The 120413-nt window shown below is 40.1% G+C and overlaps 12 protein-coding genes and 1 pseudogene across 13 annotated transcripts; 4 read left to right on the top strand and 9 right to left on the bottom strand.

The window, feature by feature from the left end:
• Positions 1-1068: 1068 nt before the first annotated feature.
• Positions 1069-5564, bottom strand: LOC142388789 (dehydrogenase/reductase SDR family member 11-like). The gene is made up of 7 exons (XM_075474346.1): positions 5338-5564; positions 3483-3692; positions 2658-2752; positions 1781-1910; positions 1503-1595; positions 1356-1421; positions 1069-1248 (listed from the first exon to the last, which is right to left on the bottom strand). The coding sequence occupies exons 1-7, from the start codon at positions 5467-5469 to the stop codon at positions 1210-1212; spliced, it is 765 nt and encodes a 254-aa protein (XP_075330461.1). The 5' UTR covers positions 5470-5564; the 3' UTR covers positions 1069-1209.
• Positions 5565-15860: 10296 nt separating this feature from the next.
• Positions 15861-19884, top strand: ca4b (carbonic anhydrase IV b). The gene is made up of 6 exons (XM_075474592.1): positions 15861-16021; positions 16409-16554; positions 16645-16737; positions 16870-16936; positions 17166-17329; positions 19708-19884. The coding sequence occupies exons 1-6, from the start codon at positions 15934-15936 to the stop codon at positions 19882-19884; spliced, it is 735 nt and encodes a 244-aa protein (XP_075330707.1). The 5' UTR covers positions 15861-15933.
• Positions 19885-25265: 5381 nt separating this feature from the next.
• LOC142388788 (RIMS-binding protein 2) lies at positions 25266-27618 on the bottom strand. The gene is made up of 5 exons (XM_075474345.1): positions 27266-27618; positions 26784-26940; positions 26260-26381; positions 26087-26158; positions 25266-26004 (listed from the first exon to the last, which is right to left on the bottom strand). Exons 1-5 carry the CDS (start codon positions 27485-27487, stop codon positions 25939-25941), a joined length of 639 nt encoding a protein of 212 aa, XP_075330460.1. The 5' UTR covers positions 27488-27618; the 3' UTR covers positions 25266-25938.
• A 4965-nt stretch (positions 27619-32583) lies between these two features.
• Positions 32584-38952, top strand: ywhag2 (3-monooxygenase/tryptophan 5-monooxygenase activation protein, gamma polypeptide 2). Its single transcript, XM_075473142.1, has 2 exons — positions 32584-32826; positions 35746-38952. The coding sequence occupies exons 1-2, from the start codon at positions 32740-32742 to the stop codon at positions 36400-36402; spliced, it is 744 nt and encodes a 247-aa protein (XP_075329257.1). The 5' UTR covers positions 32584-32739; the 3' UTR covers positions 36403-38952.
• An 8188-nt stretch (positions 38953-47140) lies between these two features.
• Positions 47141-59049, bottom strand: camkk1b (calcium/calmodulin-dependent protein kinase kinase 1, alpha b). 2 transcript variants are annotated; one of them, XM_075473139.1, is made up of 18 exons: positions 58891-59049; positions 58079-58267; positions 53652-53988; positions 53514-53561; positions 53383-53436; positions 53245-53296; positions 52620-52753; positions 52271-52307; positions 52162-52183; positions 51978-52066; positions 50940-51139; positions 50783-50836; positions 50615-50688; positions 50160-50247; positions 49960-50088; positions 49307-49410; positions 47958-48008; positions 47141-47605 (listed from the first exon to the last, which is right to left on the bottom strand). In XM_075473139.1, exons 3-18 carry the CDS (start codon positions 53904-53906, stop codon positions 47524-47526), a joined length of 1473 nt encoding a protein of 490 aa, XP_075329254.1. In that variant the 5' UTR covers positions 53907-53988; positions 58079-58267; positions 58891-59049; the 3' UTR covers positions 47141-47523. The 2 variants fall into 2 exon arrangements, with proteins under 2 accessions (XP_075329254.1, XP_075329255.1); XM_075473140.1 differs by having other exon boundaries at positions 53652-53983.
• On the top strand, positions 58939-61429 carry LOC142388171 (vacuolar protein sorting-associated protein 37D-like). Its single transcript, XM_075473141.1, has 4 exons — positions 58939-59081; positions 59943-60114; positions 60195-60268; positions 60597-61429. Exons 1-4 carry the CDS (start codon positions 58974-58976, stop codon positions 61023-61025), a joined length of 783 nt encoding a protein of 260 aa, XP_075329256.1. The 5' UTR covers positions 58939-58973; the 3' UTR covers positions 61026-61429.
• Positions 61430-64731: 3302 nt separating this feature from the next.
• Positions 64732-69310, bottom strand: LOC142388168 (dicarboxylate carrier UCP2-like). Its single transcript, XM_075473138.1, has 6 exons — positions 68917-69310; positions 67669-67876; positions 66408-66611; positions 65349-65450; positions 65089-65269; positions 64732-65017 (listed from the first exon to the last, which is right to left on the bottom strand). The coding sequence occupies exons 1-6, from the start codon at positions 69040-69042 to the stop codon at positions 64894-64896; spliced, it is 945 nt and encodes a 314-aa protein (XP_075329253.1). The 5' UTR covers positions 69043-69310; the 3' UTR covers positions 64732-64893.
• Positions 69311-69864: 554 nt separating this feature from the next.
• c2cd3 (C2 domain containing 3 centriole elongation regulator) lies at positions 69865-85381 on the bottom strand. Its single transcript, XM_075473137.1, has 33 exons — positions 85171-85381; positions 84132-84401; positions 83897-84054; positions 83311-83489; positions 83068-83225; positions 82834-82966; positions 82596-82745; positions 82374-82521; positions 82188-82288; positions 81731-81937; positions 81517-81632; positions 81283-81401; positions 80800-80931; positions 80256-80708; positions 79801-79952; positions 79173-79416; positions 78497-78680; positions 78224-78407; positions 77136-77308; positions 76921-77056; positions 76414-76682; positions 75572-75646; positions 74870-75484; positions 74423-74770; positions 74186-74324; positions 74040-74104; positions 73753-73958; positions 73540-73670; positions 73304-73450; positions 73035-73225; positions 71524-72277; positions 71171-71279; positions 69865-70108 (listed from the first exon to the last, which is right to left on the bottom strand). Exons 1-33 carry the CDS (start codon positions 85220-85222, stop codon positions 69965-69967), a joined length of 6642 nt encoding a protein of 2213 aa, XP_075329252.1. The 5' UTR covers positions 85223-85381; the 3' UTR covers positions 69865-69964.
• A 1807-nt stretch (positions 85382-87188) lies between these two features.
• p4ha3 (prolyl 4-hydroxylase, alpha polypeptide III) lies at positions 87189-100233 on the bottom strand. The gene is made up of 13 exons (XM_075474344.1): positions 99967-100233; positions 99215-99369; positions 98872-99095; positions 94577-94726; positions 94445-94496; positions 94174-94331; positions 93633-93809; positions 91626-91690; positions 91335-91494; positions 91178-91240; positions 90689-90757; positions 89679-89775; positions 87189-89208 (listed from the first exon to the last, which is right to left on the bottom strand). The coding sequence occupies exons 1-13, from the start codon at positions 100152-100154 to the stop codon at positions 89138-89140; spliced, it is 1629 nt and encodes a 542-aa protein (XP_075330459.1). The 5' UTR covers positions 100155-100233; the 3' UTR covers positions 87189-89137.
• A 2665-nt stretch (positions 100234-102898) lies between these two features.
• Positions 102899-103840, bottom strand: or95a1 (odorant receptor, family 95, subfamily A, member 1). The gene has a single exon (XM_075474591.1). It carries the CDS (start codon positions 103838-103840, stop codon positions 102899-102901), a length of 942 nt encoding a protein of 313 aa, XP_075330706.1.
• Positions 103841-109939: 6099 nt separating this feature from the next.
• Positions 109940-111541, top strand: LOC142388786 (diablo IAP-binding mitochondrial protein-like). The gene is given in 6 exon segments (XM_075474343.1): positions 109940-110058; positions 110252-110381; positions 110457-110582; positions 110860-110970; positions 111098-111194; positions 111336-111541. Coding segments are annotated over 6 exon segments (789 nt in total).
• Positions 111542-112780: 1239 nt separating this feature from the next.
• Positions 112781-113704, bottom strand: LOC142389038 (odorant receptor 131-2-like; annotated as a pseudogene).
• A 3187-nt stretch (positions 113705-116891) lies between these two features.
• LOC142389037 (odorant receptor 131-2-like) lies at positions 116892-117821 on the bottom strand. The gene has a single exon (XM_075474589.1). The coding sequence runs from the start codon at positions 117819-117821 to the stop codon at positions 116892-116894; it is 930 nt and encodes a 309-aa protein (XP_075330704.1).
• Positions 117822-120413: the final 2592 nt, after the last annotated feature.

Genomic DNA, 120413 nt, shown 5'->3' with positions numbered 1-120413 from the left:
CACAATGTGAGTCAGAGCAGTGAGGGAAGTCTCTGCCATGTCCAGAGGAAGACGTGGTGTAGTTTGGTATTCAAGAACAAGCCAGAAAGAAGGGCCCTCTGGCACATTCAGGTTGAGAGAAAGCTGACAAGTTCTGTGTGAAGTATAAAATGACTCACAGTCAAATCACTGAATATTTCTAATTTAAAAATGAATACAAGGAAACGCAAACTAATGATTCACAAAATATCCCAAACGTTGCTAAATGACCAAAAAGTGATACAAAATGATCGTTAAGAAACGTAAATTGACCACAAACACTAACTGATTGCAGGGGGATGTTCAATGTCCTCAAAGACAAATCAAATGACCAAAAAACAGAGATGTTACAAGAACATTTATAGGAACAACCACACATTTTTCTAAGCATTAAATCAATCTTCTTTATGAAACAGTTGTTTTTTTGTCTAAAAACATTTCTTTGCGTGTATGTGCCTCCTACAAACACGAGCATTCATCATGAGTTATATCCTGGAGGCATGTAATGATCTGCTTGTGACCTCTAGTGGGCAAAACCTGTGGTGATGCTGGTTACTCTGTGAAAATCTGCACGATAAGTGCCTTTGATAATAAATTTTGGTCCACATCAGAAATCATAATTACGGTCTTTGTTTAGTGTGTACATATCCTACAGTTTGCTCACTGGCATTAAACACAGCATGTTTGAGGGAAATTTGTGCTTTGCATATATTTCATCAAACAAGACATCCAGTGGCGGTGGAAATCTTACGTTAAAGTTTTTACAGTTCAACTGACTGAAGTGACATGGCAGGTTAGAAAAGAGAATGTTAGGCCATGTGCTGACAGAAATCTGCCTCCAGTAACTACTTGTTTCACTGTCTATTCCAACACTTTGTTTTTATAATAATCAATTTTTGTATCAATTATGTTTTCCTTAAGATTCAGTAAATCTTAGACGTGTATTCAACTGGTTTTATGCACGTCAAGTTTCCAAGGCTCAGTTGTGTCATCTGTGGCTACAAACGTAATTTCTTCGTCTTTTAATAAAGAAGCTGATGTGCACCAAACTTCGTCGTTAAATCAATGCTTTTATTCAGACATCTTATGTTATAGGTTAGTGTTTACAATCGTTACTTTTATAAATGTAGTGAAATGATCACATGAAGAATTGTTAGTAAACCAATTCAGCCATCACAGGTTGAAGAGCTACTACGGTTGCTCCACAGCTTGAATCAGAACGTCTCCAATCTGTGAAAAAAGGTTTGTGAATGTTATTGAGATTTCAACAGGAAAAATGTTGAAAAATGTGTTACATGAAACAATAAAAAACACGTAAATACATGAAAATCAAGTACCTGCACATGAGGAGGAGCACTTAAGACGTATGTAACAGCATTAGCAACGTCCACTGCTTTCAGAGACTGCCAAAGTGGAGAAGCGCTTTAATATGTTCTTTATCCTTGCACTAACAGTACAACAGGAAAGTAGTGAAAATAATTTACCTTATACTGAGCGTATACACCAGCAGCTTTCTCAGCATTTTGGCTGTAGAGCCGTGAAGCAAACTCAGTCTCCACCAAACCAGGAGAAATGCACTGCAGCAAAGTGACAGTGAGTAAACATCAGGATGCACAGAGTGTGTATTATATACTTATAAATGATGGTGTTCACAGAGCTCGTGATGTGGTGCGGTAATTTGATCGGCCTCGTTTGAATTTAATGACGCACATTGTGGGCTTAATGAGTAGAAAGACATTTTTAAAAGGCGAAGAAGCCTTACTGAGGCTCGGATGTGAGTTTTTGCCTCAAGCAGCTCCTGCCTCAGGGCCTCGGTCAGGGCGGTCACAGCATACTTGGTGGCCGTGTAGAAATGTATATCAGTAGTGGGAAATACATGATGTCCACAAACACTACAACAGAAGAAAACGCATAGCACAAAGAAAATCACTGATGGTGAAAATGGGCTTTTCAAATGAAAAAGTCAATAACTTCCACAATCTGCATTATAAAAATTGGCAACTTTTCTTCTATATTTGATAGTCAACTGAATACAATTAGATTCTGGAGAGCTGGTTGGCTGAAACAAGCAATTCGATGTCACATTAAGCTTTAGGATATTGTGATAGACCATTTGTAACTAGTTTAGATTAGAGCATTATAGGAACTCAAAGATTACTACAGGGAATGCATATGATGTCAGACATGTGACTATACTCTGGTTATCCACATTTTTTGCCACTGAAAGGCAAAAAGACAACAGCTGCAAACTGTTTTACCAGAAAACACTGATATGGGGCTGGAGTAAAATGAACAATTATTATTATTAGTTATTTAGCATCTCTCATTTTTTAGTCTGTGAAACTGCATCAAAACTGCATCAAAGTTTTTGCATTTGATGGAAAAAAATAAATAACTTTTAGTCTGCATTTTGACATAAATGTTAATCAGTCGAGAGGACCTCAGGGGAACAATTACAGGTCTACTCTGTGAGTGAAGTTTGTATAGAAAGTGACGTCATAGTTAAAAGTTTGCCCCGAATATGTTCAAATTGAGTTTTTCATTTTTTGATCAATCTCACTTGTAACTTGAGATTCAAGCTTTTTAGAAACTAAAATAAAAGTAATCACACTGATTGTCATCAGTAAACGAAACCGCACCTGTTTATGTTGATGATGTGTCCGTCATCAACGTTTCTCTCTTTCATCGACTGGTAGGCTTCACGCGTGCAGATGCTCAATCCAACAACGTTCACCTGGAAAAGCACAAACGTAAAGAGAATATCTGGAGGTGTTACAGCTGAAAACAGCAGCCAAACTTCACACCCAATTGTTGCTTCTCGTGCACAACAAAGCTGCTTTTTAGCCACTTTAAAAACTATGAATGAGTCAGCAAAAAGATATTGAAAACATTTCTCTATTTATTTAAGATTTCACTGTTGGATTTCCTGTGTGGACTTTCTGTGAGGTCAGTGAATCAGATAAGCTGAAGCTTTATTAATGGGAAAATGACTTTTTACTTTATCGAGTCTTTCTGAGGGCCAACGTTTTGAAACACTAGCGACAATAAATGTGTCGATGACAGAACAAGCACAGGTTCAGGATCCTGAAACTGAATTAAACCATATATCAATTTAAAAAAAAGAAAAACTATTAAAAATGTATAAACGTGTGAGAAAAATGCAAAGTCTTCTAAAGTGCTGCAGCTTCCCTCAACACCTTAAGTAAATACATGACTTGACTTATATTGTTTCACTCTCAGTATTGACTCAAGTCACTATTTTAGAAAATCATTTATGGACTAACTTAATCTGTAAACCATTGAGAATACACAACAAAGACATGAAAAGGCAGCATGTTTGTAAAAGCTAAGCCAACACATAGAAAAAAATGACAGCCTTTGAAGTTGCTATCTGATGGGAAAAGTAAAGGATTTTCCTAAAAAAAGACCATAACTTGTTTTCCAAAGTAGCCCTACGCTCTTACATCCAGCATGTTCTTCCAGCCGCTGGTTTTGCCGTTCAGCAGAGACTCTGGGTGAGCCAGGCCGGCGTTGTTGATGCACACGTCCACGCCTTTGTGCTGCTCTTTGATGGCCGCGAACATGGACATAATGTCTTCCTCGTTGGTCATGTCACACTTGAAAGGTACCAACACACCGCTGTGGCCTTCACTCTGACACTCTGCAGCCAGTTTCTGAAGTAAGACCAAAGTTTGTGTTTTTAGTTTTCAGTTGTGCAACCGGCAATCTGAAAAAAAATGACTGAAAATCTGTAGATTCTGTGGAAAAACATGCATAACACGCTGAGCTCCTTCATTTATGAGATCAGCTCATAACGGTTTCTTTTATCTTGCTAGAAATTGATTAACTTTATTTTAAGACGTCAAATTTATGATTCCAGGGAAACTTGACTTAAGCTTTCACTGTGATTTATGGAGATTGCCCAACTTCTGACAGAAGTGGAGTCTCTCAGGGTACATACATTTTATCTCCTGTGATGGAACCGCGTCGCTGCCTCTTTTCTTTGAACGGTTAATGTTTTGTTTCATTAAATTTTTATGACATTGGCAGCAATGCTGTTTGATTCAGGTCCAGTGGACCGTCAAGATTCACTAAACCTCTAGAATGAAGTCAAGTTCAATTAAAAAAAAAATCATGGTTTACTATAGTTGTTTGCTCTTAGAAATACATGTTTATATGTTATTTAGTAACTCAATACAAGTATACTTTTTTGCTCATTTGAAATGAAATAACAGAGCAAAGGACAGCTCTGTGGGAATAGTTGGATATTTTAAACGGTATCGAGCTGGACACTTTTCAGACTACTGAAGAGTTTAAAGATAATTTTATCACAGAGGAGTTTTGGAGGTTTCTAAAAAATTAGGCTGTTCAGAGGGATCTTTTTTTTTTTTTTTTACAATCATCTGTGTAGCTCTGCAAATTCAGGCTTTTAAAAGTAGGTCTCAGTCAGAATCCCTTGTTAGGAAACCAGCAGTTTGCACCACCAGCTACATCCAAACAAACTTGATTACGCTGGAAGGCTTTATTGCTGCTTTGTTAGTTCAAGGATTGAGAATTTATCATTTTATATCACCGTGTCTAATAATTCAGGATATTATACACACGGATGGATCTTTTTCTCCCGGACACTTGCATCAATTTATTGCATCCATTGTTTGTTTTAACCTTCATCCTCACAGCTCATCTTTTTGACATCGAACTTTGACATATTTGTATCTTAACATCAAGCTGACACAAGTTTATTTCTTTTGGAGCAGCTTCTTATTTTTCTAGTAAAAACCAGTGAAACCTGCTTTGAACTCCCCTTCCAACAAAAATACAATATAAACAGGTTCACAGAGTTCAGATTAACTGATTAAATATTTGAAGTCACGTTACAGTCATCTGATACAGCTTGTGTCAGAACCTTCTCCTGAGAACAGAAAAGAGTTGATTGGTCGTGGGATCCTATTTATTTAAGAAAATCTATTTTACACGCCCAGTCTGTTGGTTATGTAAGCCCGACACAACTTAAAGTTAACCCTAACTTTATAAACCAGTATGACACCCATTTTACTCAATGCTTTTATTTATTTTAATAGCCAGCGTTAAGTAATATAGTCAGTCACATTAATATACATGTCAAATTACATTTATAAACAAATACTTACAAAAACTTTGCCTTGCCTTTGCCTGACTTTCTCCTACAAACTCTCAGTTTGTTGATTTAACTTAGGGAGCAACAACAAGCTGCTCTGATAACGAGTCTGTACCTCTTGCCTCAGGTGGACTACAGCCCACCTTCCAACTGCAAACTGTTGCAATTAATTCACAACAAACCTGTATTTTTTCTACGTTCCTGGCGCAGCCGATCACTTTCATACCGAACCGGACCAGCTCTTTGGCTATGATCGCCCCGATCCCGGCCGAGGCTCCGGTCACTAGAGCCACCCTGCCTCTCCAGCGGTCCATTGCGGTGCTGAAACTTGCAAAGGAAAAGAAAAAACGTAAAAAAAGACACACGCACGGTTAGGCCGTAAGGTGAACCTCGAAAACTCCTTCAGAACACCAGGCTTGTTCCGCGCTCTCCGTACCAAACACGCTTAAGCTCATAAAAAGATTTGAGTTATGTTGAGGTTTAAAAAAAAGTTTCGCCGCTCAGAACACAGTACTTTTTTAGTTCGCAACGTTTAAAGGAATAACTAGTGCCTGGCAAGGCGTATGTACATATTCGGCAGGCGTAATAACAGTTTGGCTCACGAGAGGTGCCACGGTTGAGACGTCATCAGAATGGACAAATCAGATTGCTGGTATGTCAGCTGAGCTGGTAAACAAACAGCAAGGCAGTAGCAGCGCGATCATCCAGCAGTACCAAAGAAGATGAAATTTCGACCGAAAGATTTGTTACATGCACATATCTTCTGTTAAGCATGAGGAAACACAGAACTTCACCTGCACAAGGTGGAATGGAAGGAATCAGAAGGAACAAATAAAGAAGCACTTGCTGAGTTCTTATACGATGCGTGGCCACATGCAGATCTTACAGCAGTGGGAAGAAACCTCAGCTTGTACATAGCACATCAACACCAATGTCACTGTGTGACCTGCGGCGTGACCACGAAGAATGTGACACAAGGGTGTTTTTGCTTGCACAACATGCTGCACAGGAACATAAGACTGTCATTATTAAGAGCCCTGACACTGATGTAGCAGTCATTGCTGTGAGTCTGCAGAAAGATTTGCCATGCAGCTTGTACTTTTTCACTGTGACGGGCAACAGAACACACATAATCGACATTACCAAGGTGTCAACAGCTCTCGGAGCCAGTGTGTGTTCAGCCTTGATTGGGATCCATACATTCACTGGGTGTGACACCACAAGGCAAAAAGAAGACATTTGCCGTGGCATGCGAGAAAGATGTCTACCTGAAGGCTTTCAGAAATCTGGGGACTGAATTTAACTTGGACCACTCTACATTTGCATTACTTTGCAAATATGTGTGCCATTTGTACGATCAGCCAACCGCAGAAAACATCAATGAGGCTAGGTACAAAGCTTTCTGTATGGCATCATCAGCCTTGCCAGAATTATCTATCCTCCCAACAAGTGATGCCCTCCACCAGCACTGCAAAAGGGCAAATTATCAGGCTAAAATAACGAAGTCATGTGTAAAGCAAAAGATTGGCGCTCCATCTCCCACTGGACATGGTTGGCATCTGGAAGATGGAAATCTTCAAGTGACATGGATGACAAGAAATCCAGCACTGACAGTGAGGAATAGTGTGTGTGTGTGTGCGTGCTTTTTTTGTACCTCTATTCTATTCCATTTGTATCATTCCTTTTATTATGGTTATGTATATATGTATATAAGTTTATGCCGGTTGATTTAAATGCCAGTTGATGTGTATGCTCTACTTGTTTTGACTTTTTTATGTGTTGCATAGTTATTAGTGAATAAATCAATAAATTAATACTTGAATGGTCCTTATCATTGATAATTAGAATTATTTCCATTCATTAATAAAAAATGACAACATGAAAAGGTAACCTTATCATCCACTTGCACAATAGTTGTTTGTACTATAAATAAAGCACTGTTTGGAATTAATTTAGCCCACGTTACAAACACGTGGATGGTAATCAATAATTATTCAAATTCCATTAATTGATCAAAATGACAAGATAAAATGGTCACTTGCATAATTGTGCTTCGTGCTATAAATAAAGAACTATATAGAATTTATTTGGCTCAATTCAGAAATACACGAATGAGCATTATCGTTGATAATTATTATTTTATGTTCACTTTAAAATTATATTTTGCGAGATTCCTTTCTGTAGGTTAGATTTGACAGCACCAGGCAGGTTGTCATTTTCCAGTTTGTTGTCGTAAATCGGCAACGTGATTGGTCTAGCGCGGTCACGTGGTGTCTTGTGACGTCAAAATCGTCATTCAGCCGAGGAAAATATTTCTTCAGAAAACGTCTCGGTTTAAAAAAAGTACAGGATTCTGTGACGCGTAACTTTTTTTATAAGTGCAAGATAACTTGGTCATTTTTATCAGCTAACGGGCATGTAGTTCGGAGAGCACGGAGCGAGCCTAAATGAAAACGGGGTTCACCTTACGGCCTAGGTGGCGAAGAGACTGTGACAGCGCAGCGGCGAGACTACCGAGGTCACAGACATGACCGAGGTAATATAGCCCTCTGAACGCAGCACGCAGGAGGTGACGTTGCATATTAATGTGTCACAGTGCGCGCACACGGGAGGAAAAGCAACTGTTGGCGTGATAGTCAATGATTTTTTTGTCGTTTTTAAAGTCTTGTTGACTAATTAACGAATTGACTCAACTACGAAATGCTGTTTTAGGTCAGATTTTTAGATTCAAACCAGTAGCAAATGTACGGAAGAGTATTAGTGCCAGGCATAAGAAAAAATGATAATATTTTGCCTGTCGAGATTAAAGTCGACATGTCGAGAATAAAGTCCACATGTCGAGATTAAAGTCGAAATGTTGAGAATTTAACATCAAACTTTATTCTCAACATGTCGACTTTATTCTCGACATTTCGACTTTATTCTGGACATTTCGACTTTATTCTCGACATGTCGACTTTATTCTGGACATGTCGACTTTATTCTCGACATGTGGACTTTATTCTGGACATGTGGACTTTATTCTGGACATGTGGACTTTATTCTGGACATGTGGACTTTATTCTGGACATGTGGACTTTATTCTGGACATGTCGACTTTATTCTGGACATGTCGACTTTATTCTCGACATGTGGACTTTATTCTCGACATTTCGACTTTATTCTCGACATTTCGACTTTATTCTGGACATTTCGACTTTATTCTCGACATGTCGACTTTATTCTGGACATGTGGACTTTATTCTGGACATGTGGACTTTATTCTGGACATGTGGACTTTATTCTGGACATGTCGACTTTATTCTGGACATGTGGACTTTATTCTCGACATGTGGACTTTATTCTGGACATGTGGACTTTATTCTGGACATGTGGACTTTATTCTGGACATGTCGACTTTATTCTGGACATGTGGACTTTATTCTCGACATGTGGACTTTATTCTGGACATGTGGACTTTATTCTCGACATGTCGACTTTAATCTCGACATTTCGACTTTATTCTCGACATTTCGACTTTATTCTCGACATGTCGACTTTATTCTCGACATTTCAACTTTATTCTCGACATGTGGACTTTATTCTCGACATTTCGACTTTATTCTGGACATGTGGACTTTATTCTGGACATGTGGACTTTATTCTCGACATGTGGACTTTATTCTCGACATGTCGACTTTATTCTGGACATGTGGACTTTATTCTGGACATGTGGACTTTATTCTCGACATGTGGACTTTATTCTCGACATGTCGACTTTATTCTGGACATGTGGACTTTATTCTCGACATGTGGACTTTATTCTCGACATTTCGACTTTATTCTCGACATGTCGACTTTATTCTCGACATGTGGACTTTATTCTCGACATTTCGACTTTATTCTGGACATTTCGACTTTATTCTCGACATGTCGACTTTATGGACTTTATTCTGGACATGTGGACTTTATTCTGGACATTTCGACTTTATTCTGGACATGTGGACTTTATTCTGGACATGTGGACTTTATTCTGGACATGTCGACTTTATTCTGGACATTTCGACTTTATTCTGGACATGTGGACTTTATTCTGGACATGTGGACTTTATTCTGGACATGTGGACTTTATTCTGGACATTTCGACTTTATTCTGGACATGTGGACTTTATTCTGGACATGTGGACTTTATTCTGGACATGTGGACTTTATTCTGGACATGTCGACTTTATTCTCGACATGTGGACTTTATTCTCGACATTTCGACTTTATTCTCGACATTTCGACTTTATTCTGGACATTTCGACTTTATTCTGGACATTTCGACTTTATTCTCGACATTTCGACTTTATTCTGGACATTTCGACTTTATTCTGGACATGTGGACTTTATTCTGGACATGTGGACTTTATTCTGGACATGTGGACTTTATTCTGGACATGTCGACTTTATTCTGGACATGTGGACTTTATTCTCGACATGTGGACTTTATTCTGGACATGTGGACTTTATTCTCGACATGTCGACTTTAATCTCGACATTTCGACTTTATTCTCGACATTTCGACTTTATTCTCGACATGTCGACTTTATTCTCGACATTTCAACTTTATTCTGGACATGTGGACTTTATTCTGGACATGTGGACTTTATTCTGGACATGTGGACTTTATTCTCGACATTTCGACTTTATTCTGGACATGTGGACTTTATTCTGGACATGTGGACTTTATTCTGGACATGTGGACTTTATTCTGGACATGTGGACTTTATTCTGGACATGTCGACTTTATTCTCGACATGTGGACTTTATTCTCGACATTTCGACTTTATTCTCGACATTTCGACTTTATTCTGGACATTTCGACTTTATTCTGGACATTTCGACTTTATTCTCGACATTTCGACTTTATTCTGGACATTTCGACTTTATTCTGGACATGTGGACTTTATTCTGGACATGTGGACTTTATTCTGGACATGTGGACTTTATTCTGGACATGTGGACTTTATTCTGGACATGTCGACTTTATTCTGGACATGTGGACTTTATTCTCGACATGTGGACTTTATTCTGGACATGTGGACTTTATTCTCGACATGTCGACTTTAATCTCGACATTTCGACTTTATTCTCGACATTTCGACTTTATTCTCGACATGTCGACTTTATTCTCGACATTTCAACTTTATTCTCGACATGTGGACTTTATTCTCGACATTTCGACTTTATTCTGGACATGTGGACTTTATTCTGGACATGTGGACTTTATTCTCGACATGTGGACTTTATTCTCGACATGTGGACTTTATTCTCGACATGTGGACTTTATTCTGGACATGTGGACTTTATTCTCGACATTTCGACTTTATTCTCGACATGTCGACTTTATTCTCGACATGTGGACTTTATTCTCGACATTTCGACTTTATTCTGGACATTTCGACTTTATTCTCGACATGTCGACTTTATGGACTTTATTCTGGACATGTCGACTTTAATCTCGACATTTCGACTTTAATCTCGACATGTGGACTTTATTCTGGACATTTCGACTTTATTCTGGACATGTCGACTTTATTCTGGACATTTCGACTTTATTCTCGACATGTGGACTTTATTCTGGACATGTGGACTTTATTCTGGACATGTGGACTTTATTCTCGACATGTGGACTTTATTCTGGACATTTCGACTTTATTCTGGACATGTGGACTTTATTCTGGACATTTCGACTTTATTCTGGACATGTGGACTTTATTCTCGACATTTCGACTTTATTCTCGACATTTCGACTTTATTCTCGACATGTCGACTTTAATCTCGACATTTCGACTTTAATCTCGACATGTGGACTTTATTCTCGACATTTCGACTTTATTCTCGACATGTGGACTTTATTCTGGACATGTCGACTTTAATCTCGACATTTCGACTTTATTCTCGACATGTCGACTTTATTCTGGACATGTCGACTTTAATCTCGACATTTCGACTTTATTCTCGACATGTCGACTTTATTCTGGACATGTCGACTTTAATCTCGACATTTCGACTTTATTCTGGACATTTCGACTTTATTCTCGACATGTCGACTTTATTCTCAACATGTCGACTTTAATCTCGACAGGCACAATATAAGTGTTTTTTCTTATGCCTGGCCCTAATACTCTTCCGTACAAATGTAAGCTGACTTTATTCCGGAATGAAATAAATTTGACGTCGTTTGCAACCGGCAATCTGAAAAAAAAATGACTGAAAATCTGTAGATTCTGTGGAAAAACATGCATAACACGCTGAGCTCCTTCATTTATGAGATCAGCTCATAACGGTTTCTTTTATCTTGCTAGAAATTGATTAACTTTATTTTAAGACGTCAAATTTATGATTTCAGGGAAACTTGACTTAAGCTTTCACTGGAATTTATGGAAATTGCCCAACTTCTGACAGAAGTGGAGTCTCTCAGGGTACATACATTTTATCTCCTGTGATGGAACCGCGTCACTGCCTCTTTTCTTAGAACGGTTAATGTTTTGTTTCATTAAATTTTTATGAGATTGGCAGCAATGCTGTTTGATTCAGGTCCAGTGCACCGTCAAGATTCACTAAACCTCTAGACTGAAGTCAAGTTCAATAAAAAAAAAAATCATGGTTTACTATAGTTGTTTGCTTTTAGAAATACATGTTTATATGTTATTTAGTAACTCAATACAAGTATACTTTTTTGCTCATTTGAAATTAAATAACAGAGCAAAGGACAGCTCTGTGGGAATAGTTGGATATTTTAAACGGTATCGAGCTGGACACTTTTCAGACTACTGAAGAGTTTAAAGATAATTTTATCACAGAGGAGTTTTGGAGGTTTCTAAAAAATTAGGCTGTTCAGAGGGATCTTTTTTTTTTTTTTTACAATCATCTGTGCTGCAGCTCTGCAAATTCAGGCTTTTAAAAGTAGGTCTCCGTCAGAATCCCTTGTTAGGAAACCAGCAGTTTGCACCACCAGCTACATCCAAACAAAACTTGATTACGCTGGAAGGCTTTATTGCTGCTTTGTTAGTTCAAGGATTGAGAATTTATCATTTTATATCACCGTGTCTAATAATTCAGGATATTATACTCACTTAACTTTTTTCAACACATTTATTTCCATTCCCACATTTTATTTTAAGTTTATTTCTTTAATTTACACTCTATATTTTTCATTTTCACATTTTTTATCAATTTCGACATGTATTAATTAATTTATTTTCACTTTTCTGCACTTGTCCTAATCTACACATATCTATTTTCCCACTTTTCCAAATTATTACTTTTCTTCACCCTTTTGATGTTCCAAATTTTGGAGGAAGTGGCTTGTCATTTGAACCAGTCTTTATATCATTGTGGGATAGTTACAGTTTTATCTGCATCTATGTTAAATGGCGACCTTCAGCTCAAAGCATCTGTGGTTGCTGGTAGCTACGGTAGCTGTTGGAAAACCGTAGGAGGCCACTTAGCTGTCCTGGTCAATGCTGTATTGAGTGTGTCACATCAAATTCCCAACATTTGCACACTTGATGCAGATTAGTTAGGAAATTTAACAAAAGTAGTCAAAATAGGGGATGGTGCTGAGAGCTTCTTCCTCTCATCCTGTTCTCGTCTGTTCCTGTTGAACTGCAACAACACAAATGCGACTGATTGGTTACCAGATAGACTACATTCTCCTGCTCAGAAAGGTAAAATCACAAGGACACAGAGGGATGTGACTCATAAAAAGCCTCAAGACTCAAGCCATTAAAAAGTATTTGCTTTAATGCATCTCTCATGATGATTTCCAAAACCTATAGTTTTTAATGTCAAACAAACAGAGACTGAAAACAAAAATGAAGTTTCAAACTTAAAGGGATAGTTTGCCTCTTTTGACATGAAGCTGTATGACATCCCATATTAGCAACATCATTTATTAAATTTGACTTACCCCCCGCTGCGTCCTGTGAGCCGAGTTCCGGCCTCGTTTTGGTGTTGATGAAGGTAGTCTGGGGTTGGCTGGGGCCAAAAAAATAAAGCGTTTTGCTTCTCAAAACAATATGCGTTCAAAAGAGTAATACATCTGCATCACAAAATCGTTCAACAGAAAAAGTCAGACCTCACAATCGCTTGGCGCTATTTTCTCTCTCCCTTCGTATCACTGCGTGCTGTGTAAACCGTGCAGACCGAAGTGCAGACCGAAGTGCAGACCGAAGTGCAGACCGAAGTGCAGACCGAAGTGCAGACCGAAGTGCAGACCGAAGTGCAGACCGAAGTGCAGACCGAAGTGCAGACCGAAGTGCAGACCGAAGTGCAGACCGAGCAGTCCCCTGCTTCCGAGCGGCAAACACCGTAACAGGTGCGACTATCGGCAGGTGGCAGCCCGCATTGATATGAAGGGAAAGAAAATAGGCGAACTATCCCTTTAAATAAGTTGAGACGGTTGTTGATCAGAAACGAGACAGATTTAAATATCTTTCTTGGAAATCACGAGGGAAACTCCACCACCATCCTCTAAATGTGAACTTTTTCGCCAATTGAAGCCTTTCATGGCAGTTTAACAAAATGCCCTGAGACTATATTCTTCCATGCAGTTCATTTTGTGTCCACATGCAAAAAAAGATAAAGAAAGAAACTAGTGTCCCAGTTGGTTGCAAGAAATTAGGCAGAATTTGATTCCCAAAAGGAAAAGGCATATAATGATACAGTTATGATAAATTTACAAAAGATTTAACATTCAAAAATGAACTGATGAAATATTTGAAGTAACTTTATAGTCATGTGATGCAGCTTGAGTCAGAATTTCATGGTTATGTAAGCCTGACACGGCTTAAAGTTAACACTGACTTCATAAACCATTTTTCTTAATGATTTTCTTTGGGAAAAAAGATTATGATGCCAGCGTTGTGTTTCTTTTATTAAAGATAGCCCACGGTATTGATGTAGAAGCCATTACATCTGTCCAATGTCCAAATTTTACCTTGACCAGCCACTACCATTTTTCATTGCTGCTCATTACTTCTCCCATGCGCTTCTTCTTCTAACAGTGGTAGAAAGGATGGGTGCCACAATCAAAGTGTATGGTTGCCAAGATACAGAGGATAGGTCAACTTACCCTCTGGCTGATCTTACCCCACTCTTCCCATACAGTTTGCAAATATTTTCAGTTTTCATTTTCACAATGATAAAGTACATATAGGACATTTATGCCAAGAATATTTAGTGCAAAAATACTTTCTTATTCTATCATACAGCATTACAGGGTCAGGGTACCCTAACCCTGATAGGAACTTATTGTCATAGTGCAATGTTGAATCTGTTTTTTCCCTTTTCTCTCTCAAAGCTCGTTTGGCTCATGAAACACATCCAGACCTGTTGAAGCTGGTTGCAAAAAGTGAGGAGAAGGCTTACAATAATCCAGTCGTAATATCTTTACAAATCTCTTAACATTAAACAAATCTCTTAACCAATCATCTATTTTCTCCACTCAGCTGTACTTGATAAGCATACTTTATAAGCAAAGTGTGATAATGTGAAATTCTTGTAATTCTGAACAAACTGTACCTCTGCTTTTAGAGTTTTAAACTAACCAGATTTGATGTTGTGTGTAATCGCACTGCTGTAAAATCAGCCACATAAGATTTAACTTTGAGTGCGACAATGTGTTTTTTCTGAACAGATTTAATCGTTTGTGTTAAATTTGTGTTGTGAGGTGTTTAGAAACACCTGATTTCACTGAGAAATATGAACTGTTACTTTGAGCTGTGATTAACAATGCAACAGGGAAAGTACAGATGGTGTTTCTGCAGCAGTATGAAAGAAAAATAGTTTTGATAATATGAAAAATGTACAAACACTGTAAAGTAAAAGGTAGATTAAGTGAAAATTGCTACGAAGTAACAAGCACTGGTTGCTGTAAAAGAAAAAGTCAGTTACCCGAATTAAACAACACCAAGAAAAGTTGTCAACTAATCAGATCATATTTTGTGAAAAGAAAGTCCAAACTGCTTCAGTTTAGTCATGTGTTCTCAAGCGAAGTCCAATGCAATCATTATCTAATGGTTATCACTACAGAGATGGGAGTGTTTGCTGCATATGAGAAATCAGGAGTCACATCCCAAGGCAGGCAGTGGGGGAGGGGTTGATAGGTGGGCCTACCTGTCCTTAACTTAAATCATCCTATAAAACGATTCAGTACGGGAAGACACACAGACATAAAGTAGCTTCACAATGTTGCTTGTGCCTGTTTTATTTTTGTTTGCGTCATTCATGAAGATCATCTTAGCTACAGGTATGTTCTCGAAGAGTAACTTCAAATTAGCTCTTTCAAATCTGTAAAATAAGACAAAATATGACTTTTCAGGCTTTATCAAAATGTTGCAAAATATTAAAAGTTATTGAGGAAATGGTAAAAGAAAAATCCTTAGACTTTTTTATGACAAAATCAGGCCAAAATGACTGTACAGTTTCTTTTGTTCTTCCCACTGTTCTCTGTTCTTTACTTCTTACTGTTTTTTTTAAATTTTCCATTAAATATTTTATTTCCCAATTGTTGTTCTAGATTGGTGCTACCAGTCACAAGTTACTTGCAATGACACCTGCGTAGGTAAACTATAAGACAGCCATTCTGACATGAACAGTTTGAATGAATGAAGAAGAATCTGTGTGATTGTTTTTTTAAAAATGTATTTTATCCTCACAATAATATCTTCACAGGTCCAGTCGAATGGGGAGGGATCTCAGAAAACTGTGACGGCAGATTTCAGTCTCCAGTTAACATAATTACAAGGAAAATGTTACCAGATGGACGACTCACTCCCTTTCAATTAGTTGGCTATCAGGAAACGTTTCATGGTCGCCTCATAAATAACGGCCACACGGGTGCGTCTCAATGATAACTGTGTCTGTGTTTGATGAAGAGGATTTGGTTAATGAGTCAATGAGTCTCTGTGTGAAGCGGCTGTAAAATATGAGATTACTAGTAAACCGCTTAGATATACAGCTTATACTGTAAAACAGGTTGCGAAATTAATTATATTCACAGCTTTTGAGTCTTCTGGTATATTGGAAAATGGCTCCTGAAGTAAAAAGTGTTTCAAACCAAAGAAACTTGAGCCTGTTCTAGCTCCAACACACTGATAATCCTCTCTGTTTGCCACTGTACCTGCAACCAAATAAGAAGCTTAATAACAGTCATCAGTGGTCAATCATGGACCATTCAATATATATATATTTTTTCCTGAATTGTCAAATAATCATGTGTTGTAGTTAAACTGGATTTGCCTCCTGGCATGGTGATAAGTGGAGGAAATCTTGTTGCAAATTACAAGGCAATTGAACTCCACCTGCACTGGGGCAAAGATGGAGGACCAGGTTCTGAGCACACGATTGATGGAGAGACTTTTGTCATGGAGGTACTGTGTGTGATAACGGGAACATAACTACATGATAATGGTTATCAAATACATGAAAACTGCACCTCAGAAAAATTTGGTCATCCATAGATGCACATTGTCCACATCAAAGAAGAACATGGCTCTGTATCCCAGGCTCTGAAGGACCGCACAGGTGTGGCTGTTCTTGGATTTTTCTTTGAGGTGATTTTGAAATTAAGACTGTCTAAGATTTAAGCTTCTGCATCTGAACCAAATCATCTGCTTTATGCCGTCACAGCTTTTATAAATACATGATTGAGGTTTGCTAATTCGTACTTTATTCTTTCATTTCAGGAGTCTGAGTCAACGAATAAGAAATATGCTCCCTTAATTGATGCTCTGAAGGACATCACTCAGTCCCGTGAGTCATAGCAGGTGTCATGGAAAAAGAAAATGATTGTATCTCAGATACTTCAAGTCTCTTTGTTTTAAAGTGCTGTTAAAGTGCAGAGTGCAGACTAAAGTGCAGTTGTCATAAGATAACACAATGTCATAAAATGCCTCTGCTCAAATCTCAACAATAAATAGACCAAACCAGTAAATAGATCTGTTGCCAGCTTTACTGTCTTGTTATTATTTCATGAAACCAGCAAGCAACACCACTCTGCGAGACGTATCCCTGGACATGTTCATTCCTCCTCAGAAGGATTTGACCAAGTACCTACGCTATGACGGTTCCCTCACTACACCGGACTGTGCTGAAGCTGTTGTTTGGAGTCTGTTTGAAAGTACTATTCCTCTGAGCAGGAAACAGGTGATTTTCACATTATTCATCTATCTTGTTTTATTGACTGGTGTGTAGCACAGAGGTGTTTTGAACAACTTCATAAATGGTACAAGGCAAGGCGAGGCAAGGAGAGGCAAGGCAAGGCAAGTTTAATTGTAGAGCACAATTTTTACACAAGGCAATTCAAAGTGCTTTACAGCTACATAAAATCACAAGAAGGCAATAAAACATTAAAAAAAAAATTGTCATTTATTAATTAATTTAAAAGTGAAGAGTGCAGATAAGATACTTTCGGGTGTCATATGCGCAGCTAAATAGAACTGTTTTTGGTCTGGATTTAAACATTGTAAGAGTTGAGGCCTGTCTCACATCTTCTGGAAGACTGTTCCAGATGTTAGAAGCATAAAACTGAAACGCAGCCTCACCTTGTTTAGTCCTGACTCTGGGCACCAGCAGGAGACCCCTCCCTGAGGTTCTCAGAGCCCGAGTTGGTTCATATGGCTTTAACATGTCAGAGATGTACTTTTACCTTACATTTCATTACATTACAGTCATTTTGCAGACGCTTTTATCCAAAGCGACTTACAATAAGTGTGTTCCACATTGGTAGGCAAAAGAACTTCAAGTCACAAGAAATCATAAGTGCATTTCCTTCCAAAACCAAACAGCTAAGAGCATAACTAGTGCTAGAGTAAGTGCAGTAAGTTAGGTACCTAGACAAATGGGAAGACAATTTAGAAAACAAGGACAATTTAGGAAAGAAATAAGTGCGTAAGGAGCTAGGACGAAACAGGTGATGTCCTAAGAGGGTGGATCAGGGTAGTGTTTCCTGAAGAGGTGGGTTTTCAGCCTGCGGCGAAAGATGGGCAGCGACTCAGCTGTCCTGATATCAGTCGGGAGATCGTTCCACCATCGGGGTGCCAGAACAGAGAAAAGCCGTGACCGTGTCGATCGTGTGCAGGGACCTCTGAGTGACGGGGCAGCCAGGCGCCTGGAGGCCGCAGAGCGAAGTGGTCGGGCGAGGGTGTAGGGCTCAACCATAGCCTGGAGGTATGAAGGAGCTGTTCCTTCCACTGCCCTGTAGGCTAGCACCAGAGTCTTAAACTGGATGTGAGCAGCTACAGGGAGCCAGTGTAGAGAACGGAGAAGGGGAGTGGTGTGGGAGAACTTGGGGAGGTTGAACACCAGACGAGCAGCAGCTTTCTGAACAAGCTCCAGAGGTCTGATGGCAGAAGCCGGGGCGCCAGCAAGGAGGGAGTTGCACTAGTCCAGGCGAGAGATGACAAGAGCCTGGATGAGCACCTGTGCTGCCTTGTCGGTGAGGAAGGGGCGAATCCTCCGTATGTTGTAGAGGAGGAATCGGCAGGAACGGGTTACTGATGCGATGTTTGCCGAGAATGACAGTTGGTGGTCCAGGGTCACACCCAGATTCCTCGCTGTCCGAGTTGGCGTCACCACGGAGTCATCCATGGTGATGGCCAGATCTTGGAACGGGCAGCCCTTCCCCGGGAGAAACACCAGCTCAGTCCTGTCCAGGTTGAGCTTAAGGTGGTGTATCGGCATCCACCCCGAGATGTCTGCCAGGCATGCAGCAATGCGTGCTTCAGCTTGGGTGTCAGAAGGGGGAAAAGACAGAATCAGCTGGGTGTCATCTGCATAGCACTGGTAGGAAAATTTATCGGAGTGGATGACAGAACCAAGAGATTATGTATAGAGGGAGAAAAGGAGAGGACCCAAGACCGAACCTTGCGGAACCCCACTGGTGAGCCTACGTGGCTTCAACACAGACCCTCTCAGTGTTACCTGGTAGGTGCGACCTGTCAGGTAGGATGAGAACATGGAGAGTGCAGAGCCAGAGACACCCATTCCCTCCAGGGTAGAGAGAAGGATGTGGTGATTCACTGTGTCAAATGCTGCAGACAGGTCCAGGAGAATCAAGACAAAGGAGAGAGAGTTAGCTCGAGCAGTTTGGAGTGACTCATTACTCACTCAGAATATATTCTCCTGGTTTTCCTTTGTTCCTTTGCTAGATCATTTATTATATAACTTTCTTTTTTTTACCCTGACAGTAACCCAGTCAGTCACTCCACCCATTGTTTCCCTTCAGTTCTTTGGAGTTTGTTGATCCTGCCTCTGCAGCGCCTTTTGTTTTCTCAAAGCTACTGTGACTTTCACTGCCTGTCTCACCTGCTCCTCCAGTAGTTCTCCATTTGGGTCCAACCACAAGGAGAAACTTATCCTAACGACATTGAGTCATCCCTCCATCACAGGGCTTTATTCAATCGATTGTTCACATATAACTTTTGTCCGGGGAAGCTGTCAGTACACAATTTGCATAATTACCATTTTTATTGCCATGCCCAGCTAATTTTTACCTACCTGTTGTGATTCTCCCTTTGTTACAGCTGACTGCATTCTACCAGCTTCTGTTTTCTAATGGGAGAAAAATGGTGAACACCTACAGACCAGTACAACCCTTGAATGGAAGACAAGTGTATTACTCTGAAGGCCACCGAGCTCTTGGTAGCTCTGTATTACTCATTATGGCGGTGCTGCTTTCCAGTGTACAAAGCTTTGTTTGATACGCTCATCTTAACTCAAATAAATAAAAACAGCTCTTTACATATTGTCGACTCATACAAGAAATACAGCAAAATGTATCTAAAAGTAAATCGTGTACATGTGGATCTAACTAATCTTGTACTTGAAAGCACTGTAATTAGGGACCGAGCAGTGAAACTGCAAGGACCCTATTGTATCTGTAAGGTTTATTATTAGGGACCGAGCAGTGAAACTGCAAGGACCCTATTGTATCTGTAAGGTTTATTATTAGGGACCGAGCAGTGAAACTGCAAGGACCCTATTGTATCTGTAAGGTTTATTATTAGGGACCGAGCAGTGAAGCTGCAAGGACCCTATTGTATCTGTAAGGTTTATTATTAGGGACCGAGCAGTGAAACTGCAAGGACCCTATTGTATCTGTAAGGATTATTATTTTTCTCCTCCGTTATTCTTTCTTATTCTTTGCAAAAGGTATGCGAAAACTCAGGAAATTTTTTGAGCGCCACCTGCCAGTCGACGACATGAAAGAATCTAAAGCCCCTTTCACACTGCCGAATAACCCGCGTTTATTTCGCGAATTTAGCGTGTCCGCTGTTGTGTTCACACTGCCGACCCGGGCTGCCACGTCAACTCGACTCGCCTTTCGACCCGCGTCGGACCCTAGTCTTTTTGCCGAGCCGAGTTTGATGTGAACACAATCGACGCGGGTCGGACGTGGGCGTGACGTGAGGAGTTTAAAAGACAGAATGGACAGCTGATTCAGAACAACAGCGACAGGTGAGGACAAGTTTTACTCTGTTTTAGCCTACATCAAGTTGGAGACATTTTTTAATATGGCCAACTGGGGAGACAAAGAGGTCCGCGAGCTCCTCAGCACCCGAACAGAGGACGTTTTTTTCCGCCACATTTCGGGGACGGTGAAAGATGGACCTCTGCTGGAAGGGCTGGCGAGAAAGATGGGAGAGCGCGGTTTCCCACACAGCAAGACGCACCGTAAAGTAACATCTCCATGAACTGCATTGCAAAAATGAGTTCTCAAGGTGTCCCGCCATCGTTTGTTTGAAAAATTTGATGCAGACAGGTGTATTTCACCCTACCTCCGACGCATGGCTTGTGCCTACGTCATTGTACACGCCCACCACTTTATGTGTTTCGTGTGACGCTCTGCCACTAGGCAACTCCCCCTGAACTCGGCTTCAGGCGACACGGGTCACCCTGACACGCCAAGCGTTAACATTGCTCGACGCGGGTCGAAGGTGCAATTTGGACCCGCTAAGATAGCGGGTCGCAGTGTGAAAGGGGCTTAAACTTTATATTTTTGGGAGTCGCTCATTGGCTCTGTAGCGCCCCCTACAATGCTTAAAAATGGTCCCCTTATTAGGATTAGTTTCGCGTAGGACAACGAAATTCGGTACACTCATTCATCATGCCCTGACGCACAAAACAGTCTCAGGCCGCCAATGTGCCACGTCCACAGGAAGACGGCCATTTTGGATGGAAGGTGCGTTTTCGTGCAATTTTTGACCGATTCCACGCCTTGCATAAGATCAAACTCGTCCTAAAGATTTAATGCTACAGACTTCAAACTTGGCCAGGTTACTCTTAAGACATGAGGGATAAAGTTCATGGGGAAACTTTTTCAAAACTTAAAGGGTGTGGCCGTGGCGACGCTTCAAAGTTTGATGACTCGCCATCACTCGCCTCAAAAAATTAAGTCGTTTATAACTCCCACATACATTATCCAATCTGTCCCAAACTTCACACGGTGAATGCTGGACCCAGCCTGAACGCGCACATATTATCATAGTGACATCCACCTATAGCGCCACCTGCTGGGGGTTGGAAACATCTCTTTTTTTCCACATCTTGCATTTGATCGAACTCGTCCTACAGATTTAATGCTACACACTTCAAACTTGGCCAGGTTACTCTTAAGCTAGGGGGCAAGAAAACTCTTGAGAAACTTTTACAAGCTCTTAACGGTGGGGGCGTGGCCAGGTGGTGAAAATCTGGTGATAGCGTTTGTGATTTGAAAGCCTTATCATCATCGCAACTTAATGAAACTTGGCACACACGTCCACCCTGATGACCTCGTATGTATGTAAAGGGTATCGTGTGTGGGCGGAGCAAAATGGCTCAGTGGCGCCCCCTAGAAATTTTCAAAAACCCCTCCGCATTGGGGTTTTTATGTGCTTGTACGTACGCAGAGGGTATCGTGCGTGTGGGCAGAGCTGCGCGACTACGGTGTCCAGCGCATGCCCAACGTACGCACACCTCGGTCCCGCTCACAGCTGCTTGCAGCTTTCTAGTATAAATATGTATTTATGTTGCACATTTAACATGTTACCTCAGAAATAGTTTTACTCATTTCTACATTAGGTTTGCTGATTATTAATAAATCATCTTTTTAAACTTATATTTGCCAAGTTACCATGTTGATTGATCTACATGTCTGGATTGGCATCTACTGTGATGCTCTGTTGATATATTTATGTTCCCCTCACTTCCCATAGGCATTTTAACTCAAAACTATCTTTGTTTGTGGCATTCAATCCTCTAAATAAAGCCACATTTTCATGTTGACGTTTGTCAGAAATTATCTGACTGTGTGCCATCTCAGCTGCTTGTAAATGAACACAGTTTTAGTATGACTGCTGTTTAAGAAAGAATGCTATTTATGACATTTTTATAATATAACTAGATGTTATAAAATAAGTTTACATGATATTATTTTCCTGGGTGACTTTAATGTGTTTAACTTAAAGAACATATATCACAAAGTAAGACATTGTTTTATGAAAAACTTTGCCTTAAATTAGCTTTAGTCTCCAGAGAAAAAAGCAAAATTTCTGGATCTTCCATGCATATGGATTCTTCTCTGCATGATAGAGCTTTAATCTGTATTTGTGGATGTCAGGGTGAACTGTGTTCACAACAATGACTTCTGAAAGTTTTCCTGAACAGTAGCAGTGTTATTTCATGCTAAATTGAGGAAGAAATTCCTCTTATCTGTTCACTGTATTTTAAGACAGTATCTTCTTTTGCATCCACTAGATGGCAGCACCAAACAAGTCTGTTCAAGCTTCAAACTGTATATACAGTATTTTAAATTGAATGTCTACAGAAACTTTATTTCCATATTTTGGATTCCTGTTGAGGTTTAATATCTAATTTCTGACCTGATAACAAACACAAAGCCATGAGGTGAAGAAAAAGCTGGAAGGTTTAGAGGGCAAAAGCAGGCATGATGTCTTTTTGTGGGGCAAGTACACTTATACTTATAGATTCAGTTTCCTGTTGCTCCCCTGTGCATCAGTTTAGCACTCTTTGTTCATTGCATACCAACTTACATCAAAAAAATGTTTTCAAACTGTCTACTTTGTAAGAATAATTCTGAGATCAATCATCAAAGGTAAAATATAATTCAATCAATGCTCTGGAAGGATAATACCTTGGATGTAATTAGATGTCGTGATTGTTTCTGGCAACTGGACACTATCTATATCACCCTAAGTCAGAGAGTGGATCACTGCGGATATAATCCCATGTTGTTCAAGAATAGACGTCTGATGCAAGCACGGCCCCTGGTGCAACAGTGCTGACATAATCTGCAGGATGCACAGTCATGCTTGCCGGCTAGAGGTTCATTCCTAATTCTTAAACACAATCAGACACATCATCACAAAAATACATGCAGTTTTGTGTGTGCACATGCTCTTGGCTTTCAGTCAAATTAAACTCTTCGTCAGTTCTTGCATTTTCACAATCTTTAGCATTACAGTCCACTTCTTTTCTCGGTTTGAGCGTGCCGCCCATCCCCCACTTCCTCTTATTTCACTTGGTGTGACTCTGAGGTTTGGGTTGTCGTGACAACAGAGGACACAGGCCGTCTGTACTCTGTTTGCAAAGTTTCTGTTGTTGCAAGCATATTGCACATTGGCTGCTGGGATAGGGAAGCCTTGCACCACCATCCCCCACCCACACCTTGTCACATACATGCAAGCGCGAACGAGTTCTCAGAAACATCACTGATATATGAGGCTCTTCCTGTTATCTAAACACAAAGTTTTCGATCTGCACAGATAGATTGTTTGATCTTGAGGAGCACCACACTCCCTTTGCCTATATGTATGAGCTCAAAGATCTAACTCTTGAGCTCTTTCATACAATAAAAAATTATTTCAGTGATGCTTCATCATTAACTTGCAGTCATCAGTGCTGCATCAGTGAAGAGATTTGAGGTAAGTTGTGAGCATCCACAAGAATTATTATTGAAACCAGAAATCTGCTTCAGGGCCCAGCGTTGAAAAAGCAGGTGCCACCTCCTAACAGTATGTCCTTAAAAGGGATAAGATCACACTTAGCAGCCGTGATGCAGTGCGTCAGAGCTTCACGGGTCTAGGCTTTGAATTTGCATGTGTGTGTGTGCAAGTGAAGATTTAACTAAGATCACTTCTTAAAATTTAAGTTTGATAATTCAGATGTGCTTCTATATCGTGAACCAGTTAACTGACTCTTTAGAGAGTAAAAATTAAACATAAAACTTATACAGTACTCTGAAATATAATGTAGGTAGAAAGGAGCAGTTGATCTGCAGCAGAAACAGGTCCATATGTACAATAAATAATCAATTCATCAATTCAATAATTCATAGAATATATCAAAATCAATAGAACATTTTTTAGTTGATTCTTTTGAATAAAAGGACGTGTTCACACACTTCAATACTCTTCCCACTGGTGTGTGTGTGTGTGTGTGTGCGTGCATGTGGGTGCACGTCTGAACACACTCGTCTGCATATCTGTTCTGTGTGTGTGCAACTGTATGAGCTTTTCCTGTGTTAACCACGTGGCTCAGACAGGGTTAATAAAAAGATCACGCTCACTTCTGGGTTTTCTCTCTTCTCTGGAGTCCAAAGGCTGGTAAGATCCTGACGACAATCTGATGACCACTGCTTTTATTTGTCGTCTGTTTCCACTCAAAATGCTCTGGTTCCAACTGTATGTCTGCATCATTTAACATTATAGTCATCTGTTTTGGGTTGTTTTTATTTCTCAGCTATCAAATGAACTGCCATAAACTGACCCGTTACTTTGCAGTGTTTTCAAGGGAGGAACGAGAAGCTACTGATGTACAGTGTTGTCACCCATAAAGTAGAAAGCACTACTAAACTTCATTACATAGTGTAGTGTTTCCTACTTTATGGATGAGTATACTGTTGGCTGCAGAGGAAACTAAAAGGAAAAACCAACTGGACCGCGTGAAAGTTTAACACCATATTGTTTTTGTTATTTAATGTTGCATTATATAAATTATACATCTATCATAAGTTGATAGAATCAAGTTTCATGAAAAAGTGGTGTGTTCTGTGAAAGAAAGTAGGTAAGAACTGAGCAGGTTCCAAAGTTTATTTTCAGTTTATGCTTTAAAGCTTTGATGACAATTAGGACTAAGTAATCATTTTTATACAAAGTTTTAGTTACATTTTTTTTTTAACAATGAAAACTGCTGCAAAACTCCAAAAAATGTGTTTTCAAATGTCTCGTCACTGCATAGGAAATAAGCCTGATATATGAATATTGTATAAGGCAAAAATGTACAAACTGAATTTATACGCTCTCGTCTGCGAGACTAAAAGTGTAATTCTTAAGGCTAAAATAATCTGTTATCAAGTGATTTAATCTGTGAACGTCGTTAAATGCAGAAATTTAGCCACAAAAATGAATGTATCATTTGTAGCAAAGTTTTTTCCTTTCTTAAAAAGATTGTTAATTCTTAATTTTCTGTATTTTTTATGCACCACAACATTTGTCATTTTCTCTGAATATTTTCAATAAAAGTATTGATCTGATGAATGGACTGTTTGATGAGAGCTTTTTTCACTTTGCAACATCATTACTGACAAACGCTTGGTTATTTACAAACTAAAGCAAATTTTGTATCTCACTATCATATAAAACTTTAAAAAATAATATTTTTGACACATGTCAACTATTTAAAAGTAAAAACTGTTGATTTCTCGCTTTGTCTGAGACTTGGCATTTGTAGCAAATGTGATAGAGCGGCAGGTTCTTCTAATTCCAGGGTAAGGGCTGCAGGAAGTTCGATGGAACCAAACCTCGTCGACCGTGAAGATCTCCCTATGAATAAAATTAAAGTTAAGCTCGCGTGCAAATATCAGTCAATAATCAGTCATTTTGTAGTAACTGCAGAGGTGCTCACATAGTAAAATCCATCTTGATCCATTTCCCCCAACACATAGATTATGTCTCCTGATCGAAAGCCGAGTTCAACCTGCAGGACAAAAGAAGTCACCTTCTTCTTGTAAAACTGTAGATTAGTCTCAATTTAGAAAAAGATATGGGGTTCATTTGAACTCCGTTTCTTGTGCTTACTTCACTGTCCATGTTGGGTGAACTTTCCCATGGATCGTAGTCAAATAAGGCCACCATTCTTCGAACAACCACATCATCCAACATGCTGGACGCTTCGCTCAGATCGGGCGTAAAAGATATAGCTGTATGGCAAAACAGATCACACAAAATTTTGTTCTAAGATAGAGAGTCAGCAACAAAAAGGTAACTAAAGGTCAGTAACAACATCAATCCTCAAACTCCTTCCGCACAGAGAAAGGCCCTCGTCATTGGCTCTATATTTTTAGCAATACATTAAATAATTCTACTTGCATTGTTCCTATTTGTTGTGTAAACGTTTTTAAACCTCCTGCCCACACCGCTCAATAAAAACAGCCTTGCAGATTATCTCTGAGCAAATGGAGACTGATTAGTTCAGCCTCATTAAACAGTTATGCCATCGTAATTGTTGTAAGTAGACAGTTTTGTTTCTCATTGTTTATCTTCTGTGTTTTATGCCAACCTTATAGTTCCACAAGTATTGTGTAGAAACAGAGCACTGATACCTGTCTGGTCTACAGGAAGAAACCCCTGCTGCATGAGTAGATGCTTCAGGTACTCGTCGTCCACAGGAATTTCAGCCACCATGTTACTTGGCACATACCCGGAGAGACCGCCAGACTCACCGTTATAGAAACCATCATCGTCTTTGTCTCCAAACACCTAACAAATGAACAGACTTTATTGGAGCTTTTGGACAAAAAGATGTGCGTGTGTGTTTGCATGTTGCTGCAGCAGCAGACGGATTCAGTGAAAAAGGCGGCAAATCACATCAATGAGCTGGAAACGGTAACAGGAAATAAAGAGACAAGCTCATGTCTTTGTACATGTTCAGCAGGCCTGAACCCTGCACAAACAGGAAACAACCACCGCGCTCTTTCAAAAAAGTTTTTTAGCTGATGAAATGAGGAAACATGCCTCGTGTCTCAGAGAAGCACTTAAATGTGAACCTTCAATAGTGCTTGAAATAAAAAAAAAGAGAATTTACCTTGATAATCTGGCCAGGCACAAAGGGCAGCTCCTCAGCAGCCGTCTCATAGTTGGGAGACATGGCAGCAGGGTTGTACGGGTAAAGTGCCACAAAAAGTCGTACGGTGGGAATGGACACCTGGCTCGCAGTCTCAAGATCCCATTCCCTGAGATCCTGTGGAGTAGCGATTCTCACTTCATCTGGGAATATCAAAACATCCAACTCGAGCCCTGTCTCCATTTACAGCAGAAAGAGCGCTCGACTGTCCACCTGGCAGACAGATGGCTGCTGTATGCAGCAGACCTCTCCTTACCTTCATCCTAATTTGAGGTAACTAAGCTAAGCAGAGGGAGCAGTAATCCTCTTTGTAGCAAGTAGATATATTCATGAGTTCAGCAAAGACTGAGCACTGTAATACTGCAACATGCAAAGAAATGAGAGGGACGTTTTAACAACACAGCATCAATTCATCATTTCATTTCGAAAGAGAAACACAAACAGACCTGTGGTGTCTGCTGTGTGAGCGTACATTAAGAATATTAGCATTACGATTTTATTTAAATAATTCTTTACCTTTGATTTGATCCAAACTGGGCCTACTTTTCAATCTGCTGTGCAAGATAAAAAAGAAATTATAATGCAACCACACAATGTAATAAAAAGTTCATTAAAGCATAGATCAATTTGATTCTGCAATACAAGAAATGTTGGCTTTGTACAGTATACAGGCAGTAAAACAAGCCATATTAGGGCACAGTCTTCTTAATTTTAGCCTCCTCGTCTTCCTCTTTCTCCTTACTTGGCATGACCTAGTTTACATGTCAGTGAAAATAAGCATTTCCCATGTTGACCTCTGGCCTGGTCACCAGGTCATAATCTGCCTGTGAGAGACTCACAGAGAAAAAAAAGGAAAAAGTTGGCAACCTGTGGAGGGAACACATCAACTATTGTCAGTCTAATGTAGGCTGTCGCCATGTTTACTCCTCAAACCACCTGTTGATGAAGCTTTTATTTCAGGAGGTTAACGTTCAGCTTCAGGTGTTGATGACATGTGCCTTTACCATTTCTTTTTAACTTTGCTCTACAAATTTTTCGTAAGGACATTGTTGAGGAAAATCAGAATTTTTTCTAACATGAAGGTTGGATGTTTTATTCAAAAGCACACATCGCTAAACACACAAATCACACAATGGTTAACTTTCATTTAATTGATTCAATTAGATAAAGAACTTTTATGCTAAAGATGTTTCAGTGAATTTTTATGTCCCCTAATCTAAATATCAGTTTAGATTGAATTCACTGATATCTTTTGTATTGCGTCATTATGGTTCATGTCTTTTTGATATAAATTTGTTGTATATCACATAATTATCTATAGATGTATCACTTCCTCAGGTTGTTTTTCAGTATGTATCTTTTGACTCAGAGTTTTTCTTTTTTGAAATCCTGTCTTTCAGCCTGTTGATGTATGCGGTGAGAAGCTCTGTACAACTGTCTTTGCAGGATTAAATAAAGTTAAATTTAATGTTGCACCCCTTGTGCTTCGAGGGCTTGCTCTGGGTCAGTGTCTTACAGTTTTACTCTAACACTCATGTCCTAGGATTCCTGCAAAGTACTAAGGCAAATAGTTTTTTCCACTCTGAGTCTCAATTTTGGCCAGAAGAGGGAGCTGTGAACAGCTCATATTGCAAGACTTCAATCTACAGTGGAAGATGCACCAGACAAAAGCAATTTACATTCAGTGTGACAACTAGCTTGATGTTGGTTTGTGGTGCTGAATTTATAGATGATATGATAGAATAAAAGCTGCTGTCTTAGTAGAAATACAAGTGCCAAGTTTCTGAAAGAATACTTTATAGAGTAAAAGTCTTGTGATCAAAATGTTACGAGAGTAGAGTGAATGTGTAAGAATTGTGACATCAGCACGGCGCTATAAGGCAGGATTCTCATGGACGCGTTTGTTTTAACACTGAAAGGTGAGCATCCTGACGCTTGGAATCAGTCATGAGCTCAGACCCACGAATTGTGAGCTGATTTGATTTGTTGGTGTTGAACTGTTCTCAACTTTCCACTTAAAGCTAAGATGTCACTCCATTCAAATTGAATGAGAAGCAAGACCGTCTTAAGTTCCACACAAAAAAGCCCCATCCAGGATTTGACCCAGGAACCCTCGCAGAGTCAAGCGACAGTACCAACCACCTCACTCCCGTGGAGCACTATTATGATAATATATAGAATAGATAGTAAAAACTAGGGTTGTATAAAAGTTATATATAGATGGTTGTGGCGTGAATCAGCTGAAACCAATAAAAACGGTAAAAAACCCCTGAAAATACAGAATAGTATCTGCAGAAGGTAGAAACAGATGGTAGATTAACTGACGAAGAAAGCCAAGAGCAGCCTTGCCTGTTATTAATTATTTTAATGCTGTTGTATCGAGATCATTATTCTGTTATCTTGAGATAACAAAGTTCACTTACCTGATAACAAGTTAATTCATCTCATTTTCATAAGAAATCTACCTTTTATTTTTCTCGTATTTACAAAATGTTATTATGAGAAAACTAGTTTTGGTCTCATAACATTACAAGATGATTTTGGTGAGCTTGAAAACAAGTGCTTCTTTTGTTAAGACCTAATTCCACCAGTGATCATCACTGTTATAACAGTTAGGAAGGATCTATAACACAACCTAGTAACCCGTTATCTGGAGAAAACAAGCCCTGGTATCTTGAGATAACGGCATAAATGTATCCATAATCATGAAAAAACAATCATTATTATCTTAAGATGACATTCAAAATGAATTTAACTAGACATATTGAGATGATTCATTTGTGATGACAAGATCAAGACCAGTGAGGGAGATTGTTAACTACCATTGTACAAAACCTTTAGGTACTTCATTTGATAACAGAAAAAAACTTGTCTTGAGCCCAATCACAAGCTTTATCAGTATTTTTTCTGCATTTTGGGCCAATTAACTTGTCACAGTGATTACACATGATGGTATTATGATTTTTATAACTTCATAAAATGTAAACAATCCCGACAGATACATAATACCCATGTCAGCAACAGGAAACACGTAGCAGTATAATTGCTGCAATTTGATAGAGAATATGGCAGTATTCATGAAGAAATAACAGAACTTTCCAGATTAATGTGCTGGCATGGTAACACTTACATGGTGTGATCCCTGGAAGTCAAATGTGCAGCTGTTTATGGCAGATGTCCTCTCAATTTGCTGATCTGCTTCACGATCACCTCAAGCGTCCTCCTGATGTTAGCTACCATAGCACTGTTTCTTGTGTAATGTTTTAGAGTTGCAGAGGTTTTTCATTGTTTGGTAATATTTCACAGCATCAAACATTGTGTGCACAAACCAAACTTTATTTCAATTACCCGTGTATTTTTTGCAAAGCCGTTTGCTGCTGTCCACCAGCATGTTTGATGCTCCTGGCAACAGTACTTTCTGCCTGTTCAAACATGCTTATTTTACAAGGATGTTAGACTCTCAGAGTACATTAAATGCTGTAGTCAGCGGCACTTGAGCCTGAGCTTTAATCGTGTGAATGTCAGTTTATCTTGGATATTTGTTTGGGTCCACTCAGATTGTACAGTTGGTCCAGGCCACTGCTTTGGCCAAGCCCTTGGGGCCTTCACCTCACAAGAACTGGAAGTTGGTGGCCAGAGTGTGACGAATGCGTCAGTTCTAAACCCGAAGTTTACACAATGTTTTAGGAATATTACTTGTCGTTGCGGGAATGTCCCTGTTTTGGTTCACCAGGAAAGTTATGACGTCAATATAACATTGATTTTTATTTGCATACTTTGATTCCTCCAACATTGTGTGAACATCTATATTATGAGAACCTTTGTGCAACCTTTTACAGAATTGTGCAACTCCAACAATTTAGCCAGTCAACATTGTAGGAATGTTGTCGTATCATTTTATTCAGAAATGACAAAATATAACAAATTACGAAAATTGTGTAAAGAATGTAATATCCATCAAACAAAAAAATATCTGTGGGACATCTGCCAAACGTCACTGCATAGGGTTTCCTTTTAGTTACGGGGACCTTATTTGTGGGACATTCAAAATCGGAACGGTAAAGGACAGTCTCTAGTCTACCCTCTCAGGATTATTACACAACAGGGATTTGTTTCTTCTCCAATACAGTCCACTAACTCACTGAGCTATACTGTGACCTAGACTGAACCTTGACAGGTGCATTTTTATCTTTTTGCTGTTTGTATTTGGAAACAGATCTACTAAAAAAAACATTAATACAGTTACTTATTTTACTGATTTTATGTATGCACATGTGAACAGTCACACACAAGATGCATGTGTAATAAACTCAGAAAAGTCTTAACTTTTCCCTACACGAGTGGTGAAAGAAAAAACTAGTGTCTGAGAAACCTAAAGGAGGCATTCCCTGAAGGTCCGATTTATGTCTCATTCAGAGTGCCTCACCAAGACCAAATGACGTCAGTAAAGTGCTGCTAATGGTTTGCCAAGAATGTTGAAGTGGGAGACAGAAGTGGACATCGAGGGGACATCCATTGTTTGCAGAGTACACTCTAAAGGCCTTTGCACACATGACTCTCAAACCGGGACCGATGTGCCTTTTTTGGGTTAAGTGTGTATAGGCTGGTATTGCAGAACTCACCACTAACAACATGTTCATACTCTGCTAATTCTGCAACCCGGGCTTGATGTTTGCGAGGCAGGATTTGCTATTTCAACTTTTCTTTACTTCCCACTGTTGCAAAGTGAAGCGATGGACCCGAAATTTAATTTGGCAAGACTCCATTGAAAGTAAATGAAAAGTGAGACTGCTTGCACATGAAATGTGTACGTGTAAATCCTGCCTGCGCACACATTGATGTGGGGTTGACCTTCCTCTGTATATCTTTTTTTTTAGGGAGCAACCAATTTGTGTAAAGGTCTCATCAAAGCTTTTAGTTTCCCAAATGTTGAGGGAACATTCTGCTATTGCATAACTCAATGCAAATGCTCTCCGAACGTAATTTTATGGTTCTTGTCAATAAAATCTCGGCAGAGCCACATCCTAACGTTAGTAAGTTCTATGGTTGCTGAGATACAGGGACCCTAAGGACTCGATTTCCCAAAAGGCCTTTAGCCAGTTGCTGCCGCCGTCAATCCCCACAGGCCTGGCCCTCTGGTTCCCATGTCAGGAGTGTTACATCATTGGCATAGACACCCACCTTCTCGAGTGATGACGCAGCCCATGGAGTGAGGAGGAGGAGGGGGGGGGGGGGGGGGGGGAGGCAGGGAGGGGGGGGAGGAGGAGGAGAGGAGAGGGTGTCCCGTCTGCGCGGAGCTCAGACAGACAGCAGGGAACAGCTGCAGCACTAGGTTCGCACAGGATTGCACTGCATTGCGATTTAAAATATCAGTCATTTCATCCGCAAAACCCACGTAGAGCAGCTCGACCAAGTAACCAAATATCAATAAGAAAATGGTTGATCGCGAGCAGCTGGTGCAGAAAGCCAGGCTGGCTGAACAGGCTGAGAGATATGATGATATGGCAGCTGCTATGAAATCGGTAAGTCCACTCAAAGAAGGTAATAATCATGACTTATAGATGTGTGTGAATAATGTTGTAGAGCTGCTTCACTGCGTAAAGGCTCGTCCTGCAATCTCTGTGTTGGCTGTAAATCTGCGCTCTACTGGCTCGATATTAACCGCACTACAACCAGGCGCCAATGTAAAATGATTTTTAATGTCTTTATTGTGTTGTCCACAGTTCATTACACACAGAGTTCACAGACCCTTTTTTTAAGAGCCGAGTCCAAATCGTCCGCTCTTTGGGCGGTGCCTTTCTCTTGGCTGTACCGTTCAGTGAGAGGATACAATGAAATGCACGCAGGCCCAACTTCATCTCTCAGCAAATAAGAGCATCGCATCTTACAATGGTCCTGCTCTGTTGCATTAACTGCCTTTTCCCCATTGTACCACCCCACCTCCCCTTCCACCATTATGCTGAATTTATAAGAACCTCTGCTGCTGGGAGCCATGTGAGGCTGCTCGGAAAAAGCCCACCAACTGCTGCTGCCTCCACCTCCTCCTCCTCCTCTTCTTCTTCTCTTTGCCACATAAATTACAAGGACAATAAATAATCCACAACTGCTCATCTTAATACTAGTAAACGAGGCTGAGAGGCATTATCTGAGCATGACTGCCTCAGAAAAATGCTCCAATAAAGAAATGCCCTTTCCTTTAAACCAAGTAGGAGCCAGTAGAATCTCTAGAATATTCTTTGTCATACTGCAGTGAGTCAATTTGAGGATATTTAATTCCAGGCGGTTCTTTGCTGCCATCTTCTTCACCTGATCCGTCATGTGTCATTTTGTCACTACGTGTGCATGTGCTGTTTGTGTGTCAGGGCTGATATCCAGCAGCAATTTAAAGTCATTTTGGGTTAATGACCCTGATTAAATGGTGCAGTATTCGATGACACTGCTGGCCTGCCTCACATTAGCTTTCTCAGCTCTTACTGACCGCTGGTGAGGACAGAGTCTTTGCTTTTCCTTCCTCCTTTTTTCCCCCTCTGTCTCTGGCCCCTTAATAAATTGTGGGACTAGATATACCAGTGGGTTAAAAAAACTGCTGTGTCACATCAGCTCATACTGGAACCATCAGCATCCTGGCAATCTTTTGCCCAGCCTGCGTGAGCTCATGCCCAGATAGAAAATCACGGTTTTACGGGAGGAACATTTTGTCTTAGGATCATCGGGGGAGACGGAGTGAGCTCCCGTGGATCGTTTGTCTTCGAGGGTTTCTGGTTGCAGGAGGTGTGATGGTGCGCCAGCTGGGAGGGATTCCTTTCCCTTTAAAAAATCTGCCGTGTCAGTGCAGTCCAAACTGGGCCCTTTTGCAGGGGTGTGTACACTCACTCTATAATCTAAGGGAATCCCTTGTGATTGCAGCCAGAAATGGCAAAGGAGAGGCCGTCACCTTCATGTTCCGAATGAAAAATGTATGTGGAGATGCCAGTGCTGGACTTAATGATGATTAATTTAAGAAACGGCCATCACAAGTTCCCAGAAACCATGGTAACAAGTTGACCAACTATTCAAAACCAAAAAAACTTTACTTTACTATCACCAGAGATTGTGTGAGAGGCCGACATCAGTGAATATTTGATGAAACATAATAATTAAAATGACTGATCTCTTGTTCCTCTTGGCAGTTTATGTAATGGTTTGAGCAATTTCAGCGAATCCCAACAATTGAGCAATTTGCAGTTGATGCCTGTTTTCAATTAAGGATCGTTGGGTGTGGGAGTTTTTGGGCTCGCACTGCGAAGCCCACTATATATATTGGGCGACCCTCTCTATCCACTCCCATGATGTCATCTGCACAATCTTTGTGCTCCTCTGATGGACGAGATGAGAAATGTTGGCACTTTCAGAAGGAGCTTTTCAGAAATTAACCATTCAATAAATCTGTTTAAAGCCTCGGTGAAAGGTTCTACTGAACCTTTTCTTTGGGGTATTGATCTGAGCTAAACCATTTTCCCACACAGGGTGCTTTTCCAGTCAACTAACCCTGAGTAATATAGTCTTTTTATAGACACAGAGTCTCCTTAATGACCACATAGCTATCATCATGATCTGTTCACATCTAAATTTAACAGTCCAACTCAGAGTGATGTCACGGTGTGGTCCTTTTAACAGGTAAAAAGGTCAGATTGAGCTAGAGAGAAGGTCACTGGGACACGTGAACCGCCGCTGCAGTGATGGTTTTCACTTACATTGCAGCTGCTCCCTGAGTGCTGGTGGGAATATTTTAGCCCTCTCCATCCCTCCTTTCTCAAACCTCCCACCCCACCCGCTGCTGCCAACTATCTTGAATATCATTTCTCACTAACTAGCATTAGTTGCACACGTGGCAGCTGGAACTACTGGTGCAATAAATGAATGGATTGCCATGGAAACTGAGAATTGCACATGACAAGTGAAATATTGCTCATCCTCTTTCCGATGGTTGACGCTGTTTGAGGAGATTATTTAATGAAAAAGGATAGTGTAGTGCCAAAAAATTAGTACTGCAGCTAACGTTTATTTTCATCAGCTAATGATCTCTTCATTCTCTTTGATTATTTGACTCATTTAGTTTGTAAAGCTCTAGAGAAATTACTCTTAAGTCTTTTCTCATGGGATGAAATGCCTTTATTAAAATCCAGAGGAGAGAAAAGATGGGGAAAAAGAAAGCATTAGATGAAATTAGGAAATCTGCAGTTTGCTTTTTCCCCCTGAAGGAATTGTTCTAAAGTTAAAGGTTTCTGATTTCTAAAGATAAAAAAAAAAAAAGGAAATTGTCAGGAGATGTAAGCAGATTTTATTGCAGATTTTCTGTCAATCGTGTATTGTATTCATTTGTATAATCCGTCCAAGCAGTGCGGTGCTTAACAGTCCCACTTAACAGTGGGATTTAACAGTCTGTGCTCTCCTTCTTCCAGGTAACAGAGTTAAACGAGGCCCTGTCCAATGAGGAGAGGAACCTCTTGTCTGTTGCCTACAAGAATGTGGTGGGCGCCCGCCGCTCCTCCTGGCGGGTGATCTCCAGCATTGAGCAGAAGACCTCTGCCGACGGCAATGAGAAGAAGATTGAGATGGTGAGGGCCTATCGGGAGAAGATTGAGAAGGAGCTGGAAGCCGTGTGCCAGGACGTGCTCAACCTGCTGGACAACTTCCTGATCAAGAACTGCAGTGAAACGCAGCATGAGAGCAAGGTGTTCTACCTGAAGATGAAGGGCGACTACTACCGGTACCTGGCCGAGGTGGCCACTGGGGAGAAGAGGGCCACGGTGGTGGAGTCGTCGGAGAAGGCCTACAACGAGGCTCATGAGATCAGCAAAGAGCACATGCAGCCCACCCACCCCATCCGCCTGGGCTTAGCTCTCAACTACTCTGTGTTTTACTACGAGATCCAGAACGCCCCGGAGCAGGCCTGTCATCTGGCCAAGACCGCCTTCGATGACGCCATCGCTGAGCTCGACACCCTCAACGAGGACTCCTACAAAGACTCCACTCTCATCATGCAGCTGCTGCGAGACAACTTGACACTGTGGACAAGTGACCAGCAGGATGACGAGGGAGGGGAGGGCAACAATTAAAGAGAAGCCACACTTCGAAAATATAAAAAAAATTATGAAGGGCAGGTGGACTTTGGCAGCCGCTTTTGCCGATGATACTACCGCAGCAGCAGTTCTTTATTTTTCCATGTGTTAAAAGAAAAGAATCAAAAGAGAGGTGAGAGTGGAGGTTAAATCTTAGTTTTAATATATATAGAAATATATATACAGTTGAAAGGGGCCTCCGTCTTCTTGATTTTCTCTTTGACATTTGCCAAAACCACTGATATGTCAGTCAATCAGCCTGGAGTGGTTGTTGTTGGATTGAAATGGCAGCCTCACACAGGCATAGGAACTGATCTTGTTCTGTCAGGATAAGCTGCTTACTTAGGTTTTTGCGTGATAGAGATGCATTTGAGTAACTTGAGAGAGAAAATGCTTGAATGGGAATGCCTCACAAAACTAGTTTGCATTGGTTCCAATAGTAGTCTATATATGAGAGAGGGCCCTGAAAGCCATTATTGTTATACTCACACTAGCAAAAGAGAAAGTTTTAATCCAGTAACCCCCCCCATCTATCCCAAGTTTAGAGGTAAAATTACACAGGAGTGAAAAAACAAGGACTGGATGGACTAATTTAATTCCCCTCCCTCTGTCTAATGTGTATTTGGCATCTCGCAGATCACATGTCATTGGAACCATCGAATCTTTTGGAAGTGAAGAATACTAAAGGTAAAAAATGACAAAAAAAAAAGAAATGAAATAAAAGCAGCTTCAGAGTTTGTGGTTTACTTATGTGTTTGTTTTATTAAATGCACTTGCCTACTATACTGTTTCTTCAGTGTAAGATGATGACAACAATAATATCGATTATTCAATATTGTGCATGCTGGTGATGTATTTATATACAGTAGCTTGACTTTATTAACTTATACTGTGGGTGTTAAGTATTCATATGAATGAGAAAAACCGGCTTTGTCTGATGTTGATTTATAATTTCTAATTTATTTAATTTTGTTATGGTTTTTGAGTTGCTATACCAAAATGGTGATCGTAAAAATTGACCTGTAATGGGCGTTGCTATAGTAACATGCAATATGTGTATTTTAATTTGTTAATGAAAGAAAAAAAAGGAAGATTTAAAAAAAAAAAAAAAACACCAGTGCTCACTTAATCTTACCAGCTGGTGTTTGTCACATTGAAGTATGATTATGATACATTTTGTTCTTTGAACAGTATATAAGTACTTTTTTCTGTCATGCTATCCAGTTTTAATAATGGTGAAGTTTCCAGGGTCAGTGTTTTCTGTTTTGAATTCACAAACATGGACCATATTTTATTTCTCACAGTATACATTTTTTTTGTTTGTTTTTATACCTTTTAGCTGTTCCTGAGTGACAAAATATCTTGAATGTGAGTCATTATGTAGCAGTTGCACAAGAACCGAAATAATAGCTATGATAATAAAAAAGAATATGACTAAATTATACATGCACCATTTCCATGGTGGTCTAGTGTATTGTTGTACTGTCACCCATGAGTATATTTGGTTTTGAGGAAAACCACTTCATAGTTTTTAAGGCTTTGTTTGAGTACAATGCGTGCTTTCTTTTTGTGCCTGTATTATTTTATATCCCTCTTTTGAGAGTTAATCTTTAACAGATAAAAAAAAAAATTGATCTGCCAGTATTTTAGTTTCCTGCAAGCATGTGAGCAAGATGTAATAATTTCCGTTCAATGGTTCCTCACTTTTCCGTGTGTGCTGTCTGTACAGCACAATGATATGAATATTCAACACCAATGCACACCACCACAGTTACAGGGGGAGCATAGGTAGTTAGATTAAGTTTATGACTGGTGAGTAACAAACCTTCAACACTAGGAAGCTGCTTTAGAGCACAGAAAGCTGCTGTGTGGATTTATCGTCGTTATGCTGCTACTTCTATAAATTATTGATATATTCATATTATTTTTACTAATAAATAGCAGTTTGGGAGCTTTCATTTTTGATTTCAGATGTGATGGCTTAAGAGAGAAACCAAAAGCCTTAAGGTCAGTAATTATGTCACCATCATGAGTCAGCCTCCATGAGCTCACAGAATGTCACAGCTGCTTTTGATTTATTTTTAACATTGTGAAGAGCTGATGGCCTCAAAGGCTCGCCGGACAAACTAATGCTCACACAGCTTATGGATATTATTTCACTTTAACTTTCAAGTCTTGAGTTAAGAATGAATTGAGGTTTTATCGTTTTCTTATTGTTGGGATGTTTTTGAGAAGTCCCACCAGGGGACTTTCACTCATTGCCAAGAATACACACACTGTGTTCCTTTCTGATTAATTTGTATTATTTTTCTCTGTGGTTTGTGTTTTTTACTTTTAAGTTTTCATTGTTGTGGATGTCGAGCCTTGTTTCTGTGACACAACAACATGCAAATACAAGCTTTGAGGTTAAAAAAAAGGAAAAAAAGGATCTGAATCTTGAATTTGATCAGAGAGGATTTGACCTAATGGAAATTTGCAAGCGAACTGTATGCTCTGGGGAATTTTTGGTTGCTATCTGTTGCCCATTAAAGTTATTTGTTCATCGTATTTTTCTAAATTTTCATTTTTGTCTGTTATCTTGCCATGCAGTATCATTTTAGAATCAACACAACTCATTTCTTTTCATTCTGCAAGTTTAAATATTTCTGACAAGCTAATATAGGAAGTCAGTAAGACCTTATGTAACCCTTCATGGATCACGTAAACTGTGTGCGTGTGTGGTGTGAGTGTTTGCATCCATATCTAGGTGTGTACTGTATGTATCGTATGTCTCTGCACTGCTGCATGTGTTGAGCGTCTGTGGGTGAACATGTAAGATGGTGTCTGTGTGAGCTGCAGTGCAGAGACACTGCCAGCTCACACAGCTATCACAGGATATCTAACACAAGGCTCTTTCTAAGGCCACCTTGATAATCATTATCTAAAATAGGGCGTTGATAATAGAATATTTGAGAATATATTAACAGAATATAATATATTTTATGATCACAGCACTTAAACAACTTCCACCATGTCATAAGCTCTGGAGAGTCAGCATATCCTCAGCTTTTAAATCCACCTGCCAATTGTGATTTTACATGCAAAGATCAAGCTTATCTGAACTAATATTCAAATCGTATTTCAAACTGGGAGTTGCACCCCTGCACTGATTGATGAGCTGAAGTGGCAAGCTGTTGGATCCCCCACCCTCAGACTGCAGCCTCTTGCTGCATCTTGCTGCACTGAACCTTTCATGAGATGAAATTCTGTGCTTTGAAAGGTTCTCCTCGCCAGCCAATCGCTGACAGGCTCACTTTCCACAGCCACCAATCCCTATCCTGTTGCTAGGCCTATAATAAGTATCCCATCATCAGCCCAGCTCCTTGCTGCACTGCTCAGACACCTATTGCATCCTGTGAAAAAAATGAAAGCTCAAAGCGCACAGGAGATATCAGGATTCAGCTCCATCCTATCTTCACGTTGGTGTTTTAATGCACTGCAACACTTTCAGGCACACTGGCATCATGGTTACTGGGAAATTCTGGCGACATTATACATCTCAAAACACTCAGGGGCCTACTGATGGATGTGTAATTGAATCTCCAGCTGCTACAAATCAAATTTAGAGGCAAATTGTTTCAAATTAGAGTAAAACTAAATAGACATTTGTAATGTAATAGTATAGTTTACAATGTTCCCTGTACATCAAACATCCACGCTGAATACATTTTATACAATTAAAATGTTTGTTTTTTCAAGGTGATCTACATACATCACAAGAGAAGATGATTTTTAAAAGGGTTTCATCTAAAGGAAACAGAAAACTGTTTAGCTCTGTTTCACTTCCATCTGCACAGTAACTGCTGTTTCTTATCACATGAAGGGAGTCTAGGATGACAAAGCACAAGTTATCCTTGAGGCGTGTCACCAGCAGTCAAGTGCACTCTAAATCACTGGGTTCAGTTCCTTGCTAGCATCAGTGGATGGCCACTGCATCTTTGTTGCAAAGCTCCTGGGGATATACAAAAATGAATATCTTTGATGATGTAAACAAAACACAGTTTCCACAGTGTGTTTTTTTTTGTAATCTGCATCCTCCGTGCTCTGGCCAGGTGCCTCCCTGTAGTACTTCATGCTCCCAGAACCATTGACTGTATGGGATGATGGACAAAGTCATCCCTTGGCAGACGTGAAGTTGATGCGGAAGTGATTTAAAATATGATACCACTAACAGCTGCAAGGCGTTGGTTCAAAAATATTTGGCTCCACAAGTCTCACATTCGAAAACCATCAACTTTTCTCATGAAATGCTAAGTCAGTAAAATTATTCCAAAAGTCATTATGGTGTCATAAGCTTAATTAATTGCCTGTCCTTTCCAACATTATCATGTTGGTTTTGCTTCCATAGTTTAATGCATATAAATCTAGAGCCCATGCGGTGAAAAGAAAAATGTTATTGGGTGACCACAAGTTTCTAATTTGTTTCTACTGGTCACTGAGATGTGGCAGTGAGTTAGTAAAGTGTGGCAATTACATGATTAAGTTTTGGTTATGCATTAGTATAGATGCCACACAGTTTGGAACGCAAGCATAATACTTACATTTAGCAAGATGTTCTTTCAGGTGTATGTAACGTTTGGCCGCAACTTAATTATCACATTTCCCCACTTTATGTTGTTGATTTTATTGGCAATAACATCTCATTTCCTCATCTTTGTATGTAATGGTCATTCGATCAGTTATTTTCTATTGATGACAGATGGAGAAGGAGAAGAAACACATTTTAGTACAATCAGCTTATTTCTTGTCCAAATATGGCCACTTTCAAGTTCCTCTTCACAGAAGAGTCGGAGCTTCTTTCTTACACAAGTATGTGGAAGGCTTGATATTTATATACGTCTCGTGTTTCTAATTTTTCCCACTCAAGCTACATGTCAGAGAAGCGGATTTCAGCAAAATACAAAGCTGTAACATTTGTGTATAACCTCATGTCAACAACAAAACACCTTTTACCGCAGTTTCGGTGTGTTAGAAACATTGAAAATATGTTATTATTTGTGGGGATTTTCTGTCAGTTATGATAATTGAACATGACTGGTCACAAGTTAAAGCTGGAAAACCTTTACCTCTTCACATTTTGATTAAAATCAATTGCAGATGACGCATCTCTCTGTGCGTATGACCATTACCAAAGGCATGGCTGTGTAAAAAGACTGTGCAGGCAGTAACAACGCTAAAGCAGCCAAACACTAGCTTTGCTTGTGTGAATACACCCAGTCTTGCAAGACAACATGTAATAGATATTTTTTCCCACCTTTCCAAAACAGAGCAGTGTCACAATAAGGCTCATCAATTGTGAGATGAAAAATATTTTTCTCCGTCTGTTTTCCTTGTTTATTTTTGCACATTTAGTAGGTGTGCATTATGTGAATAGAGGCAGATTCGAGTAAAGCAAAATGTAAGCATGATACAATTTGAAAGGCATTTTGTTGCCAAGAAAGTGTGGTGATTTGGCAATATTTCCTGTGGAACTGCTCTGTTTTGTGTTTTGGATCAGTGTAACTTTTACTTCTTCTGGTGTGACACTATGTTAACGCTCATAAAATGCAGCATTTCTTGCTGTCCACAAATGACTTCATTAAAACACCCATAAAGTCCTGTGGCTCATGCTTCTCATAGTAGCTGTTGACCCATTCATCATCAACCATGACAGCCTTATGGTTTTACAGTGCTGGGGCAAAAGTGGCAGCTTAGGGCACTGGCAGCAGCAAGCAAATAGTTTAGAGACTGACTCGCATGTAATTAACACTTTGCTCAAAGAGTACATGGATAAAGACTGATGGTGCTGTGAATTTCTGAGGGTGTAGGTGAAACGTTGCAGCTTATGACTGATCAGATTTTAGAAATAAAACCTTGGCTGGATTGATTCACTGTTCTGTGGTACTGGTACGTCATCACACTGCTGTACATTTCTGAAGAGACCCCAGTGCAGACACATTGGGTTTTAGAACTTTTATCATCCATGTCAACGTGATCTACTCCTCAAAGATGCAAAAAAGATGATAGCTGTACAGCTCCAGAAATATCAACCCATTAGAGGCAGAGAAGGAGGGAGAAAGAAGAGATGGAGAAAAAGAGGGGACTGAGAACAGAGACAGATCTATAAATAGGCTTCCCTGCAGCCTGCGAGTAGACAGTGAGTAGACCAGAGACATCAATGTGACAGCCTCTCTACTATAGACACTATATGCCTCAGTGTGGATAGGGAGAGTTCATGTCTCTAGTTAAAAAAGCCTGATTCATCACTTTTACTTGCAGCCCATTAAACACATGAAATTATACAAGCAATTGGCTGATACCTGCTGTTTTCTTAAAGTTCATTCATTTGTGTTATGATAGGACTCCGATAGGACAGAGGGCTGCTGACTTTTTCTGGCACAAAGACAGCTGTTATGCATGACCGCTTCAAAATTAATTATTCAGGATAACATTTAGTCTTTGTATTATTTATCAAAAACTGCCACAACGTTCAGCTGAAGGCTTTGAAATGCTATTTTAGGGAGCTCTCGTCCCAAAACATTCCAGGATATGTCGCACCTCTTCATCTGGCTGCTGCACACAACACAGCCTTTTCAAAATTTGCTTTCCTTTGCTACCATTACAATTACATTTACAATATGTAATTATTCATCACTACAGAGACTTGTGTGATGAGCAGAAGTTTGTAAAGGTGAGTCTAAAATTAAGCCCCCCTCCCTCCTTTTCTGGGTTACATCACTGCAAACGTTCTTTCAACGCCTCGCTTTTCAGGAGAATTGCAGCCATCAGAAGTAAAACGAGTGTGCTGAGATTTCATTGTTTAAACTATACATGTTATCATTGGGAACTTTTAAATTCCTAAGAATAAACTGGCCTAAACTAACGTCCTCTGGTGCCCGTCTCTCTTTAGCAGGTGTGTGAGCCATGAACAGTGATACAGAGAGATGATCCTCTGGTCAGAGGTGGTGACCTATCTGAACTTTCTGTGTCATCTCCTCTGACAGAGCGCTGGTCATGAGGGAGTCTGCAGCGAGGAAGCCACGCATACTGAAACAGTTTACACTTCATGCTAATTCTGGCTGAAATATGAGAAGGGATTTTTTTTCTTCACTGAACCTTTTTCTTTTTAATTAACTTTTTTACATCCACCACAGAGAGTCTTCCTGTGATTAACTACCTCCGATTAAAATGTAATTTTATGATATGAATTAATCCAGCGAATGCTGGACTCAGCAAAAGTTGCCCTTAGCATGTACTTATTATGTTGTTTTGACTGTTTCTTTCTATTTCCTTTGATTTCACTCTAGAGAGAGTAAGGCGAGGCATGATAAATTTATTGATCTAGCACAATTCAACAATCATGTGATTCAAAATGCTTTTTATACAAAAAAATAAATTCACAGTATAAGAAAAGAGGAAAAGCAAAAAAAAAAAGTGAGAAGTGCTTAGCTTAGTGTTTGTAAGGGATAATAATCTCTGGGCATGTAGATTTGTATAACTGTGGAATCATCATTTGCTGCTTTGAATATGAAGGGATGTAAATGCTGAATAAAAGATGTCCCAGAAATTAACCCTGAGGAACTCCAAATGCAATTTTTGTCTGATCAGATGTGTCATACCTATCGACACAAAGTAGCCTCTGTCTTTTAAGTATGATTTCAACCAGTTTAGTCTTACTAGAAATCTCACTTCCAGTCTTTGTAGCAATATGTTGTGGTCAACAGTATCAAATGCAGCACTGAGATCCAGTAAATCCAAGACATGAACATTGCCAGCGTTTGATTGGTTGATTTATATTACCTTTTCATGAGCAATTTAGTGCTGTGATGTGGATGAGACCCCGACTGGAGGATGTCAAAAAAGTTTTTGTATGTCAAGAATTTGTTCAGCTGTTGAAAAAAATTTTTATGCCTTTATAAAGAGTCCAAATTGCTCTCTTTTTTTGTGGCTTGCTAACTTATGGTAAAAGAAATGTGTTTTACCACAGGTTTGAAGTTAAGCAACTGGAAAAACCTTTGAAAAGTGTTCCCGCTCATGATCCTCTGTATGTTCTTTTACTCAAACAATGTCTTGCCTGTCATGCTTTGGTTTACAGTTAGCTCCCCAGGTACCAACAGGTTGACAAATTATACCTTCACTTGTTTGTGGGCCTGCCACCTGATATTTGAGCCAGTGACTCATTGTGTATGTTGGCACAGGGGATTCCCCACAGCGCAATGGAAAAGTAAGAAAATAACAAAAAAGAAAAACCTTCATTCACTTCTTCATGCTGACTGGAGGGGATGTAAAGTTCAATTGACAACAGGCCAGTCGGTTCAAATGTGGTGAGTAAGAGGCAAAGAAGGGCCAGTGACAAGGAGCTGACGAAGGCTGAGGAGGTGAAATGTAGTGTGGTGACAGCAATTTAGGGTTATCTGGGAGAGCCAACAGTTAGCGTTTAGCTGAGTGCTGAGGTTGAACAAGCTGGCTTTGAAAGTGGAAACTGAAGGGAGTCTGGGTGTGGGAGCAGACTCTGAAGCAAAGTTTCCCCTGACCAATGATGAAACAATGACACCACAGTTACAGTCCCAAAATAAAGACCCCATTATGCATTTAGAATACAGTAGAATAGAGCAGGATGTTGCTTGGCTGTGGGAGTTAAAGAAAAAGAGCAGTCATACAGTGAAGTTACTACTCTGTATGAACACTGTATTGTGCTGTTGCATGGCAACTGTTTCCACAGAAATCTTTGCTCAGAAGCACTCCTCTTTGGTTGTCACATAACTGCAGCGAGCAGAAAAATGGGTGGACTGCAGGAATACAAATGAACCATTTCAGCTTGCAACAGCTATGGAGTTACATTTTCCTTTAAACAGATTTACATAAAAATGGATTTTTCACGTTATTCCAGAATCTAAAGCTTTTTTATTTTGTGATTGTCCTGCATTGCATGAGCCACATCAGGATACAGGATCATTTCACATCTTCTGTACTGAGAACAGTTACAACGCAAACATATTAAGATTTCAAGACAAATGACTTTTATCAACCTGTATATCTAAACCATCCATTTTTTCCTTTTATACTAATCTGGCATATAATCTACTGTAAAATACCTTAACATCAGTTTATAGATTTGACCATTCACTACAAATAGATTAGAACTATGTTCCTATAGCTCTAGCTGGACCGGTGTAACTATTATTTATTCTGGTGTGAGACTGGATTAAGTCTGAAAACTATCAATTAATGTTCCTTTTTTCATTTTATCTTTATTTTTCTATATATGTCGTTATTGTTTTTTTTTTTTTTTTAAAAACTCAGATAAAACTGTTGGCCATCAAAATATAATTTCAAACTGCATAGATAATCTTTAGTAATAAGATGACACTTATAGCTAGCAGTGATAATTCTGCTAGTTACTTAAGATTTAGCAGCACTACTTTATTTGGTCATTTTTCTCTGATATGAAATGTAGAGAAAATGTAGCTAGTAAAAATGACAGCTGAAACTTTTAGTGAACAAAAAGACAACACTTACAACTCCAAGTTTGTATTTAGCAGGACTACTTTATGGGTCTCCTTATTCTCCATTATGTTAAGATTGAACTGTTAAGTTTAAATGTGGCATAAAAATTCAATTGCTATTGTATTCTGTCTTCTACTCTGTATTTAAGCCAGCTGGCCCATATCTTGAATTTCATTCTTTTTCTTTCCTAAATGTTGTCATCTTTGCGAATTTATTGTTCATCACAGTAAAAGTTAAAAAGGTAGTCTGGCGCATATTCCACCTGTCCTAGGACAAGAGGCTCATTTTCATTTATTCAGTCTCCATATCTTTTCCATATGTAGAAGACTGTTCTGTCTCACACCATCAGAGGTATTGTTCCACCTACTAAACATACCGCTAGAGAAAACCTCAACCCACTCAACCTAAGAAAGTTCTTGCCTTACTAGAAAAATCTCAGGACAATATGTTGACAGTAAATGCTGTCGTTTTTTACAGGCAGTAGCTCTTTGCTCAGGCATTTTTATGTTTTGCAGCATCATACCACCTCCTTCCTCAGTACTGAAACATCGATTTCCGAAGCACAATCAAAGGAACAAAGAAATGAGGGTTGTAACAGAGTTCACACTGGGTAAGGTATCTTGCTAGTATTAGTATTAAGTATTAAGTTTAACATTGCACTTGTTTTGGACTTGTTTTATTTCAAATTAACTTAAAATGTATGCAGATTCTGGGACATCTCATTCTAGGAATAAATCTAAAAATATACCAAAAATAACATCCATTTATCACATCCAAAAAAGAGCAAATTTTATATGATTCAGCTTTTTCAAGTGAAATGAGATTTACACCTGGATATTAGAACCATGCCCCTGCAAATGAGGGGTGCTTAATGCTGTTGCTTGAAGGCACCGCAACACGGTGGATGATTGCTGTTGAGCTCTTCACCTGTAACACAGTGCTGCTGCCCTCTTGTGGTCTGAATGCTTAGATGCATTAAACATTCAGACTCGGGCTTAAAAATATGTGGTGAAGAAGTATGCATGAATGCTTTCATTAAAACAGCATTTTAAATACTATTTAAATGCTAGTTAAATGCTTCCAAGAAAACATACAGACTCATTGAAGATGGGCTATAATGAGACCAAAGAAGGTAAATGTATTTCAACAAGACATATTAAACCATACTGCTGTGGTGCTGCATCAAATAAAAAATATAGTCAACAGTCTGTTTGGGTATTATGAGTTTTATTATTTTCAGCTGGTGTAGGAAAATGTAAAAATATCTTCTTTATGGAGCTTATATACAATTTGAGTCCATAAATAAACTGCACATTCACAGACAGTAATTTTACCAATCATGCCAGCTGCAACAGAAAAATGAACGGCAAACGAGTACAGTGGACACAATGACATCTAATCTTACTGTTTAAAATTTTGTTGATCTAAAGCACAATAAATCTCTGATATATTAATCATTGAATCGCAAGCTCTTCTAGACACAAGCACAGCAAGTATGGTGCAAAAGATGAATAAAATGAGAAAAGGACACGATGAAAGATAAAAAATGTACTTTTCTGCACACACACACTCTGCTGCCATACGTGTGTCACTTTAATCTGCACACTCTGAAAATGCCTCATCTTCATACAAGTCCTCCAACTCTCCTTCTCTGCTCCCCTCTCTGCTGACCTTCCTGTGGGCGACAAATGCTTGTTCATGCTGTTGAAGGTACTAAGTGAGATTGCAGATGAAGACGAGGAGGAGGAAAAAGAGAGGGGAGGGTTGACACTAAACTAAAAATGTCGTAGAGTGCGTGTCCTTCCCAGCACAGCTCATCACTTTTATCCACATCACCCTCAAGAGGACACAAGAGACAGGAAAGCCTACACAAAGCACTCATCAACCGCCTTTTATTTTAGGTACAGCTGAGAGCTTTGTTTTGTTTTGTCCATCCTAAATCCTCTTAAGGGTTGAACAAACAACTGATGAGCTGCGCTGAGTAAAAAGCACGTGAGCTCAGCCTAAATGCATTTTTAACAATTTACCTCAAGGAAGGATGAAGCAGAGGCGAAGACCCCAGTAAGGCCAAAGCACCACTGCAAGAAGATGTGATATAAGAAGCCTGGGTTTACACTCTGTTAGCCAGCAACACACTTTGTCATAAACACGTTTTTTTCCATCAGCACAACTGATGGACATTTAGGAAAGTAAGGTTACATGCCTCTTTGCTTGTGAGCTACATGAGAAAACTGACTAATGTTTCTAAATATGAATTACAGCCAGCAACCAGCGAGATTATCTGAGGTTAGCATGCAGGCTGGAAGAGGGAAACTTCAGGTTCCCCTGTCAGTTTTTTTGACACTTCAGGAAGTCTTGTTTTTTTTTTTAATCTTATTTATGTTAAGATGCTCCAGTATGGAAAAACAGTGAACATTTATGTGAAGTTGTGTTTTGTTCAATATTTGAATGTTTTTCATCCATCGTTTGACATGAAAATAATGCGAAATGATTGCCTCGTTTGATTAAAAAACAACATTTACTGTGTAAAAAATATATGTAACTGGATGAAAAAACATCGTATCATTATGACTTAAATGATATATTAGATGTTGAACCCTTTGGATCTGTATCAGAATGAATTGTAAAGTCTGATTTCTTAAACAGAAGGCAATGAAATGTAAATTGGAACACGATGCCACAATACCTCATCCCTCCCAGAAGATCAAAATAAGACATCTTGATCTTCTGTAAGCCAGCTGAAGCATCAATCGAGCCCATTCAGATTGTGAAATACTTACATTTCAATACATTTTTCAAAGCTTTCCTAACTGCAACAACCCAACTATCAGCCCAAGTTTCCAAATTCCCACCAGCTGTTTCTAACCTTGACTTTACTGCTATGACATCACCTGTGCCAGTAGGATTGTTTTACTGAGTGGGAAAGTGCATCCCCTGGGCATAAGTACAGCTGGTGGCTGGGTAAGTGTGGTGGAGGAGGAGGATGTAGCTGCAGCTCCGTATCTCTTCACCTAGAGGTGTAATTAGCTGTGCCCCTCACAGACAGGACCGGCTTGTTAATGGAAAACAAAACGAGTGCAGCCCTCAGTGACTCTGCAGAGGCTTCCATTTAGCTGATCAAGACAGGACCAATGCTTTTATCTGCCTGAGTGTGCTGTTCATTTAAGGACCGAAATACAACAAATAAAGCATAAGAGATCGTCAGTATTCAAAGATTAAGGATCTAGATGTGTAACATGTGAAGACATTCTACATGTGAAGTATGGAAGTGATCTAATTGTAATCTAAGCATCCGCTCGGTGCTTTGTTTTGTTAGAGGCCTAATCGCAGAGCAGGCAGAGCGGAACAGACAGGATTGGCAGAGTAGGCTACTTACGTAAGAAGACCTCCAGGGGCAGACATGGACCTCTCTGCACGTCTGCCTTGATACTCAAAGGGATTACTGAAAGACCGCTTCCTTAGCATGGACTTAACAAGAATCTGCAGTGGACATCAGAGAGTCTCAGTAAAAACACAAAATATTTTCATGCGGCCAGTAAAGGTAACAGAGAATTTGAAGGTCTAATTTGTATTTTTTTAACCACAATATTTCGTTAAAAGTCCTACTTTTTCTCTCTGGTTGATGAGTTGGAGATAGTATTTTTTTAATGATCGTATACTCTCTGACTGTTAAATAATTTCCCATCCTCCTCTACTGTCACACAAATATTACATCATCATAAATTCAAATGAAGCATCTTCGGATTAATTAATTTTTTGTGTAAATTTTTCATTGAGACTCAAGTGCCAGACAGAAAATAGACTTAAGGTGCTGACATTTGAGTCCAACCGATGATATAAAAGCCGAGACTAAATGAGTTACACTAGCAGATCATTGAAGTGGAGAACCCTTGAAGTAATCAGCTGAAAGAAGTCAAAGTAAATATTACATCAGAAATATCTCAGCTGAAGCACTCTAAACGGCAGCCTTGGGGCGCTGTGGTCTTCACATTGTCAGAGCACAGAGGGTGGCGGCAGTGTGCGACTCACCACAGCAGACAGGCTAGGGATGAGTTTGATGCTGTTCTGCACATCCTCCTCAGTGACCTCCACCGCCGTGCAGTGCTCCTCCTCCAGAGGGAGAGGATTTGAGCCGTTCTCGGTCACCCACGGATGGAGCTGCGACAAAGTAACACTCACGTGTAAACACGTTCATTGTGAAAATGCCATGTTATGGTTCTCACTCTCACCTTCACTTCAGGAATTGTGGTTCTTTCTGTGGGGTTTTTATCCAGCATCCTTTCAATTAGATCTTTCAACTCGTTACTTATTGACGGCCTGTTAAGAGAAAAGAAAAAAGAAAACAGGGCGATGACACGTTGAAAAAAAATTGCTCTTGAAATATTTAATGCCCTAATGTCACTCATTTATAGCAAGTGACCAAAAGTTATATGTTTTTGCCTTAGATCTCATTAATGAAGAAAATCTGCTCTACTTATTCGTCTAAAGGATACGATTATGCTCATATTCGACAGATTAAAAGTCTGTTTGCAGTTGTTTGTCTATGCCCAAATTCACATGGACTCTTAAAGCCTATAAACAAGCCATAGTTTGAATCCATACAAGTGGCATTGTTGTATCTTCATGCATCTGACACATAACAGACCTCACAGTTGGTTGTGATCATTAGAAACTGTTTGCTTACGTCTCTGGAAAGTCCACTGTTTTGTTCTTGATCTTGTTGTGCAGAGAAACGATGTTCTCATCGTAAAAAGGGCACTGAAGCAGGACAAAACAAAATAAAACAGTTCAAATATTTCAACTCAGTGCTGGGCTGGCCTCTTACTGTTCATGCATCCTGCTGAGAGCTTACCTTCCCAAAGACAAAACAGTACAGTGTGACTCCGATCGCCCACACATCTACTGCCTGTGAAATCAAACAAGGTGTGTTATCTCTGATAGGCTCTCTGTCGGTGGCCTCACAACACGTCACACCCAGAAACAGGTGGAATTCACAGAAGAAGTATCACCTTTCCACTGAAGCTGTGCTGGTTTTCACTCATCATCTCAGGAGCCATGAAGGCTGGCGTCCCCACCGTGCTCGATAGCATAGCATCAGTCCCCTCAAACTCATTGCTCACGCCAAAATCTGCGATCTTGACGTGACCGTCGTCCCCCAGCAGCAGATTAGAGGGTTTGATGTCTCTGTGGATGATTTTATGGTAATGCACTACACAAACACACACACACACACACACACACACACACACACACACACACACAGAAAAGACAAACAAGTTGTTGAGATGGTGTTGATCAACTGGAAACGCCATCTCCGTTAGCATTTTGGCATTTTATGATGTCTAAAAATTTTTATTAAGTCAAAAAGTCAAAGTGAGCTTTGACTACATCAATCGGACTACACAAAAAGGAACATACAGCAGAAGAAAACTGCGTTTCTCTTTGCTCAATGTGCAGTCACAGACAAAAAAAGACTAAAATAGACATAAACAGACAAACTAAGACTAAAAGATAATGTAAGATGAATATTTAGTGTAAAACATAATTAACAGACTGCGTCGTTGTAAATGTAATCTACAATTAAGGAAATTTCTCTTCAATGCATAATTTGTTCTCTTACAAACATCACAGGATTGTTGATAAGATCTTAAACCGAGAAGGACATTTGTATTACATTTATCCTGTTACTACAAACAAATTCATTTATGGATCTTAGTGAAAACGTAACACACCGAATGCTTGATTTTCTTGGATTAAAATACTCTTTGCTGACGTCTTTTTATTTAACAGTGACCCTACTAGATATGAGTAAAAAAATACTCAGTTTCATGGTTCCCACACTTCCTGTCCAACCAAATTTGAACCAATATGAACCAAATTTTGGGCCGATGTGTAAAAAAACTTGGTGTTTGAATTCTGACGTAAATTAATCTATTATACCAATTAAAGATGGGATGTTTTTGTTGTCTACAAAACAACAGCAGGTAGCGATAGTTTTGATGGAGATTCATGGCTAAAGTGAATGTCCTAAGAGTCTTTTAACTTACAGTACTCTATTCCCAGGACAACATCTCGGAAGTAAAAGCGAGCCTGCTCTTCCGTTAAGGGCTCATCTGTGGGTACCTCCATCACCGCTCTGACCATGTGTGAAGCAAATCAAAACATGGTGTCATTACTATATCTCATTATCAAATCTTTGTGTAGCCAACTGTTGCAACAGTACACACATACCCTTTGGTCATCAGTTCGAATGCTTAATGAAAAGTAATCAGATTTTAATGACATATTACAGTTGTACTAACACAGTATTGCTGCTTCAAACTGATGAGTGATTTCCTACCCATGTGAAGTCCATCTTCATTGGGGTCATCGAGCACCTGCAGGACACATTAATTAACCGAGTCGTCCCATGTTTTTATAGTTATTTTTCTAAACAATCATCAGAACTATTGTTAGTTTGGCATTTTTAAAGTGTGATTTCACTTATTTTGCATGTATTCTGCAAGCACAGACAACTTTAGTTTCTTTTATTTCTCATAAAGTTTAAGCCTGTATCACAGTATGTATTCTGGCAACACATTACACTGGAGCCTCATCACTGTCAACTTGAACTGATGATGATCTTTGGTTGTGTTTTTCTGCTTGAGTTCTTTTTTTTTTTTATTTCAACGTGTTGCCATCTCACCGACCTCCACCAGTCTCACAACATTATGATGGTCCAGCTTCTTGAGGATGGCGATCTCCCTGTACGCTCTCTCCAGAGGCAACATGGGTTTAGTAATCAGGTCCTGCTGGGTGTTTGATCCTGGAGGAGGCAGGCGGCCTGGGAGTACACAAAAACACACGTCATCCAACACCACAAGACTTAGACAGGAGGAACCTTTTTAGACATTTAATTGATTTAAATGATGAAAAAGGTACAAAAAAATTTTTTAAACAAGTACATGGAAGAGGAAGTATATTAACGGAGGACAATGAGGGATAAATATATGAATAGAATAGGGTTATTTGTTATATTGTAATTTGATTAGTATATGGTATATATGGTATATATTTATTTATGGGGATAGTTATATATATATATATATATATATATATTCATATTTACATTTATGTTTACAGGGATATGTGTGTGTAGTATATATTTATTTTTGTGATTATATATTTATCTAGATATTTAGGAAGTGTATATATGGCATATATTTATATAGGTGCATTGTAGTTAGGATGTTTGCAAACTGAGGAGTAGTTAAAAAGGGATTCGATGTTCGAAAAATAAAAATCTATCATCATCATCCTCATCATCATACTCACGCAAAAACCCAAACTGCCTCATCAGCCTCTTCTTTGAAACTACTTTCATTGCCTAAATAAACAAAATAAAATGAATTTATGTTTATAAAGATAAACTCACATAAACAGTTCAAATGTAGCTTAAAAGCTTCGGCTTACATAGTACTGTTCAGAATCTTCATTATAGGCTAATTTCACCACTCCGTATGAACCCTGCAGTGCACAGAAAGCAGAGCTTTATAAATCGTCACTCATAAATAACTACATTATCAATCGTACTGATTGATCACCTTTCCAATCTCTTTCTTCAGTTTATACTGGTTGAGCTGGAGACAATCCTACAGAAATTGAAGGGAGAATTAGAAAATATCTCAAACGATGAGCTTAGTTATGTCAGAAACTCCTCATTCCTCAGAAACATTCCTTACATCTGCGTCTGTGATGGACACCCGTTTGGTCTCGATTGTCGGCTGTCGGGCCATGCGGCTCCCCCTCTCCTGCAGGGACATCTTCCTGTCTGAGAGTCGAGCTCTTTGGCCGATGGCGCTCCTTGGAGCCCCTGACCTGTAGCCGTTAGGCGGGGACATGCGGCTGGCAGCCACGTCCATGGCTGCCACCATGTCAGCCAGCTCTCCGTTAAGGTCAGAGTCCGGCTCTGGCCTGCAAGCGGTGTCAACGCTCATGGTGGGTGGTTGATTCTGGTTCCCTCAAAGCTGAACGTCCCACAGGCGGCTTTGTAGAAGGGCCAGAGGATGCATTACTGCACTGAGATGTGAGGAGGCAGAAATGAACACAAGAGATGGCGGGGATGTGAAAACCAGCTGACTGAGTTTTGTTTTGTTGAAGTACTGAGAGATAAAATCCTGATCCTCTAATCTTACAGTGATCTACCAAAATGCAAACATCTAATATTGTATAATCATTGTTTTATGGTTTTAATAATCTGACACCACTGAGGTTGACCTACAAGTCAATCTTCACGCCATATAGTCCAGGCAAAGTAGCATTTTACGACGGACTAATTGTAAGTTTTTTCAGCTCATATCATTTCTATGAGGTGTCCAGAACAACATACTAAAAGTCCTAAGAAATCCTAGTTGGGGAAATATGTTATATTATCATGAATCTGAGATGTGTGCCAGTAGGGCCAGGCAACAATACACCTCAATGGGGCTATTTTTTCCCCTTACTCCTATCAAAATGAAACTTTACACAATGAAAGTACCCATGAATAGTACATTTTTTTGTATTACAAGTTTCTTTGAAAATAAATTGTAATATGGAAATGAGCTATACACTAATCGAATATGCCCAAAATACATCCAAATAGGCCTAATTTTTTCTTTTACTCCTACCACAATAAATGTTCACACAATGAAAGTGTACATGAAAAGTAAAACATTTTGTATTAGAAGTTTCTTTGAAAATGAATTTGAATATGCAAATGAGCTCCACCCTTATACTAATTTGCACAGGCAGAAACACCATTCATGTATGACAAATACATTGGCCCAATCTTCATCCAATCATCCTACTGCCAATGGGTGATGGCAATGCTGCTCTTAGACTGGCCTCTAACCTGAAAACTGCCTGGCTTGGTAGTACCTGCCAGGGGTATAACCCCCGCCGGTATAGTCTTCAGTGTCACGGAGGCACACAAGCCTTCCCACCACAACAAGGTAGCAACAACAGGGGAGGTTTTTTTTTTGTGTTTTTTAATTTAATTAAATTTTTTTTTTTTTGGTTTTTCTAGATTTTTTTATTTACTTATTTTTTATTAGTTTTTTCTTATTCACCTGATAAATCAGGCAACTGTGAGTTTGTGCAGCTAGTACCATGACATTCTCCGCAAATGGCAGTGCAAGGGAGTCCATGTCTTCTGCATGTGCATTTCTTTGTGCTGCAGTCTTTCCTGCAACTACAGCGGACTACATCGAGTATCTCTGGTGGTGCCGTAGGCTGATCTGTCATTATTGGCGTAAATCTCCCATCCAAAACATACCACCCCCAGTCTTTTGGGTCCATATGTTCACTTTCCCCTTTCCACTCCATTATCTGGTAAAAGACCCGAAGACTGTGGAACTTTGCAGCTGTTGATGTTGGAGGGAGAGTTTGAGGTTCCACTGGAGACGAGTTCTGAGTGGCTTTCTCACAGAATCGCCTGTATCTCAGCATATCCAGTGATTCATCTTTTTCGCCCCCATACAGTGATACCAGAACTTTCTCACCTGCTGCAATAATGATGCCTTTTCCCACATGTTCCTGTGACTGGCTGAACACCTTAGCTTGTTCAAGAAAGCTAGTGTCATTCTTGACTTTTTTCAGTGCCATTCCCTTTCCTATGCCAAAAAGATGAGATGTAGACTCACAGCCTAAAATGGCATGGATAAAGAGGAGATTGTCACACACCTTGGGACCAAGTAACTCCTTCATTTGCTTTATGCACCATATCCGTCTTGTTTTTGTTGCTTTCTTTGGTCCTGGTGCCAGAAACAGCTCCTGTGCATTCAGATCAGCATGATGCAACAAGAGTACTAACAAGTCTGTGTCATCACCTACTAAGACTGTGTCTTTTGTTCTGGCAGAGGCAGTTTGAACAATGAGCACATCTGCGTCATGCTTTGCATGGTCTGTGATACACCCAGCCCTCTCAAGTTTTTCACTGAGATAAACCAAGAACCGTTGTTTGTTTTCCTTATTGTTAAGGAACTGGTCCTTTTTGGATTGGATGATCATGTCACCAGAGAAGTGTACAGTTACACCAGGGATTAGTGTATAGCTCATTTGCATATTACAATTTATTTTCAAAGAAACTTGTAATACAAAAAATGTACTATTCATGGGTACTTTCATTGTGTAAAGTTTCATTTTGATAGGAGTAAGGGGAAAAAATAACCCCATTGGGGTGTATTGTTGCCTGGCCCTACTGGCACACATCTCGGATTGATGAAAATTTTTTAACATATTTCCTCAACTGGGATTTCTTAGGACTTTTAGTATGTTGTTCTGGACACCCCATAGAAATGATTTATGCTGAAAAAAAATCTTTTACAATTAGTTCCATTTTTGGTTCAAAAATTAGTTACTTTGCCTGGACTAATACTGTGTGAAGACAACATAGCAGAATATAATACAGTCTGTTCACATCTGTTTGCAGGTCTTTAGTGCTACTGCATTCATGATTAATGTTGTATCAAGTCTTTTGGAGCTCCAGAAATAGAAGCAAAACAAAACAAAAATGTAATTATGAGCATCAGGGTTCATAATTACAGCACTTAAATGACAGAATTACATTAAATTACAGCAGCTCATGTTGTGAATGCAATAAAATAGATCACTAATAATAACAATATTGCTGATTTTTCTGAGCAAAATTCAAATATTAGCTTTTTCTTCACAGTGAATTAAGATAATTCAATGCTTTTTTTCTTCAGTAAAATTATTTTTTAACTGTTTATCAGACAGATTTGAAGATGTTTTTTTAAATCATAATGTTAAACACAGATTAATTGATCCATAGGAAAACTAATTTAAAGATTGATAATAGAAACAGTCGAATGGTCTTAGAATAAGGAAACTGTATAAATAAGGAGATTAAGTTTATTTCTTAATTCTTTCCAAACATGTGATCGGATGTCAAACCACGTTTCCGGCACTTTATCTCAAGGAACACCCCCTCCTGTGTGTTAATGAGTTGGACAAATAGTTTTAGTTACATTCCATTCTAGATCACCACCACCCAGTAAACAATAAGTAGAATTATCACCTCTATGCTCCTGTGAGAATAAACAACCTGTGTTGGATGTTATTGTAAAGTGGCCTGGAGGTGCCTTTCTCCACCTCCCAGAAGACTCTGGCAGGCGTCATCATCCACTCAGATCGATGTTAAACAGAAAGTTACCCAAATCCCTGTGCACAAAACATGTGCACCATTTCTTTAAGCAACCAGCTGGAGCTTTAGTAAACTTGAACTTTACTGTAAAACTCAACTAAAGGCAACAATAATGCTTCAAACAGTCCTGCATTCATGTGCAACAATCTGAGAAAGATGACTGCATCATGTAGCATAAATGCATTAAATACATTGTTTGTTTGTAGTTGTTGTATATCTTTGCTAATAACTTGATAAAATACAACATGCAGCAGAAACACGCCCAACACTACAAGCACCCCTTCCTGGGTGTCAGTGATTTTTTTCCATCGCACATTTTGTGTTGCCATTACAGGAAAAAAAAACAAAAAAACTGTTTAATCAATAACGACACAGACCATGAAACCACTGCTGGGACCACAACAGTAAATAACGTCTGAAGCAGAACCTTTGTTTTCTGAAAGTTAAATATCTTCCCAAAGAAGGTCTGCAAGTTTTTGTTTGCTCTCTGAATAAATGAGGCATTTAAGGATAAATAAGGGATTTAACATTGACGTGACCCCAGAAAAGGCTTGAGAATGCGAAGCCAGGTGAACAAAATTCAATTACAGACACAGAAAATAAGAAAACTTGCCTGGTGAATACAGTCTGGCAGTAGACAACATTCAGCTTCCCATGAGCAAGACACACTGTTGCCTAAAATACAGCACAGAGGACTGAAAAGCCTCTTATGTAACTTAGCGGAAAGCGATCACAGGCTTGTAAATTCACATTTACGCGGAGCATGTCACCAAATACACTTACATAATACTGTATTTAAAAACAAAAAAAGGATCCTGTTGCATCCTGATCATGTAAAACTGGTAAAAGGTGTTTATTATAAAAGAGTAACATGAGGTTTTGGCAATCAGCAAAAAGCTAATGCCCGTGTCAACATACCATAATGATAATATAAAGGTCAAATATGAGAAATGATGTACTCACAGAGTGGAGGCGTCCCGTTTTTAGGGCTGGTGTGGTGAATGTGCATGTTGTCTGCAGACGAAGCTCCTCTCAGTCTCCAGGGCTTTCCCTGACAGGCGCCTGGGACACGAGCGGAACGCGTTTTAGGGATTAACTCGGGCTACATATAGATGAGGCAGAGTTATTCTGAGGGTGGCAGCCCGGCTGGCCCTGTTGACAGGACGGACAGCACAAGGCAAACACACAAAGGTCAGTGTTGGACGTCAGAGCAACACCACAGTGGTCAAAACACGCTGTTCAGTGTGCAAAGCCACACTCTTCATCTGTCAGTACCGTGAGAAATAAGCAGCATCATACCACGCAGTGTATGACTGTTATAAGATGCCGTTTAGTTTTGTTTTGTTTTTGTTATCTTTCATTGGAACGGTTTATGAAAAGCATTCCAATCACATTTAAAGCAGAATGCATAAATGTGAATATAACAACTGCAGCATAATATTTGATAGCTTGTACAATCATTTTATTCTTTACTCAAACCCTTAAATGTTTACACTTTTTAGTTTGACAATTTTACCTCGGAATTCTTAAAATTTGCACACTGGATGAAGGGTGCGCTCTAAAGATAAATATCTAAACTCAAGACGGTATTAACCAGTGGCCTGCTGGTTGAAACAGACGACAAAAAAAGTTAATAAACGATACAAAACAAGCTCGCGCACCTATCCTCTTCCCACGAACGTCAAACTGTCATAAATGCCTAAAGTCATCCTCAGCTATGCGCTCTGGCAACGTGTGATGGCGCGGTTTCGCACACTCCATAAATGCAGTAATACCTGCTCCAGGAGCTCCAGGAGCTCCAGGAGCTGCAGGTGTCAGGGTGAGGCGGCAGAGAGGGCATCCGGAGCCGGGGGTCGTCATGTCTCTGCCGGCACAGCTGCAGCTCGGCGTTCGGAGGACAAGAGACCTGCGAGAGCTTCTAGAAAACGAAGAAGAAATAAACCACATTGTCAGGTGCAGCGACAAGGTGAGTGGTGGGACAAAAATGCTTTTAAGAAGAAACCTCGGGAAAAAAGTAACTTTACTAATACCACGATGCAAAAACACGGTGACAAACACTTTGTAAGAAGAAGACTTCTGCACTGGGCCACCTCAGAAAACATAAAGATTTAAAGTAAGAGTTATAGCTACTCCTTCCTCTGTATCAAAATCTCATTTCCAAATCATGCAAAAGTGACGTGAACTAGTATTAAGCAGATGAATCCAGTAATGATTTCAGCTCTATTTTGTGGATGCCATGGGGTTGTTTCATTCACATTAAAGTATCATATTTCAGGAACTACATAGTTTTCAAGGTAAAAAATAATAGATTTGCACAGTTGACAAATTATTGTGCCGTTATTATTAAACAAGTGATTTTAAGGTAAAGACATGGTCTTTAAGGTAATTACTATGGAAGTTATTTCATTCTAAAGATAAAAAATGATAGCTGACAGCTAAAGGTACATAACTGCACCTTTAATAACTTTAAGGTGCAGGTGAATAGAGGGGCTACGCTCTTAAAAGCTGATTCAGAGCTTTTTAAAAAATCTTTAACTTATGAAACCTGATGATCTTGACAGATTCATTGATGATATATTTTGGCATAAAAGCACAGTGCGTGTATCCTACTAAGGTACAGCCGGAGCAACAAAGCATACCCTTTTGGGACCATTCCTGCACCTTGATTTCTTATCGTGGTGGAAGTAAAAGTATAAAATGGCAAGAGGGGAAAACACTCATGAAAGCTACATCTTCACATCAGTCCTGCAGACTAAATCGTAAATTATATATTTTTCTTCCAACCAAATCATTTCTGACTGGGTTTCGTTGTTGTGGTCGTTGCCAGTTTCAGAGGCTGCAGTGGGCTGCTGAGAAGATGCTGGTGTCGAATCAAAAGCTGGCAAAAGCCGGCCTCTCCCAGAAGCCAAAATTTAGAGACACAAAGCTGCTACTTGCAATGAAGTACAAGGAGCTGGAAAAACTTAGAAGCATCACTCAGGCCAAACAGGAAAAACTTGGTGAGTTTTGAACCAGACTCTGGTCCAATGTCTGCCAAAACTTCTGAAGAAGTCCTGAAACATTTTATATTCTTTTGTAGCAGAAAAATACAGCCTTCATCATGCTCAGCTGTGCCTCCTGCAGAAGATCAGTCACGCAGAGGAGCAGTTTGAGGTAAGAAAGCAGTTTTTTAGCCTGTTTTCTTTAATAAAATATGTAACAAGACATCATTCAAATAGCTTGTTGCTAATAAATGTTACTGCAGCTTATAAAAGACATCTGCGGGACTGGCAATTTGTAGATGTCTCTTTGTTTTGTTACATGACATAAATGTTGGTCATTTAGGGAAATATACAAAGTCTGGCACAGCTGTGGGACTTGGAGTCCAATAGAACACGTTAAGATAATTTTTCACACTTAAAGGAGCAACATGTCAGGCTGTGATAGAAAAACAGGGGAGCTCGGATGTGCTGCTAAACATCTTCAGCGTTTTCTCTCACAGCTGCTGTTCCAGAGGTTTTCAGAAGGAAAGACAACAGTGGCAGATTTCTTGGACTCCTCTCTGGACTCTCTGAAGCGCCACCACATCAGGTTGGCCCTGGGGAAGAAGCTGCAGGAGATAATTGGACATCGAGAGAAAACAGAACTCAGCGAGCTTCTCCCTGAGTGTTTCTCGATGGGCTTTTCAGATCAGATCCGTCCGGTCTGCAGTCTGACCACAGCTGTCATGTTACCTGCCTGCTGTCACCCTTCGTTCCTGCTGCCGCTTGGTGCCCACGTAAACGCTGCGCTGTGTTTCCAGCACTCGCTGTTCTGTTTTGAGGACCATGGGTCCCTGAACGCAAGACGAGGCCTCAGATGGCCTGCGAGACCCGTTCGCCTTCAGCCGCTGGAGGTGCAGCAGAGGAGGCGTCAACTGCATGAAGTCTAGTCCAGAATGATGGTTCACTTAATTTACTTTTTAAATAAGTATATCTCACAGTTAATGCAGATCTCTTTCTGTTCTGGTAAACAGCAACAGCTTTAGCTTTTTGGCCTGAAGATGGTCAAATCTGAGCTTAATCTCTCCTACATCTATGTAATTTACACAAATGAGTTCAAACTGGACCCAGATGTCTTCTGTCCAGCAGTTCAAACTTTTAACACGAACAGTATTTATATTTTCATTCATTCTGGATTTTCAAATGATGAGAGAAATTTTATTGATTTCAACCAAGTAATCAAACAAAAAGAGATATCATACTCAAAATTGCTATTCATAACATGTTCTGAGGGGATCAAGAGCGTGTTGTTCACATGATAATGCTGAGATCCAATAAAAACTCATCTGGTAAAGTTTGACTCTTTTCTTGTATATTGTGTTATTATCATTTATTAGTAGTTTAAAGCAAAGTTACAAGGACCAAAGTTTACACTAAAGAGAGATTTTCTGAATGACACCTTGATATAATGTATGTCTCGTGGTTAGTTTGACAAACCTCAATGATACCAATTCCTTCCCCAAGGTCCGACTCCTGCCCTCTGTTTAGGAAAGTTAAAGCACCCCTTTCCTTCAAGGGGTCAAGGAAAAGTGGTAATCTAGCCATCTACATAACCCCAAAAGGCCCAGTTTAAGGGTAAGATGACCACAAGTCCTTGATCCCTTTTAGAAAATTGGGCTTTTTTGGAGGATGGCCTTACTAGAGCTATACTAAATGTTTTCAGACACAAGGTCTGAAGGTGCTTTCAAAGGGAACATGATGTGTTTTTGTGGAAAATCAGATCATCTAAACCTCTTAATATACACAGAATGAAACAATGGAGCTGTAACGTGCATTCTATGGGTACTTTAAACCACCAGTGCAATAGATCCACCAATGTATCAAAAATTGTGCCTTCTGATCATTGATAATCGTTTGACGGTTTAAGACCAACTTTAAGCTGCCAAGTCTGAACAGAACTCATCAGTGTTTTCTCTGCTGTGAACTTGAACTGCTCACTGACACTTGATATCTCTGGTCATTTAGTTGCACCGACTCTAGCCAAGGTCAGCGAAGGAGCACAAACAGCCCCCCCCCCCCCCCCCTCCCTCCTCTTGTCTGAAACCCCCCCCCAGTGTATCCTCACATTTACTCGCAAGCCTTTTGATAAAAGGTCAGCAGTAATCCTGCAAAATTCAACGCTTGCTCAGTGTCCTTGTGTTTTGGCACAAACGAACACACCCGGGGGCTAGCCAGGGTGGCATCTGGCCCAGTTCAGCTTGCCATACCAACTCAGCCATAAAGAAACCTCACGGGGGCTTCAGGAGATGATTAGCAAGGTGGGGCTTGTTCGCAGGCTTTTGTTACAGCACATACTTCAGTTACATCTTTGTCAGCGGCCTCTTTTGTCCCACAAGACTCGAATTGGGCAATTTTCTTGTCTGTCAGTTGACTGTTTTGTACTTTTCACCTCAGTCTCATCCAGGTCTCTGCATTGTCAGAGTATTTTGGCACTGAGTTGCGTGGAAACTTCTGAAAAAAGGACAAGCTGACATTGGACCCCGCTTTAAAAGACATGCTTGGTCATATCTAGCTTGGAAAGTCTCTTTGTGGCTCACACCTCACAGTTAGGGGGTGCCTTATCTTCACATTGTTATCCTGAAAGGTCTCATGTAAAGGGGATTATACTGCAGAGTATCTGTAACAGCATCCGGTTGTGGAGCAGGTATGGAGTGACACACGGTGAGGATCATTGTGGATAAATGTGGGTCAGGGTTCTACTAATCTCCTCCTTTCAAATCCTTTTTACCAAAAGTGCATATTTTTCAGCTTATGAGATTTATAGGTTATTTCATTTGTAATGCATCTCTCATGGATGTGGTTTTAGTGTCTTGTTTAACGGTACAATTCACAGAGCACAAATAAAAACCTTTAGACACTTTGGAGCAGTGAGAGCAGCTTCACTCTCATTTGCATGGACAAAGGTCGCCAACAAGAGATACATTCAAAAATGGAATCAAGCGTAAAGCGACCTTATAAACCAAAAGTAGACACAGAAAACAGGTGTGGACTGAAAATGTGTAGCCATGGGGCGACTCAGTTATAAGTCTGAAATCTGGTCATGTATTTTCAACTAGATTTACAATATTTAAATGTCTCCTTTACCAGCCTGTGTTCATTTGAGAACTTTTAAGAAGGAGCCACAGAGGCTTCATTAAACCGTGCTGATAGAGGAGGCAGCCGTTGCTCTTGTACATGCACATCAAGTCACCACAGTCTCGTGTTTGCTGTTTATCTATAGAGTACATATTATGTTACACTGATGACAGAGCTTTACAAACATCAAGGCGTTTTGACAATGAAAATTTGAATTTACAACCAAATCTGGAAAACCTTATCTTGTGCCCAAAACAGCTGAAACATGCGTTTACTTATGATTTCTTTATATTTGAAGACCAAATACTCATCATGTTTTCATGATTTTAGAATTTTTTTTAATAAATTTGTTTTAACTACAACCGGATTTGTACAATACATGTAAACATGCTAGTCCGACTGAAATTGTAAATACTAAATACTACAACAATCACCAAAGAATTTGTGGATGTAGTTGAGAGTTTAATTAATCCCGCGCGTATATGTTCAGCGACACTAGAACTGACCTCAGCATTTAGTGTGTGCTCCACAGTTGCCGTCCAGAGCTTTGACCCACAAATAACAGAAGAAGAAGAAGACTTTATACTTGAAAAAAAATGCAATTGTAATGTATATATAAAATGAGCTGTAAAGATGTCTGGCTCAACATGGCACTGATTTGCTGCCACCTACATTGTTATAAAGCCCAATACTGAAAAGCTGAAAGGGGGTATACCACCATATATTCTAACAGAGGTATACTTCCATTCATAAATCCATTCTCCTCCTGAATTTTTATACTCGGACAAAAAGATCAGTCTCATCAAATGGCCTGATAACTGTGGCTCGACTTACCTGTGCATGCAAACGTACTGACCAATTCATTCATTCATACAGCGCGACACAGCATTTTTACTCAGGAGTCGACCGTAAACATCGTAAAGTAGAACATCTCATCAAGAAGTTTAATTTATCTAACATTTATAATCTGTCTGTGCTCTTGTTTATAACCGAACCAAAATGTTTCCTTTATTTTTTAGCTATTTAGCAAAACAACATATACAAGTTACATAAGTCAAAATCTTATTTCTAGTTACTGGTACATTCATTTTTCTTGTTATGTCTGCGCCACTGAAAAAGAGGGTTCTACAAGTTTAAGAATTGTGATATAAATACCCTCAAACAAAATCTGGGTCTGCATTTTAAGCTCATGTTCCTTACATGATTGTAACGTGAATATTATTTGGTAGACAGCTTAAGTAACAAAAGATGCGTAGAAATATTTCTAACCCAAACTGTAAATCCAGTGTTATATATTCATGTGTATTTCTGTCCAGCTCTTCATTTCACGATCTGGAGTCACATTCCTTCCAACAAATATTCACCTCGGATTAAACGCTGAGAGGACTGACAGGAAGCTCTAAATTCCCACAAACAGCGGACATTTTTACTTGTCTTTGTAGGAAACTAACACCATTACCTCCGTTCTGTTTAAGTGTCAGTAAACAATGAGTGTCAGAAAGTGTCCGTAGAAAAAGGAAATATCTAATCAGATATTTTAATGAAATACACAAATCATCAGTACAGTTTGACTTTGGACTCTTTGGTGAGATACATGTGCAGTTGTACCTCTGAGGATTAACAGAACCAGAGCAACAGCAGTTGTTCTTACTGTGCTGCTGATCGATACCACAGCTCCAGCTGTCAGACAGGCCTGAGAGGAGACTCCCAGGACTGCTGAAGTCTCATCACAGCTCTCTTAATCTGCTCGTAGCTCACAAACATCACAATGTTCCACGAGCCCAGACGAAGAAATGAAGGCACGAAGCTATAAAAAAGAATCAGGTGATCAGATGAAGATTTTTTATCCCGATCGGGATTGTTAAGTACACTATTTACCCCTTATAGAAAGCAGAGGGCCCCTCTTTAACCAGCATGGTTAAGGCGCAGTTCATGGCACCGCTGTACTGCCCGGGCCCTGAGTTCATGTAGCGCGTTTTTACCACATCCACCGGAGACGCCACAATCGTTGTGCAGAAGCCTGCGGTGAACGCTGCGGTGAAGTGACATGGCATGTTGTCTGTGGAGAACACGGTGTGGGACTTAGTTTTTAAAATCCATACAGACCTCAGAGGGATTGCCAGGGGAGGCGCACCTACCTGTCATCAGGTTGTGTTTCAGGATGAGCTCTTTGATGATATCATATGTCACCAGCTCGGAGCAGTTTACGATGGCATTACGAGTTATGTTTGGCAGACAGCCTGTAAAGACGGCATTGTCTACATTCATACAATCCACATCAACATGAAGAACAATAAGAGTTGTCAAAATAAAAAAAATCACAGTACACTGAGGAACTGTACTGAAGACATGAAATTATCTTCACAACTTTAAGACGTGATGGTGGTCGGTCAGTCTTCCTTTTAAACTGTGTGATGACACAGATTCACATGAAAACTAAGGCCTCCCAGAGTTAAAACAACAGATTATAGGAGAACAATTACTTCAATTTATTACTTCTAAATGTTTGGTGGGGGTTACAATTGAATTATGGAGTGTAGTTTTTCACAAACTGCTTCTGCATTTCGGCTTAGGTTTTGTTAAATAAATAAAGACACAGTGTAATATCTAATCGGTGGTTCATTTGAGGATGGATTTAGTTAAATCTAAGACCTGCTAAGGTTAGAACTGAAGGCGGGTGCACTTTCTTTTTCACATGACTGTATTTGGGAACTCTTTATTAACTATTATAAAAGCAAAAGATGGTGTCTTTGAACAATTTAAAAAAATATTTTACTCTGTTTTTCAACTAATTCCAAATTTCCATAGATCTTTTTTAAAAGTTCTAATGACCTCTCATCCTTCTTTCCATGGTGCCTACATTACCCACAATGCAACAGATGCTCAGGTGTTTTGCTTAAGGTGGGAAATGAGGCCGGAGGCTTTGTGTTATTTCATTGTCGAACTTCAGTGACAACACACACAGTAAAGTACAGAACTGTTTTTACTTGACTCACTTTTGTGCTGCTCTCTGTAAAAAAAAAAAAAAACTTGTCTAATAACAGTGCATCTACATCTTCAAATCTAAACAATAATATAATAGAACACAATATAGTTTGGTCAAGGAAATCATGATCAGCTGCTGTATTAAGATAAAACCGGCTGTGCAACAAGACCTTCTGAACACTGAAATTTGACATGTCTCTATTTTAAAATACCTTTCCAGAGCCCTTTAAAGCCCTCGTCTCTGGCGATGGTCCTGTAGGCATCGATCGTGCTGTTGTATCTCTTGACGGAGCTGCTCTCACGCAGCCGGATCTGAGCCTGGAACCGGACTTTCACCACATCAGTGGGTTGAGCAAAGGCCACCGCCATCGCCCCTGTGGTGCAGCCTGCCAGCAGTCGGGTCCCGAGTCCAGGATCTGACGAACAAGCAGCCACAAGTTACCAAATGCCATTTAAGAAGTGGGAGTCCATTTTCCGTAATAATTATGGTGTTAGGCTTGAAATATGCTGACAATAAAATGTGGCAATATATTACACCCTGTATTTCTCTTGGGTCTAAAGTATCATTCCAAACAAGAGGGAAGGTTTTACAGAAAGTGTGCACTTTAACCTGTTATCTATAGGTATCTCACGTGTACTGGATCAAGATGGAAACCTGATCTGTGGACAGGAAAGTCTAGTTAATGTTTTCATAGTTTCAGAGGTGGACTGAAAAAGGCCTACAGCAAAACACAGAGAGATATTTTGGCTTCTCAGAAAGAGGAATCTGCCCTGCGCTCTACATCGTCGAGGAGTTTTCTGCAAAACAAGTTCAAGTCCTGCAGCTCTTTGCATTTTCAACGAGTGCCAGGATTTCCAGGTACTGAGGACATCTGGTAATTACAGGATAAGGATTGTTACTTTGGTAAAGCCTTGTTTGTTTGTTCGCTGGATTAAACAAAGATGTGGATTTATTTAGACCTGGAGGAAGCGTTCAGCCTCAGACTGCAGTTGGTTACGTTTCTGATGTATCACTTTCTGACACTCGGGGGCAGTGTTTGAATGTCCCTCCAACAAACTCAAGAATATGAGTTTTATTTGTGGTTAGAAAAAGCTGAGCAGCGTGTCTCTTTTCTTTTAAACATACCAAAGGTACATTTGTTTTAATCTAAGCCACACAACCCGAACATCCTTCATTTAATCTAGTTTTTGCTTTCGTTTGAAGAAAGTAATAAACTGAGGCGCAGAGATGAAATGCTTTGATGGACACATCCATTTTGGATGGTTCCCGATTCTCAAATGTTTGTTTTTTCACAAACACATTTTTCCCATTTTCAAGAACATAAAAAACCATGAGCATTTAAAGACTATGCAATGATTATATTTAGTAATGGTCGGATATTGATAAGATACCATGAGTACATGGGCTATGATCTGCTGTAAACTGGAATATGAGGTGTGATGGAAGAAGAAGGGTCTGGTATGCAGGCATACTCTCTGATCCACGGGCGTAGAGCTGCTTCATGGTGTCGTACAGGCCGATGCGGACTGAGGCGAAGCATATCTGTCTCTGTAGTCCTGCGACCAGCCCACTGTACAGGCCCCTCGGCCCCTCACTCTTCACGATGGTGATGATGGTGCCAAACACACCTCTGTATTTCGTCGTATGACCCTCTGCTGAGGACTTGGATTCACCTTGGATCTAAAGAATAAAATAATGTGCAAACTGAGAACCCTCCATTGAAACTGAATGTATAAGTCTGTGGAGAGCAACAGAGTGCACCAGCTTTGTTTGGGTAAGGCTATTTGCACCCCTGGTACAATTAGCACTGTATGCTGATTGTACCCTGGTGCAATTAGAAGTGTATGCTATTGGCCAAGGCTATTTGTACTAGGGGTGCAAATAGACACTCCGGCTTTGTTTTCAGTTATTTTAATGCAACACACACTAGCAGCCTACTAAGAATTCACATTCAGTAATTACACATATCGTGTACATAGGTTTACTTTTTGCAAAGAGTGAGCCATTTCAGGCTCAATAATAAACTAAAATGTGTTTTTTTTTTTTTTTTGGACAAATGAGTAAAATGCTTCAGCAGTATTTAGACCACAAGCTATCACTGTATTTCTCAAAAGCATGGGTACACAGTGGAAAATGTAGCTTAAAACAGAATGCGAGGATTTGCAAATGATTTAAATCCTCCATGAAAAAACAACCTAACAAACTAGATTAATTAGCAACTGGAAGAAAACCAATGAAGGGTTTTTGAAAGACTGCCATCTTCCCAGGGTCTGAGTTCTGAATTATTACTGACCAATATGTGTATGTAATACAACACATGCTGCCACCCACACAATGCATTTCCAGGGGAGGCCTTATTTATTTGAGCAAGTCAATGCCAAAGCCAAATGTTACATAAATCCCAACAGCATGACTTTGTAGTAAAACAGTCTGGGTGCTACACACATAAAAGGCTCAGAACTGATGAGCAGCTGAATCCTAAGCATGAAAAAGTTGAACATTTCACTTTAAAAACTGCAGGTAGTCTCTTGAGTTTCCGGTGCTGCAGATGCGGCAGTAAACCAGTCCTAACTCCTTTGAAAGATGTTGCTTCCATCATTTTCAAAATGGCAATAGGGCCGGTTTATTATCTATGTAGTGTTTTCCATTAAACGGCCTACCGGAAGACGGAATTGATAGTTTACATTGTGTCCCAAGTTTTTCGGAAGACCGTTTCTCACCTGCAGTCGCACTTTGGCGGTGTCCAACGGGAAGGTGCCCAGATCCGCCACACAGCCAGCTGTTCCAGCTGAAAAGATCTGGGCAGCAACTGTTGGCGCCAGATCAGAGGTTGTTCCTCCAGCCATGGTCGGAACCTCCCAGGATCAAGAGAACCTCACCAAGAAAATCGCTGTCATCCTACACTGTAAACCAAGCAAATCTGATGTCCTTTATAAACATCATACCGACAACAAATGACAGCAGCAGCCGTCAACTTTCTGGTAATAAATTTTGTTTTTTCAAAGCCAAGTGTTCCCGTTGTGCCATTACGCGTTAAATGATAACCAACTACTACGCCACCGATGCTCAAAGCATTTAAAAGAGAACAAGGATGTTATGTTATCACAGAAACACCTGACTGCAGGTGGACCAGCTGACTGGTTAAAAGCTCCACCGGCGCACCGCCCTGCCGGAAAATCAAACAGCACATAGCCTACAGGACTGCATGTTCCTACTCGAAATACCAGAAGTCTGATGGTCTTCGGGGATTTTCTTTTAAAAACACTCACGATTCACCCATTTGAAAGGGACAAGAGTCAACTTCACTGTCATCGGACGGGTTACCGCACGCGAATAAATTAATAGCCAACGTTTCACTAGAGGCTTGTTTACCAGAGTTTAACTGGTCTAACAGGAGAAACATCCGTTTAAGCCCCATGATGCAGAAAGTTATAGGAACAGAGATTAATTCCGCCACTTCAACAATTCCTGATATGAATAACAACAAGGACATAGATATTCCCTAATATTCTTAATCTTTATTTGTTAAGCTGTTTTCTTCTCCCTTTATGGTGCATTTCAGTGACCCACCCATTCACCCAGGAAGATCACTCAGTTTAACGTTTCACGTGGAGTATTTTTCTGTTCAAAACATGCTTAGATTCTGATTCACAGACTCAAGTGTCGAAAACAATCAAAATGGATTTATTTAGAAAAATACAAAACATTACATTTAATTTACATGATTGTCGTGTGGTTGAAACCCCTGAGTGTGATCAGCAGACAGTGCTAATGAGACTCGTCAAATTTGGCGGCAAATATCTTTGCTATCCTCTCCGTCTCTTTCCTCATGGAGGAGGGCGAGATGTTGGGGTGCTGTGGAGGGCCTCGGCGAGGTGGAACGCGGCGTTTATCTGAAGAGCTCTGCTGGCCCTGCAGAATCCACAAAAATCATAAAGAGTATTTAACAGAAGTAACTCAGCGTGGCTGAGAACAAGTTTGCTTAAGTCACGGTTGCTGTGTGTTTAAGGTATATGATGAGTCGCCCCTCGGACACAACAAGCCTTTCTTTGGGCATCGCTCGAGTTAATAGGTGGACTGCTGCCAAGGAGCTACAATCCTCAGATCAGCATCGGGGGACAAGCTCCGACTGGTTCTTTCACACCTGATGTAATAGGCTTGTTTTATGGTTTCCCAGCATACTCTGAGGCAGAGGGTTTATCGCTGTTGTTGACATTTCATCTGTATTTTGCAGTGATTGATGTCATGGCAGTCTGCCGTGTTTCCATTGCTGTTCCTGTTTTCATGCTGCTGTACAAACACCACAAGTAACGTTGTGTTCTGTAATGTTCTGAGACCGGCATCTTTCCTTTAGCAGTTTTATTGCATGTGTTTGTATTTAACATCTAACGTCTAGCAGTTGTTTAAGTTAGTTATTTATTCTCACACCTCTGTTGTTTGCTACACATTAAGCACGTTTTTGAAGGAGCTACAACATCATTATTACTACTAAGACAGATGATTATCTTAAAAAAAACACATGTGATAATATATTACGTGTCTATACATTTCAGTCACATCATAACAGTCTACAGTTTTATTTCAGATGGTCTGACAACACATTATTTATTTCTGTGATTCTTTCTCACAGCCTTTTGGGTACATCTAATAATCAGCTACTGTTTCAGGATTAAAGGAATAAAGTTATTGAGTTAATAAAGTTACGTCTTAACTCAGTAACTTTATTCTCACACAATTAAAAAACTGCTCATTTTCAGTCTTCTTTTCATAAGAACACTAACAGAACAGTAAAGCTTCAGAGGAACATTTTAAGAATAAAATTCTCATAAACGCAGAATGAGCTTTGTGAACGCATATTGAACATGAAGTTTCAGTTAAAGCTTGAAGCATTACTGCTTCAGGGCGTTTAAGTGATTGTGTGACTTTTAGAAATCAGTGCGAACGTGAGAAGTAGAGCCGATGCCAAATACTCACCGGGTCGCTGCATGTCTGGGAGAAGTAAGGAGCTAAACGAATGGCTCTCAGTGAAGCTTCTAGTTGATGAGGGGGGAGGAAGAAATTAGGGACCTCCAAAGGGGCGGAGCTTAACACAGATCGTTAACAAATAAAACAACAAAGATGGACAGCAAAGTGGCATCCAACAAACCAGGTAGTCATAGATTCACAAGTTGAGATAACTAAACCCCAACAAAGTGATGAGCGGAGCGGTTTTTATGCTAAAGGGGCTGCACTAGTTTTATTTATTTATTCATCTCATATCTGGACACCAGAAACAGCAAAAACAAATGCCAAACAGAAATGAATCAACAAATACAGATCAAGGATACGGCTGGAGCTGTGCACCTTCATCATCCAGATGGCCTGAAGCATTGTGGGTACTGATGGGAGGCTGTGTGGTTGCTGGTGGTGCTGGGTCACCTGACCTCTCGCTGGGGCTGTTTTGGTCCTTTGTTTCGGTTTCATCGACAGCCAGTAGCGTCCTTTCATCGTCTGAGTCTGAGTCTGAGGCGTCTCCTGCTGATCCATCACAGCCGCGGCACTGATCACTTCCCCGGTGTTTCCGGTCTGAGTCGCAGGTTTCCAGGTCAAGCACCTGACTTTTGTTCTCCTCATCCTCACTCAGATCCGACTCCTGCAAAGCTTCCATGCTCTCCAGAGAAACCAGATCCGGCTCTGACAGGACACTGGTCCAAGGACTGGTTTTGTCGGTTAAAGAGGTCACCTCATTTAGAGGCCTGGGTGTCACCACAACCTCCTCGTAATCCTCATCTTTCTCTCCATCATCATCATCATCCACTTCCTCGTCCTGCCTGAAACCGACCTCCTCCTCGCGCTCCTCCTCAGAGAGGTTGCTGCTTTGTCCGTGTTTTTCTTCCTCAGGCTCCGAGTCTGTGTGTTCGTCAGACCTTTCTGTGGGCAGTGATGGCAGAGGAGAAGCAACGTCCAGGGCATCATTGATCTCTCGGTGTGGGCTGGAGACGCTCTCAGGGACGATCAGAGGGCTGTTGTGTTCTACAGGCGAGGTTGTTGCGCTGCTCTGTGTGTTGGAGGGAATCGTTTCTAAGTGGTGTTCTCGTAGACCTGAGCGATAACACAAGTTATTAATTATTAAGAGTATGTTTGAAAATGAATTCGCAATATTTTGAGATTTTTCTAAAGCAGTAAAATTGGTTGGGAAGTGAGCTTACATGATGTTAGAAGAAAAACTGTCAAACTATTATGTTCGGCAAACTAAAAATCAGACTCCTTATACACATGTGACTCCAACTGAAATCAGAATAGATGGAATCTATGAAAGTTGGACAAACACAACAAGACAATGCAGTTGGGACTTTAACTACTCCAGTATTTATACACTAACTGGTGTAGGCGCTCTGCACAAGCGCCATAGCTCCCAGCCCAGGCTTTGAATCCCAAAATGCAGAAGAAGGTATACAGAAGAAGAAAGAGCAGCCTATAATAACAATATCTACAAGGCACAGTGTGCATCTCATTCTGCCCAGCGAGGAACATAATTAACGTTATATTTTTAGCCAAAACTAAATAAAAAAAGTTAATCATTTCAGTTTTCATAGTATCTGTTTAGCCACACAGTGGTGGGGCGTGCTGCCTGCTCCAAACACCATGACAAAAAAACTAACTATATTACAGCTGGACCCAAATCCTATACTATTCAGATATTCGTTTGTTGGTAGAAAATGGGCTTTCAAATTTTAAATTCAGTAATAGCAGCTTGCAGAGTGTTTGTATGTTTGCGGTAACTCAAAAAATTGCGTCTCCCAAAACAGAAAATGGTGATGTCTAAGGCCATAAATTCAAGGCTGAGGAAGAAACTCACCACTGATGATGTTGTTGACTTCTCCAACTAACTGGTTTGACTTGAGAAGCAGCTGACTTGAGTCAGTTTCTGAGTTCTTGTGTTCCTCGTGCTGGGTGTGACATCCCCGTTCGGTCATAGATGGAAAAGTAGGAGTAGAGAGCTTCCTACTGAAGTATCTCTGAATGTTATCGAGCTCGCTTAGTTTTCTCCTGTGAAACCAAAGAGTCACACTCAAAGCCGACATCAGATTTCAGTTTCTACAAAAACAAAACATTCCATTTGGATACCTGAGTGATGAGAATAAGATGGAGCTGGAGGGGTTGATGTCATTAGATGAGCCGTTACAAACAGAGTGAGATGTGTGTTCTTGCAGACTCTGATGGTAATGGCGTACTTTGTCCATGTGCTCAAAATGACGATCACTGTCAGTGGACCTACGCCAGTTGTTACAATAACAGATTAATACAGAGGCAGACAAAATATTTCAACATGAGAGGCTGAGTTAAAGTGTGAGAATAACAACCTTTCAGAGAACAGCCTGTCGGCGTGGTTGGGTGAGGAGATCTTCTGCTCCGGGTATCTGCTGATGTGGGAGGGAAAGCTGCTGTACATGGCTGTGGTTTGGTAGCCAAGAGGAATGGTCTGGAACAAAGCCTGGTAACCAAACACATTCTGGTTTGTTTCAGATTTTAAACAAGCGTCAAGTCTGCGGAGGATAAAACTGCCGCACTCTCACCGATGAGTTTTTGGCAGCTTCTTCCGTGGCAGTTCTTCTCTGCCCGCGCAGATCTTGGACTCCCCTCAGAGGAGTGACGGACACTTTAATCTGGCCGTGACACTGACCACTGAAGTCTGTGATGTTGTACCAACCACACACTGACGGGAAGCCACAGAGTAAAGGGGACAGGTCTACAGAGGCGAATCCAATCACTCTCTCAAATTCTGTGGAAGCAAAGAACACAGAAGTGAATACATGCATCAAACATATTGAGGCAGAAAAAACCAAGAAAAAACTTCCCGTACCTCCTTTGTGCCACACTTTGAACACAAGAGATTGTTGTGGATCAACAAGAAGATCCTTAGAAAGCCTGGAAGTGTGAAACAAACACATCAGCCTGATATTGGAAAAGTTACAGCGGTTTGAGTGGAGGTCTGTGATGTAAGCGGACCTGCACTCGTGCTGGTGGTCCCACAGTGGACAGTCGGTGTTGGCTACAACAGCTGTGGACACAGGTTCAGCAGAGTCAGCAGTGACGTATGAAACATGGCAGCTCGGAGACTCCTCACTGCGCTCTGCTAGAGGACAGCCTGTCAGGAAAAACACACACACAAATATCATTTCAATATGATGCATGTAAAAAGCAAACAAAGAAAAAAAAAAAAAAGGTTTCAAGTCACGTGCAAACCTTTCAGATTCAGGTGCATGGCCTGGTCCACTGCCACCGTCACAGCGAAGGAGTCTTCTGAGCTCGTCTCTGCGTGCTGCACACATGTGATGTCTGGAGTAGCTCTGGAGGATTTTTTCTTGGGTCTGCTTTGTGTGTCTGATTTTCTGGGGGTGCCGGGGTAGGGAGCTCGATCTGCCGCTTCCACCTCATCTAAGAAGAGCTCCTCATCCTGACTGTCGGAGTCCACCTGGGTGTGAGGTGCGGCCGACGCCCCCGTGGGAACAGAACCTGCTGTCAGAGTGATGTGCACCCGGAGAGCTGCACCTTGTAGATCTGTCGCTGAGCGCATGAACAGCGGGTACACTCCTGTAACACCACAAAGCTCATTACAAACTGCAGCGCGGACAGGATTTTAGTGTAGCAGTAATTGATTGATTGATCACATCATTATCAATAATTACATACCACTAAGACTCAGCTTTTGCTTGGTTTTTTTTACAAGAGACGACAGGTCGACGAACGCTGAGCCCACCAGTCGGTCTGAGTCACTCGGCCTTGTGGTTTTGTTTTTCATGAAAGTGACCCACACTTGCACCTCCAGCTTCTCCTCTCGCAGATACCACCTTAAAGGCTGAGAGCTCCTCATCTCCACAGTTCTACTTCCTTCAAAACTCACTGTGGCCTGGCCTTCCTCACCACCCTCCATGACACTGGGGTGCTTCAGTCGAGAGCAGAAGGCATCCTGGTCGTAGAACTTGTACCTGAAGTAGCAGTAGGTGGAGCGCTGGAGCTCAGTAAGACCAGGAAGGAGCAAACAGTGGACAGGTATCCACGCTTTTGGCATTGATAAAGTGACAGAAAGTTTTCTCATGCTGTCTTCACAGGATTCTTCCTCTTCCTGCAGAGCGGTGTCACTGTGAGTCATTGCCCAGCCTAAACCCTGAGCAGCTTTAATGACCCTTTCCCTGTCCGAGTGGTGAGCAAAGCTGACGGAAATCTCAAGGCCCCCGACCAAGATGTGCTGGTACAGAGAAGGACCTCTTTCACGAGTTAAAAACAACCCAAACCAGCCAGAAATGCCTAAATGTTTAGACAAAGACACACAATGACTTCAGTAAAGTTTGACCCAAGTTTGGCTGATTAAAAGTCAGTAAAAGTACAACATACCAGTTCTTTTATGGATGAGATCAGCCAAAGGTATTTTCACTGTGCCCAACATCACCTCTTTAGGTCTGGAAACATCTGCAGTCACAACAAACAGAGCAAAATAAATAGTACGGCCACAATAAACTTAAAAAATGTAAAACTCTGTGCTTTAGCTACTTGACAGATTTCTGTTCATTTCCGTTTCTACATATACTGTACACTAATGATTTATGTAAATAGTTATTTATCAATTGAAAAGAAATAATCACAGAGGACAGATAGAAAATAAAAAAAAAATTCTCTCATTGAATAAACTGAAACAACTGGATTTAAGGCATTTTTGCACTGACAAAAAAGGTCTCAGCTCCATATAAATCAGTGTGTGTAAAGCCGTCCGGGAAAAGCCACGGAGAGCCTTCTCCGGCGCCGGAAACTCTCCCAGAGACGTTCTCTGTTGCTTGCGTGCGTCGGCCAAAATTCCTCTCTATCCGTCGAGGAGACGGAGACAGACGGAGACTCACGGAGACTCACGGAGACCACAAGGGTTGTGATTGGTCGGCTAACAACATCATTTCCGGAATCACTTTTCTGGTTTAGCTCCTTCCTCTCACAACAACAACACCGCCATTTTTGAAAGAGTTTACTGTGTGCCGGTCAACATTTGGTCAAAACAATCTTGGGCATGCAAAAATACCTGGACAGCCAGCCCAAATATAACGCTGTGTGAGAAACTCTGTAAATGCAGGAAAAGGAGCAGTGTACGCTCGAAAAAACAAAAACTAGTATTCCAATCAAAGAGGAACTCATCAAGCAGATTAACTGTGACTGTAGTGTTTAGTAAAGCACAAGAGACTCTCTCAGACCTTTATGATTGTCTCTGTTCCAGACAGTAAAGACAGCAGACGCCTGTTCCAGCTGCTCGGCCAGGCTGCAGGTTTCTCCACTGCTCATGTGAAGCAGCAGGTCACAGGACGCCTCCATGTGGTGGTCAAACTCTGGGCAGAAGGTCCTGGCTGCAGTGCGGGTACACCTCCTCTCACTCTCAGGCAAGAAGGAAAGCTGGACCGTGACGAAAGGATTCAGCCCCAGTCCGACAAAGCAGCTGAACTTCTCATCTTGTTCTGATATTACCCTGAAAATGAGGAAGCACAACGGGCAACTAAAAAGGCTGGAGTTCCATCCACAAATATACACACACGATAAAGAAGAAAAGAGAAAATATTTCCACTCTTTAGACACTTCACATTGGACCAAATATTGGTGTTGATAATAACAGTTTATATGCACAGACTCCACTTTGATCCTCTGGCTTGATAAATTCTGTTGACATGAAAAAAAGGAAAAAAAACCTGGTCAGCATAACTATATACCTTGCTGCTGCCTTCAGACCAGACGCCCTGTGTACTTGAACCACGAGCGTCACGACCCGAGAAGCAGCTCCTCTCCCGCTCTGTCCTTCAGGTCTTACGGGCCTGTGCTTGTATTTAATGCTCACATGCAGCAGTCCTGAGCAACAAAACAGATCAGACACAACGCTCAGATTCTCAAAATGTGTCCTTTATATTGTTTTTGTGTGTGTGTTTACCTGAAGGCTGCGCCTGAAATCCTGTGGGACCATCTGTCCTGGGAATCAGGGGTAGGGAGAATATTTGAGCCTCGTTCACATGTTGTTTCTGCATGGTCACCATGGCGCAGAGTTTGGACAGCGGAAGCGTTCCTCTGGCCACAAGTTGATCTCTGACATTTGGATAATAATATCTGCAGAGATAAATCATATCAATATTTCCATTTTTTAATGAAACTAGCATGTGCTAAGCTACATATTTTAAGGAACTCAGTTTTATATGAAGCCAGACTAAAACACCCAGATAATGAAGTAGGAGATCGAATAACGCTGCATGCAGTTAAGTTTAGTTTTTTCTGGCATCTTTCACAAATCTGCTTTCATTCACATATTTTCATGCTTTTGCCAGACATCTAAACCCAACAGAAATTGTGGCTGGAAATCCAGATCTTACAACGCAGAGTCACCTAACAAAAATCCCCATTCCAGTAACTTAAAAGCTACGATGATGTCCCACAGCGTCCTGAAATGGATTTTCTTACAGTTCATATCATTGCAGCATCCTGACATACTTCAGTTAATAAAGCGATTCCCATTCCGTGCATGAATACTAAGACATTGACGGTGGTTCTATTAAATGGAAAAGTGGAGCTGTAACCATAGCTGTAACTCAGTTGACCCATCTATCTATGCTGACACTTAACTTTGGTCCTGAAGTGCTGCACGAGCAGCAACACGATAGATGCATTTTGTACTATCAAGCACATCCGTCCATACATTCCAGATTAAAGTCATAATGTTTACAATAATTTTGAACAGGAGACCATATTAAAAACATCAACAAAAATAATATCCAGTCACTGAGGTTGTTTCAGTTATTGAGGAAACAAAATAACTAAGGTGCATCGGGAAAATAAGCACCTTTTCATGGTGTCCTTGTACCTCATGAAGCTCAAAATACAACTGAAGCTTCAACGTGACACCCAGGTCAGAGCAATCTATCTGAGGTGGTATTTTCAGTTTATGATCTGCATTTTAACTGTGAAATACAACACGTCATGTGAAGTTTGAATTCTAATTAGATGGACCTGAAAGTATCAACTACAAACCTGCACCACACTTCGAAGTGGACTCCTCCTCCACCGCTCAGACCTTGAATCGACAGAGAGCTGAGCAACAGCCTCTGGACAGGAACTCCTTCAGGGGCCAGAAGAACATGAGTCTCAGTGTGACCAAACACTGGATCAGGGACACACAGGGTGGTGGTGGTGCGAAACGGCTTCAGGTCCACGCCTGTTAGACATTAAATACAAGTTACCACGTGGCTTAGGGGAAACACAAACTTCCTGGATTGCAGATTTCCTTTGCTTTAATGGCCTTACTGCTCTCTATGAGGCTTTGCTCCACCTTTGCACCGGCATCACCCTCTTGACAGGGGAAAGTGTACTGAACGTAGCAGTCAGCCTCACCCCACACTGTGGACTGCAGAGGCGTCAGTCCACTAACCTTCTCCACTCTCATCACAAACACATGCTCTCTCATAATTTCCACTTGTGCTGTTTTCACCTGGAAAGAAGCAAACAAAGGTGAAAGGATGGGAGGAGGCACAACGTGTACTCTTGTTCATGCTCGGTCCTTGAGGAGGAAAACAAACACACGCCAGGTGTGACATTCTCTGCTTTGCATACAGTATTTTCACATATGTAGTGTTTTGCAATACGAGCATCATAAAAGGAAAGTGAGGCTCTGAGCCTTTTCAGATGATATTAAGTTATTGGTTTAGCTGGTTAACACTTACAGTAATATTTATTATCCACAATAATGAGTCATTCAAAACCAGGTTTAAAACCCTCCTCAAGTATCTAAATAAAGCTTGCTAGTTAGCTCTTTAACTCTTTAGTGGTATATTTAAGTTATTCAGATTTAATTCTGTCCTCATTATTACCTCAATTCTACAACAGCAAACATTTTCTAGTAAATTTCTTCTGCATCACACAGTAAACCAACAATCAATGTGACAAGAAGAAAAACAAAATGACACGAGCGTTTAACACTGACCTTTGTATGAGAATGTGGCAGATGGTCAAGCAGATGAACCGGTCTCACGTGATGAGACAAAGAGTCGAACTCTTCATCTCTCGTTCGCTGGAGGGACATTATTTGTTCAGATCGGCCGATAGCCAAAACAACCCGGAGGTTTCCTTTACAGCTGCCTGAGAACACATCAATGACGGGCATATAGCAGTCCACCCCTAAAACAGGGTACTGCGCCTGGAGAAGGAGCTGGGTGATCTTGGGATCCCTGGAGGGAACAGTCAAATATCAATATAAACAGTTCACATTTACATACTGTATGTTGGGGGGGTTTTGGGGGATTCAAGTAGTTAAAGCCATGTAGGTTTCTGAGTAGATGAACCACAGCGCCTCCCAGAGGACAATACAATATAAAAAGTATTGATACCCGACATGCGTCTCATCTGTTTTAATCTTATTAGAATTTTACTAGGTCATTTTACATAGATTCATAAAAAGGGAAGCAAAAAAAATATATTCTGTAGTATACTATCTAACACATGATCAACAATAAGACTTGGAATTATTAGACTCTTCACAGTCTGTCAAATTACTTTCCCCTCAGTTACCCAAGGCTAAATAAATAAAAAAGATAGCTGTTCCCATGACTTACCTATACGACATGTAGAACTGATGCAGAGGTAATTTAACAAGGCCAAGCAGTCGATCCTGCCCAGAGCTTCCTAATTTCTGCCACACTTCAATCACCATCACATTATTCTTCATTCGCTCCAGAAGTTTAGTTGTTAAGGCCACAGGTGTCACCTAGGACACAAAAAAGGGAAGAAAAAAAAAAATCTAATTTGAAGTCCGATCCCACGTTTGTTTCAGCCTTCATTAAACGAGGTATGTTTAGGTAAGCTTAGTAGCCTCCTCTTTAAGGAATTTCTGGCCACGATGGCAGCAAGATCTCTGAACCCCGGATAAAACAGCACACAAGTCTTGTAACATAAGACTTTGGTAAGAAGAATAGTTCAAAAGAAATCAGAAAAAGAAATAAACAAAAAAAAAAAAACTTAATAAGAGTGAGACGACAGGCCAGCTTTGGATATAAAACTCTGAACTAACCTGAACAAAGTTGAATGCTGGGTTCGCCTGGCCCCAGCTGACAACAGATCGCGCCATCTCATCGCACCAAAACAGCTTGCAGTTCAAGTACACATTGGGAGCCTGTAGGGGCCCACAGCTGAAGTTCTTCCCATCTGGCACCATGAGTAAGGCATGCAGCAGTACCTCGGGGTCCTCCTCCACCTGCTGCCACGATTTAGGAGGAGATGTTCTTGTCCACGGATGAGAAGAGGGTTCTTTTGAGGGTTTCTGAGGAGTCCAAACATGCATTCTGGAACCCCCTAAAGTGTGCCCTGATGGTTCTTCCCTGACTGGGTTCTCATGTTGAGATCTGGAGATAGTTTCTCTCTCTGGACTGGGTGGAAATTTTGAGGGCGGCGCATCTTCCCAAGCCAGCTTTTTACGTTTTTCAGAGAACAAACCCTTGCTGTGTGTTTCAAGTTCCAGTGACACCTGCAAAAAAAATGGAAACATTGCTTCAGTGACATTCACCCGAGTCACTTGTAATCATTCCCTCCCGGATTAAAAACAAACAGTAAATTACCTTGAGAGGTCCAATCTCCTGTTTTTCACTGTTCCCCTCCAAGTTCTGCACAGGCAAGACAACAGACTGACTCAGCTGGTTGCTCTGAAGCAGACAGCGCAGTGGGTGAACTGCCTTTCCGATGGCGACAGGCTGCAAGTAGACAGGTCAATGTCAATTACACCACCTCCGTTTTATTGAACCTGAACTTGGAAAGATTAAATGGAAAGGAATTAACGTTTTCTTTAATTCAATGAGTCTTCATTTCACAGTTGGACTAAAACTAGCCTTCTTTTTTTGTTCAGCTAAATATGCAAATGTCAAAAATAGACTCAAAATGTGAATGACACAAGTACCGTAGAAGGTCACAGCTGCAGTATGCCTCTGATCTGCAGAGTGCAAAACTAATACAGTTTCTTTATTCTTTAGTTTACAAATTATTCTACAACTTCTAAGTTCAGGATATTTATTTGCATATTAGGAACATTTAACCCAGATACTTACTTTCTTCTGGTCACTCTTTCGTAAGTAGATCTTGAATATCAGATCAGTTTCCCACCACTTTTTAACTGATGCTCTACTGAACTGGACAGGAAACACAGAGAGCTGATGGAACTTCACAGCTAAAAAAAAAAACAAAACATAAAAACACAGAAGAGTGTCAGGTTCTCCAAAATCTGTACCAAACACTGTCTAAACAGGGTTTGACTTTTAAAAACAGATTCCAACAGGTGCTACCTCCTCCTGTGATTTTACTGGAAACAGCTCGGGTCACCTCTCCATCTCCAGTCTTGTTGCGACCATGCTGACTGGAAGCGGACGTCAACGGAAACACGTACTCAACAAAATAGGTGCTAACAAAAGAGAGAAGTCACTACATGCAATAGTTACATATGATAATTATGATGTTATTTTCAGATAGAACTAACAACATTATAGATGTTTTACCCACCACTTCTTGCTGGTTAACGGTCGAGGAGGTTTCCCTGTGTTAGAGGTCTTTCCCGGTGTGGTCGTTGCTCTGCCTGCTGGTACGGTCAGGGAGCTGATGGTCACCCTGGCCAACCGGCTCGAACTCAGCACAGCCAGCTGCTCCTCACTGAGGGGAGGATAAATACTACCACCACCATCTTCACACTGCTGATGATCTGAAATTGGACTGAAGACAGTGAAAATGTGGTTGAGAAATGTTTTTAACGGCATAAGCAGCAATACATGGCTGTATTTTAGCTAGTTTTGCACAGTATCTTTTCTATCCCAGAACCTTGCGTGTTATCCAGTATTTCATTGTATGCTTTGTTCATTCTTTGTATATCAGAACCAACTGGAGCAGTTTCACACATCCCCAACCTGAGCTTCAGAAAGGAGCACATGTTACTGTTGCTTGAAAGTAACGTGGAGGCTCTTACGCTTCACTAATTTTAGGTCCAGACCGTGCCAGCTGTTTTTCACTCGACGACATCGCTCTTGGACCTTCCTTTTCCTCCTCATCTGGTAGGGTATCTGAGATCTAAAAGGAACATTTTTTTTATGAATCCTCTGCTAGAAAAGTAAAGTAAAATTCCATTTATCTAATTAGAAAGTTGGCAGCTTACAGGAGTTTTGTAGAACAAATTTTCCAGTAAGCTCTGATCGTACAGTGGATCATTGAGCTCGCTATCTCCGCACACACTGCTGTGGCCAGAGAGGGATTCAGGGGAGAGGCCTTGTATATCCAAGAAAGGCAGTGAAGATGTGATTGAGCTGAAAAAGAAAACAAAGTCTTGAGAAAAAAAAACAAACTTGAATTCTTTAAACCTTTGGATGCATACACGCACCTGCCAAGAAGCAGATCCACAGCTCTCTTCTCCATGTCGCCAGCACAGTCAAATCCACAGTCCGAGACTAAAGAAAAATCATCAGAGTGCTGCAGAGCTGAATCAGCATAAAGGATATCTTGAAGAAATGTACCGGAGACAGGAGGAAACCTGCAGACACCGGGAGGACATTTAGACTGTGGATTTTGACATTATAGTTTGATTAAGAAAATAACTTTTTTTTCTAGGAAACACTCACTTGGCAGGTGGTTCAATGTTGTTGTTTGGGAGAGGCAGAGGAGTATCTTTGAGAGCTGGAGCAGACTTCATATCACTTTTCAATGATGATACCACCATTGCATCCCTAAGCTTGTTTCCACGCTCTAGAATTACTGAGATGAGGGAAAATGTTGGATGTATTATCAGAAACTATAAAAAAAAAATGCATATTTGTGTATATGGATATTTGTCGTACAGTAATGCTGTGGCCTACCTGAGATGACATCATTGGTTATTTGTCCATGGAAAGACTCCTGAGTAGGATTAGCAACAGTTTGAATGTTTTGCGATTTGTTTGTCATTGTGATCTGATTTTCCAGTGTCTCTTGTTCGTATTTCTGGGCATTTTGGAAATACAAGTGGTCTTTCCCTCTGAAATGATAGCAGAAAGTTAAAATTTTAGATCATTATAGACCAGAGGACATGCTATGAGTAACTGATAATAGCTTCCTCAAACCTTGGTGTGTTTCCACCGCTGCTCCCTGCCGATTCTTTCCCACTGCCAGCTGAGAGGGGTCTGTGCTGCGAGGTCACAGTCAGTGTGGGGACTTGCAGCCCATCAGTGCTGATGTCTGCAGCAGGAACTGAGCTGCTGCTGTCGTAAGCTTCTGTCAGAGGCTCCAAACTAAGGGAAACCTGTAGGGTTCAAAGACAAAGTTAGGATGTGGACAGTTCTCAGTGAACAATTACATAAAATAGGTAAAAGTTAAAACTATATTGTCATGTGGTACTCCAGATAAACAATTCTAAAATAAACTCAAAAAGTTTCAGGGGGGACAACAACAATCTGATTGAGAGCAACCGAACAATGGTTGAGTTTGAATGGTCTGTTTTACAATGGCACTGCAATTTCAATTAATACCAAGGGATGTATCAGATAATATATGATGTGGATCTGTAGCTGGCTGTTGATCCTCTGGGCATTATTGGTACGATCTAACTACAAGTACATCACACAAAAACGCTAAAATTAATCAATAAGCAACCTTTTTGTTAAAAAAAATTATTACAAAAGTTAAAATTGATTGCAAATTTCCACTCACCTGCACCTCTCCCAGCTTTTCAGATGTCGGGGACACAAGTGTGTAAAAGCCACTGATTGGCTGTGACAGAGACAGATGGGAGATGCCAGCAACCTGAGCCCGAGCAACTGGTAAATGATCTGGTTTTGTCAGAACTTCCAGCACCAAAGAGCCCATATCTGTTAAGCAACAACGAGTTTGAGATTAAAATATTTCCGCAAAGCAAACCCAGACATATCAGGGTGTTCTTAGTTACCTGTGAGATAAGAAGTGAACTGCTTTGGGCCGCAGCGGATGGGGAAGCGGGCAGTGGTCTTGATGGTTTTCTGTGACATCTTTGATCCATCTCTTGGAAAGAAGTGCGTCCCGTTGGACGACTCGCCCCACCAGCGCAGTCTGATGAATGTTTGAGACGGAGGCTTGGGAATTGTCCATAACACCCGGCTTATCGTCACACACAGGAAGCATCTCAGCTGGCCCTCAACCAGAGGAGGGAGGCTAGTAGAGGGGGATACATCACTGGCAACTGAAAGAGTTATGCTGGATTAAATACTTCCTTTATTTGCAAAAGCATAAAAGTGTGCTTTTTAGCATCCTGATGGTTGATTGATTGGTAAATAACTATATTCTGCTCTCTTTTATGAAATGATCTTATATCACCCTGATGCAGAATAATTATTTCAAAAAGTAAAAAAAAAAAAAGGACGACTAAATTCCTTCTTTTACATGTATAAAACAATATTCATTGATCTGAAAATAAACAGTATGATTCTGTGTCCTTTTCAGGCACTTTATACAGAGATGAGTTGGTAATGAAAAATATTCTCATTGATACTCTTGTCCAGAGATTATCAGCAAAGTCTACATGCAATTTTATTTACAGCCAAAGACGTACACAACGTTCATTAATGCACCACACTGCCCCAAATAATAAATACAGGAAAACTACATGTTTACTAAACAACTGAATTAAACAAAAGTATGATTATCATTTCCCAAATAATATTAACATCAATATTTTACTGCACTTGTATCTTTAGCATCCTTCGGTAACACACCAAACTACTACAATATGCGTAGAATTGTGGAATTAAAAGTTAAAATAAATAAATAAATGCTAGTCGTGGGATAATTCTAGCAGCAAAAAAACAACATGACCAGTAGTCTAAGTCAATATGCAAGAGCATACTGAGCAGCTAATCTAACGTTAGAAGAAAGTAATGTGAAACTGACAGTTAGCATTAACGGCTTCTCACCATTAGCATAACATTAGCAGCTAGCAAAGCTAAGCTTACCTTTCTTTTTGTTGCTTCCAGCTTTGACAGACCTCTGTTTTCTGCTCTTCATCCCTCAGCTCAATCAATGCAGACTGTAAATGACAGCCTGGCTAAAGCGCAGTCTGGACGGTTAGCAGACATGTTTATCATCACTCTCCTACGATCTAACAATCCGTTTAATAGAGCTAAATGGACAGCACATACACACGCCCACACACACAAACAAGCGGCAGCGCGGAAAACTGTCTCCGAGCAACAAGGTACGATGGGAACTTCTGTCCTGCTTCCGCTGCCGCTGTGTTGTGCTTAGGCATTCTGGGTAATGGAGTTTGTTATAGAGGCAAGTTAAGAGTGTTAAGAGTCAAGTTTACACGCAATTAGTTTTTTTCTACATTAAAAGAAATGTGCTTGCTTTAAAACAGTTTCAACATCTCTAAATTAGATCAGCAGAATAACTTACAACATAAAAAGTCAAATAGGTTCATGTGCTTTCCAAAAGTAAAGCACTAATTTGTCCTACATACACCCAGGTATCAAAATATAAGGTACACTCTACTGTACCTAATATAGCTGGATGACATAGACCTGCATCACATTAAAGTGACTATTTATTCATAATATTCATTCATTCATTCCTTTCTTGACTCAAATAAGGTGGGCGAAATAGCAACGTATCGATTTGTCACGCTATTCAACATTACTACAAACTACAGCCTCAAAAATAAAACCTAAAGTGAATATTAAAAACCATCATAGAGAAGTATTTAACACAGGACAGGTTTGTTAGACTGCATTAGTTTAAGCTAGGTGTTAATTGATATAAATTAGGAAGCTGGAGCAGATTTTAAAACTTAATATACAATATGTGACAATACATTTATTTAACATACAACATTTAAGATTACATTTAGTCTCACAGGTTTATGTCCAAATACCCACAATATATAGTTTTGGGACACTGAGATGATTCATTAGAAAGGAGAGAAGAAAAAAACAAATCTCTGTTGCAGAATTGGTTTTCTTTAATTGGACTTTGTGAAATACTGGAACAGTTTAACTTATTGGGGGTTAAATAGGTATTCCAATTCAACCATAGAAATAGTTTTGATGTATGTTTGAACCAAAAACAACTAACACACATGTGAAATATGAGAAAGGGCTCCAAGCTGACAGCTATTGTATATTAAGATCCCAGCTCAGAGAGGACTGGAGCTACTGGCAAATCATTATAATACACTGCATTTTATGAGCTCATTGTAAGCGTTTCGATGTAAATTCAAACAATATGAAGTAGGTGGTAATTACATTGATCAGATAAAGTTAGCCAGGTGGTGGTACAATATGACACTATACGGGGGGACATCAATTAATGTAAATGTACGTAACACATAATCAATAAAACAAAGTAATTCACTAATTTTATCATGTAAAATCATTATTGCACAATACACGTTCCAAGATTTCTTCTATCAGTGATGAATATGAGACATATCATAGTACTCTCTCCTCATCTCTGTGGACAGGCCTGATGATCAAGTCATTCTGGAGAAATACATTTAAGTGTTTATTCAATCGATTGCCAGTGCGAGTAGATTGAATCCAGATCCCATAATGAACACCGTGAGTTTAATTTTAGAATATATAGCTAGTCTGTGCTCACCTTTGAAATTTGAATATGGAAACTCAGAATTGCAATACATTTGGAAAACCAAATATTGTTGTAGAAAACTATGATATTCCGTGTAAACCTCTCTGAGAAATGTTCCTCAGTGATCTCAGTTTAAGGGTAAATTTACAACCCATCTTGACATTAATTATCATCAAATGTTTTCCTCTTCTCTTATATAATATGATTACTTGTATGCACAGCCAACGGATTTCCCTTTTAAACAACTTCCTGGCAGTTTGGCACAACCATACCTGGAAATTTCATTCAGTACACTGAACACAAAAGCACAATCATTTACACTAATTAAATTATAACCTGTTTATAATTGCAGAGGAATATGACTTAAATCTAAATCACAAAAACAAAATAGAAATTTTGAAATAAGAGTCTGTTACAATAAAGTAGCAATCACATTTTAACAGTAAACAAAAAGCTGTCTTTCACATCACCAGCAGAGGGAGGCACTATTCTGCCCATCAACGCCACAAACTAAGAGGAGTTCAAGCTTTCCTAAATCCTGAGATTTAAAGAAGCACGCTGCTATCTTTGCTTCATTTATTTTCTTATTTATTTCCAGCTCGTCAGTCAGTATTGTACAAAAATGTGTTTAAACCATAAAGCAACTCACTGACAGCAGAAGTAGAAGAAATCAGTTAGATCTGAAAAGTATTCGCAACTTTGGAAAAGCACAGCATGTTGAAAACGCCCGGATTTCAATGTGCAGAAGTACTGTATGTGTTTGACAATGAACTGAGGAAGACCTGTGATCTGCTCATGTGTGTTTTAGGTAGCTTGGATAACACTTGAGCATAGCAACAAGTCTCTCTGCTGCCATGTTTGCTGTGGTAACAGCAAGGGCAACTGAGAGTCTGTAGGATGTGTGAAGACTAAACCTACATGGATTCTGGGGAAGGCTGAGATTTATTTCTTAAGATAGACCACTTTCCTAGGCTTTATGGTTTATTACTTTACAGACTCGACTGTATTAAAAGCTTCTGCTGCTTTAAATCAAATGGAAAAAAATGACCTATGAGTTGCATAGGACACAAAATAAAGTAGTGATTAAAGATCAGTGTCAAAGACATCCAGACCAGTTTCATATTTTTTTACTCTGAAGTATCAAGTTCTTATTTCAAAACTAAATAAAATAGATCATATATATTTGCCCCATGATATGTCTCTTATTTACAGTTGCCATAAAAAAAAAAGGGCCTCACAACCCTATGGCCTTTCTTTTTATTAGCTGTGTGGGAAAATTGCAAAGTCCTGCTGTTAAGTGTGCGCACAGGAATGTGCAAAAGGGATCCAGAACATGCTCTGCTCATATATTGTCAGTGTGTGCTTGGAGAGACCAAGATTATAATACTAATCCATGACTGTCATTCAAACAGCAGGACGTCCCCAAAAAGTGCTTTACAGAGATGCGGTGTTGTCTCTGGCTCATATAGTGAATAATGACACTGCATATGACCCACCTCGCCCTGTTTCAGGATGGATTATGAACTTCAACAATGATATTTGAGTCATCTGAGAGGTATGCAGAGAAAGTTGGTAGTGTGAGTTCAAACAGGTTCCTAATCACTCTGTACACAGACGAGCAGGAGATTAATGAGTACCAGCATCTGAAGCTTAGTATGAGGGTGACTCACTGGGTCATTTGTTGCATTGAATACTGAGTTAAATCAAACAAAGAGAGTCTCTCTCTGAAAAAGATGATAATATTGTTCAGTCAGTTGGTAATAAACAGGCACAGTCTGAGAACATCACACCCACTGTTGATAATTAACCACACGGAGAAACATGAGACTCAGATTTTAAGCTCTTGAAACAAGATCCCGTCCTCTGCCCAGCAGAACACATGTTCTGTATCAGCTTGTGTCTGCATTTCCCTACAGAAATATTACTCTAAGAAAGACAGCTATTCACACACTTCCAAAAAAAAAAAAGAGAAATAAATATAACATTCCTATTTATCAATGTTTTGAGGTACCATGTGATTCATTCTGACATTTTGAGGATCAGCTGTTGATTTGTGACCCACGCAGAGTGGATTCAGTGCTAGAAAAGGCTTGGATCAGATGTCAGTTTTTAAAAAAAACAACAGGTAAACAGTCTTACACAGTTTACTACAGCCAGCCCAGTGTGCAAAGAGGCCTCTATCCAGCTGCTCGAACTCCCCACTTGCAGCATTTGGACTGCAGTCGTCCTTTACCACCATGTCCACTGCAGCAGAGTCTGCCATCCGTTCCAGGCTCCCTGGGATCCCAGGCTCCTATCCAAAGTGCACGCTCGCTCCTCTTGGGTCCCGCCTCTCCGTCACTCCTCAGGATTCAGGCTGCAGCGATGATGGAACTCTTGGCCGTACTCGTGGATCCACTTGTTTGCCACTGGAGCACACAGGAAGAGCAAAAGTATGCATAAAGCAATTTTAAAAAAGTATTAGAAATAACAGTATGAGTAAAACTATTCTTGCCCAAGCTGATTTTCTAACTTTGAAGAATTGCTTTACAATTATTTTCATGAATATCTGATTACACAATATAAGAAATTATATGATATATACTGTAACTATGAGCAGCACCTCCACCAATTGCTTCAGCAGCTGCTTTAGGATGATTAATATCCTTCTGATAGTTTAACTGTTCCATAGACACATTTGGTGGTCTGAGCCAACTGGCAGCAGATGTTCAGCTTCCACTGTCTGCACTGCACTGCAACATCTCTAAATGCATAATGCAGGACAGATGTGGGCTCCTGTATATTAGAATCGCCGAACACTGGGTAAGGGTTATGAGAAGAAGAAGATTACTTTTTGGCTCGTGTTAACAGCATGATGACCGAACACATCAAATCTTACCCCATTTGTCCCCGATAAGCACCGGGCAGCCAGCATGCAGGGTGTCTACATCTCCCTGACCATTTCTGTGGAGGTTCCACCAGAAGATAGCAGCTTTCTGTGACAAGAAAATCCACACAAATCGATTTCTCAGTTTCTTCCGATTTAAGGTTGCTATTATTATTTATGAAACTTACTATGAAATAAGAAAGTAACACAAATTGTAACTTTTGCTAGTAAATTCAACTAAAGGATATTAAAACATAAGTGTAGGAATATATATTTTTTCACATTTCTCATTATTTTGTCAGTTTAGGATTTTATTTTAGCGATAATCTGGACATGCTTTAAATGACATTGTACTCCTAATGAACTGCCTAAAAAGTCACGTTTAGCCATCTGACGAAAGAAACAAAAGAGTATGTAAATGAGAGCAGTTTCATTGAGAATTTGGCTGTAGTGATATGCACTTAAATTTGACTGTTTTATTTAATCAAGTTGAGCGTATACATGTGGGAGTGATTCGATCTCAGACCGGACTAATTGGGTGTGTTGGGCTGGTTTTCAGAGCTTCGATTTTGAATGATTACGTTTGTATGTTTACATGCAAAAAAAAAGCAGATAATAATTCAGTTTCTTCGAGTGTTATATCATAAATGTGCACAGTGTCTAATGTTTTTGTCGGCCTGAGAACTGACTGGAGGCAAGATCCTAGTTTTATGATTCAAAATACATTAGAGGGAAGTTTAAACTGCAAACGGTGATGGAAGATGGTGCATCTCCCTGAGTTATTGGCTTTATATGATTTTATTCATATATATGTCAGTTCAGAATTGAATGAAGTTCAGATATATTGGTAGAAACAGAAATTAGATCAAAAGGGGAGAAAAAAACCTTGGTGTTGTTGCTATGAAAAGACAGTATTCTGACAGCTGATCTGAGAACATGAGTGTGGTGAAAATAAATGATCTCACATCAAAAACATGAAGACAAAAGAGGATGCTTGTTGCTCCCTTGAGACAAGTGTTTACCTCCATGACAGGAACGCTGAAGTTGGCATAGATGAAGGCTGTGGATCCACCTGCCTCGACTGGGCTGAGCTGTGGAAAACAACATTTCATCATAGTCGGGTCTTGTGTTTATGTGCTCATGTCATGAAAATCCACTCTGTCTGCTGCCCTGTTTAGAGGTCACAATAAGTTTTATTCTCACTCTTAATATCTACATATTTATTATAACATTAGAAAAAAAAAGTTTAAATAGACAGGACTAAATGAAGAATAAAGAAATAAACGATACTGTAAATCAGAGACTTTGTGTTGGATGCACGACAGAATATCTACAAAATGTTAACGTAGGCAATGAGATCAGACCTAGTCAAAGTCTGTCAGTCTGGTCCTGTCAGAGTCCTGCTGCACTCCTGGCAACAACTGAACCTATTTGTTTTTAATTTAGACTTTGGAACAGTCAACACGAATCTGGCCAAGAACTTCTGGCAGCTGTTAGTAGATTTTACTCACGTATATCATGAAGGTTGCCACACGATTCCCAGTTTTCAGCTTGAACACAGGACTGGATGGTGACTGGTTTTGTGTCAGTGAAACAGACATAGAAAGCTTCTAAATAATAGATGTAACCAGTGCGAACAAAAAACTAACCAATAAACTATCAACTTACAGTAGCGTGGTCAAAATGAGGTTCATAATGGCCACCAATGCCATAATTCACCACTTGGAGGTATTCGCAATATGGAGGTTTCACGTTCAGCCCCGTGAGCATCGAGATCCTCTGGTCCAGCTTCCCAACGATGCAACGCGCTGAGCCCTTCAGCCATGCACTACAAATAAGAAACACTGATCAATAGCACCTGCTACAGTCCACACGGAGCTGCACAGTTACTGCTACATATGGTTTTATTGATATTGAACAAGTATTATTAATGCTAAAAGTTTTGAACATAATCTTTACCTCTTGCTGATTCGATAGTCTGCTGTTGCTTGTTTCTCTCCAGCTGCAACCACTGATCTCCTCAACTTGTTAGAAAAGACAGACAACCGCTTCATAACAGTGTGACGGTTAAAGCTGCAAACAGATGACCAAAACAAACACAAAGAGCAGACCAGACGAAGTGCAGAATATCCAAAACTGTCTTCAGGAGGGACGTGAATTAAAGTCCACATTTTGTTTTTAGAAGAGCTGCCAACTGGTGAAAATATATTACTATTAACTGCAAAGCAGGAAGAATGATGACGAAGATATCAATCACTCCCAACAGATACCTGTTTCTAATTCAATTCTGTCTTACTGCATAACTTGTCAATGTGCATCACAAAGTCTGAGTCTGGAAATCTGCCCTTCCTGAATCCTCTTTGAGTTATGAGCAGCCACGCTGCCTGCTGATTTAATGTTCTCTAGTATTCAACAGGCACATAAGCTGTTTCTTTTTTTTGCCTAAAACTGGAAATATAATATTATATGTGGATCATTTTGCCTAATGACATCAGAAATAGGGCACCTTAAGAAAAGGAAAATTAGTAAGTTACTCTATTTTAGTCAACGTATTAACTAAGAACAGACGGGATCTTTCAGTTATATTCAAAATCTCTGTGATCCAGCAAAGTGAAGCGTAAACCATCGCAGTCAGCACCACAGGTCTGTTTTCAATCAGCCGCACAAACCACCAAAATGACTGAATAAGTACAAGGGTTTCCATCTGAGAAAGGGATGGAAAAAACTGTCAAAACCTAACAGAAACTGTGGAGGCACCGACTCAGTCAGCCCTCCAAATATTCCCTCAATTGGCTGAGTCAGCAGACAGAGAGCTCTGACGGCAACAAACTGCATATTTTCTGTTGAGTCACATCTTTAGATGAGGCTGAGCCATGATTTACCAGCAGAGACCAGCCAAGTTATTTGGGCAGTTTGAGTAGTTTCTTCAAGTTTTCATAGTAACGTAATGCTTTAAAGCAGGAAATAGGCCGACTCTTCATTAAACGGGTCTTTCTAGAAGGAAAATGTTAGCCATTTCCAATGCCAAAGAAACCAACAACTGTGCATTTTACCACCTTCATTCCTTCTAATATGATGTAATCCTTTCAATCTTAATACACACTGTTGACCGTTGACTTCAAGTTTCCCTTTTCAGTCGTCTGATTGCAAAGATAAAAAGCGTTATCACCAGAAAGGCACATAAAGTATTAAAAGCACAAGCATCCATTATGCACTGTGGACCCATTTAAGCTTTTCAAATAAAACTGTTATGACAATTTAATTAAATTGCAATGAAGTTGAGCACGACAGTTTATCGTGAAGCTTTGTTGATACTTGGATGACACAAAGACAACAATGGAGGGTGATCAGCAACTCATGTAAAAGCTTTGGTTCTTAGACAGTGGAAATCAGCTGTGGAGTCTCTGCCAATGCAAAGCTCATGTTACATATACTGTACTGTGTTTATAATGAAAAAAAAAATACTTCTAGTCCTGCTGAGAGCTGGCCTAGTTGTTTACAATTTAATTTAAGCCACAGTAAATGCAACTGTCAAATGTCCACGAGGCAGGAGGAAATTAACAGAGTAGGAAAACATCCTGAAATGATAACTATCTGTAAAATTAGCAGAGCCAATTCCAAGTTCCCATCATGCACTAATTTCCTGACGAGAAGCCATGATAACACAATATAATCACAAACATGACTTCATGTTTTCTATGTGAGAGGCACACAGACTTAACATACTCTATAGAAGAACAAAAGTGTCAGCAAACGGATCTGAGCAAACTCAAGCCGACTCTGGTGAACTCTGCTATTACCAGACCAACATTTTTCAGATTCATGTTTTCTGAGTTCCATGTGGAAAAACTCCACTCTGTGTTGACAAAACTCAGTAAACACGGGTTTAAAAAAACCTTTGAGGATCTCAGTGTTGACATATTGGACACACATGGGCCGTTTCAGCTGCAGGTTAAGAGCACTCACTCCAGGCTGGGCGAGTCTCTTGACGTCCTCAACTTCTTTGTCTGTGATAAAGTCGTGGTAAAGGACCACTCGCGGCCGCAGACTCATCACCTCCCGTTTTACAGGCCGCAGCAGCAGCGTGGGATTGTTGTTGGTGAAGAAGTCACAGAATAGTCTGGGGTTTTCAAAATGAATCGGCTGTGAGGAGAAACAGGAACCCGAAGTCCATTACCAACATCACACAACGGCCATTTCTTCTTATTCATCAGTCACAACATTGTTATCACATCAGCTTAAATGCAGGAATGATGTTGCACTAAGTGTAGTATTTTATGGCTGTGTAAATGACAATGAAATGGATGGATGAAAAATATTGGTCAACTACTTGGTAAACTTTTGCTAATTGTTGGACAAATTTTAATGATCAACGGAACATCCTTTCCTAAAATTATAAGATGATGAAACCAGATCATCCTCCAACACTGGAGTTAATGTATGTCTGACTATGTAAGACCAACAGCACTTGAACAACAGTTGAAGAGTCACTCATTTAGATAAATACCTGAGAGCCTTGGGTCTGGCACAGTCTCTCATAAGTATCCCTGGTTCTTAGATAAGTGGCAGTGGGTCTCCTCAGCCCATCACCCCTGGGTGGATCTGCAGCAACCAGCAGATTCTCATACTTCTTAACATTCTGCAGAACTCGTCCGTTTGTCGGATCTGAGAAGAAATGCATGTAAATAGTCTCAGATGTGAGGTAAAAACAAGTGGGAAGAGGGAGGTTTTCGAATACAGCACAGTTGGGACAAATGAAAAATGAGTGAAAGATTTACCGTGATGCAGCAACTCGTGGGACAGGCTCAAAGCGTAGGAGACATTTCCTGTCTGAAACAATGAGAGGAATCAAAGGCTGTGCAATCGATCAAAGATTTTACAAACGTGCATCTCCTAAACATTTGTTATACTTTGAAGTGGGAGAAGGCCAAGTGATCCAGAGCATCTTCTAAAGTCCCTTCATTCTCAGGGCTCCACTGTCCTCCTGCTCCTCTGAAGAGACGCACAGACTCCTCCAACCACTGCACAGAGTGATAATAGTCTTCCTGCTCATAGGCCACCTGTGTACAGTTACACCAAAATTACTTCAGCTTGTTATGTGGCAGTTCAAACAGTCTCTGGTCAGTCAGTTCAAGTAAAGCTTAATGACTGTTGCTAAAATCAGGCACTGAGTCATGGGGATGACTTTAGTTAAAAACCACATTAACAGCAGTCAGGCCAGCTTTGAGCCAGAAACCGACCAGTTTCTTCCATCAAGCCCTTCAGCTGGCATCATTTACACTGTGGTGTGGCTACTATTTTTTTCTAAATGAAATGGAAAAGAGTGTTTGGCACAGATGGCAGGTCAGAGGAATGCTGAAATGAGAAGAGGAACATAGAGACCTGCACTGATGATATGAAACTTTAAGACCACAGACTATTTACTGACGAATTTCAGTTTGTAATTTTGATCCTTTTAAATATGTGTGTGTTCTTGTGCACCTGGGTGTGTTGTATTTAGATTTTTTTCTGCTGTACGCAGGTCTGTAATGAGATCAAATGACTAAATAAAACTTAAAAAAGCATCATTATTTTACATTCATGTAACATTTTGAGAGTACTGTGATAGTTCAGTCCTTACTTTTCCATTTTCCAGTCTCTCTTACCTTTTCCAGTTATTTTCAGGATATCATGCACTGTAGGTGGTATTCACAGGAAGTAGGAAGTCTCCAAAATTTTACATTCAGGAATATTATTCTGAATTTGCTGCACAATTTTTAAATGCTGTTTTTTGCAGAATGCTGAACTTCTGCCAAACTCAACTTCTGAGAGACTCTGAACTAATGAAGCCAGTGTAGGCCATGATCCTCGATTAAAGTGTTAGAGGTTGGTTTGGCTTTCGCTCTCCTTAAAAACCCACTCTACTCCGTTATGGAGCTCTGATTTTAGACCAGCTCTAAAAATCCTGAGCAGAAAATCGATGTCAGACTCTGCATTTCAGTAAAACTTTGATTCTGTAAGAAGAAGAAGAATTAACACTAAAATGATTTAAAAGAACTGTGGGACTGGAGTTAGAAAGTAGCGAGTTTACCAATTGTTTGGAGGCGTTTGAAGCTAGCAGCATTCGGCTAAATAAGCAGATTCTTTAACATAGCCTGATCAGATCTGTGACTGAGCTGTTGATGGTCATGTTGCTGCATGTGAACCAGGCTTTAGACATGAATGCATTTCTGCTTTTATTTAGACTATTTGTGTTATATGACTGGACACCAATCTCTTTTAGGTGATGCCTGTGTGACTCCTCAGTCATCTGCACTGTAGATGAGGATACATGCCTAAGCAGTATTTAGGAAATCACAGGCAGTGGCTGAAATCAACTTTAACTGGTTATAAATCAGCTTTTGAGCTGACTTGATTTGATGAAATAGGTAAACAGACAGAAGCAACATGTAAACAGGGTGGAATGTCGCTCCCGTCGACAGAGATTCCCGGAGACGTTCAACAAATTCTCCCCACGAACCAAAACTCTGTCAGGAACTCACAAGTTATCTACTTAATCACATTTTATACTTTACAGAATTTATCTGGAAAGCTCTTAAGATCTTCTGGGATGGGCAGAAGAAAACAATTCAATGAACTTAATAAAAAAAAGCCACACTCATGATGGAAGCAGTCTCAAAGAAGACTCAGCTCATCAAACCTTGGCGCTTTTGAACAGCACTCTGACAACCACCTAAAAGCTCCTTTACAGCAAGCACTTTAAAACTAAGCATGTCTGTTCACAGACTGTCTCAGATAATCTCAGCCTCTGTGAAAATGAAGCCTCTCTCTGCTCTTTGCAGTGTGAGATAATGTGTTTTCCATACCAGAGGATGTCTATCCCACACCGTGCCCTGCCCTTACACGTCACCACTGTACAAAAAACAGTGGAATGCATTGTGGAGAAATCTCTTTTTCTTCCCTACTTGTCGAACAGTATTTATCCTCACATGAAGCGGATTATCATTCACGCAAAAAGAAGAATACAACTTTTTTCCAGGCTGATTGGCTGAGCTCCCACCACACAGTGACTGACAGATCTCGAATAAAATCAATACAGATCTTAGGAATGGAAAATGAATCAAAGAGGGAAAACTTTCATAGTAACATCTTCCAAAATGCTCTCCATTGATCTTTTGCTGCATATTATTTTAATCAAAACTGATCCATCAGGGTGAGAGTGTTGATCATAATCTTTCTCTAATATATTTAGGAAATATGAGACCATTAACCATCACTGGCACATTTATTCAAGTACTGTATTCTTGTAGTATTTGGCTTATTGCTTCTGCTTTTTGGTACGTTACATATATACCTTACTATGTTTTACTTCACAACATTTACAGCAGCATACAAAATCTGGGCTCCCTGCCTGATCAGTACTGAGTTAACAAACCCTTTGGCATTTACCACAGCTTGACAAGACATTTTTGTAGCAACTACATATTTAACTGGTCACCTTTAAGGGATTTTTTATCAATTTTTCCTGCAAAAGGCCTTAAAGTCTATGAGATTATCTTACCGTCTTGCATACAATGTTTTTTTGAGGTGAATCCACAGATTTATGATGATTTTTAGGTTGAGGGGCTATGGGCACCCTGTCATGCAAGCCCAAAGCATCACTGATCCAGCTTGACAGCTGGAGAAGTTTGTGAAGCAGAAACAGTTATCCTCTAAGTCCTCAATTCTCTAAAGCCCCTTTCACACTGCCGAATAACCCGCGTTTAATTCGCGAATTTAGCGTGTCCGCTGTTGTGTTCACACTGCCGACCCGGGCTGCCGCGTCAACTCGACTCGCCTTTCGACCCGCGTCGGACCCTAGTCTTTTTGCCGAGCCGAGTTTGATGTGAACACAATCGACGCGGGTCGGACGTGGGCGTGACGTGAGGAGTTTAAAAGACAGAATGGATAGCTGATTCAGAACAACAGCGACAGGTGAGGACAAGTTTTACTCTGTTTTAGCCTACATCAAGTTGGAGACATTTTTTAATATGGCCAACTGGGGAGACAAGGAGGTCCGCGAGCTCCTCAGCCCCCGAGCAGAGGACGTTATTTTCCGCCACATTTCGGGGACGGTGAAAGATGGACCTCTGCTGGAAGGGCTGGCGAGAAAGATGGGAGAGCGCGGTTTCCCACGCAGCAAGACGCACCGTAAAGTAACATCTCCATGAACTGCATTGCAAAAATGAGTTCTCAAGGTGTCCCGCCATCGTTTGTTTAAAAAATTTGATGCAGACAGGTGTATTTCCCCCTACCTCCGGCGCATGGCTTGTGCCTACGTCATTGTACACGCCCAGCATTTTATGTGTTTCGTGTGACGCTCTGCCACTAGGCAACTCCCCCTGAACTCGGCTTCAGGCGACACGGGTCACCCTGACACGCCAAGCGTTCACATTGCTCGACGCGGGTCGAAGGTGCAATTTGGACACGCTAAGATAGCGGGTCGCAGTGTGAAAGGGACATAAGTCTGAAGGTCTCTTGCAGTTGAACATGGGATTTCATTTGTCTCTTTTGGAATCCTACAAAACCTCATGTTGACCTCCATCTTTCCTGTTTCTAAGTACTGGAACAACAACCTGAAAACACTTTGCTATCTTTTCACAACTGTCTGCTGCTTTGTGAGCATCAACAATTTTACTTTTGCATAGTTGTTGTTTAAAGGAGCACATGGCTTCTGAATACTTCTGAATAAGGTTTGAGGATTTAAAAAGCTTCGTATAATCTGACCTTTCCTAAAAGTGACTGCGAACAATCAATAAACTTAACAAGTTACTTAAGGCTCAACCCAGAAAGCACTGAAAGTTCAATAAATGTTAGCCTGTGGTTGTGCTGGCATTAGATTGAGAAGAACCATAAACAAACGCTGAGAGAATGTTTGCACAAGGTTATGCAGCGGTATGCAGCAAAATCACCAGTGCTGAATTGACTCTGAGAGAGTTTAATTAACGCTGATCCAACCAAATGGGAATATTTTGCAGAGTTCCCCCAAAGGTCCCCATATATACGTTAGAGGACGGAAAACTTCAGGCTAACCAAAATATGCAACTAAAAAAAAAAAAAAAAAAAAATGATATTCATGTCAGACAAACTTTCCTGGTAGGGAATAAAAACATCCCAGCAACAAAAAAAACAAGGCTATTGTAAAGCTGTGGAATGACTGCTGAGTTTGAAACTATTCATGATTCACCTTCCCAACCAGAAAGCAGTCATCACCAGTCAGCGAGACGGACACTGCAGGCATGCAGACATCCATCGCCTCGCCATCGGTGACTCTCTGGAAACGACCGCTCACAAGGCTCGAAACTTGGAGAGAATACACATCCTGGAGCCTCATCAGCCCATTCGCAGCCCCCTGGAGGTCCTCCACTTTGGGCAGATCAGCCTTTTCCTCCTCGTAACTAGACCTGAAGGCTGGACAGTGAGGAGTCAAAAGGTGAACAAGGGGGGTTTGGTATTGACAGCTGAGAGGAGGAGTGACTTTAGATATCTCAACCAGATGTGTCTGTAAAGAAAGCGGGCGGAGGGCTAACCTTGTGTGTTCTCCATGGCTTCATTGCTGTAGACGACGTTCAGCCACTCTGAGTGCAGGCGTTTGATGAGGGTGAAGGCCACCAGCGGGTTCGCCAATGCAGGCGCCGGGCCTTTATAAAGTTCTGTGTGCAGGTCAGACACTTTGGAATAAAAGCTGCGTGAAAGATGAGATTGTGGAAATTAAGAGGTGCTCACACATGGGCTTAATCGGACCAGAGTAATAAAACTGGTACTTTATTAAAGTACATGAAAGAGGATAAAGATGATAGGCCTCACAGTATTAAATTGTGAGGTTCTTTGATGGACTGTTCAGGAGAGGACCAAAAGAGACCAAAAGAGCATCCCCATTAAATCAGCTGTGTTCCACACAGAAACTCTAAAGGCATGCATTATTTTCTGTGTGTTCTTTGCACAATTTTTGGTAAAGAAAGTCACTGAACTGAATTTACAGGGTCAATTAAAAAACACCAACAGATTTAGATATTCCCACAAAAACCAGACATGTGCTGTCCTCATCATTTCCACTTTTTCCATGATGATTCACTGTGACTGCAGCACCTCCTGTAGCCTACCACGAAATCATCTCCACAGTCTTAGAATAAACTAAACTAAGACAAAGCAATCTTCGAGCAGCGTTTTCCTTTACTTTTTCTGACAGAAAAAACAACAACTAATTCATCTGCACGCAACTAAAAAGTGCCTATCTGTATAAATAATGGGCCACGTCTATCTCCGTGTCTCCATCACTCACCGCTTGACGTCCTCCAGTCTCTCCAACTCGTGGTCAATATAAGTCCGCAAGTGATCGATCAGTTTCCGTTCAACACTGATCGCCTCCTTTATATTCAGCAGCGAAGTGTACATTTCTCCTACAGATTTGGGAATCACAGCAACAATCACGAGACCCCAGATAAAGTAAACACGCGGAGGTTTCTTCATCTTTTTCCTTTGCAGCTTCACTGGTTTTTGACCGTCTCTCTGAGCTGCTCCGAGCCCTGCAGGGTTTGCCCCTGCCTCTCCAGATCTGAGATCAGTTTTCGCCCTGTGTTTATCTGACTGACCTGCAGCCCAAATGTATTCAGTGCAATTACTTTGCAATCATCTTACTCTGTAATGACATGACATTTGTGGAGTTGTGTGGAGGCTGGTTCTGATTAAAAACAGGTCATTCAGTTTTAGCTCAGGTTCATACAAACAAATGGCGCCTTTCAATGGTGTCATTACGCGACGAATTTGTTTTTTATTTGTATTCCTAATTAACCTGAAGGCGGAAAGTTTGTCCCGATAAAGAGACAAATTAAGACGCACTTGTTCGTTAAGTTTGGAGTCACAGCGACATCTGCCGGTGAAGATTTTACACAACAAACAAACTGCAGCCCTGAAACTGCAGTCAACACATTCTGCAGTGACTGTAAAAGTGCAGTGTAAAAAGTTGTTTATTGTTTCTCTCTGTTTAAAGCGCTACTGAGATTTTATTTGATGTGCAGAAAAAACTGTAAAAACACCCAGAAAACGGTGCTGTGATCGCACAGATAATCGTTCTTTTATAAACATAAAAAAAAAATTAAATGTAAAAAGTTAAACTTAAATAAATGTTGCCTTTAGAATAGTTTCCCCCTCACAAAAATAGTTAAAATGAATATCCTTATGTACACTATAGTAGCCTAGTAGAGTAAAACATGTCTATTATACACAGGGGATATTAAGAGGCATGATGGTTACAGCAGCTCAAATGGTTATTTGCTCATTTATAAACAAATTTGATTTAGAAAAGGGACATCATTTTTAAATAAAGAGATCAACATTTATCTGTAAAAAGCCTGCACGGGTTGGGGATGTATGAAATACACTAAATACACCTTTAAGATGAAAATGTATTTGTACAGTGCTAAGAATTCCTTTTCATGTAATTTGTTTAAAAAGTGGCAAGTTTGAGAAAATGTATGCAAATTTAGACTTGTTGCAGCTCCCGTCTGTATTTAATTTATTTGGTTTCTTCCGCTTTAATTTTACTTCTGTATGAAACAGTATGATACAGTACAATGACATTTCATTCCCATAACAAACAAATATTCCCATCGCACAATTGTTATCCATAAAGTAAGCCATCAGATCTGGAGTTTGACAAATATTAAAGCTGCTGTACAAGTATCCATTATAGCCTGTTTTATTACAGAAAAAATATCCAATGACATTTACATACAGCTTATACAGCAAGCAAGGCTTTACAGAAAATTTAGACTCTTAAAAAAGTGGATCAAGAGCCAGAAGCTGTCGCACAGTTAATCATTAAACCCGCACTGAGAGCCCCGCATGTTTACTCACAGAAAAAGATGATGAGCACCAGAGCTGCTACCAAGCTGCATTTACCTCGAATTCAGTCACACAATTGAGAAATCTTTGGCAGTGCTGGTGGCACTGATTTGCAGCCTCTCTCTGGTTTATATTTAACAGATTTAGACCTGTAACATGTTGACTTTGCCTGCAAACAGTGCATAAAATAAATAGGTCACAACTGCCTTCACAGCAGGAAAAAAAGGCTTTCGGCAATTCACCGTAATTCTTATTTAGAGAATTGCAAAGTTCTAGTTTTAGGAGTCCTCAGATGAGAGTGATGTGACATAATGTTCATTTAGAGGGGAGGGATGAGAGTTGATACTCTTACAGCACTTCAGCAGATGACACTTCAAAAGACCACAGAAAGATTCAAATTAATACCAGTTTTTTGAGAGGTGAAAAAGCAAATCAGTTGGGATAATATGATAAAAAAGAATTACGTCCTGTTTTATGACATTTTCATAAGAATTTTCCAGGAAAGAAAAAGCAAAGATAACATAAGTGATTCTGGATCCAGTAAAAGGAAAAATGGATCAATAGCGTGGTTTCTGAAAATCGTCACATTAATGAGAAGATACTTACACTCTTTAATAACTACTTCACCATCACAGACATTTTGAATACATTTTTCCAGATGTTCATATTTATCCTGGAGCTGTTTTTACTTGTCGTCATCCTTCTGTTTGCCTTTTTAGTTAAGTTAGTCCTTGTATGTGTTTTCATGTTGAAATATAGTAGAGAGCTTGCAACAAAAAGGACATTTTCTTACTTAAATTCGACAAACTCTGGAAGACACTCACATATATTCCCAGCTCAAGAAGATTTAAATTAGCCTCATATGAGGTTTTGCACAGATCAAGGTCAGAGGATTATGACATTTTTACAAGTACATGTGGAGGGGATTTATTAATGGCCAATATGAACAGGAGATATAAAGTTTGATGGCAACTAGAATCTAACAAACCAGAAATCTGAACAAAGCAAATAAAAGAAAAAGCAACCAGAAAGTTTGCTTAAGCCCAAACCCCAGAAAAGCTTACACAGCAAAATCTGGTTTCTGTTTTTCTTAATCAAAGAAAAAATGGAGAAATGCATTTTGTGCATTTTAAGTTTCATCAGTTAACAAGCACATCTGTCTGTTGATGAGCATTCTTTTCATTCATATAAAGGCTTTCCAGCTGTTTTGGGTATCAAACACAGCATAATTTCAGCACATTAACACGATTAGTCTTCATATGAATTTGTGATTGTTGTTTCAAGATAGTCTTGAAAAATTTTTTTTTGAGACCTTCACATACATTACAAAAAACATCTTTTGACATCTTCTGTTTATTTTGAGGAAAAATTCATGAGCTTAAGGCGTGGGATTTGATTTTTTTCGAGCAGCAGAGAAACGTTTTCCTTATGTGGCCACTGAGGCTCTGATCTCTGAAGCCGTAGATGAGCGGGCTGAGAAAGCGTGGGATTAGAATGAAACAGAAGTAATTAAAAAAGGCCAGGTCTTCTGCCAGCGAGTTTGCGTAAAGCTTTATGATAATGTCAGTGATGGGGTGAGTGAAGGCCAGCATGCACAGCAGCAGCTGAAAGCCATGCAGCAGCACAGTGTTCATGGCCTTTCTCACAGACACCCGGTCCTGCCGCAGCTTCCTGGTTTCCAGGAGGATTCTTATGTAGGTAAAGAGAATAACAACAACCACCACTGCAAAGAAGATGGCATTCACAGCAGCTCTAAACAGTCCCTGGATTGGGGATGAGTTGATGCTGGTAGTTTTGCAAATCACAGGAGTTGAAAAGACATCAACAGCAGGATCTTGTCCTTTGATGAAATACTCAAGGACAGGGAATATGAAGCTGATGGACCACAGAGACAGAATAATTATCCAGATACGGTCTGAGCGCCAGGCGGTCGGGCACTGCAGAGGATAGATGATGGCAACATAACGCTCCAGTGACATTGTGGCCAGGATTAAGAGCGTGTTCTGGTACGTGGCAGTGGATATGAAGAGCAGAGGGAGACAGTACACAATAGCAAATTTCACCCGACCCATGACAAAGAGGAAAAGCAGCACAGAGGAGATTATCTGCAGAGTGTCATTGATCAGCATGTGTGCAAACAGGATGTAGCGGGAAGTGTCTAAAAACTGTCTGTGAGAGGCAAAGATGTGCAGCATAACAATAATGCAGCAAAGGAAGATGCAGAAGAAGGGTATAACCACTAACACTTTGACGATGACAGACAGGCTTTTCTGGGAAGTTGCATTGACAGGAAGTTCAGTCAGATTCTGCATTTTGTCGCCGTAAACTGGAGCACACCTGTTCAAGAAAAACGCACCCTAAATTTCTACAGAAAGAAATGAAAGAAAAATCCTACAAAAAGTAACGATACAGTTAGATTTAGAATTAACATCTCAGACAAAAGTTCAATCTACAGTTTTTAAATGCATGGAGATTTCAGAATAAATTAATTGATTAATCTCTTTTTTAACAAACAGAAATCACATTTCCAAATTCACAATGCTTTACTCACTTTAGAGGAGCTCAGGCTTATCTTCTTCTCATCATGAATCATGTCGTAAGCAAGCAGCTTTTCAGGGACAATCTTCCCCTTATCTGATGTGTTTGGCCACATTCATATGCAGTATATGTTTACTCAGACGTAAATCCCCCAGAGACGAATTGCTATCGTCATTAAGCATTATGTTTGTCTTCAGCAGCAAATTACAAAGAGCTTAATGATGAGATTCATGGAAAAAGTTTTAAAAAAAGTCTTAATTGCTTCTTCAGCATTTGCAAAAAATAAAATGAGGTTAAACTAATTTTGTTTTGTTTTTCTCTATTAAAATCCGTTTAAATGCACCACAAATTGTTCAAAGCCATGAAGTTTGTCACACATTCACCCATTCATTTACAACTATGTAGCTGAATTTCATGATGAAAGGCCAACAATGGTGGGACCATATGAGTTGACTTGATATCAGTGTGGCAAGAAAAGGTTTGATGTAAGCACATTTACCAAAGCACCATATGGACACCCCTTTACTTTACCTGAGTGTTTTTTTTAATGCAATTTTGCCCATTGTCACTGACACTCTTCTTATTCAGCTGCAGCTCCATCAAAAATTACACAACGGAGCTGAAGCCCAACAACACAACATCAATCTCAGTCGTAGTAATGCCTGTGGCTTCTTTGGCAGAAACTGTCCATCAAAAACAACCCCATGGATGCTTAAAATTCCTCCTCCACCACTGCTATTTAGGGTTATTTCTGCTTTAAATCTGCAGAGCACCACCTGCAGTCTCAGAAAGTTGAGATCAGACAGCCTGAATGTTCTGTATGAAAGACTGAAGGAGGCAATCCTGCCTACTCACAAAGTGGAGCTATAAGCACGGATGAAATGACAAGCTAATAAGCTTTGAGGAGAGGTTAGCCAGGAGATTGTGGGGGCTACTTTCTGTTCACCCTGGCCAAGCAAGCATGCACTCACTGCTGCTTGTGGGTGGAGATGTGGACAGAGGCAATTTCGCATACTCTCAGATTGCTATACAGTGAATTAAACACAGTGAATACAGATTAGCTTTTAGGGGCTTAATAACCACTGGAGGGGGGACGACGAGACCTGCAAAATCTGCTGTGGATTACCAATAAAATGGCGTATTGTGACGTCTCATATTTCAGGGTAAAGATAAACAACCACACAAGTCATTTAGATTGAAGGATTTGTTGAATCAGTGAGAACATTTTATTGCAATGAAGTGCCAAACTCTTCTCAAAATGGAAGTAGGTCATAGGTTAACCACATATATGGCCTAATTCAACTACAGAGTCCATCAAGGAAACAAAACTTAGCTCAATGTTATATCATAAAGTAGATATTGCTGGGTGTATTCAGGCCTTGTGTTGTTCAAAACACATTGTAATTTTTGGAACGCCGCTTACTCTCAGATGGTACCGCTTTACGACTGTATTTGGATGCTGGTCAAATCACAGACACGGGCAGCATTTACCTTGTAAATTTACAGTTACTTCCAACAACTAAACCATGGGAGGTGAGTTATTATCTGTTATTATGTTATTCAGCCTAATTCATCACAAAAATACATGTAAAATGATCAACTGTATCACGTCAAAATCAGTGAAAATACCAAGAGGTTTGGTGGAAACTACTCCATCATCATCAGTGAAGCCCACTGAAATGGTTAAACTTTTAGGGCTCTTGAATTGGCTTCAGCACTGGACAATCAAATCAACCCTTTGAACACTTGAGCCTTTTCCAGCTGGAACAGGAGCTGACTTATTGATTGTTGGCAGCATGCTGATTTTGCTGAGTGGACACTTTCAAGAGAGCTGGGTCACTTGTTCCAACTGTGTCTCCTCAATGAACCTCTGAAAACCACTGAGTATTGCGAGGTGGCAGTGTCAGCCATCTTAGCTTTACTTTCAGATATAATGTAGAAGTTGGTGTGGTAGATTTGACAGAGACAGTTGATGTTAATGAAGTCTCCAATGATCCCTGCAGGGTCACTGATTAGATTTCCTCCTTTATTCTTAAAAAGGGGCATTTCTATTCTACCATAATTAAGCTTATTCTATCTTGTATCTTTACTGATGATTTTAGCCAGTAAAATAACTGCTGAAATGCACATGCACATAATATGAACTGACACCATTTTATGTGCTGATAAAGTGCTAAAAATAACTTTCATCTGACTGGTTATTATAAAATTACAGTATAATTGTCATGGTTCATGGGTTTTTGTGTTTTGGTTTTCCTATGTTCCTTTGCCAGATCATTGAGGTTGCTGTTGCTGTCTATGTCTTTGTTTTCCTGTGGTAACTCTGTCAGTCTGTCAGTCAATGGTTTGTCTAAAGGGTAAAGGCTTACGTAAAGTTCTAACATGCAGAAAACATGGGCTACTGTCCTGCACATGACAGAACAACTGCTCACATCAGGGTCAAAGCATGTTGGACTTGACGTCTGTTTTGTTAAACAAATATATTATCATAGAGGGAAAAACTTTTGCAGGATTATGACTAAACATTTCAGAATGATTTATGGATGTTATTGTTTACTGGATGATTGTTGTTATAAATTAAAATACTGGTATATTTAAGATTACCTCAGCGCTGCGTTTGATACTGTAGATCACAGAATCCTGTTGCACAGGCTGGAAAACTGGGTGGGACTTTCTGGAGCGGTCCTTAACTGGTTCAGGTCCTACTTAGAAGACCGGAGTTATTTTGTTATTTTCTGACCCTTTGGGTCAGAAATTGCAGAACTTTAACATCAATTATCACAGTTATGCAGACGATACACAACTTTATGTGTCTCTGTCACCGGACGACTGCAGCCCAGCAGAGGTACTGTGTCAGTGTCTGGAGGAAGTAAACACCTGGATGAGAGAGAATTTTCTACAACTAAATGAAGACAAAACTGAGATCATTCTGTTTGGTAGCAAAGAGAAGAGGGTCAGCGTTGGTAAATATCTTGAGACTCGGGACCTTACAATCACTGACCAAGTTCGTAACCTCGGAGTGTTGATAGACTCAGATCTGACTTTCAGCAGCCACATCAAAGCTGTCACCAAGGCAGCTTTTTTAACACCTCAGAAATATCAACAGAATTAAAGGTTTCCTCTCCCAAAAAGACCAGGAGAAACTCATCCATGCATTCATCTCCAGTAGACTCGATTACTGTAACGCTCTTTTAACTGGACTTCCCAAAAAGAGCATTAAACATCTGCAGCTCATCCAGAACACTGCTGCTGGAGTTTTAACCCGGACTAAGAGATCTGAACACATCACACCAGTTTTAAAATCTTTACACTGGCCTCCAGTCAGTCACAGAATAGATTTTAAAAGCCTGCTGATGGTTTACAAATCCCAGAACGGTTTAGGCCCAAAATGCATCTGTGATATGTTCAGAGAATATAAACCCAGCAGAGCTCTTAGATCCAAGGACTCAGGTCAGCTGGTCCAGTCCAGAGTCCAGACTAAACATGGAGAAGCAGCATTTAGCTGTTATGCTGCAAACAAGTGGAACAAACTGCCAGTGGAGATTAAACTTTCACCAAATGTAGACATTTTCAAATCCAGCTTAAAAACATTTATTTTCTCATGTGTCTATGCATGAAATCTGCACGATATACTGTTGCTTGTTTTTAAATTCATTTAAATTATTTTATTTATTTCTCTTTATATTCTTTTATGTATTTTTAATGCTTCTTACACTCCCTACTGCAATGCTTTTATTTTATGTGAAATGTGCTATATAAATAGATTTGATTTGAAGATTAAGATCAGATTTATCATCATGCATACACATGAAATTTGTCCTCTGCTTTTAACCCATCCAGGTTGGCACCTGTTGACACACACATGTACATGCACATGCACAGGGTCACACACTCAGAGACCTTGGCCATGTCAAGGAGGTGGACTGACACCCCTCCAGCTGTCAGTTCCACAGATCTTTATTTTGAGAGGTGAGAGTGGGAATCGAACCACCAACCTTCCAGTTATTGGACGACCCACCCTAACCACTGAGCCTTGATACAATTATTACTTGTAACTACAAAAAATATGTACAAGAGAACAAAGAAAATGTGCAAAACTAAAGTCAATGGCATTTTTTAAATCAATAAAACAGATGTAGGTAATCATGTTAGTTCCTGATTCTGTGGTTCAAGTTTTAAAAAAAGCTCAGATCTGTGCATAGTGCGACCGGGAGAATCAGGTCTGTATTTGCATGCCTGCTTGCATGTTTGTTAAGGGCAACGCAAAAAGTAAAATTATACCCTGAAAAACATTAACGGGACACAAAACATCAGGCATATTTTTTGTACAGCATTATCTTTTCTGACAGTGTTCCAGTGTCACACTCTTACATAACAGTGCTGCGATCAGTGATCACAGTGGAGAGCTCGAAGGTATTGTTGTAGAAAAATGATGAAGCAATTCATAAGGAAATGTCTCAGCTGGCTTAATGAGTGCGCAGAGCTGTTGTTATCTCCAGCACAGTGTAAAAGCAGGTCCTGACAAGTTCTCCACATTCAAGCTGATCATTAACAAAAAGCTCCCAAACTCAGTTGAGCAACCTGAAGTTTTCATTTGTTTGTCAAACAAGTCGACTCTGTTGAGAACAGTTCGCTTGGTTTCGTCACCTTTTTACGTAGGTTCTGCGTCAGTTATCAGGGCTGTGGGGGATTGAACCAAAATCTGCCCAAAACAAACTTTTCTCCTCTGGAGGAGCACAGATAGTGGGGAAATAGCATAAGAAATTAAGAAATAAAATGGAAAGATGGAAGTGAAATAAATATATTAATCACATTATGTGAAACTAGATACATTAACTTTTCTTAAAATGCATTTCCCTTCATATTTCTATTTATTTTTCAGCTACACAATACATTTTCTGTTATACTTTCTGATGGATTTTTAAAAAATGTTATGGATTTTTTATGGAATTTCCAAATCATTGTCAGCAGGTAGCTTTGTAAAATCAGAAATAAAAAATAAAACTATATTTAGAAACTGTGAATGTGTATTTGTGAGAATTTATTAGTATTTCATATTCCATATTAAAGCACTGACGATGAGGTCAAGGAACATGACTTTTTCTCTTCCTTTTTTTCCCTGCGTCTTTTCCAAACAGCTGAACGAATTCCCATCGTAAGGTGAGCAGGCTTCAGCTCAGTTTAGATTTCAGTGGCAGAATATTCTTGATCAGTCAAGACCAGATTAGCTTGAAGATGCAAATGCTCCAAAACAAGCAAGATAGCTGCAGCACAGTCCTGGCATAGCAGTATTAATAATAAAAGATTGAAAAGATAAAGAAGTGGGCCTTCTGTTCAGGCTTAAAAGTTTAAAATTGAATACAGTCATAAACTGCAGTGTACCTGAAACAGTTGATGACATATCATCACTATAATATCACCTGAAGATTATTTTTGCTCTACGTTTCTTCAACAAACTAGCTGACCCCTTGTCTTGACCCACAAAGAGCAGATCAAGAGAGGTAGGCTTGAGGAGGTGCAGGTCAAACTACCAACATCAGGTTCTCTAACCTGCACGTATCAGTGGAGCTGTGTAGATAAAGCCAAATACGCACATTCGCAGACAGTGTCAACAGATCAATGTCTTTTACGTCATGAGCGGGTGCCGGGGCCTTACAAATACCCACAGGATGCAACAGTTGTCACTCACTGAGCAGACTCCAAGCTTTCTGGCTGAGAACAAGACTGCTTCTTTCATTCTACAGAGACAAGGAAACAGCGAGTGGACGGCTGATACTTTGAAATTTCAGAGAAAAGAAAACCTGCAGTTAGAAAAAAAATTCAATAGATTTGAGCAAAGTCTGTAAGTGCAGCGGATCTCATTAAACTGCAAAATGCAAGCTGTTCGTCAGTGTTCGGTGTGTGCTAAGCGTGCTGCTGGAGGGCTTGTGCAAAGTCAAATGGACATTTCAGTGCTGCGCAGGAAAGAGGCCGTCTGCGTCCGCTTCCTCGGGTAAGTTATGAATGAAAGGCATTGATGTTTTGTACTGTACTTGGTTAAAACACGAACCGGATTCTCGCTGCCGACTGAAATTTAATTCACCTGAAAATTTGTCAGATTGACAATCTGAACCTGGAATATATTCAATGGATTTGATCCTTGTGTGTGTAAAACCCGGCTTACATTGTCCCAATTTTTTCTGCAGCACTGCTGAGAGCAGGAGACCTGGAGTCCAGAAGTCAGGAGATCTGAGAAAGCCTTCTCACATGAGCTTGGCATCTTTAAGTATTGGCCACGGGCTTTTGGTGAGTGACCTAAGATGATAATGAAACACAGTGCCCCAGACCAGTCACCTGCAACTGTGAGAAAATTGGAAGTTGTTGAAAATTTTTTTCCCCTCTGTTTTTTAGCAAGTGGAGGACCTCTCTTATAACTCGCTGATCAAGAGAGCCACCTCAGTGGTGATAGATAGCTCCAGTTCCTTCCTCTCTCAGGCCACCTTGGCTCTCACTGATGCCCTGAAGGACTACTCAAAGGTTTGTTTTCATTTAATCTGATGCAGATAAAAGCTTAGGTTCTTCCATTTATATAGCATAATAGTAATATACTGCAAATAATCTAATACTACATTCAACACCAGTTTGAGAAGGCTCAATGATACAATGCAGTTTAAATCATTTATACATTTACAAAATGAACAAATTGTGAGGTTAAAGTCATGGTAAAAATCTTCATCTGCTCTAACTGTTTAATCGAGACCGATTGTTGCTTTTCAGTGACTTGACTGTTTGTCCTCCTGCTCTTTGCCAACAGGCTGTGCATTCACGCATTGCTTTCCAACGACAATATTTGGCCTCACTTGGAAAACTGAGCCCTACAGACGAGGAAACGCTACAGCAGGCGATCAGCGGATGGCGTGCAGAGGTGTGTGTTTGAAAACAAGCCCAAGAAATACTCTTAGCATCAGTCTTGTAAAGAATTATATAGAATTATCTTTTATCAAAAACATGCATTTGTTAATTAATTTTGTTTCAACTCTGCGTCCTGACAGGCTGCTGAGAGACTGGATGAATGCAAACGTTATGAATCTACCTGGATCAATGCCATCAACTTGTGCAAAATGGCAGCTGAGGCAGCAAACAGCGCAGGTGGGTAAAATATGCCGTCATATTCAGGTGCTCAGGCTTGAAATTGTGTTGAAATCTGGTGTATTTATAGCATTGGAGGAATTACTTGAGTGATTTGTCAGAAATTTGACAAAATTTGTGTTTGCATCTCTGTGTCTGCAGGAGCCCAGCAGGCAACCATCTCAGTCAGGGCAAACATTCAGGTGGCCCAGTCCCAGGTGGAGGAGGCGAGAAAAATATCCAAAGAGGCTGACAAGAAGTTGGCTGAGACTAAAGTGGACGAGATCCAGAGGATGGCAGAATACGCCGCTTTCCTAGAGGACAATGACGAACACGAGGTGCACGAGGCTTATCTACGAGAGGACTAAGATGAACAGAGGAAGAGAGCCAAAGGGAAATTGTTTTCAGATGAAAACTTTGACCTATGAACAATGTTTGTTTTTCCCACTTTGGCTTCTGTTTTCAGTCTGTGACATATACATAAGCTGTACATATTCCATTAACAGAGAGAAAATCTAATTCTGAAAGGGAAATCAACCTAATAGCACTTTGGAATTACTTACTGTTGCAGCACTATTTAAAACTATTTATTTGATTTGTGAATGCCAACAAATTGTTGAACGGTATGACAACAAGATGATCGGGTGACGTTTTGCTGTACCTAAGACATTCTATTTTTTATAAAAACTATTTTGTGTATTGTTGTTTTTCACTGTAAACACAATGTCAGGAATGTCAGGAAAAGAAATAAAAACGTAAAATGCATCCATGTGTGTTTGTTTGAATATGTAAGCTATAGTTGGTTCCACATTAGTTGCCTTTTCATGTCATCCTAAAATGCTGTAACATTTTGGGTTTCCCGGAAAAGATGATTATGGATACACAAACAAAAAAAGAATGCTGGCCACATCCATGTTGCTTTTAGCTTTCTGATCAAAATAAATGACGACAGAAGGAGATGACTTGTGTGGGCCTTGTTGAAATCTTCCTCTCCATTTTGACCCATAATAATTACAGAGTTCCATTTGCACAAAGAGTTGAAAACACACAAAAACTGGTATTTGATGACAAATAAGTGACCTCATCCTAAGTTATTTTTTAAAAAAATTGCATAAATTGGCAAATTTACTTTTGATTAAATGGATAAAATTTAATAGACCACTTTAAAAAGACCACCTGAATTTGTAGTATTGTATAATATAGATCAAAGCAAGTTAAATGTACTTGTCATGTCAAAAAGCTGTTGTATTTGTATTCATTTATATAACCCCATTGTTATAGCTGATAAAGTTATAAAAGAATGTGCACTCATCAAAGGAGTTCATCCGCTTTGCATTGACAACCGTCTGTATCTAACATTTTTTAGACTGATGTGCAAACCAGAGGGTTGTGTAAAACTGTTTATTGACATTTTGTCAAATCATGTTAAGCAGATGTGGCAGCACACCCACTGCCAAACAGAAACCACAATGAATCCCAGTTTAAAGCCTACCTACAACCAAGACCAGAAACGTTAAGCGTTTAAACATAAGGAGCTCCTTGTACAGATGAAAAAAGAAGGATGCAGCACTAATTGTGTGTAGCTGCACGATAGAAAAAGCCACTTATCAGATATAGTTTCTTTTAGTCAAACTAAAGCAGACATAGTTTTTCATTGCAAGAAAAAAAGTCTCATCCCTGAGACCATAAATGAGAGAACTCAAACATCTTGGAGCAAGACTAAACATTATGTAATTAAAGTATTTCACATTTGTTTATAAGCTGACGTCAAACTGTAGCACAGCAGCTTCTATGAAGGGGCACCACAGTCGGATGAGACAGAGCAGCAGCTGGAAAGCATGAAGAACCACAGTTTGGAGCCCTTTCTGTGTTGACTTTTTACTCTCTCCTGATGCAGCCTTAGCTGCCTTCATTATTTTATCATAAGAGAAAATGATGATGATGCACATAACCAAAGAGTAAATTTGATTCACAGCAGATCTTACGTGATCCTGCCATGAGTGCAGAATGAACATTTCCACTGAAGATAGTTTCTTTTGTTTGTAATAGCTGTATGAGGCTGATGCAAAGAACATGAAGAAAATCACAATGCAGTAAATGGAGCTGACGCCGTAAATGATGAGGATACAGCGCATAGTGTTGCGTGTGGAGCACAGCTCTACATGCCGCAGGGGCATGCAGATGGCCACATAACGCTCCAGGGTCATCGCTGTCAGAGTAACTGGTGTGACTTTAGAGTACAGAAGCACAACAACAGAGATAATGGCACACAACCAGACTTGCATGGTATATTGAACATAGCTCAAGATGAGCAAAAAATCTGAAACGATTAACATGAAACTGTCTGACAGCAACATTACAGCAAAAAAGATGTAGCGTGCACTTGTGTGGAAACACTCCTTTTTGAAAAAGGTTACAATGAGCAACATGTTGATGCAAAGAAAAATAATCACCAAAATCTGCGCAGTAATTCCCTGATCGCTGATCCTTTTCCTCAAAAAGCCACCAGCCAAAGAGCTGTTAATTGCCATCAATCAAACAAAAGCTCCCAAAGACTGCATAAATTGATCTAAACACACCAAAGCAAAACTGATATTTCTTCCAAAAAATGAAAAAAAGAATGTAAGCAACGATGTAATATTAAAAATCTTTGCTGTTCCAAAGACAAACGTGATCTGCTGAGCTCTGAGCAGATAAAATTCAAGTCAATAATAGTTCAGTTTTACTATCCAACATGACTGTAGCTGAGAAATGTAAAACCATACATAGTAATTTGTTGTCATGTTAAAAAGACCACAAAGACGCCGTCAAAAGCCCTCAAAGCAAAATGCTGTGGTGTGGGGCAGGAAACCCATGTCGAACAATTTGGTGACTAATTTGGAGTAAAGTGAATTTGATTTGTTTGGATTATGATTGTATTACAATGAATTGGACTCTTATTGACTTGAATTGGACTGTATCTTTCAACTGTTGAGATGACGTTTGTTGGGATTTGGTCCAATATGAAAAAAACTGAATTTAACTGAATTACATTGAATTAAATATGGTTTCTCAGTCCCCTGGCCACTCCAGTGCAGTTCCAGGCCAAGGGATGTGCATAACAAAAGATATTGAACTTCAAAACAAGCCAGAAGCACACACTTTAAACTTCTCTTGGGCTGGGCACCGAAAAATTAAAAAAAAATTAATAAAAATTTGAATCTAATTAATCAAATGATTTCCCTGATTAATCACGATTAATCGCATTTGTACGCAAAATCCAAAAATGAATTCAAAAGTAGTGTATAGCTTTTAGCATTTAGTTTTATTTTAAATGTGCTGCCATGTGAATGAAAGTGCCATGACATTTGTTGTGCAAACACACTTTTAACATCAGCATCTTTCTGTAGTTTTTATGTAGAAGCCTCGCTCCACTGTCTGTTTCCTTGAATGACTTGCTGCTATCAGTTGTGTGTTTTGCCTTTAAGTGATATTTTAGACTGGAACTTCTACGGTGATAAGAAAATTCAACTTGGCAGTGTTTACAGATGACTTGGGTTCTGTTGACTCCGCCGTCTGGAAGAACTTTAAAATGAAAATGGCCGAGTAAAAGTTCTGTACCCTTCTCCATGTTTGGTGGATCCACCAAATACTTTCTTTTACGGTTCCGCAGCAGACAGCAACAGACTTTTACAAAATAAAATCCTGTGAGCAACAGAGTTTTACAATAATAAAAAGAATAATAAAACCTGCGTTAATGCGCAATAAAATATTTATCGGCGTTAAATAATTAGCGAGTTAACGCGATAATAACGAGTTAACCCGCCCAGCCCTATTCTCTAGTGTTGCTTTCAGGAAAGATGACAGGAGGAATTAAAAGGGACTTAAGAAAATAAACCTTTTTCTTTCTTTTATTACGGCTTCTTCACACTTTGCTGCAAACCACTCCAGTGAATGCTGAAGGTCATGGCCTGAAGAAGCCAACAGAACCACATCATCTGCAAAAAGCAGGGACACAACTCTGAGGTTCCAAACCCAGATACCCTCCTCTTCCCAACTATGCCTCTATATCCTGTCTATGACTACAACAAACAGGATCTGTAACAAGGCGCATCGTTAGTGAAATCAAACATGCACCATATACGAGCTTGACTTTGTGCCAAGAATGTGAACACGGCTCTTGCTTTAGTTATTAAAGGACCAAATAGATCACAAAAGTAACCTTGGTAACCCATAATTCCAATTCTATCCACAGAATCCCTTGGGAGACACCGCCGTAAGCCTTCGGCAACTCTACAAAACACACAAGCCTGTCCTCCTTATTAAAAGTGGAAATAACGGACCCCAATCTCAAAATCTCCTTAACAGGGGCCTCCGCCAGATGTTCCCAGTTAATCCTCACTACTCATTTAGGCTTACCAAGTCTATCTGGTAGTGTTCGCTGTGTTCCCTGCTGACCAATCCAACTTACCATCAGATATTGATCTTTTCACCCAATTGTCTAAAACAAACGGTGACAAACCATAACTAGCACAGAAACCCAAAAACAAAACATTGCTTGGCTTCTGATCAGGGTGGCCCTTCCATCCAATCTTACGCCTCCAGCTTACTCCATCATTGCCCACTTAGGCGCTGAAGTCCCCTGGAAAAAAAAAAATCCCAGGTGGCACCCCCTCCAGAACACCACCCAGGGAATCCAACAACACCAGGCAGGCTCTGCCACTGTTTGGTGCATATGCACAAACCATAGTCTGAGCCTTCTTTCCTGCGACTTTCAGCCATAGTCAAGAACTCTAACACCATAGCACTCAGCTGGGGGCTTGTGAATATCCAAACACCCACCCGCTGTGTTTGGAGATAAGCCCAACTATCTCTAGTTAATATCACTGCAACCTCATACACCTGCTCAGGCTCTTTCCCTAACAGCGAGGTGACACCCACACAGACATGGCTCCAGGGGGGTGACCGACCCAGTTTCGCTTTTTTGAGTGAGGTAACTTTGATTATTAACTGGTGATGCTCCGTCTAAATCTTTGACATGCTCTTAGTCTGACTCCTCCCCTGAGAATAATTTGCCTTTGCAGACCTTACCATGGGCTAACACCCCCAACAGCATAATGTTCTCAAACCCCTCCACCTCATTAAAGGGGTGATTCTATGGAATTGCTGCATTTTAGAAAACTGAACTCTGCAACAACAATCTAAACATTTGTGCATATGAAGCCATAACATAGGATCAGAGGATGTCTCAGTGCAACAGCACATCCTCATCCCAAACAAAGGCCAGGGTGAGGAATGCTGAGTTTAACAAACAATGCTTCCAAATATCCGGCGGTGCACATGGCAGAGACATGTTTTTAACTTACTGTCTTTGAACCTTTAAAGGATGGGAAGAAATTGTTTGAGAGAATAACTTGTAGATTAACAGATTCAGAAGCTACACTGTTATTAATACAGACATAGATGTAATGTACGCAGCTTAATTCCTCTTAATTTCAAAACAGTTGAAAACACCTAGTAACACTTAATATAATATCAGGCATTTTGCATATGTTTATTGTTATCAAATGTAAAAGGAAAAAGGTGGTATACGCATCACTACATGATCGTCACACACATGCTCTCAAACAGCAAATATCAGCATCTACAGAATCTTGAATTACATTTAAGCATTTGCTGTCGGAAAAGGAACAACTTGAATGACATTGGAATTTGAATATAGATAAAGTATTTTTTTCTTTAACCTGCCGCTTGCTTCTTGTATAAGCCACAGAGGGCATAGTACTTCAGTGCATTAAAAAACATTTTGTCCCTGAGACCATAGATGAGAGGACTCAGACATCTTGGAGCAAGAATGAAAGTTATATAATTAAAATATCTGACATCAATATATAACATTAGATCAATCTGAAGCACAGCGGCTTCTATGAAGGGGCACCACAGCTGAATGAGACAGAGCAGCAGCTGGAAAGCATGAAGAATCACAGTTCTGAGTCCTTTCCATGTTGACTTTTTACTCTCTCCTGATGCAGCTTTAGCCACTTTCATTATTTCAGCATAGGAGAAAACAATGATAATGCACATTATCAAGAAGTAAAACTGACTTATTGCAGATCTAAGATGACCCTGCCAGCTGTACAAGATGAACCTCTCCGCAGAACATACTCCGTCCTGGCTGTAGAGGCTGTAAGTTGCTGATGCAAAGAAAATGGAGAGTAATACAATGCAGGGGACAGAGCTGAGGCCATGAATGAGGAGGATGAGGTACACAGCACTGCGTGTGGAGCACAGCTCTGCATGGCGCAGGGGAATGCAAATGGCCACAAAGCGCTCCAGCGTCATTGCAGTGAGAGTAACTGGTGTGACAAATGTGTACACATACGAAACGATATAAATAATCAGACACAACCACGTTTGGATGGTGAATCCAAAATAGCTCAAAATGAGCAGCACATTGGTTATTAACAAAAACAGACAGTCAGAGAACAGAGTAACAGCAAATAAGATGTAGCGCATGGTTGTGTAGAAGAAATCCTTCATTAAAAAAGTTGTGATCATAAAAAGGTTAATGCAAATAAAAACTGAGACCAAAACCTGAACTAAAATGACCCTATAATTTACCCTCCTCACCGATATTCCACCACCGCTTAGTGAGTTATTGGATGCCATTTATTTGTTTGTTCTTAGCAAACGTTTGAAAGTTTAAAAATTGCCCCGCTTCATTTAAAGACAGATCTTAATTCAAAGAACTTGACTGAACAGTGTCTATACTGATAAATAGTGGCAACAAAGCAGCAAAACATTCAATAGAATTAGAGAGAAAAAGAGTGCACAGAAAAAGAGTCCCAGTTTACCAAACCATCACTGCATGGCTGCACCGTCAGTGTCTCCTCTGAGCTCTCTTCAGCCATCTGAGAATAAGTTGTGTATGAACTCTTTATGAAGGTGACTCGATGTCAAGAGGGACATCACGTGAAAGCTTACTAAACATAGTTACATCATCTGCTGCAAATGCACTTTGTAAATCATAGAAATCAAAGTTATATACACCAAGTGCCATTACGGTGACCTTTGTTTTCCCACCTTATCACCCATGGTGGTTGTATACCTTACATTACAGAAACGCTTGTTTCAACTCTGGAGTGAGCCAGTGTCAAGGCCAAATGCTGTTAGCTTTGAGGATCCTCATCACAAACAAACTAACTCATTGTCTAAAGTTTCACTCAAGCTCAGGTTTGACAGCGTTTACATCCTCAGCTGATGGGAAGTAGCTCTGTGGCAATGTAATGACAAGTGTCTTTCACACTCAAACTGCTCTACAACCACATAAAGACACTTTTCATTATTACTGTACAAGCTGCCCTATTAGTTCGCATTCCTTTTTTATGTAGTGCTTTCAAAAGGTTAGACAACATTCTTCAACATGAAAATCATCTTTTCATTACCAGCGTCTAATGGTGTTTTCCAGAGCATGGTACAGTACACCTCGATGTAGTGCCACGCCCGTAGCCAGGATTTTGCTTGGGGAATTTTGAAAATTCAAACCACTGAAATGGAATTTCCTGCGTTTTTGAGAGGATTTCAAAGTAAGAAACGGAGACTGTAGATAACTGTTTCAGGCAGTATTGTATTCAAAGAATGTATACATTTTCGATGAAGAATACTTTTTCAATATATACATTTTTGTAATGCCTCCACGTGCATCTTTTTAGACTTTGTAGAACACCCCCTGCCTACGGGCCTGCACCGTAAGGTCTTTGGGCTCTCACAGGCCTACCCACTAAGCTATTTTCATGTTTAACTCATCACATATGTATTTGACTGTGCATGTGTCCTTAGCCATACTAACAAGATGATATTCACTCAATAACGTAGCGTAGACTTCACGGGGTACTAAATAGCCCAGGCTTAAATAGTGGAGGGAAATTTACTTATAGAATAGAATAGAATAGAATAGAATAGAATAGAATAGAAAAATACTTTATTTATCCCCCAATATTATTATATATTATTATATATATTTATATATTTATATATTACAATATACAATAATATATATTATATATATTTATATATTATATATTTATTTATTTATAAAACATTAATACAACTTCTTCAGGGGGTCTATTTTCGTTAAATATGCTAAGCTTAACGTTTAGCCTATCTAGCTTTAGCTATTTTCCAACTATATCCTGCAAATAGTTTACAATATCAACCTAGATGCTGCCTTAGCTTATAGGCCCATACGTGCATTTTATGAAGTTTAATAGCCATGTCACTTAATTAGGCTATACCAGACGGTAAACGTTACGTGATTAGCCTACAGTGGTGGCTGAGTTTCCCACTCATTGCTGTTGGGATGGGGGTCAGAGTCGTAGCATCATCTGAACACGACAGCCCAAAAATACGACTGCCTGTGCCACCACAGAAAACCACCCAAAGATAAAACCTTTCAGACTCAGTATCTTGGTGGCTATAATCGCTGTTTCAGATACTCATGGCTTTCAGACCACAAATGGATGGTATACAGCGAGAAAGTGGACGGGGTGTTTTGTATGCCGTGTGCGATTTTCTCTGCCGAGCCATCAAGGGGAAAGTTTGTTACCACGCCGTTCAGAATTTGGAACAAAAAAAGCATCCCGAGCACTGTATGTACCACGACAAAGAAATGGAAAAGGCTGCCTTGCTAAAGGAAACAGTAGAGCGACCACACACCAGCATCACCGCCCAAATTGATGCAAGAAAGGCAGCTAATATCCAAAAAAACCGAGAGGTCCTGAAATCAATTTCCCTAGCAGTACTGTTCTGTGGCAGGCAGTGCGTTGCGCTCAGGGTCGGACTGAGAGAAAAAATCGGCCCTGGCAATTTTCCCCGGGACCAACCCCCCCCTCAGTATTAATTTGTATCTCCAATCTAATTAAATAAAAATAAAAAAACGAGCACAGACCGCTCAGTCAATGGCATGTACCCATAGAAAAAATATACACACATCACACAACCTGACTATCGACTGCTAACAACCATGATCAGTAACCTACACAAACCCAGACACATAATGGCTCGGCGGCCAGCAATCGGATAAACCAATGAAGTGAATCAATCCTGTGAAAGAATGAAAACAAGTGACTGAAACCTGCACTCACCCATTATGAAGTTAACTCTGCCAGCCCCTCCATAATCTTGCCCCTGCTCAGCCAACTCCTTGACGTCGGGTATGGTTGGTAACGTTACGGCGGCTAGCATTAGCAACGAGGCTGCTAG

This window comes from Odontesthes bonariensis, chromosome 9 (genome assembly GCF_027942865.1).
Source record: "Odontesthes bonariensis isolate fOdoBon6 chromosome 9, fOdoBon6.hap1, whole genome shotgun sequence".
NCBI lineage: Eukaryota > Metazoa > Chordata > Actinopteri > Atheriniformes > Atherinopsidae > Odontesthes > Odontesthes bonariensis.
Note: the sequence above shows the minus strand (reverse complement) of the source record. Positions and strands in the feature narration are given on the sequence as shown.

Bases quoted from the DNA above. Each gene is read 5' to 3' on its own strand.
- LOC142389037 (XM_075474589.1), bottom strand. From the start codon at position 117,821: ATGGCATCCAATAACTCACTAAGCGGTGGTGGAATATCGGTGAGGAGG.
- LOC142388168 (XM_075473138.1), bottom strand. From the start codon at position 69,042: ATGGCTGGAGGAACAACCTCTGATCTGGCGCCAACAGTTGCTGCCCAG. The intron at 65,270-65,348 runs GTAGGTGCGCCT...TGTTCTCCACAG, and splicing joins GAAACACAACCTGATGACAG to ACAACATGCCATGTCACTTC. The intron at 65,018-65,088 runs GTAAATAGTGTA...TCTTTTTTATAG, and splicing joins CCCTCTGCTTTCTATAAGGG to CTTCGTGCCTTCATTTCTTC.
- LOC142388171 (XM_075473141.1), top strand. From the start codon at position 58,974: ATGTCTCTGCCGGCACAGCTGCAGCTCGGCGTTCGGAGGACAAGAGAC. The intron at 59,082-59,942 runs GTGAGTGGTGGG...GGTCGTTGCCAG, and splicing joins TTGTCAGGTGCAGCGACAAG to TTTCAGAGGCTGCAGTGGGC. The intron at 60,115-60,194 runs GTGAGTTTTGAA...ATTCTTTTGTAG, and splicing joins GGCCAAACAGGAAAAACTTG to CAGAAAAATACAGCCTTCAT.
- LOC142388789 (XM_075474346.1), bottom strand. From the start codon at position 5,469: ATGGACCGCTGGAGAGGCAGGGTGGCTCTAGTGACCGGAGCCTCGGCC. The intron at 2,753-3,482 runs GTAAGAGCGTAG...GTGCTTTTCCAG, and splicing joins GCTGGAAGAACATGCTGGAT to GTGAACGTTGTTGGATTGAG. The intron at 1,422-1,502 runs GTAAATTATTTT...CCACTTTGGCAG, and splicing joins GTGTATACGCTCAGTATAAG to TCTCTGAAAGCAGTGGACGT.
- or95a1 (XM_075474591.1), bottom strand. From the start codon at position 103,840: ATGCAGAATCTGACTGAACTTCCTGTCAATGCAACTTCCCAGAAAAGC.
- p4ha3 (XM_075474344.1), bottom strand. From the start codon at position 100,154: ATGAAGAAACCTCCGCGTGTTTACTTTATCTGGGGTCTCGTGATTGTT. The intron at 91,495-91,625 runs GTAAAGATTATG...TCTTATTTGTAG, and splicing joins GACTATCGAATCAGCAAGAG to TGCATGGCTGAAGGGCTCAG. The intron at 91,241-91,334 runs GTAAGTTGATAG...ACACAAAACCAG, and splicing joins CTCATTTTGACCACGCTACT to TCACCATCCAGTCCTGTGTT.
- LOC142388788 (XM_075474345.1), bottom strand. From the start codon at position 27,487: ATGGAGACAGGGCTCGAGTTGGATGTTTTGATATTCCCAGATGAAGTG. The intron at 26,941-27,265 runs GTAAATTCTCTT...TTCATTTGTTAG, and splicing joins TGCCTGGCCAGATTATCAAG to GTGTTTGGAGACAAAGACGA. The intron at 26,159-26,259 runs GTAAGCACAAGA...TTTGTCCTGCAG, and splicing joins CACCCAACATGGACAGTGAA to GTTGAACTCGGCTTTCGATC.
- ywhag2 (XM_075473142.1), top strand. From the start codon at position 32,740: ATGGTTGATCGCGAGCAGCTGGTGCAGAAAGCCAGGCTGGCTGAACAG. The intron at 32,827-35,745 runs GTAAGTCCACTC...TCCTTCTTCCAG, and splicing joins TGGCAGCTGCTATGAAATCG to GTAACAGAGTTAAACGAGGC.
- ca4b (XM_075474592.1), top strand. From the start codon at position 15,934: ATGTTACCAGATGGACGACTCACTCCCTTTCAATTAGTTGGCTATCAG. The intron at 16,022-16,408 runs GTGCGTCTCAAT...CATGTGTTGTAG, and splicing joins CATAAATAACGGCCACACGG to TTAAACTGGATTTGCCTCCT. The intron at 17,330-19,707 runs GTGATTTTCACA...CCTTTGTTACAG, and splicing joins TTCCTCTGAGCAGGAAACAG to CTGACTGCATTCTACCAGCT.
- c2cd3 (XM_075473137.1), bottom strand. From the start codon at position 85,222: ATGAAGAGCAGAAAACAGAGGTCTGTCAAAGCTGGAAGCAACAAAAAG. The intron at 82,746-82,833 runs GTGAGTGTTTCC...CGGTGTCTGCAG, and splicing joins AACATTGAACCACCTGCCAA to GTTTCCTCCTGTCTCCGGTA. The intron at 81,402-81,516 runs GTAGCACCTGTT...TTTTTTTTTTAG, and splicing joins CAGTAAAATCACAGGAGGAG to CTGTGAAGTTCCATCAGCTC.
- camkk1b (XM_075473139.1), bottom strand. From the start codon at position 53,906: ATGAGCGTTGACACCGCTTGCAGGCCAGAGCCGGACTCTGACCTTAAC. The intron at 53,437-53,513 runs GTGATCAATCAG...TGTGCACTGCAG, and splicing joins TGAAGAAAGAGATTGGAAAG to GGTTCATACGGAGTGGTGAA. The intron at 52,754-53,244 runs GTGAGTATGATG...GTGTACTCCCAG, and splicing joins GAGGCAGTTTGGGTTTTTGC to GCCGCCTGCCTCCTCCAGGA.